The sequence below is a fragment of the Onychostruthus taczanowskii genome, unplaced genomic scaffold (assembly GCF_017590055.1).
Source record: "Onychostruthus taczanowskii isolate IOZ18803 unplaced genomic scaffold, ASM1759005v1 scaffold22, whole genome shotgun sequence".
NCBI lineage: Eukaryota > Metazoa > Chordata > Aves > Passeriformes > Passeridae > Onychostruthus > Onychostruthus taczanowskii.
In genome coordinates, this window is record NW_024499462.1 from 2,422,602 (window position 1) to 2,566,780 (window position 144,179).

General features: G+C 42.1%; 1 pseudogene; it reads left to right on the forward strand.

Moving 5' to 3' along the window:
- Positions 1-30,229: 30,229 nt before the first annotated feature.
- LOC121336184 lies at positions 30,230-100,667 on the forward strand (annotated as a pseudogene).
- The last annotated feature ends 43,512 nt before the right edge of the window (positions 100,668-144,179 follow it).

Consider the following 144,179-nt stretch of genomic DNA (forward strand, 5'->3'; position numbering starts at 1 on the left):
ACACTGCAGCTCTTTTACACTGATCTGCTTTCAAGAAGCAATGAAAGCTGCTAAAAATGCCAACAGTGTATACTTATGGCACTAAATAATCTATAGTTTTGATGGTAAATATAAAAAGATTTATCAGGTGAGAGCTGAAAGATGCTTTCCCCTGCACAGCCCCATTTCCAAGCTTCTGTGACATTCCTTGCCACAGAAAACTGGGACTTTATGCACTCCTGTCCAAAAACAATGTTACTATAGGAGATGCTATCAACAGAAAAATAACAAGAGGATTACAACTTTGTCTCGACCAAAAGAAAAGTAGTGAATAATTTGTCTTTTTAATTCAACCTATAAAAGTTCCTGGCATTTTGGGGGTTGAAGATTTTAATTATTAATCCAGAGTTGTGCATGGTATTCACATAATTTTTACAATACTATTGAGATATTGCTTACGAGTTTGAGAGCTTCAAACCAACCAATCTGGACACAAATTCCTCCACATTCCTATTTAACCAAAATGTCTTTTTTCCCATTTCAGTCAAGTACTCGATTCAAATTAGTTTTTATGAGTCCTTAGTCTGTACTCTGAGAGCAATTAGAAGCACAGAAATACAAGCCAGAAATATCCCCATCACCTTCTTGTTCCTTACAGACAAATAAACTAACCCTTCTCCACACAACGTGCATATGTCGCACATTCTGTCCAATGTTTTCTTTTAAATTAAGACTGAACTGGATAGCTTATCACAAGCCCTTCATTTTTTTTGGCAGCACGATAAAGACTTTAATATCTTTACACATTTGCATGGAGGTAGCTCTAAGTGCAGTATTAATCAGACCAAAAAAAAAAAAAAAAGGTAGAATTCTGCCTTTAAATTGAGAGCCAAACCTATCTTACCCATTTTTGTCTTTTTCTATTTCTTCTAATTCTGTCTTCTTGAAATTTTTTCCTAACTTAAGATTGAGGGGGCTTAAGGTTTGCTAAGTTGGATGGAGCAAGTTAATGCTTTGAGAATTGTTTGATATTGATTAAACATTGCACAAAACCTTTTGCAACAGTTCTCTGATTTTTTTGAAGTTGCCAGTAAAGTTCTTACTGTTGTTTTGACCTCTTGAGAATATCTTGCGGGTATTTCTCCTGAGTGTCTAACCCAGGGTGTATGAACAACCATAAGCCCATTCAAAAACCCTTCTGAGTGAGTTGTTTGAGGCCTCAGAGAAGCATAAGCAGTGGAGCCAGTGCAGGCCACTGTGCAGTTGGTGCAGGGCTGCACGGGAGGCACAGCCCCCAGAAGGGAGCCCTGGGCTCCAAACCACACCACACACCACCAGGTACCCCATCTCCCTGAAGGGCAGCAGCGCCCAGCAGCTCCCACCAGCACACTTCACCTCTTACTTCGGTGTAATTAATATCCAGCTCTGTCTCTGGAAAGCCGCCAGGCTGAGCACAGAGCAGCTCCCTTCCACCAGGCTTCTCTCTGGAGCAGGTGAGCTGCCAAGGCAGGTGTTTGCACAGCTTCACAGTGAGCTGCATGCAAATCCCTCAGCTGCAGGAAAACCATACAGTGTTTGACTTGGCCTCTAGACACACACCCAAGAACAACAGAGGCTGCAGTAACCTCTGGGAAGTAATTCCAAAGTGATGCAGCTGATAAATAGAATCCAGACAAAAAATCACTGTTCAACAGGAGACCTGATCATTGTAACAGGGAAGCCTGGACAGAGTCCTCTGGCAAGCAAAATTAGAATTTTTACTATAGAAAGGGATTTTTTTGGATGAATTTATGCTGAGTAAATCTAATACATGATGAAAACCCTCTGCTTAGGGAAGAGTCTTAGTCTTTTATCCTATTTGGTACATCTCTACAAATTCACAGAATCATGGAATGGTTTGGGTTGGAAGGGACTTCAGAGCCTATCCAGTGCCAACCCCTGCCATGGGCAGGGACACCTTCTACTATCCCAGGTTGCTCCAAGCCCTGTCCAACCTGGCCTTGGGCACTTCCAGGGATCCAGGGGCAGCCACAGCTGCTCTGGGCACCCTGTGCCAGGGTCTGCCCACCCTCACATTCCTTCCCACTATCCCATCTAAACCTGCCCTCTGGCACTGGGAAGCCATTCCCCTTGTCCTGGCACTCTACACCCTTCCAAAACATCTTTCTTTCTCCACATCCTAGTTTAAAGGACAGGTATGTGCCAAGGAAGGTGGGAACCCGCCTTGGAATGGAAAGTATGAGCCCCTTAGCTTTGAATCATTATAACATTGAACTGAAGGGGCTTTCAGGCAGAGCTGTGGCAAAGGAAGGACAGTTCTTTCCTGGTGTGTGTGTAACAAGGCAAACCAGGCCCGGCGAGGGCGGCAGCCCCAGGCGGGCAGGCCCCGGGCAGACACAAACCCGGCCCCAGGCTTACACAAACCCGGCCCCGGGCGGGCACAAACCCGGCCCCGGGCGGACACAAACCCGGCCCCGCCGCGCTCGGCCGCGGCGCTTTCCCCTGGCTGCAGTTCCGGGCGCGGCCAGCAGGGGCGCTGCTGGCTCCTGGCCGGGCATGGCCCCGCGCCTGCAGGGGGCGCTGTGGCGCGAGCTCAGCCGCCTTCCCCCTCACGCGGTGATGGCGGCCGGGCGGGCGGAAGGGATGGAGAAGGGGCTTCCTTTATGAACCCACTGGGGTCAGTCAGTCCCGGTGCCCCTAAGGATGGCGAAATGAGCTGCAGCAGGGACCTCGGGCAGTGGCTGGAATGGAAGAGGTGAGCAGACCCCTGGGGGTGATGAATCTAAGTGCAGCACTAATCACCAAGCACTGGCAGAGGCAGAAGCAGCAGGGGTCCTGGCAGACACAGGATCTTGAGCTAAAGTGTAGCAAAAAACCCAAAATGAGCAGGGGTTTTAGTTTTAGTAAAAAACTAAAAAGCAGCAGCCAGGCTCCCAAAACCAGCTGGCAGATGCCCCTTTGGCAGGAGTAGGGGAAAGGGTCCCAGGTGTTCCTCTGAGGCGCGTGAGTGATGGGGAGGGTCCTTTTCAGTGAGATCGGGTGTTGGAAATGTCCATGGCCGCTCTTACCCACAGCAGGAGAAGACTAAAAGACAGAACTCCATGGTGGCAGCAAATCCTTCCCACAGCAATCACAGCCTGGCTGTCTCCCCTCCAATCCCAGAGCAAGAGCGAGCAAGGAGCAGAGCTCAGTCCCTCACCCCCCAGCCAACATCTTGCGGTATCTCTGCACTGCCCAAGAGAAGGCCCCCGAGCTCGGGGACTGCAGCCAGCTGCACGCTTCCCTCTCTTCCTCTCAGCCACATCTTTTGTCTTAAGTATCGTCCTTACCATCTTTTGGGCAACAGATGGGAGAAAATTCCCTGAGAGAAATATTAGGGAAAAAAAAAAAAAAAAAAAGGAAAAATCCTGACTTCCAACACTCCATCCTTCCTGTCAGCTCCTTCAGGCTGGACAACTGCAGAATTTCTGCAGAAGCAATCCCTGAAGCAAAACACCAATCCCTATCAACTACTGACTCAAAAGAAACTAAAACACCATTTTTCCCAGTCCAGAAGAACCGCAGAGACACAAAAAGGAGCTGCTCCAGCATCCCTTCCTCTCTATGTCACAAACAGTCCCAGACAGACCCTTGGGGACACATGTTCAAGTGTTTGTGAGTGTTAGGGAATTACACTGATGTAAGAATAAATAACAAAGGAAATAAATCTGCTTTGAAATTCTGTAAAATAAAATTACTTTCCCTTAAGTTCGCACATTTAGTTTAGTCATTAAAACTTTCTAAAAGAACCGCTAGGTTTTATTTTATATATCAAAGAGCAAGCAACTAACATTTTTTATTACCTTTGAGACTTGCAAGAAACTGATAAACATTTACATTTACTGTAAAAAATTAAGTTTCTGAGTCAACAGTGTATTATATATTTGGCTTAATTGGGCTGATTTTAGCCTCCTTAAATTCTGCCTAATTTTTTAACTTGGACTTTTATTTGTTGCAGAGTTTCTCATAAAAATCTGCAAACGAATTACAAACTGTGGTTAATGAGCTATGCATAAACCTTCTCTTTTTCTTTATCATTCGTACCATCTGCTTTGGCTGTTTTATTATCAGCCTGTAAGCCAGTAATCTATCTACTTTATTTCCCATCTCACTTGGAAAAAAAAATTAAGAAATCCACTAGAGTTTTCAAACTCCCTGTTTTCCCAGAGTTTTCTTTGAGTGATGCCTTATGCTCTTGTTTTTTCCTACAAAACTGAGACTTCCAGTTCCATTTAAAAAGCCCTTTGGATTTCCAACACACCCCAGACAGGACAGCAATTCCAAGATCAAATCAATCTATTTCACCCTTCCTTTCCCGTTGCTAATAAGCAAAAAGACTTCTTTCCCTACCCACTATTCCTATTTCAATCATTACTGACTACAGGTTTGACATAAAATACAACTATGGATTTGCAGGAAAAAAATTAAAAAATTATTTATGTCTTACCTATCCATGTAGAAGTATTTCAGCACAACCTTTTCTCTGTGAACTACAGTTTAATATGTGCTTTGATAGACATGTTGCTTTCCTTCCAGGTAGGATCAGCAAAATTCTGTATTTTGATGTGTTCCATCACAGAAGTATGATTAGGATGTTAATCTAATTAAATTCCCTCACTTTGTCTAAAAAGATCATTAAAAACTTCAATTATTCTCTTCTGACCTAGGCCAGTACTGCATACGAGTAGGACAAGAAGAAGAAATAGGACCAAGTTCTCTAAAAATCAGTGAAAAACCCTTTAAATTCAGTGCTCTGTGGGATACAATCATCACTAAGGAGGTTAAGGAAAAGTTTCATTATGGTCTCTCCTTTCAAATTTAGCCATTATTTTCAGAACTGACAGTTGGGTAGCATTTGTTCTTTATAATGGAATGACTGACTTGAGGAAAAGCTGGAAAAGCCAGCAGCAAGAACAAGGCTTTATTTAATGAGGGTGAGTTTGTGAGAAATGATCCCAAAGTGAGCAACCATTAACCACTAAGCTGAAAAACAGCTTTTGAATCCTCTGCAGATTTCCTAGCAGAGCTGCTGTTCTAGTGCTAAGCTCTACAGAGACTTTAATCCATTTTGCACCCGAAAAGGGGCATGGGAGTGAAATTATTACAGTTTCAAATGCAAGCTCAGGGGAACCTAGCCTGGTGCTGAAAACTGATACTGAACTGAGCAAAAAAGGAAAAAAAAAACATTGGATAGAGATTCTGAGGTGTCATGACTGTCTTGGGCAAGCTGCGTACAGAAGGAGCCTGGTAGGGTCATTACAAGTTCATGTATTTCTTCACCTTCACCAGCTGTGTTTTCTCTCTTCCTTGTGCTCTCACATACATTATGGCACTTCAGCAATAACCAGGACACCAGCAAAACTGGCTGTTTCCCATGTTTTCTGATTTACCATTTTTTTTTTATAGACCAAAACAAGCCTAACTTGACATTTTGTATTTTTTTTAGTTTATTCTCGGTCAATTTCTGTGGTAAAAAGAACCTTATATCCCCAGATATAGAAACTTATCAAAACAGAGAAAAGAGTGCGGGTCCATGCTCTAAACCACTTTGAAATCCACAGAAAGACCATGGGAAACATTTATCTCTGCTAACTGCACTGATTTAAAACTTGTCTGCTCTAAGTTGGTTGTACGGACCTCCACAATCCAAAACAATTCTGCCTTCAAGTACGATTCATCACTCTGTGCATGCACCACTCTCTCCCTGTCGACTACAGAGAGGACCCACTTGGGCAGTTTAGGTCAGGGAGCCAACTTTTAACACCGCTGTGGTTAAGTGAGATCCATTACTACTGACTGGGGTGGAATGCATTCCCACAGAAAGTCATGCCAGGCAGGAGTCTGTGGCCAAGAAGGGCTATGATTTCTGCATCTCCAGTCCCACCTGTCAGTCACTAAACACTGGCACTCTTTGTCACAGACAAGCTTTCACTTTATGGAGCCCTAAAGCAGCGTGCCAGTCCAGGGAAGAGCAAACACCAAGCATGTCAATTAATTTTTAGGAAGGCCAATTAATACACAGGTTGACTCTATTTCTTCTTCTAGAGCCATTGACATCTCCTACATTTCTCTTCTAATTAATCTCCGTTTGTACCACGTGGAGTGAAACACAGTTTGTAAACAAGGCACCGGAGCAGCGGGCAGGTATTGTGACACCTGGGCAGTCACACACCCAAACTCACACAGCAAAGGCTCTTACTGCAACTGCTTTATAGTGCAACAATACCAAGGTATCCTTCTCACGCCAAGTCAATTGTAATTTAGTAGTAAGAGTACCACACTTAGGGATAATTAGCCCTGACAAGTCTCAATAATTAGCTGCAGACCAGAAGACAATAAGGCCCTTTTCCAGTATTTTCCAGAGCAATTACAGCAACCTGCATTCTTATGTTACAGTACTTGAGTTCACAGAAAAGCAGGAAACCAGGAAGCAGCATTGCTTTTCAGTTTCCATACTCCATGTCCACAGAAACACTTAAGGAATAACAGCAAAGGGCAACTCTTAAGAAATCAGCAGTCATTAGACACCACCCATGACTTTACTAGGCTTCGGTTAAAGGGAGACTTTAAGCTCTGATTAAGCATAGAGCACACCCTTGAAGCTGTTTTCAGAATCTACAGCTGATACAATTGTCTGTCCTTATCTCTCTCTTGTCCACTTTCTGAGGTCTGTTGTACACCAAACCCAGGCAGGAATAAATCTGTCACTCCTGTGATCTCACTTGACACAGGTTTTCCTCTGCTTGCTGTTCCAGGCTGCAGTGCTGCACTGCATTTCCCACTAGGTCACTTAACTTGCTTCCATCCAGCTCAGCTAAAAGCACAACTGCTTAAACGCAGAAAACTTTAAAAGAAGAATTGGAAGCAGTTCAGAAGCAATCTTTCTGCCATAAAATTTCTGCTAGAAACTGAGAGTTTAAAAAGTTCTCCCTTGTCTGGAGAGCTAAATACACACACATATATGCACATACATGTATACCCATATACATCTTTATAAACATACATACATGTATCTATCTATGCATATACATGTATATATACACATAATTACAGTGCATCTAGATTACCATTTCAGTTCATACAGGATTGTGGTTTGAGGAGAATCCCCTCAGTCCCCCTCACCACCCTTAGATCACCCGAGGGAGAGGTCTCAGAACACATGAGCAGACACATTTTGGAGGAACTTAAACCAGGTGTCCTTCATCTGCTGCTGATGCCAATGCAGTTCAAGAGCCCAGAGCAGTGGTAGACAAAACTAACTTCCCCAAAACAGATCTAATCCTGTGGCACTCTCCCACATTCCAGGATGGACACAGTCAGTCCTGTCTGTGTTCCTGGCCTGGGAGTCCTTCTCCTCCAAAGTTCTTGCCATCTCTGAAAGGAAGGAGAACATTCAAATGCTGTCCTCTTTCCCCTGGACAAAGGTGATATGGCATCTACAACCCTGTACTACATTACAGGCTATGAAACATTAGCCTTTATTATTTTCATCACCAGGAGCACACTTCTGCAGGGCTTTTGGGGAAGAAATGAGGCTGTCTTCCCCTGACTAAAACAATTAATAACAATGGACCTCTACAACTGTCAGCCAGCCCAGCTGCACCCAGGAAAAACCAAGGACCAAGACTCCAATTTCATAGTGTCAGCTGTGGATATTGGTGTCCACTCATCCAAAGGATTGACTGATTCTCAAAAATAATTTCTACAAGCTGAGTAAGAGCTTGGCAAGGTCCAATGTGACAGAACTAATAAAATTCATAATGTTAAACATGCTGCTTTTAATGTTTACCCCCTTAACATTAAAAAAAAATCCCAAACCAACAGACATTTTTTATGCATTGGAAGCTAATCTTTAATCTCTCTAGCCTTGATTCACATAGTCATAATTGTGTTACGTAAAATGCCCTTTGATTCAGTTACTGTACAATCCACTACTGTAATGGAAAAAAAGTAATTAGTCTTTTTAATTAATGAGAGGCTTGAAAATGCACAAACAGAAGCATGAACTTCTGTTTTTCTTAAGCTAATAAAATAATTGTATAAAAATATCACATCAAACTACAGATTTAGTCCTCATGCTTCTGCTAAAAATGATGCTTTAAGGTACCAAAATGAAATATTTGCTTATGAAGAAAGAATCGATCATCCAGTTGGACAAACTAAAGGCCTATCACGTACTCCCTAAGGACAAACAAAAACTGTGGCATACAACAGAAGAGTTGAGCACAGCTAATGAGAAGAACAGCATTTTGTGGCACTGTTGCTGTAGCCCGTGCCTGGCAGCAGAGCATGGGTAGCCCAGGTCCCTGAAGGAGCTCTTTCTGATCACCAGCTACAAGGGAACAGCACATTACCAGTTCTTGCATAAATATTTAGACACAGAGAAGAATAACTCATAAAATGGTTCTTTAGAATGATTCAGCTTTTTTTCGGTTTAACTGAATTGTGAACATGTGCCCCCCTGCTCCAACTGCATTTCAGTCTGATGCTACCGTAAGACTTCGTGACATTTATTTCTTGCAAGGAGATGAGTATCACAGCAATACTGCATGTTCTGCTACTCCACAACCTAAAGGAGGATTTTTTCTCAAACCAAGGTTACCTTTGGGCTAAAATGTCCCTTCTGAGTGGGTTCCACAGCAATTTACTGCATGTTCTGCTACTCCACAAACTAAAGGAGGATTTTTTTCTCAAACCAAGGTTACCTTTGGGCTAAAATGCCCCTTCTGAGTGGGTTTTTTTAATCACAGAAGCTCAATACAGCATATATTAATTCTTGAAAACAATCTCTCCTGATATAGATCCTGAAAGTACTCTGGGGAATTACTAAACCAAAGTATCTTCAAACCACCTAGAAGGCTTTAGAATATTTTCAGAAAGCATTTATGATGAAATCAAATATTTAAAAATGCAAATTCTTGAGGAAAATAATTCTGTGCAGTACACAAGGTTGAAAATAATTTTGTGAAGCGTGGCAGCTTATTTTCACAGATTCTCCCATGTGGGAGCAAGTACTCCCCAGTGTAAGCCACTACGTTCCATGCCATGATTTTACTTTAAAACGCACAATTTATCTGTTCAAAATGAGTAGAGCAGTTCAACTGGAAAACACAGTGGTGAAAAAGCTAATATAGACATTCACTGAGCCAAGTTAAGGCAAGCACTGCTGCCATCACAGAGTGACCTATCCCTCTAAAAACCAGTGTTTCCATCATATTAAGGGAAGGGACATCAGGAAGCTTTTTGTAAAGAATATTCACTCTAGCTCTCTCTTAAATTCAAGAAGATAATTGAAAGGCTCAAAAACAAAAAAATCAGAAAGCAAAAATAAAATAAAAATTCCATAGCTATGGTATGCATGTTCAGTACTGACAGTTGACAATAATAATTTTAAATGAGAAGCTAAACATTTATCATCAATAAAATACTTATAGAGACTCTCTAACTTAATTGCCTGAAGAAGTGCAAAAAAAAAAAAAACACCAAAAAACCCAACCAACAAAGAGAGGACTGTAGGTTAATTAGGTATTTAAAACAAGAAACAGGAGTTCACAGTTGTACTTGCATTCTCTGGATTCTCTATAAATTCCAATATATGGTGTATCACAGCTCTGGGTCTCCAATGCTAACATTAGCCCTATGACTTAACACTTGAAAATTGATTCTGGCAAGTCTGCCAACAAACTCAATGTCACTGATTAAACTTGATAACAGAAGGGTATGGGTTCCTTCAACACACCACTAGAACTCAGCTGCCACAGCAAAAAGAAGACTTGAAAATAAGGTTTTGCTTCAGTAGTGGATGAGTCAGGCCTATTAAGCAGCTACACTGTGACAAAGATCTCAGACTTTATGCCTTCACATCAATGACAGCAATTGAGTGCAGTCTTCTGCTTCAAACAAAGCCAGCCCATCCCTGTCCTTAATCTCCAGTAATACCGCTGGCCTCTCCCTCACCCTACAAAGAAATAAAAAAGGAAAAAGTGGACAAGTTAATTAGAGATTCCAAGAACTTTTTCAATTAATCTTGAAAGTTAAGACTTGGAAAACACTGAGTGCTTGCAGTGCTCCAGAGGACATAAACAGCCCTCTCACACTCAAGAATAGAACAAGGAACAGCAACTTAATCCACAGAAACTGGGCTCAAATACCCTTAGATCCTAAAGTGATCCTTACTCAAGGCAATGTCCTGATTTCATTACTTCAGGGCTGGAAAATCCATCTCAAACCAAACTGTAGCTGCAGCACCTACTCTGTCTAAACACTGGTCTAGCCACAAAACAAGAGAAATATAAAAACCTGCAATAAGTTCTGCAATTAATCTACTGCCTGTAATGATTGCTCTGTGTTTTGTCTTTAGAGAGACCAAGTGACCACAGAGCAAGAATTCCTAACTTGTAATCACTCAGTCTCCCATATCATAGATATCCTTGGATTGGATGGGTCCCACATATAGGGCTGCCTCACCTGGACATCCTGTTGCAGTTTCCTAGCTGGAGCTGTGTGCTTTTCAAAAAGAAACACCTGAAGAACCATCTGAGAGCAGCATTTTTTCAGTCCCTATGAGGAGCAATGGAGCATTTATTTGGAATATACACAGCCCACAACCCTCAAGATCGCACCAAACAAAGTCTGGCAACAAAGAAAGCCTTCAGCAACCTCACATCATCTATATGAAACTGGAGAGGAGCTTTGGAGGGGACAGCCAAAGGAGGGCACCACTGCACCGCTCATTCCCTGGACCAGCTGCATGAGAACCAATGGTTCCAAGCTTGGATTTCTGGTGTTGCTTCAAGAGAATCCAACTGGATCAAAATGGGCAACTTGGAGCACACTGGCAGCAACAGTCAAACGTCCCTGTGTCCTGAGGACATCCCATAACTTCTTCCATTGTATGCTTCACCCCATTCCCATGACTCCATAAATAATAGTCTAAATGCAGAATACATTTGACAACAACTGTATTTTGCATTCAAGCAGTTGTAGTTGAGTGGAACATTGATTTTATCTGTCTGAAATACTGAAAATGGACAGTGTATTTCAACTTAATTGCAGCTGCAGTTATCAGGAGGCTTTCTTATATATCTGAAGTAGATGCTCCCACATTACACTTTCATAAAATATTGAAACGTGTGAAGAACTGAACTTGTGCTCTCACTTGTTTTTTAAGAGTTAACTTAGGCATTAGAGAGTGCCTCAGACCCTGAACCACCTCCCCGCTGCTCTATTTAATGAGAATACTTAGTTCCAATATTACTTTACAGCATGTTTAATCTGACATGTCTCCAATTTGCTAACTACAAAATGTGATTATTCCATAAAATGACATTGTCTATTAAAAATGAAAGAAATACAATTTAATTTGAATTGTATTACTAATTTACATCTACATATAGCTTATTAACTGCTGCTGGCCTCTCAGTTGGGTAGGCAAGATAGGAAATGTTTCAATTTATGTGATAATTAGAGTAAGTCCAGGGGTTCTTTCCATATTTAAAGTGCATTTCTTCTCTGAAGAGTGACTTTTGAGACATTAGTCTGGTAGATTCCATATTTCTCTCTTAAACATTGAGAAATTATTTGGGTTACAAGCAAAAGAGCTTTTTCTAATTTTGAATCCTGTAACATCCATCAAAATCCAACTGGGTTGGTTACTTTTAATACTCAAACTCTAGTGCAGGCAAGTATTACATTATTTTGAGGGGAAAAAAAGATGTCTCTGGTTACAGATATTGGGGTCACTTCAAGCCTGGTCTTCCGAGTGACTTAAAATGGAATTATCACAGTCAGGAAAACAGAGAGCGTCCTTCACTAAAATATCAGTTTTTCATGGTTGGTTTAGATTGATTTGCTCCATCCTGGAGAAAGTTTTGGCTTTGTAATTGAAATTTTTAGTCAGGTTCTCCATGAGAAATAATTTACAATGAGATTCAAAAATTCATGGTATTGAGACAGCTAATTTGAGAAAGTGTGAAGATAATAATAAAATAAAGGTTACTTTTGCTGGATTGGTAGGGATTTATTCCATATCTGACCTTTCATCTTTGTATTTATGAATGCAAGCAAACTGCCCTCATGACTAAGACAGAACTCCTGTTCAGGCTTTCAGTGACACCTGGAAAAATGCAGCACAAGGCACAACTCTTCTCCACCTCCTCACAACATCCCACAGCAGGACATGGGGGACTCCCAGCTTGTGCTGCTGGACCCCCACACTGCTCTGTAAGCAAATGTTCCGAGTGCTATGGAGTACAACTGCATAAAACACCAGCGAGGGTTTCCAATGGAGAAGCAGTTCTCATTATTTCAGGGAGTTCCTAACATGCCAACAAATAGGGAAATTCCTTATCCATCCTGTCAGGATGCCACAGCCAGCTACTAAATCCCTACTGGTTCATGCCAAAATTATGTTCTTGGAGATGCAATTTAGACCTTCTTATACTTTTCTGATGCTTGTTCCACTTTACTGGATTGTTAACATCATACAAACCCCAGCTGCTCTCAAGGGCAAGTGCTCCAAGCAGGCCATGGTCACATTTTGTTCCTGCCAGTCTCCTTCTCTGACATCACAAAACCCTCTGGCTCCCACACAGCCAATTTCATTCCAGAGCTCTGACAAAATTCTTCTTTCATAATTTGTGTGACAACTCCAAGGTATTTTCTGTTTCCTCTAGTAGAATGCCCCTGACCAGGAACAATCTCACAAGACAAGACTCTGTCAGAAATTTTAGACAAGACTCAGAAATTTTAACTCCTGACTTTGGTCATTTCTACAGACACTACAAGTACTGTGATAACTTCATCAGCTCTTTTGTGGATGTGGGTTTTATGGAAGAACTCTGGATTTGATTGACTTGAGCAAGATGATTGTCCAGTCAGAGGCTCCTGTACAGAAACCACATCCCAGTTGCTATGCAGTGTCAAACAGCAGCATGGATCTTGTCTAAGTTTGTCAAAGAATCTTTTTCATAATTAACTAATTAACTCTCCAGAATCCAAAATATCAAAATCTTTCTAAAACCTGCTTAAAAAAGATAATGCAGTTATCATCTGCAGTCACACCTGGTAATGCAGAGAGCCATGGATCCCAGTTAAAAGTCACTTCTGACAGCCACATTTTCTTTCACTGTCACAGAATCCTAGAATGGGTTGGGTGGGAAGGGACCTTAAAGCCCATCCAGTGTCACCTCTGCCATGGGTAGGGACACCTTCCACTGTCCCAGGCTGCTCCAAGCCACATCCAGCCTGGCCTTGGGCACTGCCAGGGATCCACAGCTGCTCTGGGCACCCTGTGCCAGGCACTGCCCACCCTGCCAGGGAGCAATTCCTTCTGTATATCTAATCTAAACCTGCCCTCCTTCATCTTAGGGCCATTCCCCCTTGGAAATGCCTTCCCCTTGGAAATACCTCCCCCATACAAATCTGTGATATGTAGTCTCTGCATCTAGACAGAAAAAAATTATCCATGCCACTTTTGGAGGATGCATCTAAAACCCTGTACAAGGAAATGATGAAAATAATACCACAGTCCAATTTTTGTCCCTCCCTCTGTTTACAACATTTTCTTGAATAAGATTTCTTTAATCTTAAAAATATTTATAGTGTTTGAATAAGATGGACATTTCACTTCCCTTTGTTATGCCTGTGCTTCAATTTATTTATATTTTATTTCTTTTAATATCTTTTTCCTGTAGTTTCTTGTCTACAATCATCATTTCCTTCAAAAGGGCATGATACCCAACACATCCTTTTAGTGTATAGAGAAAGGAACTCAATTCCCTGAAAATATCAGCCTTAGTTTTCCATTAAGTAATTTCCTTTTGCATTTAGCTCACATATACAGCCAGTATTAATAATTTCCTCAGGAGACAACCTAAGCTGACAGTAAATGTGTGCATCTCAATATGATTCCTGATCCATGAGCAGTGCAACAGGGCCTTGGCAACTACTGCCACCTCCACATGCAAGGTTTAAATAACACTTTACTCACTGTGGACCTCTATAGCACTAGCCTGAAGTCCTGAAACAGTTAGCAACATACAAGGAGACTCCCAAAATCAATAAAATAGCTTGTCATGTCTGCTCAAACAAATAAAAAACTGCCACCACCACAGTGTGTATCTTTTAAACATTTATTTCCTCCATAGCTCAGGGCAGTTTACATAGCACAGCTTCAGCGGCACGTCAAAAAACATTGTTAGACCCAACACTGAGATCTGTCAGGGCTTTTAGCACTGTAAGAAAGAGAAAGGCCATTGCACAGTGTTTGGTTGAACAACAGCAGGAAAAACAGAAAACAAAACAAAAACCAAAAATACCAAAAACAAACAACCAAAAAACCCCAAACCCACTACCTGCAGGTCGTGTTACAGAAAAGGAGTTGCAAACCTGAATCATTGCAGGAAATCCTAAAAAATGTCCCCGAAAAAGAGATCAGTAACTCAGTCTCTGATCAGATTAGACACAGGATCTGAATTCTGTGTTTGGAAAATGTCAGGAACTGCAGAAGCAGCACAGCAACACTAAACCAAGATTAGCTAAACTGGCATTCAAACAAAACCCCTGGGACCTGGCCACGTGCAGAGCACAAACCATGCATGAGTATATCACGGTACATCAGCACAGGCTGAAGCTGATGTTATGAACCCCAGCTGCCCTTGCTGTCACCCTTTAATCCTGCTGTTCTATCACTTCTCATCTTGTATCAATGTACTTTCAGTCTTGGGATCACAGTTTAATAGCAGATAAAGGCCTCATCTCTTCACCACTGACATATCAGAACAGACTGTTAAACAGCAGCTGACTCTGAGCATTCCCAAAGAAATCACATCTTGTTCTCACAGGGATTACACTTCTTACCTCAGTTTGGATTTCAACCAATCAAAGAAAACCTCAGCTAAAATAGTTTCTGCCATTTCTGATTAATTTGCTATGACAAATCATTTGCATATACCACAGCTCCCTTTTTTATTTTCCTTAGCAGTAACTACTAAACCAGAGACATCTTCAGAGAAAATAATGGGACTTTGAAGATGAAAACCCCCAACCAAACAGGGCTTGTTCCAGCCCAAGTTACAGTTGGAAATGCCATGGTTTAATCAGAAATGTTGTGTACACACTGCTCTCCTTCAGTACAGGACTGTCACACCTCTCCCCAAGGAATGCACTTGGCCCAAGAACCCTTCAAGGATGTCTGTCATTATTAGAACAGATGGGACCACTAACTCTGGACTTGGTTTTGTTTGTTCTCTGACATTTTGTTGAAGCTGTGTTTTTATTTTGGAGGATGGTACTCAGAAGAAACATTTTTCAGTGTAAATTACAAAAAACATGACCATTCTGTAGAAAGATTTTTTTCTTACATGTTTTTACATCTTCTAGCAAAATTTGACCCCCATTCTGACCTGATTTTGTGAGCACTGGTACCATGACTATAGTCTTTAAAAAAAAAATCAAACAAGAAAGCTAGAGAAATGTCAATGTATTTCCTTGAATGGTTCTGTGAGTGTTTTCCAGTGCTGAACTCATTTCAGATACTGTGGCTTAACAGTCACCCCCACAGAAAGAGGAGCTTGCAAAGATGTGGAAAAGCCAAAATTCGGTAATAGAGCCTTTTCTTAGGATAATCTAGAGACTTAAATGCAGGCTTAAAATTGGAAAGGTATTCCTGTAAATGAAATTTCTCGCTTTGGCAATGTTTTTGTTTTCTCAATATTGCTTTCTTTTGCTATTACAGCTACTTAATTCTCTTTCTTATCCAGCAAAAGGCAGTTTGTTTTGTTGCTGAATAACAGCTGTTTTCTGCATGGAACTTAAGCAGGACAGTCTAAAGTATATTAACTCCCATTGCTACCCCTTCAGAATACATGCATCACCTAAACAGAGATTCTATAATAAGAAAAATATGTATTGATTTGCAGTTGAATGGGCTTCCTTGCTTGTTTTAAATAAACTGTAATGCTTTTCCTTCCCACTGCCTACTTTCTAAAGCTTATGCTTCTCAAACTACATATAGTCCAAGCAAAACTAAGATATTAATTAAATACAAATCAGAGATCTAAAAGTAAAGCTCAAAATTATTAAAACTCCCACCTTACCGCAAAACTCCTAATAAGTCTCCATTGCCTAACATTTTCTATACTGCACTAAAAACATCCTGAAGTGAAGTAGAAGTCCAGAGCACCTCAGTGACAGAAAACACCATTTTCAAAAGAACAGGAAACAGGCTAGTTTCATAATTTTATTACCTCAACTTCTGGCCTTATTTCAGGATCTGAAGTTACTAAATTTCATTGTGTGAAATAGCTCATGGCAAAGGATAATACTCAAATAAGATACTTTAGCTATTTTATTGGACATTCAACCGTCCTGAGCAAATGGGAGGAATGACACTCAGTAAGAAATGTTACCTTGGCAATGCTGCTTTTTGTTTTAGATTAAAAATTTTTTTGAGAAACATAACAAAGAGAAATCTGTTCACAGTAATTTTTCAGACAAGTAGATTATCTTACCATGAGGTTTTTGTAAAAAATTGGCCTAACAACATTAGACAGTAGGCATGTAAATTACTGCAGAATCAGGACTTAAGTCAATTTACAACATCTCGTAACTTGTTTACTTTCCACATTGTATCTGCTGACTTTGTTATTCAATGCTCGTTTTTAGCAAGTAGAAATCATTTCCAAACCCAGAAATTTTTACTCAAGGTCTCAAGATTCTGAAAGAATTGTAATTTGAGTATCAGATGAGTGAGGGAAGATGAGTCTGGAGCTTTTCTTAAAGGAGAAATGGAAATATTAAGGAAGAAAGTGCTATAAAGATATATATTATATATATTCTCTATAAAGCTAGAGAGAATAAGAGCTGAAGGCAAATAAAATCATCTTAATTCATCATTTATTACATAAATTGTTGTTGGGTAACCAAAACAGATTTAACAGGCTGCAAAAATCTGTGCACTGCTTAGATATTTTATGCCAGTTTGGTCTGATTTGAATGTGGATGGAAAGTGAGCAAAAGAATTGTCACAAGGCAGAGTCTCAACATGGAATCTCACTGGTGCCAATGTTAATTGGGTTTTATTTAGGAACCTCCAGTAGGGCTTTGGAACAGACACCGAGCAGAACAATGCTGCTGCAGTCTAAGCTGGCTCTTAGCAAAGAGAAACGTAGCGGCCTAATTGAACAGACAGACCCAAGAAGAAAAAACCCAAACAGAAAAATGAAAAATGTAGATATCTTCCTTGGCAGGCATAAGGACTGACACCCAGGGCATCCCCAGTGCACAGAGCCCTTCCCAAAATCCAGCCAGAGGCCCCCACTGAAAAAGGGAGGCACTTAACACGAGCACAGCTCATTGTTCACCTCTGTGCACCCACAGGCGGCCAAACCTCCCGTGGAACAGCACAATGCAAACAGAGCCTGCTCCTGTGGCAAGAGCAGGACTCAGGGCTGGCACTGCTGCTGCTCCTGGACACCCAGTGTGACAGCAGGGACAGCTCTTCCCAGCTCCCCTCCAGTGCCAAGTGCCAGCCTGGTTATCCACTCTCGGCCAGGAGTCATTTTCATTCTTCTCCCAGTTCTCCTCACTGCTTTCAGTCCTCGCTATTTTCTGATCGTTATTGCAACTGCCACTTTTTAAATCCCACAATTTAAGGCATTTTATTACACAATAATCATAACTCTCTTTTATGCCATCATTTTTCCATCGGTTGAGCAGTTGAAGGGAAAAATTATCTAAAAATGAATTACTAAAGATCATTCTACACCAAGCTTTAATGGTTTAGTACTGGAATAGAATTTTTCACAGCTTCTGAATTATACGCAGCAAACTTTATTTGATCAAACAAAAATATCATTCCTTATAATTGGTATAATGTACTCTATAAATTGTGCTATCAATTACACGGTCACTGGTTAACAACTCACAGAGAAGGTGCCAAAGCCAGTCCAAACCCACCTCAGTAAACACACACGTGTTTATTCCAGGCTCAGCACAGGGTGGACTTGGAGTGACAGGCTCTGCATATGCAGCTGGTGAGAGAGGGGTATTTGAGTGACACTTCAAGGGCTCCTTTTTCCAGAAAACTCCAAGAAGCTCCCCCGTTTCTGTATAGCATTAGCCTTGCACTGTACCATTCCCCAGTACTGCTTCTGAAACCAGGGACACGCCAAAGAGCAGCGTGGGGGTTTTATGAAGGAAGAACATAGAAACTGAGACATGTTCCTTTTCAAAAAAAAAAAAAAAAAAAAAAAAAGGAAGCTGTGGTTGGACAGTTATAAGGAATGTCCACATTTTAAAAAACAAATGCAGAGTAATAGTCCTTCCCCCCCCCAGAATGCAAAGATTTTACCACTTTGAAAAGCCATAAAGCCCACTTTTCCCCAATGTTTTTCTGGGGAACACAGAGAAAATTTTTATGAGAAAGTGAATGCAAACTTAAAAATACAGTAGAAACCTGCAAAATAAAATTAAAAGAAAAAAAATTAAAAAGTGAGAAAAGAGCCGTAAGTAAAATATTTCAAGGAGATAAGCTGCAAAGCCCTATCAGATGAATTAATACCCATGAAAAAAGATTACACTTTTATCTTGCCTTGTCCTTTTTTTCCAAAGAAGTAATGAAAAATTATACAAAAGGGATTTTGGAACCAGCACTAATAGTTAGTCAGCTTCCAGTCATCGCTTTTCTCTTCCCTGGTTGTTTTTTTCCCATTTAGATTTGATTATGTGACAAAGAGCTGGTAATTGGAACAATGCAGTTACCTAGAAATTACTGAGGAAGTCAAAAAGCATAAACACCACCCTCAGTGTAATAACTCAGGATGAGAATGCAAATTTTGAAGTGAGAATATGCCATATAGCTGATTTTTCAAAGGACTGTTTACTAAATAAAAAATAATTCATACATATCAGCAACTTGAGAGGCTAAAATTGCAACCAAAAAGAGATTTTTCCATTTTATCTAATGTTTAGATAAAGAGTGTAATAATTATAAAGACAATATTAAAGTCAGAAATTAATTTAGTAACACTAACATAAGAGGAATGCACACCTATGACTCACAGCACTTTTCTTTACTCTTTAAGTCTTGTAATGACAAATAAATTTGTCCTAAACAACTGGATGCTTATTTCTGAAACATCACACAACAAATCCACATTTCCTACTTGGAGATACATAGCTGCTTTCCTCTGATGCATATGTAACTCTTCGTTTTTACCAATTGCAAATTCTAGAGAACAAGTCTCTAAAAAATAAACTTCAGGAAATTAGCTAAATCCAACTATATTCAAACTAAAAACTCCAACTCTGCAGTTATCTCTAATTACATTTGAGAAACTATAATTACTGTGGAGAAAATGAGGGAATTACTGATCACAGCCTCTTCCAATGCAAGAAGAGGTAGGTACCCAATTATCCTTCAGTTCAGGAGAAAAAACCAAATGCGTGTCCAAGTCACACCAGGTGACTGGGTCCTTACCTCAGGACCATAAACCTCCTACAAAGCCACTGCTTAAAGTCCTGCAATAAAAACCCATCCAAGGACTCAGAGGTATCAAACTGTTGCCTCTGGCTCAGAAAGTCACTGGGCCACAAATTATGAGAGGCTGGGATTTAAGAAAAGACAGATGTTTACAATGTTCCTATTAAGTGTCCCCTGCACAAATATGATCAGCATCTATGTTAAATACCCACAGGAATTATTTTGAGAATCACAGCTCAGAATGGAGAAAGAGGACAGGAAAAAAGGTCATTTGTTGGAAGGTAGGAGAAGTTCAGCAAGTGAATGCCCATCAGGCTTTAATTAAATGTTTTAAGGATATATCACAGACACAACTAAGTTCAGAGGAAGATTACAGGGGACAAATGTCCATCAGGACAGAAATGCTGGCTGAGACCACATAAGTTTAGGAAACACTAAAGAAATGGGATATGGCTCCTGGTTCTTTCCTCTTGGCCAAATCACTAGCCAGGAGAGACTAGGATGAGGAATGTATGTTAAATAAGCAAGATGATGTTTGTGATGCACTGAGCTGTTTATAAATAACGAGCATTTACATCTCAATAATTCTGCTCCCCTGCATTAGAGAGAAAATTGATTATATGTCATTAGAATGAGAGATTACAGCAGCTGTTGGCAAATTTACAGCAATATCAGATTACTGAAATCTCAAAATATTTTTCATCTAAATAAGGAGACTTTAAAAATCTCATAGAGTCCACACCGTGGCCTGAGGAACTTTTCCATCTCACCTCAACATTTAAGGCTCACTGGTTTAACACAAAAAAGTTTCTATATGAACTGTGAGCTCAAAAGTGTGGCCCACACACCTGCAGGTCCCAAGGAACTTCTTCAGTTATCTCCATGGCCACGCACCTGCCCGTGAATGACACAACTGCCCTGCACTGCTGCTGGGACACAACACAGCACTAAGCCAGCCCACCAGATTAACCTTTTCATTTGAAAAAATATGCTATTTACATCACTTGCTTCTTAGGTAGCATAGGAATTGAGTAAAACATATACATTTTTTAATTAAATGATTTTATAGAGGTTAGAGGAAGATCAATAGACCTTGGAGTTGGAATAAAAACAGACAATTTCTTGCCTTGTTTTTTGCTCCATCTCCACTGAAGAGTGTGATGATACCTCTTTACACACAGAGAATGCTGTCTGGAAATTACGGAAATTGAGCCTATGGTCCCTGTCTCACATGTACTGCTGCTAATTAAGTTCTTTGTGACTTATCATTTGACTTAAAATACAGAAAAGGGGAGAAATTGCCTCTTTCACTCCTTTTTTAGATGGAAGAGTGATATTGAAAAAAAGCTTTTATGTGGTTATTTTCCTGAAAAATCTAATTTCAGATCTGTAAACTGTTCTTACAAGGGCCATCCAACATTAAAGGCTTCCCATTTTGAAGCCCATACTCTAAGAGCATCTTGCACATAATCCCAGAGTGTAAATGGAGTTATTCCATGCCTTTCCTACAAGCCTTTACTGCACTGTGTGCCTCAACATTGGATTATCAGAAGTCAAATAGGATTACCTCCTGAAAATTTTGATCCTTGAATTGTTAAGGTTAGTATAGGGATTGGGCTGAAAAAAGTTGGACAAGAACGGAATGAAACATTAATGAACTAGATCAACCTCAATAAACTGTCCTAGGAAAAAATTATATCAAATGTCACTGAGAATTGGGAGCCAACTCCCTCTGCTTTCTTCTCCCAAAGATCAGAGAAGACATGCTACTGGTTCAGACATTTCCCCCAAAGCAGAAAACTGGGCCCCACCTGTATTTAATGAACAGATTTGCAATTCTGACCCTCACCATTAGCAAATGAGAGGCCCTCCCCCAAATTAATTCACATAAACCTATTTTTCCTCAACATGTGGTATCACTCTCTGAGTCTAGTGGTTCCTCCTCTCTATCTATTTGGCTCACAAAAGAAAAAAAAAAATCACAACTGGATGGTTTAGTGCAGGAAAGACTATTTTCTGCCAGATGGAGCCATTCAGTAACATTGGTCTAAACTCACAAGTTGTTTAGTAAATTAGAAAGCTCCTTTTGCAGCAAGCTTGCCATTTGTCTGAGCAAAACTGACCCCATTCCAGTGAGGAGACTTTGGAAAACCCCATCCTTTTTGGGACTGCAGGGAGAGGTACAAGGTTGGCATCGCTGTCGTGTTCAGAGCAGACTGAGAAAGGCTGAAGTAAGGTAGAGACACAGCCCACGTGGACAGGAATTGCTCCCAGCTGCAGGTCTGGGGGCAACTACATAAATTTTGTCCCTGTAACATGAAGGAAGACAATGAGGAATACTATAAAGGCCAATAAAATTATGGTAGTGGACACAAGGGGAACAAGAAATCATTATTTGCTACTTCTCAAAATCCAAGAGCTATAAGACACCCACTGTAACCACCAGGAGCAAAAATAAAATTAACTACTTTTTCATACCACACAATTAAAATAATAAAATCTTTGTCACAGCATGGTGAGGGGAAGGCAGAAATACAACTGGATTCACAAGGAATTGGACACTGGAGAGATTCATCCATAGTTACAAATCATGACAGTGACAGTAGTGGGGACATTCCCAAGAAGCACCTTGGGTGTCCCCTCCCAGGGCCCTCACCCATACATTTAAAAAGGGCTGAATGTAAGGTCCAGAAGAACAGCAGTGCTGCCTCAAGCAGTATTTTGTACTACTTAAAGGTCACAGTCTATTAAATGGCTGTATTTCTCCTTTCCTGAAATGTGAGCAGAAATTCTCAATTATGATGTTACTCGTGCTATTTTTATCATGTATTTTCTTAATGAAGGACTTAGTCAAGAGATTTAGTCAAGCTAATGTGTTATTTCCACATGGAGCTGAACCTAACAGATACTGAAATCCTGACAGTATCAGATGTAGGGAAATGACCTCCCTTTCCCACATTTCTTGGTAGCACACATCCTGCTAGAATTTGTGAATGAACCTAACAGCTGCCACCACCTCCTGATGGATATAACCTTCAAAATTAACCAGAATCCAGGGATGGATAAACAACCAAAATGCAGTGTCTGAAACCAGGATAACTAATGCACAATGCACTTCACAAATCCTCAGATACTGCGAAGCAGAGAAATGGAAATAAGTGGCAGTGTTTCAATTCTTCCAGAAATTGTGCTTTTAAAAATATTTTTAGAATGCAGTCTATTAAAAATACATTAAGTAATCAAAAATACATACATTTTTAAAGGAATACTTTAGTACAGATCATTATTTCAATTTCAGAATAATTCATTTGAGAAATTTTTCTAATTAATGTAACATTCATTTTTAATTGCCAAAAGATTAGATGGATTCATCTCTCTTTTGCTGCATAAGTTTAAACAAACTGCTCTAAACGTCCTTTCTACTTATGGAACGCTATTTTGTCAGTTTATTTTCGAAGAAAAACATAGTTCTTTTGTTTTTGCAGGAAAAATAATAAATTAACTCTGTGGTAAAGATACCAACAGAACTGGACAATTAATCTGGTTTTTATTAAGGGTAAATCTTATTCTCTTGTGCCATGATTAACAGGAAAAGTTCTCAGGAAACAAACTAGGAGGAGCGGTGAAGAGAATCCCTTACTACATTTTTGCCAAATACTACTTAATTCCATTCTCAGAAAAGATTTTACTGTTAAAACAGAGGCAGAATAATTTAAAACCAGCATGTGGGAGCCCTGGAACATGCCGCATGTTACTCTGCTTAAAATTGTTTACAAAATTGATGCACAAATGTTGATCCCACAGCAGTCCCTCCAGCCTTTCCAATTTCACAAGTAACTGTTAAATAACTGAGGAAACAGAACTGGTGATCAGCCCACAAGGTTAAAAAAATAGAATTGCCTCTGTCTATATTTCCCCTCCTCTCCTGTGACCGTGTTCAAAGCTATCTCCTGAAAAACACAGATTTGTCCTGAAACACATACGTGTTCTGAAAAACACAGATTTCCTCGAGGGAATGAGTCATCCCTTGGAATTTGAGTTGTTCATACAGGGAGCTATGTGCGTGCAAGCCAGTCTGGCTACAGAACCACCACACACTTGGTTCTTTGGCATAATACTCGGGGCACTCCTGGCGCCAGGGCCTTACCCCAGCAGTGCTTGCGTTTGGAATTCAGTCCCCTGGAGCACGGCAGACCTTTGGCCCACCACAGGGATCTGCCAGCCATGACACTGGCCAGTCCTGGTCCAGCTTTGTCCCTGCTGAGCTCCGAGGATCCTCAGTGCCCCTGAACCACGCAGAACCCAGGCTGCACAAACCAGCTGGGTGTTCCTGTGGTCCAGGGGCTTTTCCAGATGCCTTCTGTCCCTTTGTGGTCACCAGAACTGATGCCTTGAGAAGGCTGACCCAAAACAGAGGCCAGACTGAGTTAAAGAATAAAGAAGGGATTTATTAAAAGGCCTCCATGGATGCGCCTTGGGCAGCACAAGAGCCCAGCCAGGGCTGCACCCAAGGTGAACCAAAATGGTCACAAAATGGATTCCCAGTCAGGGGGTCTCTCAATGTGATCAGTTCTGCTCCATTTGCATATTGGAGTTCATAGTCCAATTCCAGCTCCAGCCCATGCAGTCCCATCCTGCTTGTTTTTCTCTCTTCAGCCCACCATTGTTTATGCTCTTGGGCTGAGATTTGGATCATTTGTCCTTGGTCCCCAGCTAGAGAAGGAATTGTTTTGTCTCCCTGCTCTGTGAGGAGAGCTCACCAACCCTTTGTGTGAAGCTCAGAACTGCACACTAAAGCAGCACAGAATCTGAAAAATATAAAAGCTAAAACTTAAGGCATCAGTCACCAGTCTGTTTGACAGTGCTCCCAAGCACCGAGTCCTGTGTTCCCAAAATCAGTCTGCAGCAAACCACACTCACTTGTTTTAATAAGTTAGCTTACAGAAAGCTGACTCAGCAGATTGTTTTGAAAATGAACAAATAAACTGGTTTTAAAGCATTTCAAAATTACAAAAACCTCATATTCTACTTCCAGGGATCCATTTCCAGTCTTGCTTCAGCTCAGTGAGCAAACATAGGGCCTAAGTCATAAATTGCTATTTGTAAAAATTAGAAAAACATATAATTTTATTAGGCATTAAATTAACTACATAGAAAGAATGAGAAAACATTAGGTTGTCTTTGAGTTTTTTTCCCTAATAGTATTGCATTTAAATGAACATGATAATTCTTAGACTTTAATTCAAACAAACCTAATTGTGCATGGATCACTTTGAATATGATAAAATGTAAAGCATACATCAATGGATTTAATATTTACTGCATTACTTAACTGCACTTTAAACTGAAGCAAAAAAATAATTATTTGATGGGTTGCTTTGCTTTATAAATAACAATATCCTAGTCAAAGCTCAAGGGAGACTTTGCTAACAGTAAGCTTTACTGGTTTATGTAATTTTTTAAGACTATTTTAGCTCCTTGTTAATAAAAGAAACAATAGGGCAAGAGACAGTTTAAATTTGTCATGGCAAATAAATATCAGTTCTATATGTACTTGCAGTTAGAGTAAATGTTAATGACCTGAAGGGAAACAACACAAAATGTGTCCACTACTATTTAAAGCATCAGCAAAGGCTAGCATACCAAAATGGAATAATAAATACATTTGAAAGGCAGCAAGTTAACAGACTGCTATTTCCATCATCCCATGGTGATGTGAAAAGCAAGGAATGGAGAGGGCAGCAGCAGTTCATGGCACCTCAGCAAGGTCCAACACAAAAAAAGAAAAAAAAAAGATGCTATTTATATCCACCTAAGATTTCAAAATATTTTTTAATATGAAACTGGAAGTACCCAGATTTTGTGCTAGCTCCACTTAATAAAAATGTGAAATTTGCATTGTTCTATGACAGTGTATTTTAATCTTCCTTTATTCTCTGTCTTTTGAGTCTGATTAAAGTGCACCTCCAAACAAGCAGAAGAATGGAGGGGAGGAGGTCACAGTCCTTAAAATGATGATATTTTCTCTTTTTTAACATGTTCTTTAACAAAAGATCCTGCCTATAACGGCCTGAAATAACCCTGTCTATTGAAAATTGCTCTAATTTGGTTTTCCAAGACAGAAAAGGACTAATAATTACAATTCCATTTTTTTTAGGGCACAGCTTTATTTGATTAAACAATAAAACTGCCTTGTGCAGGTTTTCAGCCCCTGTATTTCATAATCTAGTGGAGAATTCAGAACCTTTTTCACTGAAACTCATTATGAGCACCACCTCGTGTCTCCAGCCTGGCCCAAGCACCGGGCAGAGCAGAGCAGCCCTCAGCTCCCACACCACAGACCTGCCACTGACAACCTTAAATACTCAAGGCAAGGTGTCAACGCTTGCACAGTTAGAATGAGACCATTCCTGAACCATCCCAAAGGAGATGGATTTGCAGGTAGTGTTCCTCTCAGCTTCTCTGGAATGAGCCACAGGCACCACTCCCACCTCGTGACACAGCAGACAAAGCACGGGGATCCCACACATCAGCTGCACCAGCTGGCAAAGCTGCACTAAACCTCTGCTGCCTTGGAAGACGCTCTGCACCAAGACAAGTGTTACTCAATCCCTACTTTCTTCTTTTACTGTGTCTACTCCCTGCTCTAGGTCAGCCTTCACAGGGCATCAAGTTCATCTGCCCAAAGCTGCCAAGGTGACACCACCTGTGCCAGTGCCCTGCTGCTCCAGTTCCTGGGCAGGCACATCCCCAAGGGAAAATTGGGAATGAAAGGCACTTATTCAGCCTCCCATGAACATGCCTGAAGGGAAGCACGATGAATCCTGCACATGGAGAGTTGGGGAAATTATTATTATTGTGCCTTGGATCTACACCAGACCTTATTCTTCAAGCATTCCTCCAGTAACCAGTACAGATTTAAGTTTAAACACCTACACACATTTTAATAAGGTGCATCCCAGATTTAATTCTCTTTTCCTCTACACTTAACTCTGACATTAATGAGAGCTGCATGTGTGGGTACACACAGAACTGACTCCAGGCAGTTTTACAGCTTGATCTTTTTCTTTTTAATGCAATTAGAAAAGCATATTGAAATGCTTAATCTGTGTGTTTGGGAAAAAATGCTTAATGGTGCCTAATTAAGGCATAAAATTTACATTTAGAAAACTAGTATCTAGGCACTGCAATAATCAAAATATTTGCAGAAATCACAATAGATAAAAAAAAATATATTATAAATGGTTTCCTGGCAACTGTTCATGAATCTCTTAGTTTGCTTCAAGTTTGCGGGGGGACAAGGGGGGGTGGCTTGCTTGTTCTTTGAACCAGAGTTTTGGATACACTTCAGTTTATTAACCAAATAAAAAACTATCTGCAGCTGAGTGAACCACAACACTATTTGTCTTTTCAGAAGAAGCAGGCAAGCCTGGAGGCTGTAACTTTCACTCACTTTTTTCCTTGTAAGAAGCCATCTGCAAACAACACACCATATTATCTCTGCCAAATAACTTACTCTCTTTATCCCTTTTCTATTTGAGTGTGTTTTTACTTAGGGCCTTGCTCTGCTAACTGTTACAAGTCTAGAAAACCTTCAGTCCCCACAACACAGCGAAGGCCACTCACATAACACAAGGCATTGCAAATGACTGTTTTACACTATTTAGAATTGTTTTCCTTAATGTTACAGAGATGATGTGGCACGCAACGTGCAATCAGATCTGTTACAAAAAGCCTTTACCACTGACATGAAAAATTAGGTTTTAGGACTAGAATCAGAGAAGGGGAACAAAGGGGAAGAATAATGACTCCTAGAGGTAGGAGAGAAAAGGAATAAAATATTTAATTTGCTTAACTTGATGATCTGCTGTTAAACACCACTTCCTGCTGCATGTCTATTTGACTGGGTATTCATTTTGCTCTTTTGGAGAGAGTTTAGTTTATTCAATCTATTTTGCAGCTTCACAGACGAATCTTTTCCTGAAGTTGGCCCAGAAGCTCAGTTTTTTAAACAGGATGCTGTGCAATTTTTAGAGGCTCCTAACCAATTCCAACATTGGAATTGAAAGAGAAGGCAGAGATCTAGGTAGTAAAGAAAAATTATACTATACCCACATTCCTAAATCCTAAGTTATAAACTCAATCTAAATATAGTGTTGTCGGGTCTGATGTTAAAAATTTTCATAATTTCCTTATCAACTTGCTTTACAAGTTAATATTACTTTTCCTCCAACACCTGTAGCTCTCCAAATACAGTTTCTATGCCATTGTTGTTTTCTTCAACACTAGGAAGCAACATCCTAAAGTCCAATATTTCACACACATACACAGTCTCACTGTGAGCTCACCATCATCAAAGATGGTATTTGCAAAATGCAGCAGGCAGCCTTTTTTTTTCATTGCCAGAAAAAGAATATGGCATTTGGATGTATTTCGGCTCACTACCTGATGTCAGAGTAAGTTCCCAGTTATTCACAGATGTCTGTGGTTCACAGTTGTTTTCAACAGTTATGAATTTTGATGTGCAACTCAGTGAAACAATAGATGAGGGTTCCTACAAGGTTGTGTCTTCATGATGGATTTTTACAGTGCTGTCAGTTATGAAATCCAGTGAACTTACTATGAGATACTGGAAAATCAGAGTAATTTCTAATGATATTTTAAAAACTGCCAGATTTTGGTTTCAAAGATGTTTGAGCACTTGCCACTCCTCACCTCTGCAGATCAAAGGAAGTGTTTCCAAGAATAGCTCTAAACCATCCAAGCATTGCTTTTGTACTGTGATAGCCCTGAACACCCTTTTAGAATCATCACAGAATCCTTAAGGTTGGAAAAGACCTTTCAGGTCATTAAGTCCAACCATCAACCAGCACCATGTTCACCATCTAACCATGTCCCTAAGTGCCATATCCACAAATTTTTTTGCACACTTCCAAGCATTCCAGACTCTACCACTGCCCTGGGCAGCCCATGCAAAGAATTCACAGCCCTCATCACAAGAAAAAAAAAAATTCCTTAATATTCGACCTGAGCCTCCCCTGGCCCAGCCTGAGGCCCTTTCCCCTTGTCCTGTCCCTGTTCCCTGGCAGCACAGCCCAACCCCCCCGGCTGTCCCCTCCTGGCAGGGAGTTGTGCAGAGCCACAAGGTCCCCCTGAGCCTCCTTTTTGCCAGGCTGAGCTCCCCCAGCTGTTGCTCATAAGGCTTGTGCTCCAGACCCTTTTTACAGAGCTTTGGTTGTAAGAAAAAACCAACAGAATTAAAATCAAAATCCAAGAAAATAAAATTTAGGAAACCCACAGACCCATGCCTGCACAAAACCTCCTCCAAATGTTCTCTGCATTTTTGTGTATACACTTGGAAATGTTCAGTAGCTAAGTTTTGACACTTATGAGCCGTTAAGCACAGAGAGCTATTAGTTGTTAAGAAGATGTGGTCACCACAATTTTCCAAGAATTTGGTTCTGGTGCTGTGCAGAGTCTGCAGCAACTGGTGGAGAGACCTGCTGCTCTCAGGTGCTGCCCTGCCATGCACACTGACAATGCCAGCAGTTCTCTGCAGACACCTGGGGCAGGGAGCCCTCAGGCACAGGAAACACTCGGCAGCCACTGCAGCAGCCCAAGGCAGGATTTGAGAGCAGTTCCCCACCACGACCCACCTCCTCACACAGACCCCAGAGCTCCCATGAGGTCAGTAATCCTCACACCGGGTATTCCAGGGGCTCTGCCTTGCCAGCTGGCACATGCAGCTGACCTAGACTAGACTACTGCAGCCACTTGAAAAAGGTACAAGATTTAAGGGGAATAAACAACTAGAATAAAAATACATTTTAAAACCCCACTGGAACACACGCCACCAAACAGACAAAACTCCTTTCCTGTTGTGAAATAAAACATCAAACCATCTTGCAAATTCAGAGGTACAGCAGAAATCTGAACTTGGGTTTCTGTGTCAAAGCACTGCAGGATTTACCCAGTGCACCATCCAGAACTGCAAAAAACATAATTATACTTGCCAAGGTATTTTACAACTCATCCTCCATTTTTTTTTCAAATAGCAGATCCGACTATATTCTAGCTGTGAAGAGTCACACTTTAATGGAATTAATTTTTAAATGGATCTCAAAGTTTAAATTACTCAAAGGTATGAAATTAAGATATAAATAAAACAGAACTCAATTTATCATAACATACCACAACATTTTGATCAAATGTTTGCAAAAAGAAGATGTTGAAATGCCTTTCCACACTACTTTAAACCCAATTTCTGACAACAGCGGCCTAGGACATAGTGAGAGCTGTTACCAGTTCTGTGGTTGTCTTCAGAGGAAGTGACCACCAAAGCCTGTGTTTTACTTCATGCAGAACTGCGTTCAGCAGCTCTGAAAACCAGACAGAAATTAGTATGGACCTGGGTCACATTCCTCCCAGTATCCTCCACCAATTCCATACTGATAGCTGTTCCCACAGGAAAATCCTCTAGGATCATTTGAAGAACAAACCCAGCCCTGTGTCAGCCCCACGTGAAGCCCAGGAGGGGAAGAAGGGACTGATTTGGAAGCTCCTGGGTGCCCTCCGTGGGCCTGGAGCCATTCCCATGTTCCCAAGCAGCAGCAGGATGGTGCCCCATGTGCCCATGGGTGTTCGGGGTGGCCAGGCCGTGGGGCCAGGGCAGGGCTCCCCAACCGCCTTGGATGTGGAACTGGAGCCTGGCAACTGCCAGAACGGCTGATGGAGCTCCAGCAGGTGAGTGGGCGAGGGACAGCTCTCCCTGTGCCGGGCCCAGAGGGGGCCTGGGCCATCCCACGGGGAACTGTTCCCTTTGGGAACAACGAGGCATTCCTGGGAGGCTGTTCTGGAGCCAACAGCAGCTTTGGTGCTGGCCGTGGGGACAGGCCTGGCAGGAAACAGGGGGCTCCTGGCCATGCCAGGGCACACCCATGTCTCCTGCTGTCACCGTCAGGCTGCAGGCTGTGGGCACTAAGGGGGGAGCAGCTCTCATTCCATCACCATGCTGGCTGGAGCAGGTATTGGTGAGAACAACAACTATGGCAATGGAACCCCCAGAACACTGTTTGCCCCAACAGTCGCCTTGGTGACAGAACCCCTGAGTTGTGTTTGTCCCAAGCACCCTCTAGGCTGCCCAGGCACCATGGCAGGTACAGCAGCAGGGTCCTGCTCCTCTCCTTGGGCTCCTGCCCTCCAGGTAACCCCAGGTAGCTCTGCCTGCCAGTATCTCACCCCATCACCCCTCTCTGCTTCCCCCAACAGAGAGGTTCCCTCTCCAGGTGACAGTGGTGAAGGTGCCTGGCGTGAGCTTCCCTTCCCTGGGAGCTGCCTGGGAGCTGCCTTCTGTCCCCAGGCTGCCCCTGTCCTCTGGGCCTGTCCAGCTCCAAACTGGCTCCCACCAGCTGGTCCCAGTCACCACTACCAGGCAGGGGGTCCCAGGGACCCTGGGGCAGGTGGTTCATCTTCCCTCTGTGGTGCATCTTCCCCAGCTGGTGCAGCTGCCCCTCGGGGCTGCTGTTTGTCCCCCTGCCTATGGCTGGGTACAGCAGGTGGTGATGGGGACACTGCTGCCCCACCAGCCAAGAGCTTTGGTCCAGGAAGAGGCCCTTTACCCCTTAGGCTCTAGTGTGTTCCACATCCACCATCAACCTGCCCTGGCTCTACCAGCTGGCACAACTACAATGGAACCTGAAGGTAAGTTTTGGGGGGTGGCAAAGCCCACGCACCAGCAGACAAACTGAGGAAAGCTTCAATCTCTTGTTGTTCCATTTTCAGAAGTGGTGACCACGGACCTGCCTGGAGAGGAACCAGCTGCCACCCCAGAGCCCATTCCTGAGCAGGCAGGGGACAGCACCGACACCCATCTCTTTGCCTGGCCTGAAAGTGTGGTGAGCGAGGACACCAACCTCAACAGCCCCAACAGCCCCACCTTGGATGCTCTCCTGGAAGAACTGTCTGAGTACCTGGAGGACAGCGGCTGCCTTGACAACCAAGCAGAGTTGGCACAGCAAGGGGACAATGAGGACACCATCTTGGCTGCCAATGTCCCCAGCTTGACAGCTGAGGACCTGGATGAGTTCCTTGAATTCTGTGAATGCCTGCTGGAAGATGACCATCCCAAGGAGCCGGTTGTGGAGGCACAGCAAAGGAACAGCCAGGATCCCATCCCTGCCATCCCCAACCTGACCCTCTCTGCCAGCCCACCCACTGCCTCCCAACCCTGCTCACCCCACATGGCCCAGATGGAGGAGGGGGCACTGCAGAGGCAGCCACCAAGTGTCATCACCATCCATGTGAACCCCAAAACCAGGGAGCTGGCAGCAGCCAGGCCAAGAGCTCTGCAGCAGCCAGCACCCCCACGAGCTAAGAGACCTTCCCGCAGGACCATGGCCCAGCCAGCGAGGAAAAGACGACGGCGGTGATGCAGCACCCAGGCCAGAAGACACCCTGAGCCAGTGACCTACACCCAGACCCCCAGCCCTGCCCTCTCCTACACTCCTCATTCCCATTTAACCAGTAAAGACTTGTTTTGCAGCTCATCTGTCTGCCAGGGGTCATATTCACAGTGGGAGGGGGGTGATGCCTAAGGGCAGCCTCTGCCCACCCCATGTGGGGCCAGGCTGGGCTGGAGATGCTGCCATCACTCTGGGAACTGGGCACCTCTGGGGGAAACCACACTCAGAGCACCAAGCAGCAGGACAGGCACCATGGAGTCACCAGGAGCAGGGAGTGCAGTGTGGGGCATGTGCTGAGCTTCCCACTTGGTTTGGCTGTCAGAGAGCAGGGAAGGAGTGACCTGCCCCAGGCAGGGAAACCTTTCCTTGGCAGGGAGTGGATGAGATGGAACACTGTGGGATGGTTCTGTTGGGGATGTTGAAATGCCCCAAGTGCTGCCATAGGGATTTCTCGTTTGCCACAGGGCAATTTCTTATCTCTAAAGGGATAAGAAATTCTTATCTCTAAAGGGATCCTCTCTGCAGGGCATCCTGGCTGGCTCTGTCACCCTGTCAGCGGCCCCCCTTGGCCAGCTCCCCACATTTTCTGTATTGGGCAGGATTTTCTGTGGTACAGAATGTCCCTCCAGCCAGTTCAGGTCAGCTGTCCCAGCCATGCTCCCTCTCCCAGCCTCTTTAGGACATATCTCCCTTTGACAGGGTCTCTGTAAGGGGTATTCAAGGCCAGGTTGGATGGGACTTGGAGCAGCCTGGTCTGGTTGAAAGTTTCCGTGCCATGGCAGAGGTGTTGGAATGAGATGACCTTTAAGGTCCCTTCCATCCCAAACCATTCTGAGTTCTTTGGTAGGCAGGGTGAGAGAGGGAACCGCTTGAGACAATTTCAGAAACTAAATCTTCCACTGACCTGTATTCTGTCACCCCATTTTGCTATAAACAACCTAAATTAAAGGAAGGTACCAAGCAGACAAGAATCATTTGCTGTAGCCAAAGAAAACTGAATCTAACAGCCCATCTGACTTAAAAGAACTGTTTCAAAAAGTTGACTATCTGTTATACCATAGAGACAGGTATAAGGAGTATAAACAAGAGCAAACCATACGCCTACCACTGGATAAATCCAGATTTTGTTTAGAGCTGTTACTGAAGTGGATGTCAAATGATTAAGTAAATAAATAACGTTTCTCACAATAGGAACACGAAATAATCATAATGCTACTGAGAAGAAAGAAAAGCTACTGCTATTTTAGTTGAAAGGGACTTGCAAGTGGTCATTTAGTCCCGCTTGACCTGGCCAATCAAAGTTAAAGTATGTCCTTAAGGCATTATCTAAATGCCTCATGCATGCTGAAGGAAAATAGGCATTTTTTCAAGGAGGGGGAAATGTTCTTCTTGCATTGACCATTGCCCTCTTCCTCACTTCCTTCTATTATGACATTCTGAAACTCAAGAAGGATTCCCAGTCCCTCTCCCAAAGATGACATTTGTGTTTGCAGTGATTAGGAGGGAGCACATGTTAGAGTAAGGGAAAATAAGGTAGGAAACTGTCTAAAATAAATGCTGTAATAATCACTCTTCTCCCCAAAGGTGGGGACAATTCCAAGGTCATACCAGACAACTAATTATCTTTTTAAATCACCACATTTATAACAGAAATCAACTGTCCACAAAGATTACACAGTCTTCTAACATCAGCAAGCTGCTGAAAAAGGCCGTGAGCCTCATGTATCACCTCTGCTCTCCAGCTGGACATTCTGCTTTCTTCTAATCCTTCTTACTGCAGGCACGTTCCTGAGGCAACCAGAGTCACTGCTGCAAAGCACCTGGATGATCCCCACCCAGAAAGCCTACATTCCCAGAAGCTTACAGGCCACAGGATTTAGAGAGTGCTAAAAGAACTGCAGTCCACAGCATCCACAGCAAACTAGTTCCGATGTACAGTTTTCAAACGAATTGTTGGGAATTTGTCTTGCAATGCAGCTGTGAGAAAAATTCTCTTGCAAATGTGCATCTATGATTGGATAGCATATGCTGGAAAAGTACCCATATTTCCTTAGAAAAAGTATCAGCACCAAATTTTATATATTTTAGCAAGAGCTCAGGCTGCATGGTCCAAAATTCACAACCACTCCATGAAATTAAGGATAAGGAGCAGCACACCACTCTCTAGGGCCCCACATGCAAGTTCCCTACTAAAATTGATTAAAATTGATTTTTCTTTTTCTTTTTTGAGTCGACAGACTGAAATAAATCCTGTGCCTCTGCTCCAGACCCTCCCAGGAATTGTCCCTGGCCTTTGCAGGAGAACACCTGAAGTGAGTCCAGGGGCAACCTGCAGCTCCCCACTGAGCAAAGTACAGCTGGAATGCCATTTCACATGCCAGGTCTGAGGCTGGTGACATACTTGGTTCTGAGTTTTAATCAATGGGTTAAGGTATGATGTACAATTAATTTAAAAAAAACCAAACACAGGCCCCAAGAGATAAGCTTAGACCTGAAATTAATTTGTGACCAACAAAACAGTCTCAAATCTACAAGTCCTTCAGAACTAAGACACTGTAAAGGGTTTTTAGAAATTTTTAGACCTCTGCATAAAAGCACATTTTTCCCATTATTATAGCACTGAAAGATCTAGAGCGAGTTTGCACACTATAGGAACACTACTCTCCCTCTCAGGAATGACACACATGGCATCTTTCCAACCTGCCTTGTCTCTTCCCTTCTCCCAAAACCACAAATCACTTATCAAAACACAGCTATGTCCCCAAAGTGCATGTCCCAAACACACTGTGACATCTATTTCACTGCTCTGTTGCTTTCCATGTAGAAAGCATCCAGATATTTTTAGAGGTTTATACTGCCTCTGATGAGAAGTTTATTGGTTTATTGCTTACATCTTAGAGTCTTTCCTAATGAGAGGAAAAAAAAGACCAAAAAAAAAAGGCATTTTAGAGAAATTTTTGCCAGCTGACTGTGATGAACATCAGTCCCTACAGCATTAACAAGGTCAGAGAAGCTCAAGTGGAACTCAAAAGAATCCAAAGTTTCCCTTAGAAATAGAACAGGAGGAACAGTAACTGCAATGAAATAGTGAATGAAAACACCATCTGAAAGCTGTGCACTTTCTACAGACTTTTATTAAATATATCTCTGAATGACCCCAGTGGAGCAGATGTGCTGCACTGAGCATCAGGACCCTGAGAAAACACCATCCCTTCTTATATTATTTGCCATTCCAGCTATCCTTCCTCTTCCCCAGCAGCACAGAAACTAATGCTGTCTATCAGGCACAAAAGAAAATGTGATATGTGATAAAATATTATCACATAGTGCAGATGCCTCCAAAGGTTTCTATTTCTGTTAACATCTGATTGCTCGCTCTTACATGAAATCCTACAATAATGAAAATATTCATTTTCCATTGTTTTTGTCTAGTTTCATCACCATCAATCTTCCTGCCATTTTTGGGAAGGAAAGACAGATTCTGTTCCCAAGTACATTCATCTCATCCCTAATAAAATTCAATCCTGTCTTCATTTAAAATTACACAAGTTTATAGAAGGTCAAGACACAGTGAGCTCCAATTGTTTCCTAAATGAAAACTAATTTTCCAGTTATTGTTCAAAATAAATTATACAGAAGTATAATCAAAGTTAATTGAAGAACACTGCACAGTTTGAGCTCATTAAAAACCCCACAAATGCCAACAGGAAACATACTGTTTGGTACTTTCAGGAAAACAGTGACTTCTTTTACCTTGCAAAAGGCTATTAATCATGTGAGAATTCCTCAAGGTTCAATTAAAAATAGCCACAGCAGCTGTGGCCCATGGCACCTTGGTCACAGCCAGGTCACCAGGAGCTGCAGCGTTCAGAGCTGTGACACATCACATGTGGGTCACACCAGCACAGCCCCCTGACCACACCCCACGAACACCTGCTAAACAAGAACTTCTGGTTCCAAAGTAGCTCATTGGCAAGGCAAGCAAAATATTAAAAAAATATTAAAGTGGGGATTTTCAACTGCAAACCTACCTAAACCTTCAATTTCTTCCTTTGTTACCTTCTCTTCAAATACTCTGTATCATAGCAATGAACTACCTTTGGCCTGAATTTGTAGCAGTTTAATCACCTGTGATGTTGCCTGTGAGATTAAACACAGCTCTCTTCTCCCTGACACCAATTACCCACCTGTTATGTAATGGTTGTGACCTCGGGGACAACAAGGAATCCTTCAAAATCAGCTTCCTGAAAATGGAATGCAGGTTTGGCATTCCATGTATTTCACCACTGACTCTCTCACCACTCAGGGTGATCCCAGTACTCCCAAAAGGAGCCCAGAGAACACAGCCACAGAGTATCAATAGCAAGCACAGCACCACAAACTTTTGTAATGCAGATATGAACCAGTGATCCATGATCTGACCACCACCTATTGTTTGAGCATTATTGCACCTCCTTAGATCTGGGCTTTTAGAGAGGGTTAATGTTTCCCCAGAGTTTTAAACATCAGCACAGATTTCCAGCAGGCCCACACGGCTCTGAGCGTTACACACTGAGCAGAACAATCCCAGTCAAGAGCTCAGGAGCAGTGATGACCAAAGAAAAGCTCAGAATGCATCACAGCCTACCCAACCTCACCCAAGTTCCTACAGCTTTACCAGATCCTGGCGTGCTGCAGGTGTTCCCACACAGTGACTACTCCAAATAAAACCAAGTTTCACAATACAGTGGCCAGAGCTCACCTGTGGTGACAGGTCACAACTGAAGATTGATTCAACCTGATTTCTCAATCCTAAAACTGACACTTTCCAAAACAGAATACCTGAATATAAAAGGAAAACTAAAAGTATAAATCAAAACGTGGTTTCCTTTACAAATATCAAAGTAAAGAAACTCTGTCTTGGAGCAGTCTCTCTCTCTAAGACTTTTTCTAGAAGAACCCTTTTCATAATAAATATGTCATATATAAAATATTGCTTCTGCTGAAAAGCCAATACTTCAAGCCTCTTACCCCCTGCAGTTACCTCCAGCAGTGTAATTAATACTTAATCATGGCTGTGGTATTCATGGGCAATGACACCCAGTGCGCTTTACTGAGATAAAAATAAATTATCTATTCTCTTTCCACATGAAGATCTGCTCTTCCAAATTATTAGGAATTTGACTAACTACATGAACCCAAATACACATATTTGCAAAACTGGGCCTTCGTTTGTATTGATTTTCCTTCATCCACAGGGAATTAAGCCAAGGAAGCAAGCCTGTAAAGTCTGCTTTATGGAACACGGGAAATAAATATGTAATTAAAAGAAAATCAGGTATTCCATACAGCACCAGTTGTTAATGTCAGTTCTGTTACTCAGTACAAACCATATCGATTAACTGCCTTTTACAAACATCTCCAAATTAACATCCAAATTAGCTCATGTCACTAACTTGCACAAAAAAAGGAGCTCTTTGCTTATCCTGCAATTTAAGAACTACCACAGAACACCCAAATAAGGGAGAGGCTTGGAAGCAAAGCCCTTCCTGAACCAAACGGCTGCAGTGACACAGGACACGACGTGGGGTCAGTGCAAACCCCAAAGTGCCTGGCAAGGGAAGGCTTTATCGCTGGCCGGGGGCTGTGGACAAATCGCAAACGGGACGGGACTGCTGAGGAACGTGCCTTGAGCCGTTTTGCTTTCCAGCATCAGTCTCATGGGAAGATGCCATCAGCTCACATCCCAGGTAGCAGACCAAGAACTTAATGTTACAACTTACTTTAAAAGTATTTTGACGAATCACACAAAGCAAAAGCATATTGACAATAGTTCTATCCAACCACCATAAGCACACGTCCCTTTGGTTAAAACAATGCTTGCTTATTTTGAATGAAATACTTGCTTGTAAGCCTTAATGCACAAAGCTCCATTATTCAACTTAGGACTTCCTAATGTCTTGCTAGATATACTTTTCTGCAGCTTAGGGAGTTATTCTAGACAAGCATTAATACACAGACCATTGTTGTATTTGTCCTTACTTTTCTCCTTCTTACATCATTTTTCTGCTGACTTAGCTGATGGCTACTGCTTCGCTCTAATCACAGTTCTACTGTCTCTGAGGCCTGCCTTTTGCAGCTTTCCCAAAACTCTGATTTTATGGATTCCCACAGGCCTGAGTCAGGTGCAGGATTTCCCTTCCTCTGCAGCCTCCCTCACAAGTCTCCCTCAAGGGTATTCCACTTGTCCCAGCCCTGAGGGAAGATTTGCTCTGTGGGCAACACCAATGCTATTCCACTGGCCACACCTAGCTGGAGAAATAACTCTGCTCACCAGGATTTCTGTTCGTTAGTGCTTAAATAGCACACCAGATTTCTTTATGAGAGGCCATAGATGACACAATTTCCAACTGATGAAGGGCAAGGGATACCAAGAAAAATTACTGACCATCACAGTGAAGAAAACTGACACTCACTTAATGACTGAGTTCAGTTTGCAGCAGGCAGTGGGTAGGAAAAAGAAGAAAGAAATGAGAACTTTAATAGCTCACTAAGGAGAAATTGGCATACTACTGAAGTATAAGTAGTCAGAAAAAAACACATGGGAAAAAACCCTCTTAGAAATGCTTTGCAGTGTAATTTGGTCTCACAGCAGTGAATGTAAAAGTGAGTGTTCGTTATATATAAGTGCATGACTTCTGAAATCAAGTGAAAGCCTTTTTTCTACAGTACCTCTTTAATCCTTTTTGGTTTCCGTAATTCTCTGCCATACCTAGCAGTATTTCTCTCAAGTCCTCATGAAACTCAGATAATGCTCCAATGTCTTCTCACAGAGCCCACTGCATAAGGCCATATGGAATATTTAGCAGACTAAAACATTTTTCTAAGGCCATTTAAATTTAAATTACTATGGCCGATAATTCTCAGGCTGAAATAGTACAGGGATACATGAGGAAAACCTTGAGTTCTATGGCAATGAACTGTATATATTGCATTAAAGCCTACACACCAAGTCATGATTAGGTTTCACAGGAAAATTATGCCAGCCAAGAGCAAAACCAGTGAATTCAAGGATTTGTTTTTGTGATACTTAGGGCTCTTGTTCTTTAAAAAAAAAAATAGTTGGTTGTGGCTTTTTTTTCAAATTAATTCTCCTGTACTATGAAATCAGAATATTTTATCCATAGCACAAGAAAACAGACAGGTCAGCCTGACCACAATGGGAATTCTTGTAGAATTCTATGTTGTTCACCAAGTACCCAGACACACCTTTTTTAACGCCCTTCGTGCTTGATCAAAAATACAGAAAAATCAAATGAATGAACAACAGCTTCACACAAGTAATTGCATTTAATTTCATCTAGATGTCATGTAGTAGTTCAAAGATTTTTTTAGAAGTCAGCAAGCTCATGTCCTTGTAGCAAGCTTTATTACTAGAGGTTTATAGTTGTTGAAGTTTTAAAAAGAAGGATTTCTTCTACAGCTAATAAATCAATTTTGATTCAGCACAAAACAAGCTCATACACTCATTCTTCAAAAGCATTTTGGCAGCTCTGTTAGTAAGAACATGTATGTTAATTCCAGTACTTATTCTTTATAAATAATGCTCTAATTTATGCTGGGTTTGCCTTTAAAATACTCATGACACTGTTCTTGCACCATAAAATATTTTTTAATTAGTAAGAGAGTAACTATCAGGCCTAATTTTCTTCCTGTGTTTATTGTATGTTTGCTTTGGGGTTCATTTTTTGCCTTGGTTTTCTTTTTTGGAATTGCTGTTGAAAATTAACACAGTACCTGTCTTTCATCAGTCTGTCAGTTCTTTGAGTTTCACAGTATTTTTAAGAGTACAAAAGCTAAACTATTTTACTGATTAGTGTTCATAGATTCATGTTTCTAGTTTCATCAATAAATCCATGTTTCACAAGTCTTCAAATATTTACACATTTTATTTCTCCCAGTACTTTAAAGACCCCTTTGTTTTGTCAACAGTCTTTTTTTTCCTTGTAGACAGATAAGTAAAATATCTGTATCTTAAATTACTATGTAATATCTCAAATATTCTGCAAGAATATTAGTTGTATCTCTCCTGAGCTCTTACATTAACACCCTGTTTCCCTGAACAGTGTGATAGTATAAAATGACAGGATAAAAACCTTGTCCTCTGTAAAGTTTCTGACTAGCATTAACCACAGAAAACTTGATGTGGGATGTAAAGTATATAGCATCAATCCTATGAAATATAAAAAATTTCATCTTTTATTGAAGAGAGATGGTACTAATCAAAAGCAGGAAAAACATTTGCAGTTGGTAGCAAAGATATTCCTTTCTCTTTTCAGCTGCCTTCCATTTTCTCATTGATCAGAGACACTGTGCCAGCAAAGACAAAGAAAAATGTCATATTGAACACTGAAATATCATTCTGTCATTCAAATTTAGGCACTGCATTGTCTACAAACCCTGTGAGCCTTTGCTTCAGGGATGCTGCTTCCTCAGTAGGGATGAGTTTTCATGGAATGCCTTCACTTCCTTCCACATCTGCAGCACTGTGTGAGAACAGCCCCTTCAGCTGCAGGCAGCCTTCATCAGCTCTTGCCCTGCAGTAGCCTCTGCATTTCTGCTGCCCAAGCGGCACACAGCAGCTCAGAACCGCCTGCTTTTTCCAGATAACAGGTGAGTGCAAGCTCACCTCCCACCTCTTCCTGGCTGCAGCCTCCCGGCAGCCCTGACTGGAAGCAGAGGACTGGGCACAGCTCAGAGCTGCAGTGCCACCACCCATCGGGCCAGCTCGCACGGGGCAGTGCCCGTGCTCTGGGGACAGCCAGCCTTTTCCTCTGCAACAATGACAAAATAAACCCAAACACAATTCTCCCCTCAGCCACTTCTCTCTCCCACCAAGGTGTCTCCACCGCCACGTCCAGTTACAGCAGCCAGATGGAGAACACATCTGTGTTCCTCGTGCTGCCTTTTCCAGCCTCCGCTCCTGCACTTTTTATTCCACATCTCCTCAGAGGTGCAATCAAGCAGCCCTTTGCACTTGAAAATCCCTCGACTCTTCCCCAGAGACCTCCCTTCTGAATTTCAGCCTGATCCTTCCTGTCCTGCATAATCCCACACGTCCACAGGCACTGACTCCCTCCCATATCAGCTTGGTGGAGCCCCTGGACTGACCCCAACAAGGTAAGTAAATAACAGAGAGGCTTATTCTCCTTCTTCCCACCTGTGACCTACTGCAAGCTTCACAGAAACCCAAGGAGAAACAGGCAGGCACTTGAATTGTTAAATAAAACAACTTGTCTGCTTTAATTAAAACCATCAAGATCAACACATCTTCCCTGGACAGGCTGAAGCAACCTGGATGAGGCTCCTTTTAGCTCTGTGCATATAAAAGCCCTAAAGAAATAGGATGCTTTTTGTCAAGTTAACAAAAAATTCATCGATTCAAGCGGAAATAGCATTGCTGAAGGACACTTGACCCCACCCATTCCCACTACTATGCACTACACAGGCCTGTATTCCACTCCAGAAGACCTTAGAATACTACAGATCAGTCATTTCTTTCTAAAGAATTATACAGGAGCATTCTGAGCAGTTGGAAAATTGGGGGGTTAAACAGGTATAGATTTGTAGAGTTAACTGGTGACCCCAGTCATTTCAATGAAAATTTCCCACCGCTTAAAATGAGAAACTGCTTCATGCATAGGATCTGTGACTTCGGATCTTTCCATCTGCAGCATATATTTACTCTGTTACTTTGTCTGTGCTGAAGTGAGAATTGATGCAGTTGGCACATTGGGAAGCAACAGCACAGAGAGAAGAGCTCACAGGAAAATAAACTCACTCATTCCACCTCCTCAGAAGTATGAGAAAACTGCTGAATGAAGACACAGATTTGCCCAAGGTGGCCTTTCTTTCCTCCCTAGTACTTGGATTATGGTCACTTCTTTTCACACAAGATGCATCTGTATGTACAGGACCTGCTGTGATGCGTTTGTATTTCAAGCTGGGAGTCAAATATTCCACTTAGATATGTGTCATCCACATGACATGCTGATTTCCTGAGTCACAGATTAACTGTGACAGAGAACTGGGGAGCCAGAAACTTCCTCCTTTGGATTCGCCCTGACATTGTCAGCATAGCCAGCTCTTATGACTGAGAGAAAATAAGGTTTCTCCTTGTCAATTCTAGTAAAAATTAGTGCCCAAAAAGAAAACGCAATACTGACTAAAATTGAGCCCTGCAAACCAAATTAAGATTTGAACTAAAGCCACAGCCAACTAATGAATTAACTATAACAGGGCCTGGAGTTTGCGTTTGATCAAATCAACGGGCAATAAATAAAAGGGAAATTGTAACGGCCCTGGCATTTGAAAACACCTGCTGCAGAAAATAATGGAGCTCATTCCTCTAAGGCAAAGGCCAGCTCCTTCAGGCTGTGACAGCTTTGAGGTCACTGCTCCTTTCTGCTGTTTGGATTTGGAGCTAGCAGGGTTTAAGGCTCCTCTGATGCAGACACAGCTGGCTAATGTAGGGTGACACAGGATGATTTACAGCAAAATATTTTCTGCCAATCTACACAATCCCTTCAGCTTCAGAAAAACCTTTAGATAAACAGAAAGAATGATTGTAGAATCCCAGAACAGTTTAGGCTGGAAAGGACCTTAAAGCCCTCATGGCAGTCCCATCCCCTGCCATGAGCACAAACACCTTCTATCCCAGGTTGCTCCAAGCCCAGTCCAACCTGGCCTTGGAGACTTGCAAGGATCATGGGGTAGCCACAGACGGTTAACCTGTGCCAGGGCCCCACCGTTTTCCCTGAGGAGCCATTAAAAGGACAATAGAAGGTAATTTGGAAAGAAAGACGAGCTCTCAGTCTTGTACCATTCTCAGAGTGCCAAAGGCAGAGCCCAGCTCAGGTAACGAGGTGAGATCACTGTAAATAAGCACCTTTATCCTCATGGACCTCTTCAGCCCTCAGGTAATCAGGTTTGTGTGCTTTGTACAAGGAGAAGCCACTGTCCCTCTTGGTATGAGAGAGGGAGCTTTGCTTTCCTTAGGGAGCAATTAATTTTGCTCCTTCTTTAAACTGCCCTCTCTTCAAAAGAAATAGAAGGAATTTCTAACCTGTCTCCCTAGGTTAGAAGCTGGAATGGCTTGCATGGAAGAGAACTTTAGAGACAGAGCATCAATATCCCTCCTGTGAATAGCCAATACAGTGCTGGTAACTAAACTCCTCATGTCCTGTGACTGGGTTATGGACTTACTCAGTGATTTTAAGAGTCCTTCTTACTTGCTTATGCTTCCACCTGCAGACATTCACAGAATATTGCCTGAGTGTTCTTGTATTCATTTTATTGGCAGAAATTTCTCTAACTCAATGAAAGAATCTAAACTCTTGGAAATTCAGGTATTTATAGCTCTGTTAATGTAAAACTTGAAGTAAGTTAAAACATTAAAGAAAACATTCAGAGTTTCTCCAAGAAAACGGTAAGTTTAAGCAAAAAACTGTCAAAGGCAGTCTGAAATATATTTAAAAGTAAGCATTGACACTTTTCAAGTCACATTTTCAAAAGCAATACATTATTTGCCTTCTAGCACCTCCATCTTTACGTGCATGCTATTGAAATATCTTTTCCTGTGATTTCATTTTTTTCTATCAGTGGGGTCCTGAGGTGCTTTTAATTAAGATCTACTTTTCTGCCAATCACAGGATTCCTGGAAGTGGAGCATTAAGAGAAAACCCCAAATAGTCTAAGACATGTACTACAACAATGAAAGTGTACAATAATGAAACTTCCAGTTCATTTGGCTATCTTCCACCTTCCTCACTTCCCCACCACTGATTTCTCCAGGTTTTCAGTTCTGGTTTTATTGGAATCATTTTGAAACCTTGATCTCTTCTATTTTCAAGGTATCTCATCTAATATTGGTACAACTACTCAAACAACTTCTACCAGAAAGTACCCAGAATTTCAATGGAACTCCTAATTAGAAATCACAAAGTCTTTAAACAATAAAACTAAAAGTTAAGCACAGGGCGGGTTCTTGCTTACAAAATTTTACTGTGAGAGTAAAATTCAGAGCAAAGAAATCATAGCACAGGACATCTGCTTATTATTTAATAAATATCATTTGACAAGAAACCTTACAGAGTTCTAGCTGTCAATGACCATAAAAACTGTTACCTAACTGTTTTATAACAGTACTGTGGAAATTCTTCCTGGCAAATTTTTAGCATGGCAGATGCCTTGTTGTACTAAATATTCATTGTACAAGGATAAATTTTCTCTGACAGTTTCCTTTTTCCCTCAAATGTGGCATAGGAGAATAAGTCTTTACTAAAAACTGACCTCTACAAGACACCTTTCCAGCCATTCCACGCCACTTGATGTTTATCTGAAAATGAACTTCCAGTGTTGGCTCCCTGCTCAGACAAACCTGTCTTTGCAGAAGGCCTGTCCCCACTCCCCAGCTCTTGGATTTGCTGTGAAACCTCATCTGCTCAACTGATGTCATTTCTGAAAGTGTTTCAATGTCAAAGCTCTGTCCTTGCCATGTCCCCACACTCTGCTCCATGGAGGGCTGTTGAAAATGCCCATTTGTGCTGGGGTAGCCTCACAGTTCTGTGATAAACTGCAATGTGCCTTTTCCAGCACTGCCTTCATTTCATCTACAGTGCAAAGTGATCAACAACAACTCCCACCTTCAATGACCTGTGAACTGTCTAGTTGGAAAACACCTGCTAAGTCCTCCTCCACAGATCAGGAGAATACGGTGCCACCTTTCCAAACACCTGCTGCAGAGAGAGCCTGGTCATTGGTCCCCTTCTCCATTTCCTTCTGAAGTGCAGAGCTCTTCCAGGGCACAAGAGCATGAATTCCAGCCCAGCTCACAGCTGCCACTGGAGGTGGGAGAAGGCACTGTTTATTGCATGGGTTGGAGCTTGGCATGCAGCCCTCACTCAGTGATCTGCAGGCACCATTCCAGAGACAAACATTTCAACAGAATTCCCAGAGTGGACCTGACCTTTGCTGCATGCTAAAATACAAACACAGGGACAACAACAGAACTGTTCTCACAACACATTCACTGCTGCCCAGTTTTTCAATATGCAGTCCACTTTGAGAACCTGCCACTGGTTTGACAGCTCATGTCCTGTTTATCTTGATTTTCTAATTTTGCAATCTAATGACTGCTATCAAGAGGACAAGTACTTTCTGACTCTAATGACAAGACAGACACTGGGAAAGCAGACCAGGGTTATGAGCAACTATTGCAAAATGCCTGTGCAAGGTTGTCCTGTCCTCCTGTGCTGCCAGGCCCCACACTGAGCCTGCACACTATGGGTTGTAGTCCACAGATTACAAGTGGCAAGAAGTTACATGTGCTAACTTCTTCCTAGGAGGCAAAAGAACTGCCTAGAAGCAGGGAAAGGGAAAGGAAAGGGAATGATTAAGGTGCCTTTAATGCAATCCTCAAAGGTGTTGTGTTAAGCAATGAAACCAAAAGACTTTCCCTTAACAAATAATATCACAACTCCCATGTTTATCCCCAAAGGTCACAAACTAAGCACTGCAGGGCACTGAAGGTTTTCCCCCAGCTCAGGAGCTGTCAGGAAGGTGAGCACTGGGAAGCGCAGGGGCGACACGCTGTGCCACACAGGGTGAGTAGGTCAGGGAGTGACAGAGCCTGCTGAGAACACCAGAATGTCAGCAATGGGATACAGCTGGGAACAGCAGCACCACAACTCTGCAACACTGAGTGAGTGTGGGGAGAAGGAGCTTCTTCATAGAGGAAAGTTACATCATGCATAAATGCAATCTTAAATCAATGTAAGCAATGGCAGGTTCTAAGCGATCACAACTCCCATGTTTGTCCCCAAAGATCACAAACTAAGCACTGCAGAGAACTGAAGGTTCTCCCCCAGCTCAGGAGCTGCAGGAAGGTGAGCACTGGGAAGCACAGGGTGGGAGGTGACACGCTGTGCCACACAGGGTGAGTAGGTCAGGGAGTGACAGAGCCTGCTGAGAACACCAGAATGTCAGCAATGGGATACAGCTGGGAACAGCAGCACCACAACTCTGCAACACTGAGTGAGTGTGGGGAGAAGGAGCTTCTTCATAGAGGAAAGTTACATCATGCATAAATGCAATCTTAAATCAATGTAAGCAATGGCAGGTTCTAAGCCCACTGAGACACCAGGGTTAGAATACACCATACATGCTGCTCCATGAGATCTTGAGCAGGGTGCTCTGTAAAGGTCAGAAAAGGGAATTGAATGCTCCAAGTTATTAGTAAAGGGGCAGAACAGAACAGGGAAAACATCACAGTTCCTCACATCAATATGCAGTGCACCTGGACCATGAGTGCTGTTAGCAATCCCAAAGCACCCATCTGCAAAAACATACCATGGATTTGGAAAGAGCAAGGGGCGAAAAACAAGTCTGATCAAAGGCATGGAATGGATTTTGTGGGAAGGATAACTGAACAGGCACACTTTTCCATCTGGGGAAAAAGCTGACAACAGGTTCTATAATAACAATTTTAATGTAACCAACATATGTGTTCACTCTCTTTTCAAAGAGTGAAACATTATAAAAGAGAAATACATTTTTAAATCACAGGACTAAAACATGAGGAAAATTTCTCTATACTGTGCACAGTGAAGCTGCAAAGCTCTTCACCACAGGATGCTGTGGGCTGTCAAAAACTGACAGAGCTTCAAAATATATCCTGCAAATTAAAGGAAGGAAAACCCCTTGAGGTCCATTGAGTAAAGAGACACAATATTTGGATCAGAAGTGCCTGAAGCACACATTTTTAGGAGATAATCCATCATCTTAAGGAATCATCACCACATGACTTCCTTACTCTTCCACTCTGCTTTGCCTGTGTTGAAAAGAGCATAACAGGCTACAGACCTTTGGCTTAAGCCAGCAGAGGTGTGAAATTCCAGTAATGATTTAAACATCTTTCAAAAGACAGTAAAAACCCATGCAGGTCTAGTGGGTTTGGCTTTCTACATCAATCTTTCCTTATTCGCTACATGTAGACCAAAGACCTCTGCTTCCGATCTCAGGGCCTGGCCCCTGGCAGCACAGGGAAGAATCAAGTCATGTTGTGGGTCATCTTTCTCAGCAGAGGAGTCACTGCCATTCAGAACCTATGTGATAACTTGAATTATTTTTAACTTGATTTTCACTTCTTCTCCATCTCTTTTCCCACCTTTTAAAAGGTGTGTCTATATTGCAGGTGAGAGATAACTTGGAAGGAAGGGAGAACTCCAGTCTGCAAAGTCAGGCAATCCCATTTCCTTTCAAGTATCATATAAAGTTTATCTTTTTGTTAAAGGTTCCAAAGGACTCCAAACTGCTGCTGCACTGCCAGGTAAGACGCCAGCACAGCCCCCTTTCTGCTCACAGCCATCACACAGCACTTGGATATCAGGGCACAGCACTCTCCCTCCACTGCTTTGCTTTCCCCCAGTGACTTGTGTGGGCTTCCACTGCAGCCCCAGAGCATGAGACAGAAATGTTGTGCCTTTCAGTGTCTTCAGCAGTGACCTTCCATGCAATAAATAGAAGGAGAAAGAATTTATAGGCCTCTCTACACTTCTGAGCACACCTTACACATACAAATGCCTCACTTTGAAGTAGGAACATTCTGAAATATCCAATAACTAAACCAGAGATGAAAACATGAAACCTGCAGCCACAGCTACACCCTGAGAGGGCTTCACATTCTCCACTTGATGCTGTAGGTTTGCAAGTCATTAAAGAGCTGGTTTAACACAGAAAGGTAGGAATGGGAGAAGATGCACTGAAAATTACATTCCTTGGGGTGACAAAATTTCCTCTCAATTAGCTCAACAGCTCCATTTCTTACTACAACACCTACTACAATAAATCTGCTTAACTTGTAAAATCTTTTTAGTGGGGAAAAGTTATTGAAATCTACACTCACCACCCTGTTAATACAAGACCAGGGTCCTACCTCACTTTTGCATCATGAGGAAAGAAATACCAGGATAATTTCTCCCAAGAAGCCCAACTTTTGAAGCCATCAGATGCAGACAAAACAGGAAGATAATTAAGATCTCTCCCAGACAGTGTGAGGTCTGGGGATCTCAGGCTTTTCCATGCTGAGACTGCAATATCCCTAATTTTTTCACAAAAGAATGAATTTGAATAGTCTGTTTTTTAACTGAAAAGGAAGCCTTCATTAAAGGAAAAGAGTCTCTTGTGCATTCAGGGTGCTAGCTCAGCCAAGAAGGGGGTAGACTAGAGAGAAATAATGTGAATAAGTGAAATGAAAGGATGAGCATGGCACTGCAGATGTGAGTGCCCAGACAGACCTTTTCATTGGAGGTGCTGCATCCTGCTGAGGAGGAGATGGCTCTGGAGAGAAAGCACTGCCCAGCGTCTACAGAACATGCAGTTTGTCATCAGCCCTTCTCCTTGAATTAGGAGGTTATTCTTTCTCAACAGGTTTTAGGCAGAATTCAATGACATGGAAGTTGTGTATCAAGCTGTACATGTCAGCTTTATGGGATACCTGCACAGAGGTAAAATACCTTCCTGACATCAGGATATTCTTCATGCACATGGCAATAGCAACCAAGAACTAAATTCTTGGACACAGGATAGATGTTTAAAATCAGAAGCAAATCTGCATAGATGGAATAGAAACCATGGCACTGGTGTGGTATTAGCAGTAGGGATCCCCAGGTGGGAGTGGGATCACAGGACTCTCCACAGTTTGTGACAGAACTGCAATGCCTGTGGACATTGCTGCAGTGCTGAGGCTCCTCCTTGATCCATAGTGTGTTAAACAAACACTGCAACAACCAAAGGACTGCCCAGGAGAAGGCCAGAGGAGGCTCATTTTGTGTGTTGGAACATGCAATAAAGGTGAGAGCTCTGCCCAAATCAAGAGGGTGAACAGATGTAACTGCAGTGCCCTCCTGCACTTAGGCAGGGACTGAACCACTACATATAAACTGTGGTTTGGGCTTTCTATAGAAGAATCCTGGAGCTCTAGGTAAGGTACTTTGTTTGGGTTTTTTAAGCCTTGAAACAACAAAAATATTCAGGAAAGAAAAGATAGCGTGAAAAAAAGCACACACATTACCACCTCTTCTATGTAGGAATGTCTGCAGACTCAAAAACTGCTTTGTGCACACATCAGAAGCAAACCCCACAGAGAGCAGTGCAGGTGTGTTGGGTCTGTGTGGATAAGGATGAGCAGCAGAGTCCCTGCTAACACACTGAAAGGCTGCTGACAGCCTGTGCAGCTCTGCCTCTCACAGTGCTGTGCTGAGGAGCCAACTGTGATGACAGGTAACACTTGGAAATACACATCCTTCAAAAAATGCTTTTGGCTTACTGTGAGAGACTGAAATGGTTTGGTGTATGGCTTAAACACTTATGAAGGACTTTTTGCCCATTATGGCAAAACTGCATAAAAAGCTGTGTTCACCAAAGCCCACCCCTCCCTGGATGTGCCTGACTGGAACTTTGGACTGTGAGTTACAGCACCTAAGGGAGCTCGAGACAAGATAAAGGTGACACTGTTTCTCATTTACTGTTAAATAAAATCCATACTATTGACTTTGGCATATGGTTTCCTGCTCATTTCAGGATGAGGATGGACTAGATGACCTTTAAACATTCCTCACAATCCAAACCATTCTATAATTCTAAATATTTCCAGCCTTTGGTAATGGCACAAAATGCTTCAAGAATGAAATCCAATTATCTTCTGGAATTAGAGATTCAACACTGGTTCTACTTGCAATGTCATTCTCAAATTAGCAGTAATAATCTCTGCATCCAAACAGATCTTTCCAGGAATTTTCAAACATCATCTAATGGGTAGGTTATGGCATCTTCATTTCTGCGGGGTCCTCCAAGAAGACAACCCATCTCCCAGTGGCCACGATCTGCTGCCAATAGGAAAAGCCTGGAAGCTGATAGGTGAGCAGGAGCAGCTGTGCTGACCTCAGATTCTCTTATGAAGGGAGATGTTGCCATTTGAATTAACTCTTCTTTTAACCTTTAAGTGAGCTGATGAAAAGAAGCAACACACGAGGTGAGAACAAAATTACTGAGGGTTACAACTTGCATCCTCTCTGGGCTTTTCCTCACAGCTGAGCTGCAGTGTCAGTGAACTTCACCAACAGCCAGGTTGGAAACAGATCATCTGTGCAGCCCCAGAGACTGTTATTTGCACCAGCAGGTGGTTGAGGCTATCATGTTTGTTCAGCCAGGCTTAGGGCTCCGAAAAGGTCAGCTGATGAAGAGATTGCCAAAGTCTTCCAGCAAAAGGAGTGAAATCAAGGCTATCAGGGTCTCTAAATGTTATTTACATAACATAGCCCAGAAAAAGCGAGAAGTTTTCTCACTGCCATTCAATTAAGTATGAACTGTGAATACTGTTTCACCTTCAGCAAACTGAATCACCTGAGAAAGAACTGTGCTGCAGTAAGCAGCCACTGTAGTCTGGACATAAGCTTCAGCTACAAATCAAACTAGCGGTGTGTCCAAAGAAAACAACATTGTACAAAAATATCATTATCCTATATCCACGTTGTTTGTCCCTTGATTCTTAATCAGAGGTTCTCAGCTCTGAACTCCACACATTCCAACCCTTCTTTCCCATACACTGTCACCTCTCCTGCCCTGCCTCTCCCTGCTGAAGAGCCTGTAACCACCAGCAGGGCACTCCAGCCACAGGACACTTCCCACCCAGTTTTACTCATGCAGTGGGACTGGGCCAAAGCCTGGAGCTCAGTGCCACCCTAATTACAGCAGAGCAGTCACTGCTCCCATTCAGTGGCAGGTGCCCCTCTGATTACCAAGGCATCAGCCACAATCTCCTCTGGTGTTTCTAAGTTGCATTTCCAGTGCATTCCTCTCCAAGGACAAAATGTACTGCCCATCTGTACTGCAGCGGTCCCTCTGAAGGGGCCAGGAAGAGATGAGCACACTCAGAAAGGGGAAACAGTTTGGAACCTGTCAAGGTTCCACAACATCAGAGTTCAGAGCAACACCTTGTCCCCAGTGCTTTCTTCTCTGCCTCGTGCAGCAGCCACATACACACACCCTTCAGGCCAAGGCATTTGCCAGCTTTTCCCTTTACTGCATGTTCTTCTTGTAAAAACAGTTTTGCCATCTCCATTTTTTTCTGCACACTCACAGAAATCAGGAATAGAAACCTTCTTGTGAGGCAACCTTACTAATCACCCTTGCCTTCAGGAGAGTTTACTTGGTGCTTGGCCAGTTGCAGCAGCCGCAGAACACGTGGGAGGTGGCTTAGTGAATCCAGGGCATCTCCTCCTGTCTTTTGAGACACATGGATTTCAACCTACTCATCTATTTCAAGCCATATATATATATGGTCACGTGCACTACCATAATGTGGCAAAACAGTGCTTAGACACACCCCTCAAAGCACACATCATTAAATACAGGAGGGCAAAATGCTGTCCCTGGCACAAAATAGCATAAGGAAGAACAAGGCCAATCCAGCCCAACAGCCTGTCACTGCAATGTCTAAGAGCAACTGCCTGGGGAAGTATGGGAAAACAGGGTAATCCGAGGAGAAGCAACTAGCCCTGCCCTGAAGCACTTATCCACCCTCCAGCAGGACTAGAGGGATTGGTAGGGACATACTGAACTATACACAGTCTATTTCTATTTAATATGTGAAAGACTTTTTTTTTTTTCTATAAATAAAACCGGCTAGTTTGTTGGGTTTTTTTACAGTTGGAAACTTCTGGAATCTACAACATCTTGTGGTTTTCAAAAGTTTTCCCACCAACTTAGTGAAGATCAACCTTTCTGTTTTGACCCAGAGCCCTTGAGTTTCATTTGGTCCCTGCTGGATGCTGACCAGGAAGATATCTTCACCTCCCAGTTTCCTAGATCTCTTCAGGCATTTGTTCAGGAGAGAGAGTCCCATTTGTTTCCTTTATGGAGCCTGTTCAGTACATTTGATCATTCAGGCTGCACTTTTATGAGCCTTTTCCAATTCTGTTGTAGCTTTATGAAGATGGAGCCAGGGCTACATGCAATATTCAAGATGCAGAAGCACCATCATAATGATGTTTTCTGGTTTATTTTCAATTTTTTTTTTTCTATAAATAAAACCAGCTAGTTTGTTGGGGTTTTTTACAGTTGGAAACTTCTGGAATCTACAACATCTTGTGGTTTTCAAAAGTTTTCCCACCAACTTAGTGAAGATCAACCTTTCTGATTTGACCCAGAGCCCTTGAGTTTCATTTGGTCCCTGCTGGATGCTGACCAGGAAGATATCTTCACCTCCCAGTTTCCTAGATCTCTTCAGGCATTTGTTCAGGAGAGAGAGTCCCATTTGTTTCCTTTATGGAGCCTGTTCAGTACATTTGATCATTCAGGCTGCACTTTTATGAGCCTTTTCCAATTCTGTTGTAGCTTTATGAAGATGGAGCCAGGGCTACATGCAATATTCAAGATGCAGAAGCACCATCATAATGATGTTTTCTGGTTTATTTTCATTCTCTTTCTAAACCCAAGCAGAGCCAGTTTGGGTTTTTGGTTTTTTTTTTTTTTTTCCCTGAAGCCTATGCAGAATTCAGCTAATCTCTTACCCCAAATCTTGCTCCTAAGTTATAATGCTCAGCTGAAAGAGAAGCTCAGGATTACTCTTCCTCACCCCGCCCCCCCCCCCCCCCCATGTACCTCACACTGTATCCTCCCCCCCCCCCCCCCCCCCCCCACCACCATGTACCTCACACTGTATTTGTCTGCATTTCACCTGTTACTTTTCTCACTCATATGATCAGCATTGGATTTTTTTATGTAGCCCCTCAGTCAGCCTTCACTTTCCCTGTGCTGAAAAATGCAGTATCTGCAGTAAAACCTGCCACCTCCCTGCTGCTTTTGGGTCCCCTGGGACACATTGAACGACACACATCCCACCACAGGCCACTCTTCCTACTGATGGCCTGTCTATGGGAAGAACCACCATTTATTTCTACACTCATTTCCATCAGGAGTCCTCATCCTAAAGAAAGGGTCTGGAACAGAAGCTACCCTCAAACTCCTCCACAGTCAACAAAAGAGAAATCATTGACAGGGTGGTCTGGCCTTTTATTAGCTTGGTTTGGTTTTGTACCACAATCATCTACTTCGTCTCTGGTTTTCCTGGCAGATCTCCTCTTGCCTTGTCTTTCAGGGAAGTGAGGTGTTTGTTTTATGCTCCCTCACAGGGTTTTCCCTTTCTGCCTTGTTTTTATGCCTTATAGATCTATAGTGCACTCCAAAGTACAACCTGCATTTAGGCCCATATGAAGAAACCACATATTTTAGCAGTACAAATGCTGAAGGCTGAGGGTTTACACCACTATAATACTCAAAGGAAAAACATGTGAAAGCATCACCAGGAGCAGAATTAGACCTTTCATATTTGAAGCTTTTAAAAACAAAACCAAAACAAGCAAACCACAAAAACAACTGAGAGGCTACCTCAGTGATTAACAAAACATCACAGGATAAGAGACTTATTCATGGGAAAACATAATACTTGACATGAGAGAAGGAAGAAAAAGGAATCAGCCTGCTGAAAAAATGATCTACACGTATATTAACTACAGACTATTGTGACTCGAAACTGAAAGAATCAGGGCAAAAATGACAAAAGAAATTATCAACAAGGCTTTGCTATTCAGTCACAGAAAGCAGAGGCAGGATCTTGAGAGGAAACACCAATCAGGCAGAAGAAGTAGTATTTATCAGGCTAGAAGGAATATTTGCTGCCTAAAATGACTGTGTAAGAACAGACAAGCACTTTGTTGTACTACACAATTAAATGTATTGCAGCATACAGCAATGACAATGTGACAACCCACAGTCAGCAGCATCTTTGTTTTCACTTAAAAATCAAGAGCAGCCAAAGGAATAAAGTCTGTACTGGAAAACAGAACTCAAAAAAAAAGTCATACTGACAAACTATCCTGGTTATCTTGGAAAGAAATGCAATTTTCTGCATCTCAGAAAAATGAAACTCTATTTATGGATGGAAGTGACCTGTTTTGATACCAGCAAGTGACCACAGAAAGAAGCAAAATGAGAGGAAAAGTAAGCCTATTAAAAGAATTCTTCCTACTGCTGAATCTTCTTTGGAGCACTGTGTATTTCGCATTAATATTTCTGGAGTTTTGCTTTAATTTTCTAGGAAACTGTTCTAAGAAAGGCAACCAGATATTTAATACTTGTATTTATCATGGTTAAACAGTAATTTGCTTTTTGTTTTCCTTCCTAATATAAGTCTCCTGAAAATGCCCATCAGGTGATAATAGAGCATTCTTAAATGCTGCTCAGCAATTACAACAGCAAAGTGGTTCATTTACAGCTATTAAGAAAGCAGGAGCACATTTAATTACTGAGATAGTTATCTTGGATTTCCCTGTAAGAGGCAATTCTGACCAGGGTGCTCTAGTGGAATGACACATTCATTCTGCTTTACCACCTTATTCTGAGTGCAGGCACCAGTAAATCCAAAAATTAATTAAGGTGTTGCAACCTAAGGTGCGCTTTATGATGCCGTGTGAGGTGACAGATGACTACATTTGAGTGCACACCACTACAAGACACCCAAAACACAACCCTAGCCCCCTGCCTGAAGAGGGGGATATCAAAGGTCTGCTCCCAAAAAGAGGAGGAGCCCAAAAGAGTGTGATCCAAATGACAGCAGATATCCCGTGCTATCAACAACTCATGACATGCCAAAGACTCCATTCCACAAACTAAAGCAAGTAACAGCTGGACACATACATTTAGATTTTTAGTCCCATCATTACTTCTGTGCTTTCCTGAACATTTCTGCTTTCACTAGTAAGCAAACATCACACCATGGAGGACAGCAGCTACAGTCATTGCTTTAAAACAACAGAATTAATACAATTTATAAATAGAAAAATGTGAGTTTTCTCCCCTGATAATACACTCCCCACTTACAGTTTACCTGATATTTTTTTAAACCATATGGGAAAACCTACTGTTGCACAAGGTCAACAAGAGCATATTTGAACAATCAAATGTGACATCTCTGAGGATTTAGGAATTCCAGATGGAGATTTAGGAATTCCATGTGCTACTATATCATTGGTTTTCAAATCAAACATAATCAGTCAAGATTCTGTATTTTTCATTTTAAAAAGCTTAAAAAAATCAATATCATAATAAATCAAGTCTAAAAAAATAACTGGGGTGAATCCTGAAATAGTCCTTACTGTAATTTTTTTTTAATCCACAGAGAAATGAGGAATTAAAATTTAATTTAATAGAAAAAAAAAAAAAACAACAAATCAAAAAATCCCGCAGCTGAAACATTAAGGGTAAATCCCTGTAAGTTTACAGGTATCCATTACAGTCCTTGCTTAGATTTAAGAGGTGGGACTTTGCCATGAAGCTGGAATTTAAGCTACCAGTGGAAAGATGAGTTTGATCAGCTAAGTTCAAAATAGCTTCTTTAAACAGAAAATTCTTGAAGGCTCTTGTACTATTGCCCACCTAGAACTTTATCAACTCCTATCAAAGTTTATCATCCCAGTAAGAGGATGCTGCAGGGACAGGCTCCCTACTTGAGGGAGCCCTGAGCACAGCAATAAAGCAGCCTTGAAGCAGAAGTGAACCAGAGAAGTGCCAGAATACCGCCCCGTGTAAAGCAGTCTGCACTGCACAAAAATACACCAAATTGAAAGTTAAAAGGTCTAACAAATGGGATTTATTGGCATGCACAGAGGCAGCAGGCCCTGCTCCAAGAAACTGGACTGAAACACAACAGCCAGTGAGCTGGTGGGGCTCCACACACACCAAGTGAGTGCAGAAGGGAATCAGGGGCTTGGGAGCAGATGGAAGAGGCCAGGGAAATGAGTGGATTACAGCAGCCACAGGAGTTTGTAATAATCTGGACAGGATTAGGCAAAGTACAGAGGACAACCTGCATGTGGCAGCACTGTGTTTTGTAGGAAATACAGCTTCACCTCATCCAGGCAGTCCTCAAGCTGTCCTCACTGCCAGCTTTCAAAAGCAAGGGGGATCCTCAGTCAAAACGGAGGTGGGATCCATGGCAGAGCAGTGTGACAAAACCCAGGGAACAGCCTCCCCTCACCCTATCCCAGGATATAAAGGTGAAGTGTCCATCCAGGACCACTCCATGCACTGCACAGCCCCAGGATTCCTCCCTGAATTTAATGTAAACTTAATGTAAAATTAAATGTTTGGTACTCTCAAAGAGAAGCAATTCACAAACAGCAGGCACTCGGGAAAAATGATCATAAACCAAACCCCTGTTCAGAGCTGAGAACAGATGAAGAAAAAAAGTGGGAAGTTATGTCTGTTGGTGAGGTGATGAGATACATCTGATTCATCTGTGTATATCACCAGCTCCTTGACAATACAAGCCAGTATCAATTTATGTTGGCAATTACATTCTAATTTTCAGCAGAACTCCGAGATGTGCCACGCTTTGTATCAGGCTTGGAGAGATGGATACAAATAATGCAAGGTGCATGTCCTGAAATGTAACTTTTCACTTCGAATTCTCTGGAGTGCCATTATTCTGCCCTACAGCTCAGCCTGGCTCAGTGCTGCTGCACACACTGAGCACTTCAGCAGAGGCTTGCTCTCTCTGCCAAAAAAAAAAAAAAAAAAAAAAAAAAAAAACACAAAAACAAGGAGGCAAAAGAGGGTGAAAGTCCATTTCTGCAACTCCTGCTACTGAATGATGTAATAACTCTTTCAAGGTCAAAGACTTGGTGGAGTCAGCTGGAGCTTGTGACATACAGCAAATCCCACTGCACTGGGCCTTGTTCCACCTTCTGTAACTCACGCAAAGATTCCCTGTGACATTATTTCTTATGTAATTTTTCACTTCTTTTAAGCACAATAGTATTACACATTTTCAATCATCTAAAGACCATCAGAACATCATGGCTGGACACAACTGGCAGTGAGCTACCCAACCCAAGCCTTCCGGGCTTTGTCAGGTCCCTCTGCAGAATCTGTACACTTTACTACACAATTTTTTATTTGGAAGATTTTTATATGTCCTGTAAAATTTAGGAATGCTACAGAGTACTGAGCGGCCCAAATTGATTTGCTCTTGTTTTTGTGGTCTGACAGAATTCTGCCTTCCATGCTAGTGAGGATTTTTGTAGTCAGAATAACTTTTTTTTTTTAATCACAAGAAAACTTGAGTTGGAAGGGACATCCAAGAAGTCTAGTTATTCCCATTGTAACAGTGATTTAACACAAGTCATTCCCACCAGTAAATATCTCAAAACAGGCAGGAAGTTGTCTTGCTTGAAATTTCTGAGATGACTGTCTCAAGTCTCAACACTTCTGCAAATGCCACCCAGTCACAGAAAATGAGCAATAGCACAAATAACCCATTCCAAACCCACTGTTATTTTCATACACTACCCAGAAAGTTATGGGCTCATTACACAAGGTAATCAAGAATAGGATGTACATCTTCCAGAGGCAAGATTTTACACACGTGATTGCTGGTACGAGGCAATATTCATGACCTAATACTGAACAGTTTGATCACAGGCCAGAACAGAATATCCAAGCACAAAAGCAGGTACATACTTTTAATTATTAGAAAGATGATTGTATTCTCATGGTTGAATTCTCTCTGTGTGTGGTGCATGACAGTCATCCTCCAGTGCACACTTTAGATTGTCACTGAAGACACTTCCCTGGACAAGAGTTTGCAATGTGTAAAATCTTTCTGTTGATACAAAACAGAACCTTTTCTTGATTATTAACCCCAGAAGTTCATCTTTGATTCTGCTTTCAAACTGAGCATTACCAGTTTCAGAAGCTCTCAAATATCTATCTATCTGCAGATGGTGTTTCAGCCTCTCTGGCAGACTGTTATTCTCCAGGATCTTTGGCCAAAAAAGATTTGGCAGCTTGGATTAGAGCTCAGCTGATTAACCAAGTAGTAGATCCTAGCAGACATGGATTTTCCCCTTTGAGCCTTGTGCCATGACTCAGAGCTCTGGGCAGCAAAATGGCCCATACATCTATGAACATTCTATTTCCATCACACCAGAACTCCTCATACAGCCAAGCCCGCAGCACTCCATCTTCTGCTACTCTGACTTATCCCCACCTCTTTCCATGACCTCAGAGACCCTTCAGAGCTCTCTGCTTCCTCACTCCTGCAGCTGAGGGCTTCATCACATGCATGCCTTGCTGGCTCAGCTCCTTGATCTTGCTCCCTTAGACTGGAAATCTCTGTAGGCAGTGACACTCCTGGCACACTTAGATTATTGTGAGAGTCACATGCCTAAAAACAATAGCTACTCAATATATTAGTTCTGTGATATTACTAACAATTCAACAACTATCATTCTTACTGTGTTAACCATATAATAATAATAGTTGTTGATATTACCCATTGTCACACACAGATGTTTGAACAAAAGTGAAATCTCTCTCTGGTAGCTCTACTCTGTGGCATGCCAACATCACCTTTAGCAGGCACACCTGTTCTTCCATGCCCATGTTTTAATACAGCCAGAAACTACATTGCATTACTGCAGCCTCAAACTAACATACAGTCTGTCAGACAGAGGCAAAAGCTTATCAGGAAACAATAACTTATGTGACTGCTGCTAGAAGGTCCAACACATAGATGCAATTGAAAACACAATTTAGAAAAAAAAAAAAAAAAAGCAGTTCTCAATTTCTGAAATTTGTTTCATTGGGATTCCCATCTCCCTAGAGGGCAGGATTTCTGTATTTCTGTTGCCAGTATCTGCTTCTAAAATGACATCAGAGTGTCCTGTTGGCTGGTGCTCTGATCTCCTAGCAGCTCCTCTAATCACCCAAAGAAGCTGACATTGTGGCTGCTAGTGCTGACAGCTCAATCTGAGAGCTGCAGAGACAAACAACTAAACTTCTGACAATGGCAGGCAGGCAGGGCATTGATTTTGCTCCTGAGAAATACTGTAACAAAGATCACAGCCAGAAGCCAACCAGCTGATGGTGTGATACCTGTTAAAAGGAAAAATTCTCTCAAAGCAGAGCACTCTGTCCCAGCAGGAACTTTGAAAGATGAGAGGAGTATGTGTGAGTGGAGAAAGACACCCCTTGGAGCCATGGGAGGTGTTCTCATTCTTGCACTGTTGTTCCTCTAGTGCAGAGGCAGGAAACCCAGCCTGAAAGGGAGATCTGTCACCCTGCCAGCACTGCCTCTCCTCGCTGTATTCCAGAGGGAATACAACAGGCAGTCTCACTGCTGGCTCTGCAGAACAGAGGGATTGGCCAATACCCTTTTCTGACCCAGAGATGGGGCAACTGAGAGGTGTTTTAAAAGCTTTTATTCCATTTTCAGTCTCATGAGAAGGGTGAGACAATACAAATGTTATAATTCACACCATCACAATCAGAAGCTGACTATTTCCCAATTCAAATACACTGTAAGGGCTTCTTGGCCTATCAGCTTTTTGCCACACCCTGCTGTAGATGCCTTAAAGCCAATAATCTAAAACTACCCCCCGTGGGTCCTACTACAATGCATCTTTGCCAGTTCTATTTCTCCAAAGTATCTAGTCTTATTTGCAAGGCCATTGTTTGAAACTTCTTTCTAGCTCTATTTCTCTCTCAACAATGCCTTTCCTATTCCATGGAATTTCTAAGTCAGCATTTCTTATCTCAATGTTTGCATACAGATGCAGACTGTGTGGGCTTTTTGTCAGGCTCTGAGAACGCTCTACAAATATATTTCCCACATTTCTCCCTTTCTCTTGGACAAAAAACTCCTTTGATGGCTTTGTTCATCATTTGCCATGCACAGTGAAGAACACAAGGCACTATCAATGCATATAAACCTATTTTGCAAAACTCTCTACAAATTCATTTCCTACACAGAAGCACTGCTTGCATGCCCTGGTAGGAAAGGGAGAAGCGGCAGGAATACCCCCAGGCATGGGTGTCCCCTGGACAGCCCCTGTTGCTCCAGCTGAAGAGGTGCTGTGCCATCAGCAGCTGAGTCAGGCACTGAACCTCTCCAGCTGGGCTGAACTGTTCTGCAGTCAGTGCTGGCAGCCCAGTGCTGACAGAAAGGGAAGCAGAGACATCACAGCTCAGTTCTCAGCTAACAAGTCGTGAGGTACAATAATAGCCTGAAAAACGTATCTTTATTTGTAATCTGAACAAAGCTGCTGTGCATATCCCTGAGCAAAACACACGGCAAGTCCCTGAACCACTGCCATACCAACCTGGCTTCCAGCAAAATGTAAAATGCCCTAAGGCATTCATTATCTCACTAGGGGAAGAGAGAAAAAGTATTTTATAGACCGCTAATGTGTGCCTAAAAATAGATGTGTATTTCAGTTACAATTCAAAATGTTGCTTTTGTTGTCAGAATTATTCATAAAATGAAAATCTGATACTCTCGGCATGTGTGAACTCTGGATTAATTTTACCAGTCCCTGCTGTTGTCAAGTCTTTTATCTCAAAAACTAGGTGCAAGATATTTTGAATTCAGAGGGAAGATGTGTGCTAATATCTTTACAAACAATTTGATAGGTCCCTCTTTGAAATGGGTCTTCATCTCTCTACTGACTTTGGGTAGCAGGTTTGTTACCAGACCCAGACAGCTTGGATCCTGAAATAGACAAATGGGTCAGCACAAGCCTGACCTTCTGAATTTTGGGGGAAGTTACATATTCAAGGGGGAATATGTGCTAGGAGGTTTGGGAAGGCTGCACCTTCCTAGTACCTCAGCTAATGGGGAAAGGAAGAGGGCAGTGTGCAGCCAGGAGTTTAGTGCTGAGCCACTTAGATGCTCATGAATCCATGGGACCAGAGGGGATCCATCCCAGGGTGATGAGGGAGCTGGCAGATGAGCTTGCAAAGCCACTCTCCATCATTTACTAACAGCCCTGACTCACCAGTGAGGTTCCAGATGACTGGAAGCTGGCCAGTGTGACACCCATCCACAAAAAGGATGGGAAGGAGGATCTGGAAAACACAGTACCAGGCAAGGTTATGGAGCAGATCATCTTGAGTGCCATCACGCAGCACCTACAGGATGGCCAGGGTATCAGACCCAGCCAGCAGGGGTTTAGGAGGGGTAGGGTGTGGTACCAAACCAGGCCATGCAAACCCAGTACAGCCCTTAACACGGTTCTTCCCAAGCCCATTCCCTCTGGCAGCCTCCTGCTGCAGCAGGAAGAGAAGGCATTAGAGACCAGGCAGCACCTGAGCAGTGCAGGTGAAAACCTTCACCAAGAGAGCCTGCCTGGCTGTCTCGGGAAGCAGAGCCTCCTGGCCTGCCTTCTCCCTGAACAACATTGTACCAGGAATGAGAACCCCTCATCAGCCTGCACTGGCAAGAAAAAGCAAACTCTCTCCCTCAGTTCAGTACCTGTAGTACCTTTGCTACCTGCTCATCGTGGATCCCTCTCCATTCCCACTCCTGATTTAGAGGAGAGATTGACAGTCCCTAGCTCCCAATTCAGGTGTCTACAGACCAGCAAGGCTCTCCCTGCTTTCATTTAAAGGCCTGGCCACCCATCCCAGTTCAGCTTCAGCTCCAGTTAGATAATCAATTGGAGGGACCACACTATTGACATTTCCCTCTCTCTCATCTGTCACTGGGAATAAAACAAACAGTTTTGATTCCAGGGCAGCCAAAACTGCTGAAAAGCACAGCTGGATAAGTTCATAACAAATAAATCCAGCTACTGATATTAAACTACCTGGATAACTCCTTCTCAGCAAGTCTAAGGGACACCAGTTGCTGGGGGATAAAAGAGCATTTTTGACTGCCAGGCTCACACTAGTCTGACATGCTTTGACAGTAGTCTGATCAAGGCTGGTGCTTTCCATACCTGAAATCACTACAAGACTTCCTGAAACAGCTGTGGAACCAAGACCAGAAGAGAGAAAAGTAAATATGAAAGAAAAAAATTGAACAGAATCAAAGAAAAAATAAAAAGAGAAAAGGATATTATTTCACTGGCATGATTTTAACACCATGGTTTCTCAATGAATAGCAGCAGCAATACTTGAAGGACAATAAAAAGCTTAGTCTGAGGCTTCTTTTTAAATGTGAAATATCCTAATATATTATGTATCCAAGAGAATAATCCAGAGTCCTAGCAGTGAGGTTTATTCAAAAACCTAAAATGCACCCAATTACAAGTTGGAACAAGGCTTCTAGAGACAATTTCTGAACACAGAAGCCATGTATTCTTTTCAGAACACTCACACAGAAAAACTACTTGATTCATTTGGAATTCTCCTTTCATGCTTTACCATCTGCTTTTTTAAACACTGCTATGTATTCCCATGTTTTAGTTAACATCTCAAACTTTCCTGTTTCCCATCATTTCTGTAAATGGTGGGTACAGAGCCTGATTACAACCATACTATTCACAGCACTTTGGCACTTATTTACTGAGAATCGTGTCTGGGCTTCTATTTTATCCTCCCACTCATTAAAAAGCAAACACTTAAGAAAATAGGATGTACCCTATTATTTTTCCTTACATTCTTATTTCCAAAGACAAAAACACCAAAAAAGTAAATCTACTGTTATTTACTGTAAGCATTACACAAACTGACAGGGAAATGAAGCTGAAAATCAGGAGGCTCCAAGAGCTCCCCCAAAACCCCAGGATACTGTTTAATACATAAGCCTTGCCAGCAGAATCTCCCAGGCTGCCTGGCACTGACTGTCCCTGCTGTTTCCCATACATTACAGAGATCTCACCATTAGCATTTAGGAGCAGGGTTAGACACACTGTGGAGGTTGTGGAAAAAGAGACTGCAAGTGTTTGCCTCCTTTTTTAGCACCATGTCCTATAAAATTGGCTGGAATTAGGTAGTCCATAGGGATCTGGAGTAGCAGCATTGCTATTTTCCCTAATAATTCACAGGAGTGCTGCCATCCCTCCAGAGCCTTTACATCACAGCTGTGCAAAACAGACAACTACCAAGCCAGCTCAGCTCCCCCTCCTTTCCAAAAGGAAAATAGTGAATTCACTTAACTCTACCAGACAGTTTTATAGCCCAAATGAAATGGAGTGAAGCCCAGACAAGCCTATCTTTCCCCACTGCCCCCTGGGGCTCCTTCCAGCAGGTTTTGGAGGCAAAGGAGGAACAATTTAAGGTTGGATGAAGAGAGGAAGTGGGTACAGGTTCCCACATCTCTGTCTCATCCTCTGCATCCTTATCACTCAAGAAAAAGAAGGTTTAAAAAAAAATTGTATTCTGCAGACTAGAAAAGAAATCAAGCAATATCTCACATGCACTCCACGAGGTTTTCTTAACAAAACATCCCTCCTAACTTTGAAGTTAGTGGGGAGAAACGTGTACACAGCTTACTGTGTCCTGGGGAAATAGTTTCCTGAATCACTCTTATGGAGCTCTCAGGTGTCAGGGAAGAAAAGCAAGAAAATTGTCATCCAAATATATTTGAAAGTCCATTTTCCAAAATTGTTTTCTTTACTCAGTTTGTTGCTTGTGTCAGGGAAGAAAAGCAAGAAAATCGTCATATTTGAAAGTCCATTTTCCAAAATTGTTTTCTTTACTCAGTTTGTTGCTTCCTCCTTCCTGTGTGAATGTCAGTGTACATCACTGAAGGCTCTTGGTAACCTTGGCAACACTCACATCACCACTGGCACCCAAGCCCAAAATAAGTCCCTTTAAAGCCAAGTGTAGTCACTACCCAGACATTTCCCAGTGCTGATGTATTTAAGGTCGCAGTGCTAAGGAACAGGACTTCTCTCCATCTGGACCCAATCAGGTGTTCCTGAGCTGCCCAAGCCTGAAAAATCTATTTCCTCTTTCCTCAGTGCTGCCAGTGGCTCAGCTTCTGAGCCCACACTGGCCTTGCATGTGCTCATGGGGCAATAAACCATGCACTAAACCCACAGCTAACACTAATTTGAGCAATAGAGCTCTTGATGATATTTTCTGTTTTGTCTAATTAATTAACAGAAGTGACAAACCAATTCAGTTACAGGAAATAATGAACAAGAGATCTCAGATAATTAACCATTAACTCAATGGAAAACCGTTATTCCTTCCACAATGTAAATTGGTTTATAAATTCCAGTGCCTAACAGTACTGCTTTTCATCAGTCCTTGAGGGCAACAACTTTCAGGGCAAACCCATTAGATGATATATCAAGGCAAAAAAAGTCTCACACGATCAATTCATTACCCACACCAACCCACAGAGGCACAATTATACAAGAGCTCTGTCACTAATTAGTAAGTGAATTCTGCCTTGAGAAAGGTTTTTTGTGAACAAATTGTTTGTTAGGTGACTGTGAAGTTCTCCAATCCCAGAATACTTTAAATTCTTTTTTATCTTCAGCCCGAGTCCAACACAGATATTTTGCAAACACCTGGTTTCAGCTACATAAACGTGTATTATATGGGTTAGAAACTAAAATGAAATATTTCTCTGAGTGAAATGACTGATCCCACCTGTGTGGGACAACCAAAAGGCACAACTTTATTTAGTTCTTTGAAAATCCATCTGGCAAGATGCCAGCAAGCTGTGGCAGATGCTGTTATCAGAACTCTGCTGTGCCACTGTACTGCTTGTGGAGACCCATGCATTTGTTTCCAGTGAAAGGAGAAAATAAAATCAATTTTACAGCCAATAATTAGTGCCTAAAAAGGCCCAATCTATAGTCTGATAGAGTAACCAGAGTATCAGATTGCTCTACTTGTCCTCTTAGAGAGCATCTCCCTATTTTAGCAAAGGAAAAGCACAACAGAGTGATGGGCAACAAACTCCAACAGCAGGTCCTGTGCTCCCCCCCTCAGAGCCAGGGATGTGCCACACTGGGCACCACAGACTGCAGACAGAAAGGCCTCAAGGGGAGCACAAAGCAGAAGAAAGAGGAAACCTGGACACACAACTAAGGAAAGAAACAAGCACTTCCTTTTCCTGCTGCTTGAGAGACAGTCTCCTTTCCTGACAGTTCTTGCTTCAGCTCAGTCTTTCAGTGACAGTTTCCTTAGTCCAAGCAAACCCACTTCCTGGGGAGTTTTGCTCCTTTCAGAAGCAGATTATTGACATGACAGGCAGCAGTGGCCTGAGCATTGTCAAAAGGTAACACAAAACTGGCACAAACTTGCACAAGAAGCAGACTAGAAGAGGGGCAATAACAGCAAGAAACCCTTTTGATCCAAGTCCAATACATTTCCCTATGAGCAGGAAAGCAGTCCTTAGCCAAATAAAGGCTAGAGACATCCCATTTATTTCCTCTCCGCCTCTGCCCCTGCCTCCTACCATCCCCTCTGCTGGGTAATTCAATTGCCGTGGCTGGTTTGGGCTGTTGGACTTTCCACTTCCAGGAGACTGGCAGGGTCTCCCCTCTGTAGGCACATCATCAGGTTTTTGGGTAGGCTATCTTGCCCACATTCCCAAGAATAGATTTTCCCTCTGGGGTGTGGAATTAAGGACTGACAGAAACACTGAACTGATTTTATTTGCCTCCATTGCCTGGGTAACTGGGAATCAAGCACATTCCCTGCTGAGCAGCTGCCCATGACATCAGCAAAATCCTTCATCTCTTCTGTTTCCCACGCAGGGCACAAACATCCCAATGGGGTTTTTGCTCTTTCACCACAGGATTTTGAGGGGTGTTTTGCAGCACAAGGTGCTCAAGATGAAGCTTCTATCCATCCTGCTGCACTTCCTTTCCTCCCACATAGTTGCTGGTCATTAAATGATCGAAGAAAGGATCTAAGGAGCTGTCATTGGATCTGCCTAGAGGTTTCTCTTTGTCTTGGGGTGACCAAGTCACTCATCTCCTTGATTTACAGAAATTTCTGCTCCCATACACGCACACTCAGTTTATTTCTGGCCATCACCTGAAAATCCCCACAAAATATCAGAAGAGATCTGATAACACTGATAGAAAAGCATGCATCAGGGTGAATTATCTGATAGCTTTTTGCCCCCATGTCTTCCAGGCCTTCCCAGGGCTACAACACTTCTAAGAACATGGGATGGAGGTGAGAGCATTTCTAAAAAATATCAGGAAGAGCATACATCCTGCCTGCTTTCTTAACCCCCCTCACTTCAGCGAAGCCACAATGCCATAAAGGTTTAAACAAAGGCACAACACTCCTGTCTTCTATTTCAGAAACACAGCCAGTGACTAGGAGTAGGAGCATGACTACTTAAAATTTGGGAGAAATCTGAAGTGTACTCCATGGAAAATCCTTTCTGAATGATCCTCATAATTTATTTTATGCCACCTAATTCTTTAGGAAAGTAAAACTCAACACACTTTAAAGGCTCATTTATTTCGTTGTGACAACCGATCATCTCATCTGTCAGGAGTGCTGATATTGCAGCCAAACCACCTCTCCTTGGGGCTTAGAATTACCAAGAGTACCAATTTAATATGCAAATGGACCAACTCATAAAGGCAACCCAAGGCTCTGAACTCTTCTGTCAAAGAAATGGAGCCCTTCTTGCCAAATATACTTGTTATTGAAATTGCAATGACTAAAGCAATCCTGAGCTGACACTGTCACACGGGAGGATACTGATTAGAGATTAAGTCTTGGATCTAATTTGCTCTTTTTAAACAGTAATTCAACATCACTGGAGCACAGTAAATGCTTTTCTGACTCATTTATTTAAAAGGGCTTGACCAGGATTGCTAGCTACTTGCAACCAACTTCAGAAGGACTGAATTAAAAATAGCTTCAAAAGCTACTAGAAACATTTATGGGAGAAAAAAAAAAGAGTGATTAGCTAAAACAATCCACTTTGGAATTCAAAGAGCTCAATCAGGATTGATGCTGAGGCCACTGCAATGAATCTTATCTTTTGCAACAGGCCATTACAGCACATGACAGAGTGAAGGGATCTTTTAGAATGTGTCACTTCCCAGGTATTGGGCAGGGAATGCTGGCAGTGCTCCTTTGCCACAAAGACTAAAGTAGCTGCTTGGCAGCCACAGATTCCCTGGCCAGGAAAAGGCTGGAGCTGTGAGCAAACCAGACTACAGTAAAAACAGGGCACCCTGTTTTTACTGTATGGCAACTTTACTGTAATGATTGGCAACTGACTCCAAGGCTTTGGAATGCTGAACACTTGCATTATTAAAACTATACCATATTACATTGCAACTATATTAAAGAAAGATACTATACTAGACCATATTTACTACTAACTGAACAGCTCGTGACTGTCTGCAGACCAACAGTCCACACAGCTTGGACCTCATAGTTTATGTTAATTAGCCTATCTCCACCAGAATCCAATTACCAAATTCCTTCAGGTAAACAATCTTCCAACACATTCCACATGTGCAAAACACCAAGAGCAGCAAGCAGAGATAAAAATTATTTTCCCTCTGTGCTTCTCCAAGAAAAAACCTGAGAGAGAGAATTATGTCTGTCTCTGTTCAAAGAATGTGAATGCCACAGCAGACAGGACACTATGACTTCAGATGGAGTAGATTAACTTCAACACAATATTTCCCTCACAGAAAACAAGTTGTTACTGTCAGGACCAGCCAGAACAGCTCTTCTACAGAGCTATCACAGAATACAACAAAGGCAAAGATTTATATTATTTCCAACAAGACCCAAAGTTGGGTAGGCAGCTGAAAAAAAGAGGAACAGGACCCTTCAAACTGACCTGCCAAATTGGAAATCACTGAGCTGAAAGTTATCCCTGAATGTGCCAGGGCACCTTCCACTGTTGTTCCCCCATGACTCAGTTACCAGACACACTCACTAACATGTTTTTCTCCACTGAGCACAACAGGGAAATGACTTATTGAGCATTTCTCCTTTTGAATAAAGCAAGATCTAGAAAAATCCCTTAAGAGAACTGAAACAGTACCTCTGTAGTGCTCTGTCACAGTTGAGATGGCCACAAAGGCTTCAACCCACACAGAACGACACCATTCTACTTCAGAGGGCTGCAGCATCTGCCCTTTTTGTTCTTTAGCCCAACCTTTTATACCCTCATGGTTAATGCAGTGCACCTGTGTGCCCTCTGTTCCCTGCTGTGACTGGTCACACATGGCTCATTAACGTCAATGCTGTTCACCTGCTTTTCACAGCTGTACTCTTGTTGGAAATAATATCCAAAAAAAGAGGAACAGGGCCCTTCAAACTGACCTGCCAAATTGGAAATCACTGAGCTGAAAGTTATCCCTGAATGTGCCAGGGCACCTTCCACTGTTGTTCCCCCATGACTCAGTTACCAGACACACTCACTAACATGTTTTTCTCCACTGAGCACAACAGGGAAATGACTTATTGAGCATTTCTCCTTTTGAATAAAGCAAGATCTAGAAAAATCCCTTAAGAGAACTGAAACAGTACCTCTGTAGTGCTCTGTCACAGTTGAGATGGCCACAAAGGCTTCAACCCACACAGAACAACACCATTCTACTTCAGAGGGCTGCAAGCATCTGCCCTTTTTGTTCTTTAGCCCAACCTTTTATACCCTCATGGTTAATGCAGTGCACCTGTGTGCCCTCTGTTCCCTGCTGTGACTGGTCACACATGGCTCATTAACGTCAATGCTGTTCACCTGCTTTTCACAGCTGTACCCAATTAGGGACGAGGCTCAGCCTTAGCCTCACTCCCAGTTACCACAAACTGCGTGCCTACAGCGTTCCCCTATTCCAGCATTTATTGACATTCGTGAAGAATTCACAGAACTCTTATTTTGTTTAAACTAGAATTCTCTCTTCAATTCTTTAACCTGCATCCCCCTGCACAGTGACCTGGCAGCTCTGAAACAAAGCACATTAGTGGTGCTGATGCTGTTCCCCATGGCCTCAAGGCCAGAGGACAGCTTTCTCCTTTGTACATCAGTTTGCAAAAGAGTTCAAAACACCCAGGTTCAGCCCAGACCTCTCCCAGCCCCACTGCACAGCAGCCACTGTGCTCAACCTTGTCAAAGGCATCCATTCCTCTCTCAGGTTTCAGCTCTCAGCAGCAGCCAGTGGAAAGCACGTTGCTGAGGTAATTCAAGATATCATTTTTTAAATATATATTTTATGTATATTTAAACTTACAACATTTTTAAAGCTTGATTTGCATTTTAGTAAAAACAAGATTGAGAAATGCAGCTGTATGTTCATCCAGAGGAAAGGTCACGTAACAGTGGTGAGCAAAGGAGCCACCTCTCATGCATTTCCTGATGTGGCCACACTGATTCTAATAGGAGCCTCACTTCAAACCAGCAAATTGCAGCACAAGAGCTCTTTCTGAGCCCCATCCCAACCCACCCAAAAAGCAGCTCTGTTCTGGCTCTCAGCTCACAAAAGAGCATGAAATGATGCTACATCTGGGCCTTGATGGTATTCATCATCATTCCAGGTATGGAAGATATTTCCATATATCTCCACAAGAGTCCAGTATTTTACTGGGGGGATACATTTATTTTACCCTCTGGAATACATCAAACTTCAGGTGAAGGCAGTTGAAGAACACTTTTCTTTACCTACCAAAAAAGTCTGTCTCTAGGGCCCAAATATCACTGGGTCCTAGCTTTAGTATGTCTTACAAATTCACCTCAATATTTTAAATTAAATCTTTTTTTTATCATCTTAATTAATTTTGTTTCTAGTTCATCCTTTTAAGAGCAAGACCAAGACAAATTTAAATTGGTAAAAATCCCCCTTCTTCAGCTAGTATGTATTAGCAGTCAATAGTAAACAGTGATCTCACTTGCCAGAAAAGAGGAATTCTGGCCACCCCAAAGGCAGAGCAGGGCAGACCATCCTCCAACAAACTCACTTTTGTCAGAAGGAATACTTACCTGAAGCAAAAACATGTTCTGGAAACTATTGGCTTTGCTGAATCTATTTTTCCCCTATTCCCAAAACACAGTAGCAAGGATGAATCCTTATTTCTAAATTTCCAGGAGAAACCCATCAGGTTTTCAAGCAGGTTGCTTGATAACGTCAATAGAAAATGCCAATAACCAGAGAGCTAGAAAAGCCCTGGAAATTGGTTTTCCTCTGTTGGCTGCTCACTGTTCCAGAGCCAAAAATACGAAAACTGTAGTCTTGATCCACAGATAATGCCCAAGACTCACCCATGTTCTCCTGGGTTTCTGGATACTCTTTCAATGGAAATGGAGCCTAAATCCCATTCCAAGTAGGAGCCTAAATCTCATTCCTCCGAGGATCCAGCTCCCTGCCCTGGACCAGCCCCACAGCAGCCCCAACACCAACAGCTCCCAGTTTGTTCCCATTTGTTGGGCCCATACCCTGTTGTATAGGATACACTATAGTTCCTTAGGGATTTAACCCAGGGCAACGCCTGTGTAGGGCTTTACCTGAGCACTGTGTAGTGTCTAAACAAAAGCTGTGGGTTTGCTGCTGTAGGGTCATAGATGAGCTTAAGTAGATGTCACCAAGATTGTAATTCCCTTTTAAATTAGTTTGCATTATCCCAGATTACCTTTCAGATGTCATTGGGCTATGGATCTCCACGGCCCCTCCCCTGTAATTGCTGATATAGTAAATTGCCTCCACAATTGATGCATGATGCGGTGTTGGTTTGAGGGCACTCCCTATTAGCTGGTGATCCTTTTCATCAGTTCCTTCCCAATGAGGTAATATATCTGAAAAGAGCCATTGATTAGTTCCTAATGCTGATGGGGAAGGTTGCAATGGATGTTTCAGCTGGTATAAATCACTTGTTACTGAGTTTACTTTGTCAGGATTCCAGCTTCTATGCTGTTTAACTCTTAATCCTTGTCCCCAGGATACCAGTCACTTCTCTCCATGATCACGTTGGAGAGGTGAGGGTCCAACCATGGCCACCACCCTGCAAGGATGGAGCCAGGAATGGCAAGCAGGGCTTTGATTGCAGAGATATTGATCTGCATTTAGCACCCCACTCATTTGAGGGACCAAGAAGAATTAAACAGCACTTGTTGCTGACCTGTATATGGCATAGGGTCCAATCCTGGGAGGTGGTAGAATGCATTGAGAGGGTTCTGTTGTGCCATTAATCCAGTTCTGTTTGTGGATACACTACACCTCCACATGTCACCACCTCCTTTTACCATATATTTTTCCTTTGTAATGTTCTGAGCAGCTACTGGTCTTATAACATCTGCTCTGATTTTTGAAGGGCATATACTGGAAAATGAGTAAGGAAATTTCCCCCTCAGTGGCTGGAGGTTGTATCTCACATATTATAGTGAAATTTCCCTCTGCCACATTCAAGCTCCTAGAGCTGTCCCATTAGAACTTATTAGCCATTGTCATTGAGATGCATTCAAGCTCAAGCATGGGTACAGCTGTTGCCACAGTGACCATTTACAGACGGGAAAAGTGAGGCTCTCCCTCCCGTGGCTTGGGCTTGGTGACATGTGTGCCTGGCTCATTCTGGCACTGGTTGCTTCTGGGAGAAGAATAACTTGATCTTCAGTGGAGATGTGCTGGCATCATTCCCAAGATTAATTTCAGAAAAAGTAAAATAAAACAAGTCTCAACAGGACTTGCTCAGAGAGGCTACCCATTAAAAAGAAGGCAAAATCCACTGCACACTAATTCCATGTTTTGTAGCAGTTTTTGGTAGCTTCCCAAGCAGGTAGGCCACAAGGTTTAGTCGTAGGCAAAGTTCCAGTTTGGGTCAATTTTACCATGACAGGCTGTCCTGGTTGCAGCCCTGTCAGATGTGCCCTTTTGATGGCAGGTGGAGCACCTGATTCAGGACTTGCAAAGAATCTTCAACTCACAGGGCTCCCAGTAGGTCCATACCAATTATTTAGATGCTGAAGTATTTTGGAGAGTTGAGCATCCTGCCCAGGTGTGTGGTTTAAGGCTCTATTCCAACAAGCCATTGGCTCTTTCTATGATTCCACTGGACTGGGGGCAGCATGGCACCCATTGAATTCCTGTCTTTGGCCTGTTCTTGGACCTCCTTACAAGAGAAATGTGAGCCATTATCACTTTGGATGGTGTCAGAAGTAGGCAGATTTGACAACCACGATGACAGTCCCATTACTGTGCTCTGCCCATCAGCCCTTTGGCATTTGGCTACCATGTGTAGCCCGAGACTCCCCCTATGCCTGTGAGGATGGATCATGTCCTGCAGAGGGTTTGAGTGGCCCCATGGAATCAATTTTCCATGTGGACCATAGGTCTAATTGTAATTTTAATCTACACTGAGGGCATTCTGTAAGAATGGTTTCACAGGTTTTCCTGTTTAGGGGTCAGCCTTTGCTCTGTACAGCAAAGCAAAATGCTTCCTTACCAGTGTGCCCTAATTTCTGATGGTCCCATTCTCCCCGTCGATACTATTCCTGATCTGAGGAGCCTCTTATCTCTATTTCCCTGATTTTAGTTAATTCATCCACCTTTCAGTTCCAGTTTGTGGCTGGTTTGTTATCCTTGGCATGGGCTTTGAGCCATTCTATTCTGTATGACATTTTTTCTTGCTATATTTAATAATTTCCAATCTTGAGCTCTCCAGATGGAAAATTTTTTTGCTTCCCAATTCAGTAGTTCCTACTTGCAGACCCACTGTGTAGCACCAGGCCCAACAGCACAGGAGCCCACATAGATTATTTTTGCTCCATTCTGAGCTGCTCAAACAGCTGCTCTTAATTCTCCTGCTTGAGCACTACTGTCACCCTCTTCTATTACTCGTTTGTTTGTGTTGATGTTTAATAAATGTACTGCCATTTACCATGTACCCTCTTTGCTGAGGCATCAGTGACCCAGGTATCTCCTGTTGGCATCTCCTCAGTAAGGGCAGGTGCATCTAAAATTGGTGAGGGTTTGAAAGGTTGTGTAGTGCTATTGGATCTGCACTGATTGTAATTTGTAGTTTAGAAACTTCAGTTGGTCCTTCTGTTAATCTATTCCTCTTGCAGCTGCCATTAAGGAGGCATTCCATTTTCTGACAGTGGATTTTTGTGCAACTCATCCTGGGAGAGCAGACCTCTGTAAAATAGACTCCAGCAAGTTAAATGGTTCTCTGGTTTGTACAGACTGTACAGTTTGTTCCTGATGTATCTTCTCAGGTTGTTGCACTGCTCAGACTAAAGAGCAATGATAGAAACACCAAGCATGTTTTCTCCAGTACCCTAAAGTTCCCATTAACTGTTGCAATTTTTTCTTAGATTGGGGCATCTGTATTTGTTCCATTCCTTTTAAAGTGTCTGGAGCAACTACTGCACTGCCTGCTATCCAAGTACCCAGATGTTACTTCTTTACTTGGTCCTTGGCATTTTTCAGGTGGAATTTCAATTTCTGCTTCATGAAATGCTTCCCATATGGCTGGTGTTGCTTCTCCCACTTCTTCACAGGAATCTCCTCCAATTAGATCTCATCCATATGTTGGTACAGTTTCACATCTGGGAGGAGTGAGACGTTAACAACTCAGCAGATGCAGCATGAGCAGCAGTGGGTGAAGGTTTATACCCCTGGGAGAGCCTGTTAAAGGGATACTATAAACCTTCCCAGGGAAAAGCAAATTCCTCTTTGTCCTCCCCTTGCAAGGGAACCATACAGAACCTATATTTTGTATCTAGTACTGCTACCCATAACTGTTAAATTTGCAATATTAAGTATTGCAGCTGTTAATGGGTCTGTGTTGCCATTCAAAAACCAGCAGACAACTATAAAACAAGCAGGCTTCTTTACTGGACACATAAGTGAATTCAAAGGCAGATGAATCCTTTTAATGATACCTCTTGTTAGGGAATCTGCCGACCCTCCTATCAGTCCCTTTAAGTGCTGCTACTGGCAGGGGATATTGTTTTACATTAGATATTTTAGAAGAAGGCAGCAGTACTGATATCTCAATAGATTGATAAATTTTCAGAGCCTGAATTGCCTCACATTCATTTGGATTCTATTTGTACCCTCAGTAAGCCAGTACATCTCACTGTGAAATGCCATAACATTCCATGGGGGAGTTTCCATCTGCACCCATAAAGTAAATCAAATCCTGAAAGTTGTGTTTGGAGGGCCCCCACAACCTTAGTGAACTCTTTTCCCCTAAAAAGCCAGACAGGAATACTTGCTGTGGAATGCTCAGGGTCTGTGGTGTTTTAAACACAAACCTCCCATATTTCATCCTGCACAGAAGCCAGAGATCAGAGACTCCAGCAGTTTAAAAAGCAGTGGATCTCCCCATCCCCTCCTGTCCCTCCTGCCCAATATACCACCCATGCAGTTAAAGAATAATCATAATCTCTGGTTAAAAACTCACCAGGACCCCAATACACTTCCATTTCTTCCTCACTCCATAAAAATCAATCTTCCCCAGTCAGACAGACTTGCCACATGTATTCTGTGACATATATTCTATTTTGGATTCTTCTAAATGCTTGGAAAAATCCTGCAGTTCAGCCAGTCCTGCAGGACACCAAGGAGTTGTATGCACTGCCATACTCACCCTCATTAGTAACTTCAGTCTTAATTAATAGCTGAAAAGGGAAAGAGTCAGGGAAAATGTCAGAGGTGGCAATAAAATTCTCACCACTATAATCCCAGACATCATCCCAAGTCTCAGAATCCTCATAATGGGTTGATTTGTGAATTTGACTGGCTGTTCCCAGAGAGGGTGACTGGCTTATAAAAAGATAATTTTTCTTGAAGACATTTTTCTGCTTAAGCCAATTGAGATTTTAAATTTCCATATTTCTCTCTAAGGGAATCTACCTGTATTTCCAATTTCTCTTTAATGTATTTTTTAAACGTCAACTGGTATTTTAGCACATCCTTTTTGGGTCAAATCACTGTGTACATCTGCACCAGGAGGACACCTCTAGGAGCCAGAAAAGCAGTTTCTCCCCCACAGAACAATATATATGAAATAATAATAACTACAAAAAATTATATTATTACCATTATCAGTTTTATTGTAGTTATTATTATTACTGTTGTTATTATTATTGTTATTGTTGACTGTTATAGTATTGTTGATATTATTCCCTTTGAAGGATGTGTGTGAATTTCCATACAGCACTCCAAGCCATCAGCATTTAAAGCTGTTATTGATATTCCTGTCTCATGAAACCCTTCTTAGCTAGATTTCAAACAAGCACATGTACTTTTCTTTACGTTTCAGTTTATAAAATGTAACTAAGGAGACATATAAGAAACCCAGTATATTGGACAGAAAAGAGGTCACAAGAAAGCCAGTCACTGGGGATTTACCTTTCCACAGTTCAGGTAAAATGAATAGGGGGTTTTGCAGCTTTTGAAATTTGAATTTTTTTTTTTCTATTAGAACAGCAGAGAAAGATCGTTGCACAACCAGACTCCATTCTAGATGGAGTCAAAATAATACAATATGAATTTTAAACATCTCCATGCCAGAATGCCTTGCTCCATGGGAAGACAGTATTGTCTTCCCGATTTTATTGTCATTAGAAGTCGTGATTATTATGCCCGTGTCATTAACTACTTTTCAGCTCTGTCTCTGGTTAATTGTTTGCTCCACAGCAATCTTCTTCTCATTCATGCATTGTTTATGAGGCTTTTAAGCAGCTTCTTGTTTATTGAGATCTGATTTACTTGATGATCCTCTCATCCATTGTTGAAATGCAGCAATATTCCTCCTTACTGTTCTCAGGCTGTGGCCATTAACTATGGCTGCAGTATTGCCTCTTTGAGATGTATCTTCTGTCAAGCTATTAGTTTACAAAGATTTGTTTTCTGCAAATCATCCATCACAGATTTGTACCATTTTCTCTGAAATAGCTAGATAGCAGAGTGCTTGTAGAGGGCTAGGAGCACATGAAACTGAAGGCAAATGAAGACCAGAATTAAAAGCATTGCTGTTTATGATACATGTGTTGGCCTCAATTTGGCTCGTGACTTAAAGAAATCATGCAGATGGACAGATGTAAAATCAGTGCTGGATGAAATAGATGTTTTGAGGGCAATCCCATGAGCAATAAAAAGCAGTTTAAGTTCAACCATAGCAGAACATTAAAAAATGCAAATCTGGGAAAAAAACCTAAGCAGTAAAACTCCCTTCTTTCATCATCTATCTTTCAGTAGCTTCATGGTTCATATAAAGACAAAGGTCTTAATTTTTTCTCCCCATGTCAGGTAAAAAGAGCCAGCTGATGCCACAACATTTCCTTTCATTCTGAAAAAAATAACCTGATTTTTGTCCCCATCATTATACTGGCATCCAAGTTCATAATTTCCTACTTGCTAGCTATTGGTACTTAAAGCAGTCTCCAACCACTTGCATTTTAAGGGAGATCTTGTAATCAAATCTCCAGTTAGACTCACAGTAGAATTAAAGCACCACATTGGTTTAAGACATCCTTTTCTGCTGAGGTAAAACAAAGGCATTTCCCCAAAGAATTTGCAAGTAAATTTTGACTCATTCTGGACTGACAAAAATGTTTTCTAGGTGGTTGCTTGTTTCTGTAGCTGTGCATCTTGTAGAGCTCATTTCTGATCTCATTCAGCCTAGCAGGATGTAATATATATATATTTATCTAGATTTACTCATGTTCTGCCCAAGGGGCAGGAGCTTTTGAAAGACTGGCCAAGTTTGGCACCCAAAACTCCTTACTCTGAGCAGGACACTGAAATTCCACACAAGTAAGGAAACTTCTCACCCTGGGGGCTGTGGACAACTCACAGGCCTGTGGGTTTTACAAGCACTTCCCTCTAAAAGAAACAGTGACAGCAAATTATTGGTCTAGTGGGTGCGCACTGTAAGCACACACATAGGTAATGCTAGAACAAACCTCTGCACTGCCCTCGGATCTGTAAAACTCTTGTGCAACCAGAGAAGTATCTGCCATGGTCCCAGCACCAAGGGAAAGTGTATCAGTGATGGATGTGGGAAAATAGGAGGAAAGAGCTGAAGGAGGAAATATTGTGTTGTCCAATTCACTGAGTACATAGCAGGCAGATTATAAGAGCTGCTCCTGTTTTGTAAGGTTTAATGGAGTGATGCTCCCCATTTTGAACATAAAAGATCAGTGGCAAAAGGTTGGTTTTTCTTTACCAAAAACACCATAAGAGTCCCTGTTTTATATGATGCACAAAAACCGGGAAGATCTCGTTACAAACCTTGAGAGATGCAAAATTCCCCAGCACTCAGAGGGAACGGACTTACCAAAGGGGAAAGAGCTTCTCTTTCTTAAACACCAACAGCCATGGGAATGGTTCCTGATGGAGATGCTCAGAGGCAAGGGAGCCTCTTACCCCACATACAGTAATACCATCAGCAATCCCCAGCCACAGGGTCACTACAAAGCCTGATGACAGAAACTTGCTTTCTCCAGGTTTTTCAGGCCTGCCTGGAGCATTATTTCAGTTCCTTTAGCTGTAACAGCAATTTTTTAACGACTAAGTAGCTTTTTATGCTTTGCTTGCATTGTATAATCATGTGGTGCAACCATAACTTTGAAATGGGCAGTGCTAGTGAGCAATTATGCTGTGCAGAAGGACCATTAACAGTGCCAGCCTAATGATGTGGTGCAGAGAAACAGGAGCAGGGAATAGTGCTGAGACCAGGAAAACCAGGGCAAGGATGCAGAGCAGACATAAATGAACAAGATGATAAATGTGGCCTTAAATGCGGGATGCAGGATAATACAGGAGACCTAGGAGAACTGCACACCAATGGCCAGGTGGCAAGGCTGAAGGAGATCAAAGAAGAAAAATCAGGTTTAGGGGAAATGATGAAGACTTGCTCAAGGATTGTGCAGGCAGTTTGGGGCAGCACAAAGTTACCTGAGCTGGAGCCAGCTGCTTTCCCTGGGCTGAGGTGACCTGCACAGGCACAGGCTGCTGGGGCACTGCTTTGGAGACTGATACACAAGGTTTCTTCCCCCAACCCTCTCCCCCAGCCTACTGCTCTCCTGCTTTTCCTGTTTATGTACACAGAAACCCTCACTCTGTGATTAAATGACTGCCACAACACCTGGACACAGTGTGTTACCATCACAGATACCACTGGAATACGCAGGTGCCAGCACACAGGGAAGGTGGCTCCCGTTTTCTGTTTGAAAGCTGAGCTCTCCATGTCTTGGCCCGGGGCACTGGAACACACCCAGCTCACCCTGCCTGTGATTGCTAACATAATTTCCAATTAATACCCTCTGGAGAGTTATTTCACATGGGACATCCAACCCGGCAACACTTTTTAGGTGGCAAACACTGCTCCAGGAAGCCTCAAAGGTTCCTTTTTTCAGACATTCTCTCCCAGTCATCTCTGTAGATAACACCCAGCAACAGCTCTTGGCATCCTTGTATGCAAAGAATCTAAACATCCCATTTTCTTCCATTTCCTACACTTTTCAGAAGTGCACTGAAGCTGAAAAATATAATCAAGCTATCTTCTCTGGCTAATAACTTTTCTGGACCAGTGAGTCTACCCAATCCTGCTGACTTCTTTGTGTAAGAATTCACCTCAGGGCAGAGAAGCTGATGATTCCAGAGACTCTTGCTAGCAAAAAATCTACCCCCAAAAAGGAGAAAAAAAGTTATGCTTCTACAAGTCTTTCATATTACTTAATCTTTGTTCTGAGAAGCCAATGATGATATGAAAGAATTATTTAGTATTCCAAAAATCTGTCAAAACTAATTTTTAGCTGAAACTTCTTAACTTGCCTTTACTTTCAAATACTAATTTCCTCCAAATACTAAATGCCCTCACTAAAAAAATAAAACTCTTATGAAATATAAAAGTTTTTGAATATTTTACCAAGAAAGAGACATATATGTGTTCGTGTCTTTCTGTAACCTATGAGTAAATGAGTCCTTTTCTCCTAGGAAAGACTTGCATATTAACTTCTCCAGTGCAAGCATGAAATTATTCAAACAATTTGAGAAGAACCTGCATTGCCATAACCTTTTCAATTTTCTCCAGCCTTGATTATTGATGCACAGCCCCCAGCATCCTTTCCCTGCCTCTCAGAAACTCTGGGATAGTCAGCTCCCTGGCCTACAGCAAAAAGAACTCCCCAATACCCAAGCAGTTGCCTTTTCTTGCTACCTAAGCCTCTTCCTCCTGCCCTTCTCACACTTGATGAAATTAATCTCCTGCATCTCCTTTTACAGAAATGCCAGCAGTGTCCTCTCTAGAAAGGACTGTAGAGGCAGCTGTTCTTCTGTTCTTTCTTTTTTGGTACTTATTCTGTCCATGATCCCTTCTTGTCTGTATTTCCTAGTAGTGTCTATTAGATACCCAGCTCCTTCTGACCCAGCAACAATATATCCTATTGGTCTCCTCACACTAAAACCTAGAGCTCCAAAGATATCACCTTCCTAATTTTGGTGTTGTCATTAATCTGGACCATAACCCTCTAAAAAGGAAGTTTTACAAAAGAGAAATCAGCCATGAGGAAAAGTGAGAGGACAAATGTCAACACTTAAATGAGTATTAACATCACTGTGTGCTAATACAAGAAAGATCCCACACCCCAGAAAACAGAATCCATACCCTGAGGAGTCCTTAGGAGCCTTGCCAGATGTGAATCAGTAATTATCTTGCAGAATAACACTCAAACTGATTTTATTTAAAATATAACCAGAGCAACGGCAGATTGGTAAAAGAAGTGTATTACTTCTGCAAAAGATATTATGAAGTCCTCTGCCCCTTTTCTGGTGTGTGCTTTAGGGGAAAAAAAAAAAAAAAAAAACCACCAAACTATTGATTTTAAAAAGTGTGTGAAACATGGGAAACTTTGGAAATCATCACACTGAAACTTCTGAGAAGCTCAAGCTGTTTCACTTATTCAAGAACAGTCAGAGATTACTTGATTATGGTTTACAACAGGTTTGAAACACATTATGACAGATTCCATAGGAAAATAACTTCAGATTAGGTAGCTTTCCAGTCAAAAATAGCAGGAAAAGTTGAAACTGTGGGAACTGTGGGAGGCTGAAACTACCTGCAATCAGGATGAAATTTTCTTAATGAGGATTAAAAATAAACACTAGAAAAACCACCTTATGTAAGTGGTTTGATTCTTTGATTTTTAGAGGATTCAAGACAGGATTCAGTGTCCACATTATGAGACAGAGTTTTAATGCAGCAGCCACATGAAAATACCCGCCTTCCTTAAAATCATTATAGAGAGGACCCACGTTTATCCTACCTGGTGGCAGGGCAGCAGTAGCACACAAACCTCAGCTTTCCAGCCAGGCAGACACACACAGATGTTCAGGTATGGATTTGCCACCCAGCTGTTCCTTTTTGTCTGCAGGCTCCTGACGCCTGGGCTACATTCCCAAACTTTGTCTGTGCTAAAGGTGCCAAAGAGAACCTTGTTAGGAACTCCCCTCAGACAGGTGCTCAGTTCTGACAGTTTTCCTGGGAGGGGCAAGCAAATCCAAATGAGGCTGACAATATCACAAAATCACAGACAGTTTGGGTTGGAAGGGACCTTAAACCCATTCAGTTCCTCTGCTCTGCCATGGGCAGGGACACCTTCCATTATCCCAGGGTGCTCCAAGCCCCAAAATCCAACCTGGCCTTGGACATTTTCAGGGATGCCAGGGCAGCCACAGCTTCTCTGTGCATCCTGTGCCAGGGCCTCACCACCCTCACATTCCTTCCCAATATCCCATCCATCCCTGCCCTCTGGCACTGGAAGCCATTCCCTGTGTCCTGTCCCTCCATCCCTTGTCCCCAGTCCCTCTCCAGGTCTTCTGGAGCCCCTTTAGGCCCTGGCAGGGGCTCTGAGCTCTCCCTGGAGCCTTCTCCTCTCCAGGTGAACATTGCCAGTTCTTGGAGCAACTCCATGTCCTCCTCTGGACTCACTCCCACAGCTCCAGGTCCTGCTGTGCTGTGGCACCAGAGCTCGATGCAGCTCTGCAGGTGGAATCTCACCTGAGTGGAGTAGAGGGGCAGAATGCCCTCTCAACCTGCTACTCAGGTTCAGCTCAGGACCAGCTCAGGATACAGTTCTCTTTGTGGGCTGCAAGCATATCCATTCATCCTTCCCTATCCTGGACCAGTACTACATTCTCTTGTGCTTTGTATAAGCTGGTTTTGAAATTCTTGGTATTCTGATGTCTTTCTACTGCCCATTAACCTGTATCACTTTGGATTGTAATTTTTAAGTGCTACAGTTTGAGCAAATGGTTTGATTTTCATCTTGCTGCTGTAAGGGGTGAGAAAACATCAGCAATTTCTCTGGGCAGACTTTGCTAAGTCCAGGAAATGCTGTGACATGCTGCAGACTAATAGTTCTTCAGACAATAAAGAGGATATTATACCTGGTCTGCTAAGCTACATGTATTCCTGTGTCCAGGGGAGTCCTGAATTTCCAACAGCCTCTCCCAGTCCAGCACACTGACCCCAGGGCTCAGAGACTGCTCCTTCTTTCTCCCAGTCTGCTCCAGTGCTGGCAGGATGTGAAGCATTGCTCATGGGCAGGACCTCTGCTTGCACAGTCCCCTGAAGAAACGTTCTCGTTCTCCAGGCACTTTCCCAATTCAGATGAATGAATGATCTCACTGTCCTGGAGAAATGCTATGCCTTCTGGTACCTTGCAAACTTTCTCATTAGGCTTGTTACCCAGAATTTTACTGGAACTCAGCATATGTCCTGCCTGCAATATTTTTGACCAGAACTGGTATTTCAAATAGTTGCTGTCTTTAACATGCCACCTGCACTGTCTTCAGGGTCACACAGCACTTTATCTTCTTCCTTAGTAGATAGATGTAATTTACATAAGGAATTTATGTAAGGTCTATATAAGCAGACTCAAATTCATATTTATACTCTTTGGAGTACTTTTGCTACTAATATTTCACCTAACAGAAATTCAATTTTCTGCAAGGAAACCAAATCCAAGGTTACCCTAACAGTTAAACATGGTTTAAGCTACTTATTGGAGCTCAACTTTCACACAGGGTAAATACACCCATTGAAACAAAACTGTGCCAATCCACTGCATCGGAACATCTGCCCATTTATCCAAATAAATGCTAGAGATATATTTCCAATGTGTCTAAAACAGTGAGAGGAGTAAACTAAGGATTAGATGCTGCTACAAAACCTGACAATGAGTTGCCCTCCACGATCCCTCATTAAAACTCCTGGAGAGCAAACCCCTGGCTTTGAGTTTCAAGAAACCTTGGAGAGAAAATTAGCTCCCCAAGTCAGCCAGAGAAGGATAATTTTTATTCTTAGGGTATAATAGGAGATATAATATCATTCTTAGTGTTGTAGAAAGATAAAGGAATAAATATATATTGATAATTATAGGAGCAATAGGAATGTGTGAAAGATCTCAAGGACAGTCTTTGGCTCAGGGGTTTTACCTGACACAGATCAGTCCCAAACTACTTTTCTCTGGCTATAGGAGCAAAGACCTGGATGTTCTTCTGAGTTAAAGCATTTTTGTATGTGTGAGGGTGAGGGGTTATGTATAAAGCTGATAGTTCAGCTTTATTTCAGTTTCAAATACAATTCATCAACTTAGTATTTTTCCACTTTGCCCTTATCTACTGATGACACCTCTAGAAGACCAGATTAGATTCTGGCTACACATTCAGTACCACAAAATCCATAACATCCTTTAGAATTTCCTACAGTTACTTAACCACTGAACATACTGATTCTGAACACAAAAGTTCCCATCCAGTTCGGATTTGCCACAGCAAAAAACTCCTTATCTCAGCTGATAAAATGCACTGAATAAGATGGCTGAACACATACAAACTTCTTCCAAAAAATATCCCTGCAAATCTTTTTTTAGAGATTTTTTTTTTTTTTGCAAAAGAAAAAAATAGGAGATATATCACTGACACCTCTGAAAGAAGAATGTCCAAAAAAGTGAAACAACCTTGCTAACAAAATTTCAAGCAGAAATAATTCTTAACTGTAGGGCTGAACTATTACCATAAGGTGAATGTTAAAAGACCTGTGGAGGTCAAATGCATAATCAGAAGTGCCTGCAGAAGGCAAAAATTTAAGTTAGTATTCTAGAGAAAACTGTAGAGAAATATGAAAAACCACTGCTCTAAGCTGTAGAATCTTCAGCAAGGATGCACCAGGGTTTGAGCTTTGCTTCCACTGGGGGAAAAGGCTGAGGGATGATGCTTTGCCTAAGTTTGTAATCCAGTTATAGCATATAGAGGGAAAGTGGGCTTCAGGGATTGCTTCCTCCCAGAAGCACTTAAATGAGGAGCAGGTAAATACAATGTCAGAACTTGTAGCTGTAACAGGCAGAAAGCTCCTGAAAATGACAGAAATGAGGAGCTGGATGCCAGTTGCCAGTTTTAGTTTGAAATTATATCAGCTGTTGAAGTGTCTGGAGCCAAATGTTTAAACAAAAGGTCAGGCAGAAGGGGCTGGGTTCTGAGGATGCCCCGCCACAGCTTGGCTGTGCTCAGCACACAAACATGGGCTCTCTGCCAAGCCAAGGGGGACACCTGAAAAGGTGAAGCGCAAGCCCTGGGCCTTGCCTGGGGGCCAGTCTGCACACAGCCAGAGCTGCTCTGACACCCTGAGCAGCCCTGCACGGAAGAAAGGAGGCTGATGTGCCCTGCACACTGTGAGGCCCAGCATTTCTTGTGATATTCAAAAGCAAAAGGCAGAACTTTATTCCCAGTACATCATGAAAGGGGCCAAGTCAGGCCTCCAGGGATGTGTCTGAACTCTGCCTGTCCATGGCAGGAGAGTCCCCAAAGACCCTCAGCAGCCACAGCTGCAAGCACAAGGCAGAAAAGACAGACAGAGTGGTGCTCTGTCAACAGCAGCCCTGAAAAAGGACAGGTAAAGACTTCCCCAAAATCTGGCACTACAGGGAGTGCTCTGCTCCAGGGCACCCAGAAAAGCTTCAGTGGTGCTTGGAATGAGAGGTGGGTCAATGCCTCAGGCTGCTCCTGGCCAGCAGAACAACACTCCTACTACAGTACAGCTGTGCCAGGAAACCCTGAGCCACAGAAACGCCATAAAGGTTGTTTACATATATCTGCAAAGCATCACTGTGCCCGATGGATGAACTTATCTCTCTGCCCTTTCACCTACCCTGAAGATAAGCTGCTGAATAACTTACTTTTGTGGAAACAATACATAGCCCAGTAGGAAGAAAACCTTGATAATCAAGAGTATTCTTAGTGACATAAAACTTCTGTAAAGGACCCTTAGAAGCTACAAGCAAATTTGTTGTCTAAAAGAAAATACCATGTAGGTGTAGATGGAAGCAATTGGTGGATATACCAGGTTTTGAAAATATCAGTTTTATAAAACTGATGAGGTAGCACAGCACTATGCTGTGTGCTTAACTTCCCCTGTTCCATGACCTCTCCTCTAATCTCATGGCAAACAGCTCAAAGGAGTTGACTTTCCTAATACTCTACTTGTTCTCCCTTGATTCCTAATCCAAAAATTTTAGCAGCCAAACAAGTTTAAACAATTGAATTTACAATGATGAACTTGCTTCACTTCTTAGGAAAATTTGTTGTGATAAAATTTTACTCCTGGTTAAGGTCACAGCAACACTGTTTGTGTTAGGAGTTGTCAGACACTATTTTCATGTATTACACCATGTTACTACACCATAAGCTCAAAAGTTTTGTATATGATCAGATATTTCTCCTTTTTTTCCCCCCAGCACAAATTATCAGAAATTTTCAGATCTTTAAGTAACAGAAGCATTCAGCAAGTGTAAAGTTGTCTGGGAACTGAGAGTTCAGTGCAACATAATGTGGGTAATAATTGGCTTTATGGAGGTGGAAAAACAAGCTTATTGTTAAGGGATTTTAATGTTGGCACATACTTGGCATGCAAATAGAAATTAATGCACGTTGTTAATTTGTCTGCTTCACCAATTGCTCCATGTTATTAAATCTTTCCCATTAAACAGACTCTGGCAGGCTTCTGAAAGTACTTCCATCCAAGGAAACTGTTATTAGATGGGTATTCTTGAGAAGGTTCCAGCAACATCTCAGCAACATTAGCAGTTCCAGAATATTTATGAGCACGTAAAACTCAGTGTTGGACACAGCTCCAGCTGCAATTAACATCCTCAGAACAGAAATTAAAATTGCAAAAGGTACCACTGCATTGCTCAAGTGAAACAAGAACATATACAGGTACTGCTGAAAAATCCCTTTTTCCTTCAAACGCTCCTCTCCACGGAAGAACTACAGTGACCAGGAGGTAGGGTGACTTTATAGTCATAAAATATCATCATAGTTCAGAGTCATGGTCCTGCACATCACAGACGTTATGTCAAATGGAGATTCTGGAATGTCATGCCAGCACTGCTGGGAAGGGTTTTCCAGGTCCTCACTGCAAAATGGGGCTTCCCAGAGAACATGGACTCTGGATCATGGTGGAGTGTTTGGACAATTGGTCATTTCTTAGTCACTATTCTTTCTCTCATATAGTAATGATTAGGTGCATTACCTCACTTACTTTTGCTTGTTGCTAAAGCCAAGCATGTCGTTTTTTTCAATGTATCATTTTGGTTTTGAGTTGCCTTTATATTCATAGCAAAATGAGACCATTCTTCCCACTGGTGTCTGTGTTCTCTACATCACTCCCATCAATTGGCAGAACAGCAGGCTGTTTGTGCTTTGCTTGATGGCGGCTTTTCCGCCCCTCTTCCCTTGATTTGAAAGGTCACCTCAGACACACTGTGTCCCAACTTTTTTCCTGTTCTCCTTAGGTTTGTTTTTGTTACTATTTTTTAAAACAACATTATTTGGCCACAAGCCCCAAGTTCCTTGACTAGACACCTGGTAATCCTTTCCATACATATTTTAATATGAGTCCACAAAATTACTACAGATGTTAAGATTCTAAAAGTCAAATAAATGAGTTCTCAGTATCTGATGAGAAGGGCTAGTGTGGTTATTGCCTTTGCTCAGCACTGCAGCTGATTTATTTATTCAGACTGTGAGATGTTTTGTGAAATTACCTTTATCTTTGTGTTATCATGCAAACCTTTTCATTTGTATACAAAGCATCTCCAAAACATTTTTCATTAGTTCCTCACAGCCCATTATTTCCTGCATGATTAATGACAGTTACATACATATGGTGTTTTTCCCAAAACAGACGTGCTTTACTTCACTGTCTTACTATCAAAAGACTATTGGCTTTAAAGCAGCTCTTTAATGCAATCACACAAAGGTGATATTCAGTATGCTTTCACATAATTCTTAAGTGTTATGAATCTGAGGAAGGGCTATATAGGCTATACTAAGCCATTTTTCACAGGAAATGAAAAAAAAAAAACAGAAAAGAAAATACAAGGAAAAAAGGCAAAAGCTGTGATAGACAGTAAGTGACAGAAGCAGTTTCTTTCTAGGCTACATTCTGTCCATTTGTTGTCTTATACATGTCAAAGAACTAGTGGAAGGAGAAGCAGTTTTGCCCAATCACCAAAAGTACTTCTCCAAAATTAATGCCCTATTTAAGGAAAAAATAATTAATATTCAGATTTTATGTATTGCTAGCTCCAGGTATGAATCAAGGACCATGTTTCAAGACCACACCACCTCTCAGGCAAATCTTCTGTCAGTAAGGTCCAGAGAAGTCCCTGGAATGACACTGCTCTGAAGGAAAGGAAAAGTAAAACTTATCTACACCTCTCAAGCTGTTTCTTCCTGACCCAGACAGCTAAGGCAAGATGACAGATGTAAATCCACCACGGTCTTGCTGCTACAGTACCAATTTCAATGTATAGCTCTGTACTAGCAGAGTTTGCAAGTGTTCTAGTGTCCCAGGACGAGGGAAGAGATGAGAATCTTGACTCCATGTTTCAGAAGGCTGATATATTATATTATATTAAGATGATATACTAAAACTATACTAAAAAGAATAGAGAGAAAAAATCCATCAGAAGGATGGAAAGGAATGATAACAAAAGCTCATGACTCTCAGAGAGTCCAAGCCAGCTGATTGTGATTGGCTATTAATTAGAAACAACCAACATGCACCAACGGAAGATGCACCTGTTGCATTCCACGGCAGCAGATAATTATTGCTTTTCTTTTCCTCTGAGGCTTCTGAGCTTCTCAAGAGAAAAAATCCTGGCAAAGGGATTTTTCAGAAAATATCATGGTGACAAAATATTATTTTACTTTTCAGTAAAAGTAAAGGCCAAATTTGATGACACATTTGCATAGCATCTTTCATGCAAGGAATACATACAACATATGAGAAAGGAATGCAATCCAAAACTCCATTTCCCTATAATTCAGTAAATTAAGAAAAGCCCTGAGACCTGCAATAAATGAAATACAATCCATGCTTTTCTTTCCATGCTTTTTTCCCCTTCTCATTTATTTACCTGTAAGAATTCTGTATGTCAGGACCAGAGCTTGTCATAGGAGAGAATTTCTATGCTATGAAAAAAACCTGCCATTTCCAGATTTGCTTTGGCATACTTTTGCCATTTTTACAGAGCACTAAGTTTAAACCAGTAGAACAATCAGCAAGAAATGCTTTGTTTTTTAGTAAGGATGCTTTCCTTTACTTCTCTGGGAACAAGTCACTCTCTCAGAGGATAAGAGTTATAATTAATATTTCACAATTTTATATAGAAGCCAAAAGAAAATGAGAGCAGTGGGTCAGGGTGTGCAGTGGTGAGGGAGTGAAGGCTGCTTTCTTTTTGAGTACTGGGGACTCACCAGGATTTTCAGCCGTTTTCCTTTTACATGATTTGCCTTTAGTTTCCTGGGGCAGGTTTGTAAAGGACACAGCTAATTAGGACCATCAGAGACTTCCCGAAATTGCCTCTTGGCTTCAGTCAATGAGGAGCTATTATTTATAGGATTTTCTGTTCTTTTTCAGCCACCAAGAACATTGCTCTAATTTCACTTCTCATCTACAACAAAGCTGCTGGGACTGAGTTTCAGGATGAGAAATAAAAGGAAATAAGTTACAAATATCATGCTTATTGACAAGCATGAAAAAAAAGAAAAAAAAAAGTAACAGCAAGATTTAGAACTCCGTATTTTATACATAAAATACCTATTAAATATTTTCTTGCTGAGTTTTTTGGGGGTTTTTTTGGGGTGGTTTTGTGGGGTTTTTTGTTTTGTTTTTTGTTTTTTTGGGTTTGGGGTTTGTTTGGTTTTTTTTTTGGGGTTTTTTTTTTTTTGGTTTTTTTTTTTTGTTTTTTTTTTTTTTTTTTGCTGCAGGACAAAAAAAAAAAAAAGACATTTTAAACAGATGGTATAACATATAACATAAATACAATAAACAGCCCAAGGGACCACAGCAGATTTACAGGTGAATGGTAAGATTTTCAGAGGTAAAATTAAGCCTTCACCTGCAGCAACCAGAAGAAAAACACCTATCTTTTTATTTTGGAAGTTGAGTGAGTTCTGCACTAAGTCCTTGATCTGTCCCACAGGATAAGAAACCCCCAGCCTTGACCAAGCTATTACTCCAATGTGGAAAAAAGTGGGCTGGAACCAGAGGGCAGAGCTGGCACCTCCCTGGCTGGAGGAGGACTGGCACACAAGGGAGCTCTGGGGGAGGGCACTGGTTTGTGCTGAGGCTTTGGAAAGAGTCAGGTGTAATCACAAGGCAGCCCAAGGAACAAAGGCATGAAGAAAACACATAATGAGAGTGAGCTGAATAACCCAGCCCTGTGCTAACACCTGCCTTCTGCCCTGCCAATCTGACAGAAAAGCAACATCAACATTGACATTCACCTGCTTATTTTATCATGTTCTTTCAGGAATTCCCTCTTGCTCTGGTTGTAGGAGTTATTAGAGTCCATGATGTGCAAAATTCTCCAGCCTGGTCTAAAACTGTCCTCTGGCACCCCTTCTTACTGTTGGAATTTGCAGTGGTTTTGGTTTTTTAGCTCAAGCTAAAAAGAGTCTGCCATATTCCATTCACTTTGCCTTCCACGTGCAGACACAGAGCCCCAGACAGCTGGGGGCCCTTTGGGAGAGACCTCCTCTGACAGGAAAAGCTCAAGGCAGAGCACTGAATTTCTTCTTAAAAACACAAAACAAGAGAGAAACAGATTCATTTCCTCTAGGTAATGTCAGGCTGCAGAATTTCTTTGACTGTATTTACAACACATGAATGTAAATAACCATGTTCAACACTGTTTTCACTTTGCAAGAGGTGAGCTAAATAAGACCACAGAAGCCTTAATTTGGGCACTAAAATTCAATTTTCAGTACATCTCTTTTACTATATTTTCACCATTTCAGGGGATTATCTGCCTCCCCTTTGGGCCTCTGGCAAGTTTTGAGATGTCAATGTGGAAGCAGCACATCATCAATCTCCCCCTAGGGCAGAGACCCACTCCAACCTTTATGCTGACAAGGAAGATGTTTAGAAATTTATGGTTTTATGTACTAAAAATTGGTTCATTCCTAGGAGATAAGGCTTAGTTATTTGGTGGCATAATGTAACTCTAGATTTGGCATTACCTACAGAAACTGTAAGTTAGAAAAGACACAAATATTTCAGACTTATGGGTGAGGAAAAAGAAAAACAAACTGAAGTCAGCCAAAAATGCTGGCAAAGGAGGAAATAATTCATGAACTAATTGCAAAGCCATGTGCCTACAATGTCTGATGCCAGACTACCACAGGGAATTCATTTAGCTAAGTCTGACAAAGAGAATGTTTACATGGCAAACATTTACCATGTTCTATCCATGTGATATTTACCAATATAAAAATTAATTACAAGTTGTCAAATTATCCTACATTTTCAGCAGTAAATCCTTCCTAAACAGTTAATGGCTCAAAGTAAAATAGTGCACATGTTCAATCAGAGATGTTTCTGGGACTGACTTCCTACTGGATTATTATTCCTCTTCTTCATCTGTGCTTCCATTCCACTGGCAGCATTCTCCTAGTGCACAATGCTATTAAAAATAATGGTTTAGAGCATCAATAATATATTAAAGATGGCCTCCTCAACATGGCTGTGGTGACAGCATGATAAAATCCATCATTCTTTGAACATTTGCAGACATACTTCTTACAGTTAATGATGTGGCACAACTCCATCATCAAGAAATGAGGGAAACAGAAGTTGAAAGCAAAGAGAAAAGCAAAGAGGAAGCAAAAAGAAAAGCTTTAAACTGAATCCAGGAAAAGTGCAAAGGATTCTAAAGTGTAGGGGCTGCCTAACTCCATACCCAAGCAGGGGGCAGGCTGCTTAACAGGAGATCCAGGTTTGTCATGGTAGACACCCTAACAAGAAGTTTGGCCTCAATATTCACTTTAAAATCTATTTGGTAGCTTAACAGTATCTAAGGACCTGCATTATGGAGAGCACAGGACTTATCTCTCTAAGCTCCACCATCCTAAAATGAACCAGTAAGACTCAGTCATGTACTTTGTCTTCCTAAATTGTCAGTGGACAGGCACAGGAGCATCCAGAAAGACACATTGTATTTCTGAGTCCTATGAAGGTAGAATTACTGACTGGAATATTATACTCTCTGGTACAAAGAGATTTCTCAGCATCACCAGAGAATCATGAATGTGTTATTTCATGACTAATAAACACCCATTTCCCATCTATGCACACTAATTGAAAATTTTAATTGGCATTTCAAAGCCTACAGTTCCTTCACATTGTGAGTGGAACTACAGTTGCATATATGGGCATTTTCCTAGATCTGCTCATTAAGTAATGATTGCACAGAGTAAATGCTTATTCCTATTAATCTACATGACATTTTTTCACCTTTTTCTCTGGTAATATTTAATGTTATTTTTATTAAGTCAATTGACAGAATATGGGTTTCTCTTCACTCTGCTGTCCTTAAACTCCTCTGTACTCCAGCTCCCCCTCCCAAAGGCAGATCTGAGGAGGAGCCTGGAACAGTGCCCCTCCCAAAAGGCAGCTCTTCCAGGGAGCACTCTGTGTGTGTCCCCTCCTGGAGCACTGTGTGTGTGAGTGTCCCCTCCTGTAACACTGGCCTCATCAGCCACACAACAAAAGCAGTGGACTCCCAGACATGCAGCAAGGAAGGAATTGGACTATGGAAATTGGCAATGGGCATCACCCACACCAAAAGGAAAAGCCCTTTTCCTGCTAACAGCCAGGACTGAAACAAATCAAAGGACTAGCCTAATTCAACACCTATTCCCACAGAATCCTGCAAGTAATGTAATTTCTGGTTTAATTCCTTTTCTACTCTGATTCCGGAGTTTCCATTCAAGTAACAATAAAGAAAACTTTTAAGATCTATTTCTTTTCAACAGATAACAAAACTTGTTCTTCATGAACTTCTACAATCTGATAGCCATCAGGTGCCTCCAATTTTGGCATCACAGCAGCAAGGAATTCCATCTTAAAAAGCAACTGAATTCCCTCTACTTAGAAAATTCAAATTACGAAACCCCGACCTTTAGGTCATCTAAAATTGCAAATTATTTTTGATTTTTTTTCACAAAAGCAGCTTCATGCAAATATATACTAGGTGGAGATAGTAGCAATCAATGATACAGCCGGATTAAAAAACTTGAAAGACCTTTTAAAAATTACTGAACATGTTAATGATTCGTGTCAGCGTATCTGAAATGTTTTTTGTCCGGGTCTGGTATTGTTGGAGATTTGACTGGCACTAGATTCATACATATGCAAGAATGAGGAAATCTCAAATATTCCTACAGTGAAAACATTAGTGGAATAAGAACTGTGGCTAAACAGTCCTTTACTGGTATAAAAAGGAAATGTAAGCCTGGTCCAGTTACAATCCTCAGGTAAAACAGAGATTTCACTCTTCCAAAGAGATGATCTCTTTTTTTTCAAGCTGTAGCTGTGTTACGAATTCCTTACACCTTGCACATGACTATTTTTAGGGTTTCATGTCAGCATTCCATTCATAGATCTCAATGTTCCAAAGCAACAGAGACTGCATTGCATAGATTTAGCTTTGCACCACAGTAAGGATCTGATAGCACTGTTTAGTCACATTTACTTGAACTAATTTAACTTGGGTTTCCAGGGTTGTGTTTAAGCACCAGAAATTATCTTGAACAGACTGTGTGATGAGGATTAGCACTGCAGCACTTCAGAGAGCATTTCCTTTGGAAGAAGACATAGGCAAGAGAGAAATACTGTTCTAAAACTTTAAAAAATAATAAGCATGGTACCAGAGTTTACAATGTGCTATCTTTCTTAGCTTTAAGGAAAGAGAGATGAGATTGTTCTTTAGTTCTTCCATTTGTAAGAGCAGACCTGTGAGCTGTGTGGTTTTATCCAAGCACCTGATATTCAGCTGTATGCGACTTACAGTGATAAAAAGAGCCATTAGCTTCAAATACAGTTTGTTCTTCCTGAGAGTTTCAGCTGAAAACTCCTACAATACAAGAGATAACTGCATGATGATGACTTGGTAGCTCCAATATATATTGTTATAGTAGAATATCAAAGAATAAGTTAAAATCCAAGAGTGTATTCAGACCCATCTTAACTTCAAGATAGATCTCACAACATTTTGTCAGCATAAGGGCACAGAGAAGAGGTAGCTCAGCCACTTTTTCCAGACAAATAACACAATTGTCTTTTCTCTTTTTGTCGTCTGTAACAGCAGAAGTTGTGCTATAAAGCAGAAAAATACAACCCTACCTCTGGTCTCCTGGAAAAGCTGAAACTGCTGAGCCAGCCCGTGCCCAGCCATCGTGGTGGAGCTCCCCAGGGACACTCCATACATGTGTGCTCAGCAAATCCCAGCGCACAGGCTGCTGCCACCTCCAGAAAACATAAAGCAAGGCCATATCCTCATGCTCTAAGTTCACACACTAGTTTTACTAGATAAGCACATAAGGAACAATAAAAAACTTGCCAAGAGAAAAATTCTGGAAGAACAGTCAATAAAACAAATAGCAAAACTAGTTTGCAAACATGACTGGCTTGAATGACTACCAAAAAAAATATTATAGGAACTACTTGTATAAAACAACTAAGTTGGCATGCACGTGGATCACTGTTTAAAAATGTGGACATTGATTTTGGCTGTGGATATTTTTATGCAAATGTTAGTAAAACATTCTAGAACTTACAGCATGCTGTGTAGCCACAAGGTCCTTTCCCTCCAATAATATCCTTACCTGTAACATTCACTGGGATCTCCTAAAGAGCCAGAATACAAACAGATACATTTCCTGAAGTAAACCTCATTACATCTGTACTGCTGAAGTTTCACAGAGATCAGTCACAAAAGAGCTGCCAAGCAGAAGAGTGCCTGGCTGCCCAGGTTCTAACTGAATTATTTTCAAAATACCTCACTCTTTGAAGGGCTGCAAATTGTACTCAAATTCTCACAGGAAGAGGATTTCTTTGAAAGATTCCTGTTGTTCTGGAGAACCAGAATTAGGGAAGAACTCTCTTTCTGGTTTTTTTGGGTTTTTTTCCTCTCAGGATAGTATGAGATTGTGAATAATAACAGGAGGAAGTGAAAAATAAATGTGATATTCCAAATTTTCAAAGTCAGGTTTGATTTTCATTTTCTCTATGGATTTACACAGCAATTTACATGAGTCAAATTTCATTTAACTTACTAACAGGGTTATAGTATATAGTATATCACAAGGTATTCCCTTGCAATATCAAGTTACAAATTAGTCCTTCCATTATTTCCATGTCTTATTTATAACTGTGTATTCAAAGCATCTGTGGTGTCCTACATCAAAACAGAGCCAAAATTGCATCTGACACAACCCAGCAGTTTGTGAAGGAAAGGCAGAATCTAATACCCAAGATCCCAAGGTGATGGGCAGAATCAGTGTTGTAGCTTTAATGCCTCATTTAAAAGTATTTCATCTTCTAAATTTTGCTACTTTGCAAAGAAACCAATTCAGTTTACATTCTGCTTTAAAATAATTATTTAATCACTTATTAACAACTTCCAAATGTCTACTGACTTGCTAAGAAATTTGTCATAGTCTCCATAATAATCTACTCACAATATTTTGTCTTTCCTCGAGATCCACATCTACTCCCATCTTATTGCTGTTTCCCCGGGCTGTCAATTTGTTCAGTCACATGTTCTTCCATAACACTTTTCCTTTAGTCCTTTCCCTATCCAGAAACATGCTGCAAGGAAGAAGCAGAAAGCTGTAGGAAAAGCAAATTACATTATTAACCTGTTAAAACAATGCATCTTCAGACAGCTGAAGAACAAGCACAATAAAATAAACAGCTATGATATAAATTTGCTGGGAGCCCTTACATTTTCTGAGCACTGCAGGCATGGAGCCACCACAAATGAAGATTAATCCTATGATTTTTGGGATCACCTGAGCCTCCAGTCTGTTCCTGCTGTTTTTCTCTCCAGTTGGCTGGAAGAGCACCTTGGGTGAAAACCTCTGTTTATCTCCACAGGAAAAATGGAGAGCTTGAGAACAGAAAAAATACTTGGTAAGGACAAAGTCAGAAAAAAGGAACGAAGGTGATGATTGTGTGCTCTTCAGGCCACATTGCCACAGGTCCTGTGCCAGGTGGGCTCCATCTCAAGTGTCCCCCTCTCAAGGCAATTGAACACATACACAAGGACAGAAACCATGCCTGCATTTAGGGCCCCAAGCAATCACCACACATTTTTTAGTGAGCAGAAATAAAAATATCTGCAACTACCACTGGCAGTGACTTTCAGCTTGGCCTGGCCTGATCCTGTACCCTTGGAGAGGAGCTGCAGTAGCTTGACACTGTCTGCTGGCACTGCCCTGTGCACTGATAGGGGTTTTTTTCAACAGGTAGAATTCTAAGTGAATATTGAGAGGAGAGGGAAAAAATGCTCAAGTTTTTTTAGAAGCTTGGAAAGCTCCAAGACTCTGAATAATTTTGAGAGGAATAAAAACTTGTCCTTCAGGGCTATTTTTATTAAATCTAAGGGGAAAATACAGTACAAGTACCTGGGGATAAGAAAAATGTTGGTTCAGTACTACAAGATACACAGAACTCACCCCATCTTACATCAGGCAAAGGAATTTTAAGTAGGAGGTAATGAAAATGATTCCCAGCTCATCATAGTCTGACCAAGCTTAAGAATGCCTTTTTGTTTCAGGAATGTCATAGTCATCGGATGTCATGATTCTTCTACAACTGTAGCTCTTTTTCCACACTTGCTGCCAGCCTGAATGCTTCCCCAGTCCCCGGGTTGTTAGGTCATTTCTGTTAGTGCAGGCTTCTCATTTACAAGGCCAATGCTACACCTGGGTACATTAAATATGCCAATCAAACAGAAAAACTGCCTGGAAAATGTCAGTGAGTTTTAAAGGGATTCCTTCCCTTTGCTTGAACAGCATTTTCTGATAAACCTTTTCCACAAGAACACACAGAGCTGTGCATCATCACAATAATTATACCAGAAGGAGTGCACATTGTGAACACAGGAACTGGACGCTCTCTGGAACAATACAGAAAAGCAGATTTTTTTTTTCCCCCACACATAAAGAAAACATTTCTGACAAAATTATATTAAAAGAAAATTGTTGTGGGGCTTTCACATCAGGGAGGACTAGAGTGCTGAAAGACAGCAATTGGTAATTGGGGGAGTTGAAAGCAGGATGTTTATTTGTCACATTTTTTCTTCCCAAATGATCAGAGGTTTTCAAAAAGCTGGTTTTGAAAATCTCTGTACAGATAGCTGCTTAACCATTAAAAACACACCTATTCCCTATTTCGTATGGACAGAGCTTCTCTGACATCCCACAGGGCCCTTCCACCTCAGGCTCTTTCCAAAACCACTGCTTTCTTGCTGGCAGGCACTTTTACCCCACATTCAAGTGGCTCCGTTATTCTGGACTTTCTACTCAAAACTTGTCTTTCAATCTGAAAGAGCCAATGAACCCAACCTTATTCTTCTATTGGTAATCTGCTGCTGATGGGAACTTGCTGTGAACCACTCCTTTCCCCCTGGGCCATTTGTCTTCACTTCCTCAAAGTGAAATTAACTGATAAGCAATTTCAGAATTAGGTCACTGTGAAATCTCTCTAAGTTATCATAATGCAGGTCTAAATTCCAGTTGGGTTTTCTCCTTAGCTATCCAAACAGGCAATTTCAGACACACAAGGAAAAGATTTACCTCTGATCCACAAGGAGAAAGTCAGTGGGGGCTCTCTGTTTCCACACTGCATGATTGCTTAAATCCAATGCGAAGTTGTTTTCATGGGAAACAAAATGATTTAGTGTTTCAAAAGCCAAGAACTTGCCTGGAGAGTATTTGCAGCCATTTGTCTCTTCCTCCTTCCATTTGTGTTACCATATGATCCTCACTCATTTGCCTTCCTGGGCAGTCTTCCATGCGCAGCATTCAGAACCTTAAGCATTATAAAATCTTGAAAAGCATTTCAGAAATTTGTACATCTCTAAATATTTCAATCTAAATTACAGGTAAGATCCACAGCGAAAGCCCTCTTTCCTCACCTGGAGGTTGCGCTTGGCTCGGATGGACGTGCTGCAATCACACAGCTGCTCCTCAGGGTTTGAAATGTTTCAATTTCCATCCCTTGAACAGAGAGGTATAGCCACCCATATAGTTCAAAACTGTTTCGCTATTGAGCCATATTGTCTGGTTTGCTCCTTCTCTCCAAATTTTCATTTCTCCACTACTTGCAGAGCTTCTGTGCCCTTGTAAACTGGCATTTAGATTACAGTAATGAAGGATCAGTTCAATAAAATATTTTAGACAGCATTAAGAATTAGGTAATATTTTTTTCCCAAAAAATCAGAAACCATCACTTCCTCAAAGTGCAATTTTATATATTTTAAAAATATTTTCTCTGTAAGAGGAACCAAGAACTTGGCTGTGCTGCTGAGCCTTTTGTTATTACTTTATAACAGGTTGTTTGGATTTCCAAGCACCTTTTTAGTTTGTTAATAGCTGTTTGGGCATAGGGCTTTATTGATTTATAAAGTCACAGCCATTTTTTCTGACTGTGATGTTTACAACAGCAAGGTGGAAAACAATGCTGGCTTTGCAAGAACAGCACAAGTTTAGAGCAGCTGAGGTAAGATATTATTCTCTGGGAAGGAACAAGGGAAAAGAAGGAAACCTGTTTCAGGGAATAACAACTGCACAGGTTAGGGAACACATGAGGATGCTTCTGTCAATATTTATCTCTCAGATCAATAAAACTTGATGTTCATTTCAGTGAAATCAATATCTGCTGAATTTAAGTGTTGCTGTTCCTTGGCTCCTTCTACTTCTCCCTGTTTCCAAGATCTTTTCTCAGTGCTTAAGATTTCAAACTTGATCATCCAACCTGATCTTTGCATTTCCAGAATTTTCATCATGGGCTCAAAACAAAAAAACCAATAAAACAAAAAAATATGTAAAAACAACAACAATAAACCACAACTAAACTAAACTAAAAGTTATTCCCTTCACTGAGCATTTGACACAAGTAGATTTTTTTTTCCCTAAATCTCAATCTTTATCTAAGCCAGGGGAAAATTAAGGGGGCCTGAGAAAGAGGTTGTACAGCCAAAAGTAGGGGCAGGAGGATTAGCAAAGATGTTGGCATCCTTGCTAGTATCTCACAGGTGCTGAAAAAAAGGTGTTTTATCTGCTAATGTTCTTCCTAATACCTGGCTTCTTGCGTGGAGACTGTCCTTGCCCTGATTGATTTTATAAGCTGGCAGAGTATTGTCAGAGGTATCAGCACACAGACTCAGTCCTAAAGATCCTGATCTCCACCAGAGCTATTAACAGTCCAGCATTGAGCACTGGAAACTCTGGCTGCTTTTTCAGGTCATGATTTCTGCACTGCACTGCAAGGAAATTTCAGCTGAATCCTTCAAGGACTCTGCAGCAGCACAGCACTTGGCAAGCAAAAAAGCTATAGCTATAGCTAGTAAAAGTGTACCAAGCCAAACCCAACTCTCCAAGGAGGACACGTCCCTCCAGACCCCCTACTGCAAGGAGTGTCTGAGCCTCTCAGTAGTACCAGGGGATGGTGCAAAAGATGCCTATGTGGGGTGGGAACAGGTTAATTGTTACTATATTTTATGAAAAATCCTCTGCTAGGATTTTTCTCCTCCTGCGAAGCTGAGAGCCTCAGGAAAGAAATGTAAACAATAACTATATGTTGTTGTGGAATGCAACAGGTGCATCTGTGATTGGTGCATGTTGGTTATTTCTAATTAAGAGCCAATCACAGATGCAGCTGCATCGGACTCTGAGAGTCACAAGATTTTGTTCTTCTTATTCTATTCCTGTTCTTTCAAGCCTTCTGATGATCTTTTCTCTCTGTTCTTTTAGTATCATTTTAATGTAGTGTTTTAATATATAAGATAATAAATCAACCTTCTGAAATAGAGTCAAGCCTCGTGTCTCCACACATGGGGTGTCCATCACAACAGTTAATGATCTCCTCTGTCTGGTGGCTGAGCTTAAGGAGGAAGAAGAGAGACTAAGGAGTATTAGAGAAGGTGAAATAGACTGGTGGAGTTTCACCCTTCCATCCCTGAGAGAAGCCCACCAGGCATCAGAGGACTCCCATGCCTCCTGCCATCAGGCTGAAGGAGGAAACCTGGTTGATGAAGGGGAGTGGAAACGGAAAGTGGAAATTACCTCAGGGAGGTAATAAAAATTCCTCCCAGCCCACATCACTCACCCAGGTGCCACTTCAGGATAGGTGTGAGGCCCTGGATCTAGAGGGTCAGCCAGATGACACAGAAGAACATCATCTGCCCTGTGAGCCTCCCAATTACACTTCATCTGTCAGACTGATCACCACTTCTGACATTAAAAAGAAAAGAGGAGTAGTCATAGTGGGTGACTCCCTTCTGAGGGGAACAGAGGGCCCCATATGTCAACCAGACCCATCCCACAGGGAGGTCTGCTGCCTCCCTGAGACCCGGGCATGGGATGTCACCAGGAGACTCCCTGGGCTGATTCGGCCCTCTGATTATCACCCACTGCTGATTCTCCAGGCTGGCAGTGATGAGACTGAGAAGAAGAGCACCAGGGCAGGGCAGTTCAAAGGCACTTCAGGACTTTGGGTCGAGGAGCACAGGTGGTGTTCTGCTCAGTCCCTTCAGTGACAGAGAAAAATTATGAAAAGGAGAGGCCACATTACCAACAAGTGGCTTAAAGGCTGGTGTCATTGGCAGAATTTTGGGCTCTTTGATCACAGGGCAACTTTCATGGCACCTGGCCTGCTGGACCCAGATGGGTTCCATCTCTCTGTTAAGGGCAAAAGGATTCTAGCCCATGAATTGGCAGGAGTCATTGAAAGGGCTTTAAACTATGTTCAAAGAGGGAAGGGGATGCAGCTGGGCCCCTCAGAAACAAGCACAAGGATGGTAAGCCAAAGTCAGGGGTAAAGTCAGCAGCTCAGACTGTCCCTGTGTGCCAAAAGATGAGTCAATGAGGAAAATGAGCAGGCTGGATGGGCAAGGAGCTCTTGAAGGAACTAAGGAGGAAAAAAAAAAGAGGGTGTGTCACCCTTGGAAGGAGGTTAGGTATCTCAGGAAATGTTTAAGGGGGTTATTAAGGCATGTAAAGAAAAAATAGGCAAAAGTCTAGTTAGAACTCAAACTAGCAACTTCTGTGAAGGAAAATAAAAAACCTTTTTATAAATACATAATGGCAAAAGGAAGGGTAAGGACAACCTCCATCCTCTATTAGATGCAGGAGAGAATTTAGTAACTAAAGATAAGGAAAAGGCAGAGGTACTGAACACCTTCTTTGCCTCAGCTTTCAACTGAAAGACAGGTTGTCCTCAGGAAAACAATCCTCCTGAGCTTGTAGATGGTGTCAAGGAGCAGAATGGTTCCCCTGTTATCCAGGAGGAAGCAGTCAGAGAACTGCTGAGCCACTTAGATGCTCATGAATCCAAGAGACCAGAGGGGATCCATCCCAGGGTGATAAGGGAGCTGGCAGATGAGCTTGCAAAGCCACTCTCTATCATTTACCAGCAGTCCTGGCTCACCGGTGAGGTTCCAGATGACTGGAAGCTGGCCAATGAGACACCCATCCACAAAAAGGATGGGGAAGGAGGATTTGGGAAACTACAGGCCAGTCAGTCTGACCGCGGTACCAGGCAAGGTTATGGAGCACATCATCTTGAGTGCAATCACATGGCACCTACAGGATGGCCAGGGTATCAGACCCAGCCAGCAGGGGTTTAGGAGGGACAGGGCATGTTTGACCGACCTGGTCTCCTTTCATGACCAGGTGACCCTCTTGGTGGATGTAGGAAAGGCTGTGGATGTGTCTGTTTCCCACAGCTCACTCCTGGAAAAGCTGCAGCCCAGGGCTGGGACAGGAGCACTCTGTGCTGGGCTCAGACCTGGCTGGGTGGCCAGGCCAGAGAGTGCTGGTGAGTGGTGCTGCATCCAGCTGGGGCCAGGCTCCAGGGGTGTCCCTCAGCACTCTGTGCTGGGGCCAGCTCTGTTCAATGTTTTTATTGACAACATTGATGAGGGTACTGACTCCTCCACCAGTAAATTTGCAGATAACACCAAGCTGGGAGCATGTGTCAATCTGATGGAGGGTAGGAGGGCTCTGCAAAGGGACCTGGACAGACTGGATAAATGGGCTGAGTCCAACAACATGACAAGTTTGACAAGTCCAAGTGCCACATCCTGCCTTTGGCCACAACAACTCCCTCCAGCACTACAGGCTGGGGACAGAGTGGCTGGACAGTTCCCAGGTATAAAGGGACCTGTGGGTGCTGGTCAACATCTGACTGAACATGAGCCAGCAGTGTGCCCTGGTGGCCAAGAAGGCCAAGGGCTCCTGGCCTGGATCAGGAATGGCGTGGCCAGCAGGAGCAGGGAGCTCATTCTGCCCCTGTAGCTGGCACTGGTGAGGCCACACCTGGAACGCTGTGTCCAGCTCTGGCCCCTCAGTTTGGGAAGGACGTTGAGACGCTGGAGCGCGTCCAGAGGAGGCAACGGGGCTGGAGAGGGGCTGGGAACACAAACCCTGAGAGGAACCACTGAGGGAGCTGGGGGGGCTCGGCCTGGGGAAAAGGAGACTCAGGGGTGACCTTATCACTCTACAACTTCCTGAAAGGTGGTTGTAGTCAAGTGTAGTCTCTTCTCCCAGGCAAAAACTCCCAGAACCAGAGGACACAGTCTTAAGCTGCGCCAGAGGAAGTTTAGGTTAGACATCAGGAGAAAATTCTTCACAGAAAGAGTGACCGAACACTTGAATTTTCTGCTCAGGGAGGTGGCAGATTCACCGAATCTGGACCCGGCACCCAGTGCCATGGTTTACTTGATGAGGAGGTCATAGGTTGGACTCAATGATCTTAAAGGTCTTTTCCAACCTAGTTCATTCTGTGATTCTGTAAATTTGAGCATCAATTACCTGCACTTGATAAACAAATTCATTACTTTTCCTCCCCTCCACAGCTGGACTTGGGGGTTTTGCTAACCCCTCACACCAGAAAGCTCATTTCATCCTTTAATCTTCATCTCTTCTTTTCCTTTGCACAAAATTGCAGGAACCTATTTTCAGGTTTGCTAAACCCAAGGATGCTTTGGCTGCCAAGCTACATCAAGAGGAAAGAAAGAAAGTGCTTTCATTTGGTCTTATCACAGAACTGATAATAACATCATTGCACATGCAAAGAACTCCAGGCTTGTTTATCTGCAACAACAGAATGACACATGCGAATATACATATGAAAGGCCCAAATATCTCAAGCTCTGATAGTTCAGTCAAGAATATTATATCCCCAAAATGCAAACAGAATTATTTATTCACATCAACTGTACTAATGCCTCTTGGTAATTTTTTGTTTTCCTATAACAAGCCTTGCCAGTTCACTCTTTGGTTTTTGGGGAAATAATCTGAGAAGGAAAGACTTGCTTTCTAAATAATTTTCAGCCTTGATAATGAAAAGCTTCATACCACCTAGAATTATTTACTATTTATTGTGTTCTGGATCTTCTACACAATTAAATTTTAAATATAATTCAAACCCTAAAATCATCATATCCACTGCCAAAATAAAAGTTAGAATTAACTTGTGTGGTATCCAAATCATGGTTCAAAAGACTGGTTCCCTCCATGGTATCTCAGAAATGCACTGTCTTGTAACCAAAGGTTTGGTTTGCTTCGTTTTTAAGTTCCTGATTTCATCCACATTTCCTGCCCTGCCCGTTTTTATTTCCATTTCCATTTGGCAATACCTCCCCCTCATAGTAAGCTATGTGTGTGCTACCTAAGTTTTTATAGCATTCTGCTAACAGATTATAATTTAGAACTTCACCCTATAGCAGATCAGGTCGTTGTTCACATGCCAGAATAAATAACAACCTGTATAGTGTTGAGAAATCAATTGCATCTAGATTTTTCATGGGGCTATTTCACATCTCCATTTACATTCTCATTACCTTCTCTGTTGTGAGCCCTTGCACCAGCCATCCTGGGGATGGATCTGGATAAAATACACTCAGATAATGAGGAGATCCCTGGAGCAGTGGGGCTATCTTAAAATAATCATTACAGAAAAGTACACTTGCAGTTTTAAGTGGCATGAAAATAAACCTTACAACCCAAGTTTTAATCTTTTATTGACCAATATTGCCCAATCAGCCCTGCCCCCAAGTCCACCACCCGTGCTTTCCAAGGACACCACCAGACCCTAATGGGGGGCAATGTTCTATGCTGGGGCCATGGCCCCACCCACTCCCTAGTCCTCCCAGAAGGACATGCCCAGCCCCACAGCATCCTCCCTTTTGGGGACATATAAGGAAAGGAACGGGCCAGGAGTGTCTCAGAACAGACAAGATCAATACTGTGAAAATAAGCCCTGCCCCAGAGCATGGAGAACACCCTCCCTGCCCCATGCTGCAAACACACAAAGAGAGATTACTCATTCCATCAGACTGAAGCTACCTCAGGAGGGCCACAGGTGCCTCCCCATGTGTGGTCTGTGTCCTTGGATTTCTGAGACACCCACATAAGGCTGGAATTCGTGACACAGGCACCCCAGGACACCCACACTCCCTGGAATAACACATTTAATAACATAGACTTTGCTCATCATCACTCCCTCGACGTGTGATTCATCCATGTGGGAGGACTGCTTACCCCTGCCAGGAGAGATGACAAGTTCCTGAACAAGCTTCTGCACAACTCAGTGCCTGGGGCAGGAGCCCTGGTCCTTCCTGGGAGCAGAGGAGGCACTGCAGCCTTCGCCAGGGGTTGGGCATGATGAGCAGCATGCTTGGCAGTTTCCCTCCAAGCAAGAGAGCCCAGCTGATGGAGATCCCAGTTGGACACAAGATGCATTAAATGAGAGGAGCTTCCCCCTCAGCAAGGGCAATGGCCTGGCTCCTCTGGCAGCTCCAGAGAGGGACCAATCCCCTCTCCAGCCAGGATGCATAAATCACTGCCTGGGTGTGCCTGACCATTTTTCTATCTCTAAAGGAAGACAACAGAACAACCTTGGCACTAGAGGTTTGACTTTTAGTTACCTACTGCGAGGTGAGCCAAATCTGGGACAGACTGTCCAAATGGCAAGCAGTTCATTATTCATGCACCAAGAAGGTGATGCCAGGGTTGCAAAGCATGAAGTTTACACAGCACAAAGCTGGGCTGCTTCCAGTATAGTATTTTATCTCATTTTGCTCTCGCTCCCAGTGTTATTCTTCTGCCTTTCATCCACATCCTTCCTAGCAGAACTATTTAATTGAATGATTGGCAGAGTATGGCTCCACAGGATATGACGAGAAGGTATCAGCTTTGCTACCAAAAAGGATGCCCCCTCCTTCCCGGTCTCTCCTCCTGCCTGCTTGCTGCTGCCTTCTCTTGGCTCTGGCTCCTAGCAAAACTCTGCCTGGATGCACTAACATGATGGAAAACAGCAATCAGGCAAAAGAGGAAAAAAAAACCCACAAATAACTTACTGATATGTCATTGAACTGGCTTATGTCAGGGTGAAGGGTGCCCAGGGCCAGTGCAATGCAGGGGAAAATAGCCAGGGGAAAGAGGGAGGCACAGGGACACAGCTCCTTATTCTCTGGGAACAAACCTTCAAGTGAGCTCTGCTGCCTTTGCTGTCACCAGCCCAAACTGCCCAACCAGCCGGCCCCTAATTAGTAGCCTGGCTGATCATTGTGTCTGGCAGGGAAGAAGGCCAAGAGCAGCAATGTCTGGCTGTACTGGGCCAGGAGTCTGTCACTGGGGAAGCCAAGGCTCACAGCCCTGCTCCTGCCATGCCGACAAGCTCCTAAAAAATTCCAGCCAGCGCTCACCATCAGTGCTCACAGCTCCTTCTGCACAGGAATGTGTCACTAAACCCTCAGAGAAGAGGGATTCAAGCCTTGGCTGAATGTGACCTGTGAAATTGGAAGAGGGTCAGAAACTGAGTTCAGCTCCTTTGGGTATTGGAGCAGCAACTTCGTGAAAAACATATCTTTTCTCTTCAGAGAGCTGTTGTGAATAATTCTGTGTTCATGTTTCTTTCATTGTAGTATTGGGCTTTGTTCAGGAAACATGAATACATATGGGACTGATCTGATACAACCCAAAATTTTTCTGTAGATTTCTCATGTAATTATTTTCCTTTCCTTAATTTTCTATTCTTTCCTCCCCTGCAATGTTTGTGAACACTTTTGTTTTTCCTAACTCAATTAATGATCCCTTTTACTTTTTGTGTTCTTTTTTATTTCTCCCTGCTGAGCATGAGGAGGTTTGTAGCTATATGCTACCACATTATTTGTTAACGGCAAGCTATCCCTCACCAATTACTTTGCCAGGATTTTACTACCTTGTCATTATTTTATCTCCAACAATCTGCTGCAGTTTTTGGCCAGAAAGAGAAGAAACAAAACTGTAGCTATGCCCTGGAACTCCAACAGAAATGCAGAGCTATTCCCAACCAACATACTGCCATTTCTTCCCACAGCATTTTACCTCCAGTCACCACTCGAGGACATCACTGGGAGAGCATTAGCAGGCAAATTTCAGCCCTGGAGACTGATATATGCTATTTTAGGTTGCATTATTTTGAGTAATGCTTGCCAAGGGCACTGAAGAGCATGTCAACTTAATTATGAAAGACAGGTCATTGATATAACTCGTAACAAATAAATCAGTGAAGAGAGCATAGCATTCAGAAGAGCAGCATTGATCACTGCACAAAAACATGCCATTTTTTAGTACAATGACAACATGAATTTTGGAAGGCCACCGAGAACATCCTGTCCTGGTGTTTCTATCACTCACTGTCTCAATCATTCCCTCCTGCTATTCCCCCTTCTCTCTCATGCAAGGGTGCCCAATTTTGCACCACATGACATCCCGAGCACCAGCATCCATTCTGCAGAACAGTCTGTTGGGATGCACTGACCTGTGTGCTTATCCTCACCACTTCTGAAGGTTCAAACACAGGGAGAAACTTTACCACAGCAAAATTTTGGGATTATATTCCTGAAGTCCCATCTGTTGTCCTGTCTCTTATTGTTAGGACAGCAGCCCATTTGCTGGGTGGCCTAAGGCTAAACTCACTTCCAAAGCCTACTCCCAGCTCCAGCAGATGTTAAGGCCCAGATCTGCAGCCTTCTCAGGGAAAAGGGGGCTTTTCTGAAAGAGTTTAATATTGAAATCTATAATTGCATGCCTATTTAGAATGAAATTATTAAAAGCTCAGGCTCCTTTTGAAGGGTGGAAGCTTCTCCTTGAAAGAGATAACCATGTGTTTCCCTACACTTTTGATGTTGAAAACCATTCCAGAAAAATTCCAGGCAAAACTGAAGGTACAGCGCTATGAAATTGCCCTTAAATAAGCCTTTATACAGCTGCATATTTATTCTGACCACTTTGCCTCCTGAAATTCACACTTGTTCCCTGTCATATGAGATTTTCAGAATGTTCCCCTGCAGATTTCACCAGTCTGGAAGCCTCACTTCCCTGGCAGGAATTCTGAAAATCAAGTGGCAGCGATAAATGAATTGCCTTTATGGTGTTTTGATAATTGCATTCTGCAGGTGCCCTAAATTGAGGGGGCCAAAGCGAATGTGAACAAGTAAACGAAGAGGTCTACAAGTTCTGCAGGGTTTGGAAAACTCCTTTTAAAGTTAAGTTTTTCCATTTAGTGCCAAGCTGGACTTACGGCTCTTTGCACCATTGTGTCACATTCAAATGTGTGTGAGCTGTGTAAGAGAGGGGCTGGGGTGCTCAGTAGTGCCAAGAGCGCAGTGCAGCACTGGCAGCCCCTGAGGAGGCAGTTCAGTTCCCCCAGCAGTGCTCAGAGTGCCAGCAGCAGGGCTCTTTCTACATGGCTGTAATCATCACTCTGCTGTACTTACCGTGAGCTGGGGGTTGAGCCGGTGCTGCTGCCGCAATGGCCAGGCAGGGCTGGGCTAGGAGCCAAGTTACCCAAGTTAGAGAGAAAGATGGCTCAGTCCCCTCCAGCACAAGGACATGGGCTGGCACAGAGGTGACACAGACAGAGTGTCAGGCAGCACCAGGCTCTTGGAAAGATTGTCTCATGACCCTCCAGAGCAAGGAGCTCCCACAAGTGCTGCCTGGGAAAAGCCAGGGGAGGTGGAGGACTCCATACTCCGCTTTAGGCGTGTTATCAGTCCCCTAGCTTCAGATATCTGGGGTTGGTTGTCTTCTAACAGCATCTCTCACCAAACTCAAAAATTGTTGAAGGACTCAAGGAGATAACCAATGTACAGCCCAATGGCTCAGGTGTGCCCCAAAGCAAAGAGGGCCACATTCACAGAGAGGAAAAAGTTTAAACCAGGACATATTTATGTAAATGCTTCCACAAACACACAAAGTTTCTCAAGGGAGTAGACCACTAATTCCCCTTCCCTGGCTGAGTGTTTGACCACAAAACCCAGCCATGTTTTTTATAGATCAGGCTGGGTGACCACATCTTGCTGCCCACAGAGCTGCTCCCCTACAAAGGTGGAAATCCCTGACTTCAAGCCTTTCCCATCTGGTCTCCAGCTGCAGCTCTACACACACAAGCTCCGTGGCAGCCTTAAAAGAGATGTAGCTCTGCTGCTGCCAAACAGGAAAATCTTCCCTTCACTGCTCACCCACTTCTCAGTGACAGCTAAGAACTTTTTAAAGACATAAATTGTACCCTATATGAGGAGCTTAAGGACATTTAAATACGTGGATAGAATCCAGTAGCAAGAACTGATCAGAGATAAGGCACTGAAATGAACCATTTCCTTTCATAGGTTACATTTTTTCTTATCTGGATTTATTCCATATAGGCAAATACACTTCAGATGTGGCTCCATCCCACTGGCTCAGGACCTGCATGCAAAGAGTGCAATATGCATGGCTGCGTTTTAAAACTACTCTCCATAAAAATAACTTCTGTGTGCCTTACCTATTTCCCTTTGTTCCCTGGGTAGGCTGATAGCTCTTACTGAGTGTTAACATCCATAATGCTGGTAATGAGTTTGTCTAAATATATGATAATAGCTGTAATAGTACTAGCAATGCCATTTGTAGCAATTCATTGTTTGCAAGAAAATTTAAGGCAACTGTGACACATCCCTGCTTGGAACAAACATGGCAATCAGCAGTTTTCACTTAGATCAGTGTAGAAAATAGATGTTAAAACGTGCTGTCATGTTGCTTTGCTTTGCTGGCTCAAACAAAACTGTATTTCACATCTCTTAAAATTTGACTGTCGAGGATCATCAATTCTTTCCAAATGCAGAATTTTTGCTTTGCTTTCTTGTACAGTAATTTCACTGCATTTCCACCTTGGCCACCACGAATCTTGATCTTTCTTATATTGGCACATGCCCCAGTCAAAAATGACACATTCCCATATTCTATGAGAATAAAAGGAATAGTCCCCAACTCTCATAAGTTCGTGAAGGAAATGCATTTATGCTCTTTCATTCAGAAATATCAGAACTGTTACCTGGTCACTGCCTCAGGCCCCAGAGGCAGAAACAGGTGAGTCAGGACTGACTTCAGCTCAACCAGCAGATTTACAGCTGGGAAAATGGGTTTCACACACAGACTAATACAATTCCAATTCCCAATTCCCATGAAAGTCAGACTCTAACCATTAATTAGGAGCTGGCACCATGCTCTGGATCCAGGCTTTGGGAAGGATAAATACCAGCTTCTCTAACTTGAAAAGTTCATATATTTCAAGCCTAATGAGCAGAGATGCTGAAAACCAAAATTTGTGTATTGCAGGAAATTAAATGATGAAAGTTGGCTTTGTCTTGATAAAAAAAAATAAATCTGATTTTCATTAAAATAAATAGTATAATGATTTGTAGGTAATTATTTTGACAATCATCACAGCTAAAGAAGGCAGCTAAAATTAATTCTTTTAGTCTCAAAATGCCCTAATAACAGATCACAAAAAGCATCAGTACTAGAAGTGTTTCTATGCAGTGTTTTAATTCAAATTAATTGCTATTTTGGACTGAAGGGACATTTTTGATTAACTTATTACTTACATCACAAAAGCCTACAACAATTTCTTCATTAAATGCTGATAATATTTTGGTGACCAGTTTACATCCTAGAACACTTAAGGGTTTCTATAAAAACTACATTTAAGGTAGTACTCTTGTTCAATGACATAACTTACTTGCACTTGGATTAAGAAAGAAATAAGAAAATTGCAGAAAAAGGGATTCTTAGTAGGGTTTTGTCTACAAGTCCCCCCTTTCTATTAATTACAACAACTTTTGAATAGTTTTAAAAGCAGTTCTTTTGTTTAAAAGAATTTCTGAATCAAAACATGAGATGAATTCTTGGAGTGCATACAGCATCCAGGTCCAGGGTCCTCAGCAGTGGAAGGACACAGAGCTGTGGGAGTGAGTCCAGAGGAGGCCATGGAGATGCTCCAGGGCTGGAGCCCCTCTGTGCTTACCTGGAGAGAAGGCTCCAGGGAGAGCTCAGAGCCCCTGCCAGGGCCTAAAGGGGCTCCAGGAGAGCTGGAGAGGGACTGGGGACAAGGGATGGAGGGACAGGACACAGGGAATGGCTTCAGAGTGACAGAGGGCAGGGATGGATGGGATATTGGGAATTAGGAATTGTTCCCTGGCAGGGTGGGCAGGCCCTGGCACAGGGTGCCCAGAGCAGCTGTGGCCGCCCCTGCAACCCTGGCAGTGCCCAAGGACAGGTTGGACTTTGAGGTTTGGAGCACCCTGGGATAGTGGAAGGTGTCCCTGCACCTGCAGGGGGTGGGACTGGATGAGCTTTAAGGTCCCTTCCCACCCAAACCAGTCTGGGATTCTATGATAAAGCTGTACAAGGCCATCAGAAAAGAAAAAAAAAAGAGGGGATCTCTTTCAAGATGTAGTCTACAGCTTCCCTTCCCAAGCATGAATGAGGGTAAAAGGCTTGCATTATGGGGGTGCAGATATACTCTTAACCTAAAAGTTATGAGACTTTTAACACAATCATTTATATTGTCCCATCAGGCTTTTTATGGTACACTCATTTCAGGTGGGAATTTTGTCTCTGCAACCAGAACTTAATTTCTACTGCTGAGCCAAATTCCAACTACTTCTGGAAGTACTGAAATAGCAGTAAAGCTGGCTAGGAAATAAATCTCATTAAAGCTTTGTTCTGCTTTTCTTCAGTTTCCCTAAGAAACACCAATAAGGAACTTTAAATTGAGCATTCTTGGACTCCTGCACATGTTCAGTACCACACTCCTCATGCACTCCTGGGCAGTGCTCACCTCAATACTTTCACTTGTAGCTGATTAAAGGTTTACTGTTTGCTGGGAGTTTAAGGAAGGAATAATTATTCTTGTAAAGAACACCTAAATTTTTATAGAAAAGCAAATTTCTGCTCATACAGTGCAGATGAAAGGATCACCCTGTATCCAGAAAAAAAAAAAAACAACTGCATTTCACTCTGGTAAACAAAACAGAGGGAAGGGAGCCGTGTGCTGGCAAGCGCACACACTGGGCTGTTTTATTGCAGAGAGGTAGCCAGGAAACACCAAACACCAAAAGATGGTTGCAAGGCACAGCTAAGCTCAGTGATTCCCAAGAAACTTTACCAAACTTGACAATCCACATCATGTAGAGCAGTACAGAGACATTTCTGTGAAGCACACAAGGATACTGCCAGCCAGTGTGTTGAAGGCGAAACAAACAACAGCTTGGATCTTTATGGCAAAGGAAAATACAATCAAATTTAGATCAAATCTGTAGAAAATGGTGAAATCAAATTTGTATAAACACACAGATGATACTTTATACACATGTAGCCCTGCTCAGACACACATCTCTCTTTGTACACACACACTTCATTCCACAGGTTAACTTTTCTTGGATTTCTCATAGTGTAGATCTTGTCTTTCATTGTGACAGCAACAAACATCTAGGCAAAATGATGTGCCAGGAGTTTCTTCCCTGGCTATGGAAATGAAGCCATGAGATATTACACTTTCATATGAGACTGAAGCCTTAATTTTTTTTCAAGTTCTGAACTGCAACACCCAAGTTTGCAAATACAAAACCACAGAGACATTCACCTGTTGGTATGTCCCAGTGTGAGGAAGAGCAACAGCTTCTGTCGAGCTTCGTGCTTTCCCAAACAACCTTTCAAGATAAGCTTTTTCCATGCATCAGTCCTTGCTTCACTGTTCTGTTTTCCAGCCCCCATCCTGCCAGTTCCTGCAGCTTTCCCATGGACTACGGTTCTCTCCTGCCCCAGGGGTCCCATGACAGCTCATCTTTCTTCATTAACTCTGCACAACTCTCAGTGTAATTCCCGTTGGGAACTGAACATAATCTATGCAGTTATGATTTAATTCTGTTTTCACTACACTTCTTGACATTACAGGAGTCCCTCAGGTTCATTTGTGAGAACAGAACAAAGCCAATCACTGTGTGCACAAAAGTATTTCTTCTGTAGGATTCTCCAGGACTGCTGAATCCCAGCTGTGCTTGCCAGTCTCCAACAAAATACCATGCTGGATTATTGTGCCACAAGAGGAGCTGTGAACCACAAGCACATCCCAGGCACGAAGCAGACAGCTCCTCTTTGGGGTTCCCACACCAGCCACTAGCATGGATCTGCAGAAAAGCTCCAAACCCCTGTCCTGGCCCCAGCACGCACAATTCTCCAATAATGTACCAAACCTTCCATCCTTGCTATCTTCCAGAGACATCTGGGTGTGCCCTGATCAAGGAGGTGGCCACAGAAAAATTTGAAATTTTGAGAGATTTCCATTTGGCCTTAAACTGAGATGAAAGATTGAAGGCTTCCTAGTCATTTCAGTGCTGCTAAGGAACACTGGAGGATTTGAGGGTTGGAGGTTGGTTTTATATGGAACTGTCTCATACTCTGTGAATTCTTAGAGCTGTCTGGGAAAGGAAGTGCAACTCAGATCATCTACACATGAAGATTTCTTTGCATTCCACTCCCAGTGTTACAGACTTTAGAAATTACTGGAATTACCAACGTGGACGTCTTCCTTCTGAAGCAATGGAAACCAGTTACAATAATGCATTTACTAATTCCCAACATGGCATGGCTAATCCTGTTCAATTTTACTGCACCATGGCAGAACTGCAGTAAATCAGTGTAAGAATACACTATATGGTGTTTTATTTGCCATAAAATAAAAAAAAAAATTACTGGGTTAAAAACAACCAATCAATTTTATAAACCATTTCATTACTGAGTAATAGAGACCTTCTCTAATGTGACACCACTTGATTAAGCATTAACCCTCTCTCTGGGGATATCCCAGTGCAGCTTGCAGGTAACAGTATTTTTAATAATCTGACAAATTGTGTATGCAGCAATACTGATGAGATGTAAAAGATGGGTTTATTTTACATTCACTGTGCAAGTGCTGGATTGAATGACAATTACTTAATGCAAAAATAGCTGAGTTGTTTCTGTTGGTATTTTGATATTGTATTGCAGGTACCCATTCTCATTTTCCAGTTCCCTGAAATAGCGATCAGTAAATGACACAGAAGAGCCATTCCCACTTCCCTCCTCTTTGAATTGTCCTCTAAAGGACATCAAGGAAGATGTAAAACATGCCATTCAAATCCCACTAGTTATGGAAAAATAAAATTTAAAAAAACTTAAGTGAAGATTTTTAAAAAAAATTTAAAAGCCAGAATCACCGAAGAAGCTAGGTTGGAAAAGATCTTTGAGGTCATCCAGTCCAACCTATAACCTAACATATCTTTATCACCTAAACCATGGCACTAAATGCTCCATCAATTGTTTTTTTAAACACATCCAGGAACAGGGACACCACCACCTCCCAGGGCAGACAATTCCAGTGCCCAATTACTCTTTCTGTGAAGAATTTTTTCATCTAGCCTAAACTTCCTCGGCACAGCTTGAGACTGGGTCCTCTGTTTCTGTGAGTTGTTGCCTGGGGAGACCAACCCCACCTGAGCACAGGCACCTTCCAGAGCTGTAGAGAGTGAACAGGTCACCCCCGAGTCTCCTTTCCTCCAGGCTGAGCACCCCCAGCTCCCTCAGTGGTTCCTCTCAGGGTTTGTGTTCCCAGCCCCTCTCCAGCCCCGTTGCCTCCTCTGGATGCACTCCAGCGTCTCAACGTCCTTCCCAAACTGAGGGGCCAGAGCTGGACACAGCACTCCAGGTGTGGCCTCACCAGTGCCAGCTACAGGGGCAGAATGAGCTCCCTGCTCCTGCTGGCCACACCATTCCTGATCCAGGCCAGGAGCCCTTGGCCTTCGTGGCCACCAGGACCAACTGCTGGCTCATGTTCAGTCAGATGTTGACCAGCACCCCCAGGTCCCTTTATGCCTGGGAACTCTCCAGCCACTCTGTCATTGCCCCCATTAGTATTCCAAAACCTAAAGAGCTGACCTACGTTTTCAGAAGCTGGGCAACTGTTGTTCAGGCAAGGAGTAAGAAAAGATTGTCACCACTTGAAAAAAAAATTCTACTCATATATTTTAGTGCCTCAGTGTGGATCTGAAACTTTGAGTGCTCTACAAGTTTTGCTTTGGTGCAAAACCCCCTGTGGGTTGGTCTCAGCTGTCCATCACCTCAATCACCTTTCTGGGTCTGTATTTTCTAATCTAAAGCTGAAGGCCTTGCTGGTCTCTAGATGAGGAAACTGGATAGACCCAAACCTAAAAGTGTCACTCACATGTTCACAAAACTTGTGATGCCACTGCTCAGCAATAAGTGCCCAGCTGAAGACAGAAGGTTGCAGGGATTACAGCCTGGAGCATGGTGTGGTGATCTAATGGGTGGGGTTGTAACACTGGCCTAGGAACAGCACCGGACCAGCTCCAAAAGTCACAAAAGTCTGAGTGGGAGGCCACCCAGAATGACAGCGACAGTTCCACAGCATGGATCCTGGCTGTACATGAGCTTCACTGAACTAGCAGACCTCTCTGAGAGAAGAAAATCTTGGCTGCAGAAGACTCTCTGAGCCCCTGTCTTATCCCAAGAAAAATAGCAGAGTGAATGGGGATCAGGTAAGAATGCTCATCACAACGCCTAGATTAAAGGCAGGTGGTGTCAAACATTTGAGGCTGTCCATGAAGCAGATGTTATCCTGGGGCAGTCACAGTAAGGCAACAGGGACAGGTCTTTGCACAGGAAGTACATCCCAGCTGTCTTTCAGCTCACTGGCCCAGTGGACTTGCTCTGAATTCATAAGTTAGCCAGTCACACTGAAACAGAGAAAATCTCAACTGCTGTTATCCCAGCATAACACTCAGGTAACAGTGTCACACTGAGACAGGAGCCAGGCTCATTTCCACACTTGACAGCTGGGTCAGGATAGTAGCAATCTTACCCTAAGCCACTGAAAGCATTAGTGCAGTCTCCATAAATCCAGGATGAAATGCCATAAAACACTCCGAAAACACCAGAAAATGCTCAGAAATGTCCTAAATATCTTGCCATGAGCTTAGCTAACTGGATCAAAACTGAGGAAGCTTCTGCCAGAAGTAAGCAGTAAGTGAACAAGATGCTGCTGCAAATGAACTAATCTGAGTAGTTTTGTGCTTGACTTCATAGTATCAGGACAAAAAAGATGTGTGGGGGGAACCTAACAAAACTTTTTGACTACACCAGCCAGCTGGCTGGTCCAACAGTTTCCAAACCAGTGAGAAGCTGGCTGGGATCTGCTTGGCCAGCTTTGGCTTTTACATGGGCTGGACTGGAGCAGTCTGCAGGGCAGAAGGCTCTGTCTACACAGAGCCTGCACCTCCACTGCACCTTCCAGCACAAAGGCACCAATCACTGGCAAACACAACATTCCTGGCGGGCATGGTCCTTCCCACAGTAATGGAAGCCCTGGGCACAACAGTCCAAAGATTAGCTATGACCACAGTAAGAAGTATATGTTTGAAAGGTTGATTTAGTTGAAGGAACTAGAGCATGGGAATACTGCAGCAGTCCAGCACGGGAAGAGATGAGGGATTGTTGTCTGTGCTGTGACACTTCCTGCATCCTGACTAGGACAAGGAAGAGGAGGAGAAGTGACAACCCCTTAAGTTGCTCTCCTGTCCCCTGTAGGTGCATTCCCCCCTGCCAAAAAGCACCCGTGGAGTCACACTAGGAAGTTCAGTGTAGGCAGAATCTCATGCCAAGGAAAGGGGTTTATTTCCTGGCAGCTCTTACATACAAGAGGCTCGTGTGAATACTGTTCCTGTGTGGATTATTTGCAGCCCAGAATGGACTTGGCTGTCTTCCATCTAATACAAAGTTCCTGAATAATTTGTTGTAAGACAAAGTAATTTCATAGCCTGCAGTGCTGCATCAAGCCTTTGCAAATCTGAATCAGCAGACGAGGGAAACTGTTATCAGAACCCAGGCAGTACATATCTACTTATCAGAAAATGCTTCATGTAAGAACATTTTCTCCTATGCCACAGATTTTCAAATAAGTATCTATTTTTATTTATATGAACAGGACTTAATATTTTTATTACCAAAACAATTGTTGATGCTGATAAAGTCAGATTAATTCAAAGGTGGCTTCATAAATAATCACCATCAACAGTTTGAACAATTTCATTGAATACAAACCTCATCCTTCATAAATTCCTAGAATTTAATTAAGATGTGAGTGGTAGGAAAAATCCATTGGAAGTGGTACTACGCAAACAATGCAAGTGAATGGCTTGGTCTTTCCAAGAAAAATTAAGAATATATTTCAAAACAACAAAAAACCTCTGGAATTTGGAGAAGATTAATTTAAGGAACACCAGCTGGAATGCCTCTGGGCAGAATATCTTTCAAAACAACAAAAAACCTCTGGAATTTGGAGAAGATTAATTTAAGGAACACCAGCTGGAACGCCTCTGGGGAGGGCAAAGCCATGGTCCTAACAGAGAGATTTCCAACAAACTGCAGAGCATGTGCTAGTATAAATTATTATAGAAGAATTAAAAATATATCACTTCTAGCTGGCAAGAGGTGGGAGAGTAGACTGCCACTGGGAAATTTCTTGCCCAGAAAAAGGAATTTGGTCATGCAAACTATTAACAAACCAGGAAGGAAAGCACAGCACCTTTCCCAGTCAGTTTGTTGACATACAGGTTTGCCAAGGAAATGAAAAGGATTTCCATTGCAAAGAATATCCATCTTTGTTACCTGTCACTTGTAGCAATCTGAGAAATAAAGACCAAACTTCCATGTGCAGTATATTTAGAAAAAAGAGCAGCAAAGGCAAAAGTAAGGGGTCATTTATTAATATAAATGTCTAAAAAAGGATTTCCAGGTCTAAAATGCTAGGCTGTGCATTTTGAAATGTTTACTTTTAGAAGTAATTTTCACTCTTAACACAACCTCTAGTGATACAAGAAAAAAAAAATAGGAATGTAGATACTGAACTGTTTTCTGGGGAGCTTTTATCAGAAGACTCCAAGGAAAGGAAGTTTCTGTTCACTTCTGCTGCAGAACTTCACCAAGTTTTATATCTGCACAGATTGTGCAACTGGCATTAAAAAAAAGGTACCTGAGATTGTCTTTGAAACAGAAGAAACCAAACTGTTGTGCTTTGAACTCACCTTAATTTCATAACCAGATAAGCAATAATTATCTGCCCATGAATAATGAAAGGTAACAGCAGTCTTAATGCTACTGGCAATAAACTTTTGGGAGCATTCACACAGGGAGCAGTGAAAACCCATTTAAAGGTTTGCACAAAAATCAAAAGAAAATATTAAGTTACTGCTAAGCTTCCATTCTACCTAGACTTGTAGGGAACAGCTCTTTCCTTAGTAAAGAGTTAGCATTTAAAACAGCTGAAGGAAATACATTAAAATAAGATTGCCAAATCTGATAGATTTTACCCTCTGTGCCTACCAACAAATGAAAAATGTAACAATACTTAAATATAGTCATTTTATGAGGTCTTTCAGTGTCAAGACACATCGAGGAATCAAAGGAAGGTGGGATACTTTTCACCTAAATACCTGGCAACCTTCTGGCAGTGATTTTCTGTCACTAGTGATGTGATACCATTCACTGAGATCCCACTGAAGCTCCTTACATCCCACTGCTGAGGAACCAATGCCCCAGCACTGAAGAGCACCATGTTGTTTCCAGGGGACAAGGGTACACTAAAGTAAAGGGGACATTGTCTATATCATAAAGAATGAAGGCCTGCAATCTTGGCATGCTGATACAGAAGACAAACAACCTATCAAGTGTGGTATTAAATATAAAGGATATTCTGAGTGTAAACAATGATTAGGTTTAAAATTCCCGAAGGTCCTGTACTTTTAAGAGCCTTCCAACCACCCAAATTAATCAAATTACTAACTTCATTGACATAAATCATGCTAATCAGAAACATCACTTCTTAAAAAGACAAAAAGATGAGAAATTACAGAAGATAAAGACTTTCTCTTGCTGTGACCAACTAAAATTAGCAGTACTACAAATGATACCCATAAATTAAGGGAACTTCATCTCACTGACAGAACAGTAAGATAAAGGATCTGCCAAACAGTGACCCTTGTGTGTGAACTCTTGTTCATATTTCAATTCCTGTCTGCAGATGCAGAACCATTTTGGGGGGCGGCATGGCCAAACACAGATAAATGCTTTGCCTGATGGGCCATGTATTATTATTTCTAGGAAATAGAGAGAGACATCCTAAAGAACTAATTTCCTTTGTGTTCATATTTACAACTATTAGAATTTTAAGTAAGGTCTCGTGTATCAGGTTGTCTTACAGCAGTGTTGCTAATTTACTTGCTGTACTACCTAGGTAACAGTGTCACTGAAAACCTTTCAAACACATGACATGGAGGCACCATTTTTTTTCCTGGACAGGGTTTTTTGAATTTCCCTTCCCCCTGAGAGTTGGGGTGCTGAATGAGGTACAGAGGCTCTGCACCCCACTCAAGGGCTGGGAGGCCAGAGGTTAGGGATAGCTCTGGCAGGCACAGCCAGCACCCAAGGAGCCAAGTTCTGGCAAAGAGTTATATGAGAAATGACAGTGAGGTGGGGCTTCTTCTCCTCCTTTCACCGAGGAGCTGCATTTGCATTCACATGTTGTACAAATTTTCTCAGAATAGATGTATCAGATTACAACAGAGCCACAATGGTGTGATGTTTCTGCATCATTGGTACCTGTGGTATTTAATGCTGAGACAATGTCATCTGAAAAGGCACATTTCCCTGAAATGGAAACTCATACTTGATATGTTAAACACAACGTTTTAATTGGCTGTAGCCTCATGCTGCTGCATTTGTTAGTTTAACATCTCCATTGTACTGCCCAATAAAGAGGCCTCATTGAGAGGCAGAACAGGCCTCGCTTCCAAGGCTGAGCAGCCAGAAGGTAAGTAGGATATTTTGGAAATATGTGATGACACCTAGAAAAATAGGGATATTTTATCAGCCAGTGCCTGTCTAATTCAAGGACAGAGATCAATATCAAGCTACTGTTGCCTCATCCATCTTCTGACTAAGCTGTTTTACCACCACATTCCCCCTTTCTCTCTTCTGGAAAGATTTAAACTTTTTTTTAGTCCTTACACAACGAAGACTACATTTTGCACCAAGAGGTAAATTTATTAGTTTATTAATAATGAGATGATTGCTTTTTCAAACTTGTAGGATGCAAACACCCTTCCCTGTATGGCAATCCTGATAGCCAAGTGCCTCTGATCCTCTGAAGGGGAAAGGGAGGCTTGCTGCAAGCAGGACACAGCTGAGGTGCCTCAGGGCAAACCCCTGTGCTGTGCTTTAGTAACTGGACAGAGGAATTCATTCCAGGAAAGCAACCACAGTCAGCTCCATTCTGCAACAGTAGGTCCAGAGTGGCACCCTTGAACCCCCAAACTGGTAAAAAAAGACTTCCACAGGCTGCAAGTGAAAACTTACATGTTTCCATCTCACCCCAGGCTCAACACGTGGCATTCTGCACTACTGCAGGGAGTCTTTGGTGGAGATTTATTTCCTGCCTCACCCAGCAGTTTGGGCAGCTTCTCCATTCTCATCTAACCCCTGTTTTCTGCCCACTATCCTCATGGAAGGGTTGAGGAGGGAGAAGGGAACAGTTGCTCTCTATTCAGTATATGGATAAGGAGAAAGTAACCTCTTCTGTGGAGGCAGCTGGATCAATATAAATCCTCCCTGAGAGCACAAGCAATAAAGGTAAAGAGTTAATTCCCTTGGAATTTGTTTGATACACTTTGGCTTGGACTTACACATAATGATAAGCAGAAGCATGGAGAAAATACTAAAAATCCTGGAGTAAAAGCAAAGAAAGGGAAGAAAGAAAACTCACTGCTAGTGTAAAGAGGCTGAAAATTCTGAACAAATCAGCCAATTTCTAAATTATTATGGTTGTTCTGCTCAGAGAGAATTACACTGCATCAAAGATATACAGGATTAGGTTATTGATTTCCTTTTCAAAGAAACAGCAACACCTGGAACATTAAGTTTTTACTCCCAAATAGTACATTCCCTCTTTATATATAAAGAAAACACACACATATCATAGACACACACGGAGAGATTATATAGCAGGCTTGCAAACCCAGGACTGCAAAGGCAGAACTTGTGCCTTTAGGAAAGATTTAGGAAAGATTAGAAATCTTTCCTTAGATTTCTTTAGAAAGATTTAGGAAATCTTCATGGGATTTAATCTGATGTTTGCTCTGCTTGTCATGCTTCCAGAGGGATTCCACACACCCACTCAGTAGAAGACCAATCCTGTTTTTATCCTTCACTTCCCTATAAACTGCTACATCAATAGACAACAGCTACACATAGCAATTAGAAAACCTCAAAAGTTAACCCTCTATCATGACATACAGTCTCTGAGTCTTCCCATCTTCTTTAGTGTGCTTCCAAGGCTTCCCTTCCCATCAATGGCATCTCCTCTGTCCTGTTTCCTACAGCCAGATTCTAGAGGCTTCCTCAATTTTGCTGTCTCTTTCTCTATATGAAGAAGGGAAAGCATGCACTTCCAAACTCCAGCATTATGGTCAAGCTATTCCTTGTTTAACCTGAGTTATAAATAGCTTGCACAGATCCAAGCACATCAGTTTTGTCTTAGTTGGTTACACATGAATCAAGCTCAATCAGTTCTCCCCTAGAGAACTTCAAGGTATTGATTAGTCTATTTTATTATAAGCAAAAGTACCACAAATCTGGTGGTAAAAGTTGCTACAAGTATTATTAATAATAATTCATTCTATCGTTTAACCATATTTCAAACAACTTTCCCATTGCTGTTTCTTCTTGAGAAAAGCAGGCAAGTTGTTCTGTTAACTGAAAACTGCATCTCTAGCTCATGCTTAGCCTGGAACTCTGCATTATTTATTGGACATTTAGCTCAAGTAAATGAGTGCAAAAAGTACTTTACAGCACCTTACTGCCACATGTGAAAGATATCAGTGAAATCCCCATTGCTTTTGAGTGGAATTAACCACTATTGAAATTATTTATGTCAAAGGGTACAATTTGTAAGGTATAGTAAAATGTAATATACACAAAATTAGTCAGCAACCTGCAGATCAAAAAATGCTGTAAACTGAAATCCAATCACTGCAAAAATTGGAAATTAATTTCACAAAAATCTCACTCAGGAAGCAGTATTTTGGAATTTTGCCTTATTGCCACGGAGTTACTATCACCTGCCTTTACCTTTAGTTGTTGCAGTTCTAGTTGACTCTGAAAGCAGGTACATTCATGTAACACCAGCTATGGCTGGTACGCTTTCCTCACCTTCCTGCCTGCCTTCAGGGCAGACTCCCCTCGAAGTCCAGAGACTTAAGAAAAGCCTTCTGGATAAAACACATCTCTTGACACTACATAGATGGGAACTCTAAATGCTGGTCATGAATATGTACAAAGTCTTTGAAGAAAACAGAACTATTGGAGCAACCAAGCCTTGGGATCTCAGTCTGTTTAAGATCAGCTAATGGCAGTAAGTAGTGTCAGCTGCAAGGAACAGGAGTGGAGAAGTACCTAGGGGTTACAGGGACCTTCCTCCAGCTCCCAAAACAGAAGCCTTAAGGATCTGATTCACAAACAATCTACCTTGGGGGCATATGGTGAAGAACGAGAAAAGAAAGAGAGAAAGCAGGAGAACCAGCTGAGAGCAGGCATAGAGGGCAGCTCTACTGGACTTCCTTAGATCCCAGAAAAAGCCACAACTTCTTCAATTATGGAAGATATTCCTATATATGCAAGATTGAGGCACTAAGGGATGGAAGTAAGCAGCAAGCATAACTCTGAAGAAGTGAAGATCAGTTCTGAGAGAAACCTTCTGGAGGAAACCTTCCTGCCACAGAGGAATCTCAAGGACAGCAGAAGGGATTTATCCAGAGCCATTCACCAGCCAGGCTGCCAGTACATGCACTTAAAGGAGGCAGTGGAACTCGATAGGCACGGGATCAAAGAGGCAAAATGCAGTTCTCAAGATCCAAAAGAACAATTAATGTAGCTTTTGGAAGTAGGGCTGCATATGTCCTGCTGGGGTAATCATAGGATAGACATGGGGCAGGCTGGCAACAGCCTCAGCCTCCTGATCCTGAAGGAGAAGCAGCTCTGGGAGTCTATAGTTCTGCCAGCTGAGTCTGGAGAAGGCAAGGAGAAACGGCAGCACGCAGTGCAGCTGGCTACCTGCTTGTCCCAGGAGAAATCCTCTTCCATACCCTGCAGAGACTGGAGCACAACATGAGCTGTGTGAGGGCTGTGACTGAAGGTGTCTTCAGAGTTTGCCAAAGGAACAAAAGAGGACTGCAGGGAAGAGGACATGGGGAAAAAAAACTATAGAAAAAGAGGAGGGAACAGAAAGTGGTCCAGAATGGCCAATACTGTTTTGAAAATTCTAAAATAGAAATTTGAAGGTCCCAAACACTCTGCATTTCTTCAATTTTTTTCCAATATACCAAGAGAGAGCACACTGGCCTGGTTTGGCTGATTCATACTTAAATTTTTTTGCTTTATTACAATTTTGAAATTTTTAATCTCTACCCCATAAGGTAGAAATCTAGGATAGAAAACATGCTCTCATTTAGGCACATGACATTTTATCCAGTGGAGTGATCATGGGGTCCAGTTATAATTTTCCAGTCACTTTTTTTTCCTCCATGTCTAATTTTCCCAGTGCAACTTATTATTATCACTGACTCATGATAATGGAGCAGCTAGATGGTAGACTGTGGATAATTCCCTTTTACATCTTTTGAGAAAATGATATTTTCTTTCCTTGAGGCTTGACTTTTCCTTCTCTCACACCCACACAGAGACACAGACAGGTTGGTCTGCAATGAAAGTGTCCAGTCTCTATTCTGCAAATGAACTATAAACCCGCAGTCCAAACCCACACAGAGCACACTTGCTAAATCCCACAGCTCCTAACAGGGCCACGCTCCCAGCTTTTGAAGCCAACAGGAACTTTCCTAAATGAAGCCAGATCTTTGCCCAAGTGCTTATTGATAATTCAGGGAATCAATCAGGTTATTGGAACTCACTGCTCTGTGCTGTGACAGTGAGTCTGGAAGTTGTGGGGTCCATGTGAAACAGTCCCACTGTCTGGCTGTCATGCTGATTTGCTTGCTGGTAATTGAGCGCTATCGTCTGTTTCCTGGACTCGTTTGCAGGCACCAGCTGTCAATGGGAGTTTTACATTTAGCCTTAGGAAACAAATGCATCTGGACAACAGATTTCTTACAGCTTTCTCTGCCACCCATCATAAGACTTTTAGGGCATGAAAAATTATACCCAATTAGCCTCTCAGTATGCAATTATTTCAAACATTTCACCTTGCAGGAATTTTCATCTTTTCCCCCACTTTCTTTCATGCAATCAGAGATTCTCTACCCTTATAACCCCATTTACCAGCATTTTACCTTAGGCTGACAGTTTTCAAATCAAATTCACAAGGCAAGGACTGACACCAGAACCAGATGACATACAGTTATCTCAGAGCTGTTCACAGCTTTCCAAAATATCCAATTACCTTTCCTGTGTAACAGTCCACAAAGGTTTATTTTGATGTTCACTAGAGCTTCCAGGAGCCACCAATGTTTATGGGTCTGCACCAGCTCACACACATGGATGGGGTTCCCAAGCGCTTGTTTGAGCAGGGGATGTCACTAAAAAAATGTGCAGCCCTAAAGGCCACAGGCATCTCAGAAATGTCCTGATCTCAACTGTTAAAGATACCTCGTGCAGGAAAACTTCATGTCCCACTGATGTCCCCCAAGGTGTTCTCAAAGTCAACCTGATCCTACCTTCCGCGTGCTGTCGCGGCTTAACACCGTCATCTTGAACATACAAAATGAGCAAAAGCACCCCAAATCATAGCCAGCATAACCTGCTATCACAGTGCAGCACCAGAGCTCTGCAGTGCTGAGCCAGTGCCCATCAACCTGTCCTTGGAACCTGTTCCAACATAAAATTAAAGATTTCATAGGAATAAGACGTCACAGAATGTCTATAAAACCAAACAGCGCTTGGTACTGTTATTCTTGTGCATACACATTTTCTGCAGGGTGAGAAGCAGATTTTATAGTGCTCTTATGCAGCCATCATCAGGAACAGGGCTTCATCCTTGCAGCAGGATTTTCTGACACATTCCAGATGCAATTTCAGCACTGAAGACCCAGATGATGATCTGGGTACAGCAAAAGAATGCTCTGCCTTTTTAAACCAAACAAAGCTATAACTCCTCTTGTTCCAGCTCTGTTCCAATATGACTGACAATGTCAGGCCAATGCCCCAAATCCTAAGATTTCCCTCAGACACATGTCTATCTACTAACACACTCATTGCCCATTGTTAGGAATGTCCCTCGAAGAGCTCAGACACTTCAAAGCTTAGCACTGATGTCCTGGACTTGATCTGTCCAAGCTGCCACCTGGACTTGTTCTCTGAGAGAAAATGATCCTTTCCTCCATGAGATTAAATTAGAGGGCTTGGCTACTTTCATTACATTTTAAATTAAGCTTTAAGCAGTGTAGCACCTCCTTTTCTCCACCCATTTAACAATCAAAGCACATACAAGTAAGAGCCTTTTTGCATCTGAATCACTTTTAGCTCCTGGCAAAGAAGCTTTGGCCCTCCAGGTCCAAACGGTGTATTTTTCTGTGTTGGTTCACAATGGCCATGAACTATGTAAATTCCAGTAGCACTCCCATGCTACAGAGGAGTGACACAAAGGAAGGCAGCATCTTCCCTAGTTCCAGCTGTGCATCAGGGTAATCCCACAATGCTGCTCTGACAGGGCATCCACGCGCTGTCCATGCAGCCCCTGTATCTGCCAGGGATGAATTACAATCCACTCTGTGCACATGAGGTGAGCCACGTGCCCACTGAGAGGCATTTTGATAATGCTGGTTTTTTCTTAAGGCTCTAGATGCTTTGTGTTGCTCTAAGCAGGCTGCAATGTCCATGTTTTTAAACTAAGGAGAGATATTGAGAACAGCAAAATCTGAGCGCCGGAAAATCATGATCTGAAAAGAGATGCTGAAGGAACTAGGGTTGCCTAGACTAAAGAACACCGAGGCAAGACCTTACAGAAAATGCAGCTGGTGAACAGGAAAGAATAAACTTTTCTGTAGGTAGGACAAGAAGCAATAGTTTTGATGTGGGACAAGGGAAATTTCAGGTGTTAGGAAAATAATACAAATTAACAAGATGGATAGTTAAACACTGGCAAAGACTAGTTAGAGACTGTCACTGGAGACAGAACAGCCAAGACAAGCACCAGCTGTGGGTGGGGGGAGCTGCCTGTGTGCCAAGGCCACTCAGCTTTTATGGTATCCACACTTCTCTTATGAAAGGAGAAACTGATGAGAGGAGGCAAATAAAAAGGTCATCAAAGCACATACAATGCAAACTATTGGGGGGGGTTTACTGTAGAGATGCAAACATGCTCAAAAATGTTATAACTTCTCTATACTGGAATTTGGATGCAAATGACAGTTTGGTATTACATGCATGAGTACAGTCCCTCTGTGCCTCCTCTGGGAGCATTTTATCAGCTGTATTATCTTTGCCTTCTGGTTAAGCCATGTAGGGAGTTAATGCTGGTAACTGAAAAATGAAACTACTGATAAAACAAAAATCCAAATATAAACACAATTGTATCAATGTCTAACCCATTCTTTTCATTATCTCATCTCTCAGTCTGCTTGACAGCTGGGATTCTGCCCCCTGGTACCCTTCACTTGGACAAGGCTCCCCTTTGTTCTGCACTTACTGTTCACTTGTGAGCTGAGGAGTTTACAACAGGCTCATAGTAAGATAAAACAAGAAGAGCAGGTTGCTCACAAGCTCACTACTGCAAGAACTAGATTATTTTCTGAGGTATCTACATGTTTACAAATGCAAACAACTGTTGATGTCCACTAGGTACTGAGCAGACTATATATCCAAATCACATCCTTCTCTGAATCTCTGAAGCTTAAATACCTTTTTGAAATTTTATCCTACATGTTTAATTTTAATCCTACCCAAATATCTCTACTTAAGCATATTTTATGCTTTAATTCCATTGACTTAGTTTTCTCTGACCTCTGCAGTGAGGATTTAATGAAGCTCTTCTGGTGGTCATTCAAGGGTAGCACCTTGGAATACAATCACCCTCAGATCACAAGGGTTGCAGTAATGTATTTCAGCACCGTGTGTTAACTCAAGTGACTTTCACAAATGCAATTCCAAACTAATTGAAACATGGATTATTCCCTTGCTTGCTTGCCTTCATCACTGACTAAGGGAAAACACACTGAATTTTATGTATAGAGCACACTTTCCTCATCCCTACATTTAACTGCCAGTCATGCTAATCTTAATTACTTCTTCCTGAGGCAAGAATAACACATTGATTACTCCTGCTCAGTTACAGGAAAGTACCATGGGTGCTAGAACATCCCAAATCTGTGCTCTTTGAGCCAGCACTTAGTGATGCTGCTAGCAAGAACTTCTCCCAAGAGTCAGTTCCAAAGGGCCCCACATGCCAAGCACTACCACCCCAGCATTTCTAGAACCCCAGGACATGCTCCAAAGGCTCTCTGTAAGGACTTGTACAGATGGAGCCTGACAAGACCAGGACATCATTTGTTAGTGCAAGAGCTAAGAACAATTTAGCACTTCCAATGCAAGGAGTTTTAAATAAAGTACAACAGAAGCTATTAACAACATGTATTTTCCTTCAGAAACATGACAGTAACATAAGCCTTTCATTTTACATTCCTTAATTTTGAGAACTTATTCTCTTTTTCATAAAAGCAAACCAGTCAGAATATTTTGATTATGCAGCACTGTCCATTGAGGACACAGGGATATATATCAGCCTGGCTACCTGCATTTTTGTCTCAGCATCACATCATCAAAGTTGTATTTCCAATTTAAAAAAAAAAAAAAATTGGAGCTTACAAAATGCATAAAATCAAGCATTGGCATGGGCATATGTTTAATTACTTTAAACTCCTGGTTCCAAAGCCTATGATTCCAATGTGTCCTTAGGAGAAAGAGGAGGTTTCAGTCAAATATTAGAGGAAAAACCTTATGAAGGTTGGAGGGACAGAAGAAGGAAGACTCTGATTTCTTGCCTGCTCCCAGGCAGTTGCACTAGAGGGTCACTGTGGGTCCCTTCCAGCTGCCACAGCCTGTTTTGTTCTTGTTCTAGCTCTGACTCTCAAATCACAGCGAGGGAAGCAACATTTCACCTGGAAAGATGACATTTTACTTCAAGCTTCTTTAAAGGCCAGATGCCCTCACCACTTTCTGATGAAGAAAATTCAAAAAGAACTTTAACCCTTGGCTGACTCTGAACTTGGAGCAAAACAAACCCAGATTTGTAGCTGATTTTTCATGGAAAATACTTTCCCTTGAGTATTCCTTGAAGTCATTTACAAAGTCTCATACAGTTTTGGCACTTCTATTAAAATTAGAGTGGCCCCAAAAGATTCCCAATTGTTACCAATATGGAGTTCTGGGCTAATGAAGTCCAGGACCCATCTGGAAATAAGTAACCTACAAAAGGACGATGCCCTCCTTCTACAAAATTTCTAAATAACAAGTTTTCCTATTATCCTAGGGTTAATTTCAGACAGCTGTTACATAAGTTCAGAAAGAAAAGTACAAGCACAGCAAGTTTAAAAAAAAAAAAAAAAGAAAAGAAAAAAAATGGAGAAAGATGGGGTTTCAAGACTTCATTGTGAAGAAAAGAACTGCCAGGAGAGAGAGGAGAGACCCAGCCCAGCTCTGTCAGATGTCAGCATCCTTGAGGAGCCCCTTTGGCCCTGTTTCTCAGCTGAAATCCAGTCCTTTCTGCTGACCTGAGCAACAAGCTGAATGAAATATGAGCTGCTCTCTCTCAACAGGAAAGCTAATGGCGATGATGTAGGCTCAGGTTTTGGCTTTATGAATATTTAAAGGATTCAAATAAAAGATTAAAAATAAAAGAGATTGATTTTAAAATATATCCAGTATTGTACAAGAGCTTTGGTACCTCGGTGATCTTTTTACTGCCTTCTATCAAAGAACACACACAGGGCATTTTCCATTGCTTTAATTACGTGTCAGGGTTATTGATGCACTGAACCCTGCCAGACATCCCACAATATTATCTTTAATCGCTAGTGTTTTCTTATCTGTGTCCCAAGGAAAACCATTTTCAGTTATTTTACAGGATAAAAAGAGAATGAAATACAGCTTTTAGATTGAATTTTAAAAGATAAAAAACTAAATTTTCTCACTCACCATAATAAAATAATTATCACACTGGCATTATTTAACTTTGTAAAACTTTTATAAAATCTTTCTGGCATAACTAGGACTAAAGTTCCTGGAGTTTCTTTGATACCATACAAGGAGACCTTGAATCACAGAAATTCATGCACCAAAGAAAACAACAGTAACACTACCTCTGCTACTCCAGACTATCTGCAGATGTCATGGACACAAAAAATGAGCTGATTAAATTCACTTCCTTCCTCCTTCTCCCTGCAAATCATCAAGCAAAAAAAGGTGCTGAGATGAGGTAATCAGTGCAGATCAGCACAGGCCCACCAAACCCACATATTGGTCACTAAAATGCAGATACCTGATTGGCAGAGGAAGATTGGGGAAGAATCCTGGGCACTGCCCTAATGGCATCCCCAGTCCATGCCCAACAGCCCCTGAATATGCTGTGAAGTTGGATGGCAACAAAATGACTTCATCCTGGAGGGACCGCAGAGCTGACCAGGAGCGCCGAACCCAGCCAGCCTGCACGTCTCCCTTGAGACTCCTGCAAAGGAAGGACTTGGTGGCACAGCACAAGGAAGGACAGGGAACTGCTGAGGGAATTGCTCAGTTTGACCAAGGGATCAGAGACACCCCAGGGAGTGAGCAACAGGAGCCAAACCTGTGTGTGCTGAGAGAGCAGCAGAGGGCAGGGCATGCTCACACTGCATTTCTGTCCAGCAACCTCAACCAGGGGCTGGCCATGCCCATGCAGAGCACATGGACTCAGTCCTCTCCTCCACCAAGGTGCATTGTGTAGGACAGGCAAGACAGAAAACAGGATGGATTTGGGTAGAAGTGAATATTTCAATATCTTGATATCTCATTTTGGTAAGTGGCACGGGATTTGCATCTTGTACTACAGGTTCAGAGTTAAGCCTGCTCTTGTGGAGGATGGTCAATATAGGACCACTACACATTCACTTTATGCAACAAACTCTTATCCAGTAAGATGGTTTGCAGTTTTTATTGTATAATGCCAAAGGCAAAACTTATTTTTGACTTCATGCAGAGCTCTGTAAGGATGTCTGTCAAAAAATTACTTCTACATCCTTTTGAGTCCAGCTACCTTCCAGGATCTCACCAGGGGGCAACACCAGCTCAAAAGAGGCAGAACCTACTCTGAGCATAGAGGACTTAAGCAGTTCTGCTCTTCTCTTCAGCTGGGATGCCTGCTCTCTCTAAAAGTTAGATAAAAAATGACATTTTACTAGGGAAACACCAAGCAGCCAAATGATACAGCCCTGTGTATGACACACTGCTGCACAAAAATCCCCCAACAGTGATGTCTACTCCTGTAACAGCAAGGATCCAAAATTCTGCCTCATTACCCACTCCTCAATTACTTTGCAGTACTCATGTTATAATGGCCACAAACCATAATTCTGCTCCTAATCAGATTTTTTCCTCTGTTAGGCTCAATACAATGATTAGAGTTGTTCCAGTTTACAAGAGACAAAAGAAACCGAAGTGTCCATGTCTTCCTGCGTGGATCAGCTTAATTACAGTTCCCTTGTTTTCAACAGCCTGTCAGCACCAGCAACCCACAGTTCACCACGGCCCTCCTGCAGCTGTGCTCCTGCTAGTTGCCAGATACAACTTTTGTGATTGCCTGTGTCCAGAGATAAGCTGCATTCCTAGGCATACAGTTAGGGGTATTTTCCTTTTTTCCAGGCTGACTTGTTCAAAGTCTGATGAACACCCTTGCCCTGGTAGCGGGGAGAAGCTGGGAAACATTCCAGTCCTGCTGACTAGAGAGCTGTCTAATACCTCAAGAGAAATGCTGCAGCCAGTAGTCACAGGAGTCTGCCAGCCAGGAATTCTGACTGAGATTACACTCCATCTCCCTTCAGGTCTAGGTTCCCACCTGCAGCAATGTTAAACACGAACAAAGCAGCAAGAAAATCACAAAGCGGGAAAAAGCACCAAATCAAAAAGCAAGCACACCTCAAAATTGCGCAGCACACCTCTGCTTGATGGTGAGTTCAGCTGAAGCAATGAGAATGGTACTTTAACATGCTGCATCATTTCTCAGATGCTGAGTATTGCAACAAAGGGCTAAGAAGAAAACCTGTGGTAATCACATATCCTCTGAACAGAGAGAGACGTAGCTCTCCCAGGATTTTCCTGGTAAGCTGTGAGAAGCTGTGAGAAAGCTCAAAGAAAGAACTGAAACAATTATTATCTCAATCTCTGCACTTGGCAGGAAATCTCTGTTTGTCAAAGATGCTTACAAGAAGTTTTCCTTTCTTGACCAATAGGTGAGAGAAGATTCCTAAAGGCCAGTCAGGTCTTAGGTCCACCATTGTTTCTATAAGAACTGTGGATTTCTAATAATAAAGTGCCTTTTTCATGCCTTCTGATGATGGAGTCTCTGTATCACCTTTGTCTGTCCCCAGTATCCCTTCGGTGATAAAACCAATAAAGAGATCAGGAACAAAATGTTTCTGTGGACCTCTGTACTGGGTTTGCATGGCCAGATTTTGGGGCTACAGAGGTGGCTTCTGTAAGAAGTTGCCAGAAGCCACCCTGGTGTCTGATGAAGCCAACACCAGCCGGCTGCAGGACAGACTCGCCGGTGGCCAAAGCTGAGCCCAGCAGAGATGGCAGTGCCACCTCTGGGATAACAGAATTAAGAAGGAAAAAGCTCCTGTACAGGAGCAATAGCTGTCAGCGAAGAGAGGAGTGAGGATATGTGAGAGAACAGCTCTGCAGACACCCCCGGCCGGGCAGAAGGAGATGCTCCAGGCACCAGAGCTGAGGCTCCCCTTCAGCCTGGGGCGCAGCCCATGGTGAGGCAGCTGTGCCCCCGCAGCCCAGGGGGGAGCAGAGATCACCTGCAGCCCATGGAGGAGCCCCCACTGGAGCAGGGGGATGCCCAAAGGGGGCTGTGACCCCGTGTGAAGCCTGGTCCTGAAGGACTACATCCCAAGGGAGTGACCCACACTGGAGGAGTTCACTTCAGCCCCTACAGAAATTAATGGAGAACTGGATCCCATGGGAGGGACCCTATGCTGGAGCAGGGGCAGAGTGGGAGGAGTTGTCCAGCCGAGGAAGAAGAGGTGGCAGAGACAACACATGATGGACTGACCTCAGCCCCCGTTCCCGTGCTCCTGCACTGCTGTCAGGAGGAAGCAGAGAAATTGGGAGTGATGTTGAGCCTCGGAAGAGGGGACAGTAGGGGGGAAAGTGTCTTAGGATATGAGTTTTTATTTCTCATTATCCTACTCTGATTTCCCCAAGTGAAGTTTGTTCTGCCCTGACAGTAGCTGGTGTGGGACCTCTCCCTGTTTATTCAGACCCATAAACATTTTGCTGTATTTTCTCTCCCCTGCCCAGCTGAGGAGAGCAGCTGAGAGTGGCTTTGGTGGGCACCACAGCTGCCTCAGTGCTCTGAATGATTTCTCATTTTCACATTACAGCACCTCTGCTTCACAGAAGAAAACCCAAAAAAATTAATTGCAAGACTAATGTGTGCCTAGCAGTGGGAATTTTCTCATTGACATTTCTTTTTGTTAACAAACAAGTTCTTATCTTTTCTAATGACTTTTCAAGTACCATCAGTGGGGACACTGCCACCATATCCTGAAGCCATCCCAACCCCCAACTGGCTGGTGATCTCACAACATTTTATAGGTAGTTTATGTATCCTTAAACAGAATGAGCTTTTGAACACAGCACAGTGCGGGGAAGAAAGATGTCCATATATTTCACAATCTCTACCTATCTTTCTCCCTCAACAGCAATAATAATTTCCATTTTTCCCAGCAGCAGCATCCTCATTTCATCTATAGAACAGTAATCCCCACCCACACTTTATTAATTGTCAAATTAGAAAAGGATTGCATGAGGCAGCTGCAAAGAAGGTGGAACAAAAGCAGAAATCAGGAGACAGTGCCATGAACAGAAACTCAGGTCCAGTGTCATTAAACGTGTGACCTCAAGAAAAAGGCTAGTGCTCTTCAGTGCTCTGCAGACTGCATTTTGATTCTGGAGTCATACACACACTTCATTTGCAAAGACATCTTGTAAGTAGGTTAAATCCTGACAATTTCAGAAAAAAAAGAGCAGAGAAGGTGGCAGAGACGCAGTTCCATATCACCTAGTTGGCAAGAAAACATCAACATTTAAAAAAATAGTTATATTTGTGTATGTGCCTCTCTTTCCCCACAAAACCACCTAACCAGTATGTCTACAGTAACACGCTGGTGTAATAACAAAACAATTATTTCAAAATATTCATGTTTTCAGAAGCTTTTGGTCATTTTTTCCTCACAGTTATCAAACCTCACCATGGTAATCTGAATTCTCCTGGGAGCTATGAACACTTAACTGCAACTGCAGTTTGCATTTCAGACTGAGCTGGCAAAGTAAGGACCTCTTGATCGTGTTCATTTTCTAATTAACAAAAATGATAAGCAGATGTAGGAGGGGGGAAAGGGAAAACAAACTTCAAACCCAAAAAATCCCCTTGAACTAGAAAACATATACTTTCACTTGGGAGCTGAGGAACTGCATTATGAAAGAAAGAAACAACAATAAATGGGTAATGGAAATTAGCAAGGAAAATAATTATGTCAATAAATAAGTAGTGAACAATTGATTGACACAACAGTAAAGATTCACCCAAGAGATGCAACATAAAAAACTTGCCTCTAAAGCAAACAAACATCAGCACTGTGTGATAGAAAGTGTATGTAAAATCTTTCCCAAGAGACTACTAAACATGTAAAAATCTGCAAGCTAGTTTGCAAGATGCAGTCTTGCACGTATTTAGCTTAGTTCTAATCAAGTGCAATACTGAACTACAGACTTCAAAATAATAATACACTCCAGGCTTTCTACTCCTCAGATGAAGGCACTTACTGAGGATCTCCATCCCCTCTCATCTGCAGTTACAATATGCTGAAGCCATAAAGGAGTGACACTCAAAATCACTGTCTTCAACTGGAAATCAGTGAGGCAGAGCAAAAGCTCACCTGCCTCAGCACCCTATTCTGACCACAAGAGGATGCCCAGGACTCAAAGTCAGACTCTCTCAGCCACATGAAGTCTCCCAGAATTTGGATTAACTGAGACTAGAATTTTTTGCACAATAGGACACAAAACCCAGAATAATATAGGAGAGGGGAAATTCAAACTGCCCATATTCTTTCCTGTTTGCAAGACAGGTGATACTACACACAAAAAGAATAGTGGAGGGAAAGGACCCTGGTTTGTGTTGTGTTCAGGGCAAATCAAGAGGATATGCTTACTGCTGCAGCAAACAAAAACGGGTTTACGGGCTGCAACTCCTCCTAGCAATCACCAAGCAGCTCCTGATAACATGGGGCCTACTGTGGCTGTAGCCTCTGTATTTTTAGAAGTTGCATAAAGACTGGAATGTCAGACAAGGCTCTGTGAGTCACACCAGACCTGTAAAGCTCATAAAGATCTCAGACTGGTTTAGAGGCCAGTTTGATGAATATGAGTACAAAGCAGAAAAACACTTTTTATAAAATAAACTTGATGGCACCACAGCTGACTCTTGCAAAACCTTGCTGCAGTTAACTGAGAACCACAAAACAATTCAGCAGCTAGGCCACATGACCAAAAAAAGCCAAATATCCACAATGTCTGATATAGTTTGGTTGTAAGTTCATATCAAATGGTTTTGAGTGATTATGAAGCATCACATTTTGTGAAGAAACGTGCCATGAAGCTACCTAAGATAACTTTAAAGTTGTTTTGTGAAAGAAAAGTTCTCAAGCTCAGCTGGTATTTGTTTGGGTGAGGTTGTTTTAGGAAAGAACAGAAATATGGTAACCCAGACATTAACAGAGCGAAAGCCAGTTCAGTGGTGCAAGTCATTGCTTGGAGCTACACAAAAGAGTACCAAGATGTCTTCATTGCATCAGTTGAATCTTTACCTTCATTACAGTTATTTTCACCCCTTTGTGCAAATACCAATGTTTAGTAAAGATGCAAGGCACAGGTCTGAGTGCTCACTCCCATTGTCAGAGGCTGTGTGCCCCAGCTGGGTAGCTGCAGGAGCCCCTGGGGCTGGTTTCTGCAGCACTGTCCGTGCTCCTGTCCCTCAGTCTGTTTGTCCCCTCTGCCTGAGGGGATGGCATGGTCACTGCTGTGTTTTATAGTGGCAATAATCTAGGAGTCTGCAATGGAAAAAATTTAACTCCCATAATTAACCTTTTTCTGACAACAGCAGCAGCAATGTGTCTGAGGTCAGAGCTCATTTTAAAAATCTGCCTCCAATGTCGGTGTATGTAGTTTTTGATAACACATTAAAGGGATTTTTTCCTGTGCTCACATCCTCAGACAGCAGGCTTTGTCTCACTGTTTCAACAAGCACTGGTAATAATCACAAGCATCTTTGGAATTACAAATAGTCACTTTGTAGATAGACATGTCACAGAACAGTAGCAAAATATTTATCAGTAATTTTTTTCTTCTTCATTTATTTGAATATAATTTAAAGATACTTTTTAAAACGTCAATGTCCAGAATAAGTATTTGAACCCCAACTGCCATGTACCTATTTCTTGGTGTTTAAGACAGATGTAAGTTTTAAAACTACTGTTCTTTATGAATATGCATATTGGTTGGCAAAAGGCTCTTCTACTAGATACTATCAGTAGATAATCAGCCTGCTCTATTATTTCACTTGGTCTGATCATCAGTTTCACTTTGACACCAGTTGTTAACCTGGGTGCAATGGAATCATTTATCATGTATTGGATAGTCTTCAGTGGTCTTATGTCCTTTTTATTTTTTCTGGTTTTATTAGGCATCTGCTGCAATTGAATATTTTACCCTGAGGAGCTTCAGTTATTTATGAATACGGATATTTGCTGGTTTTCACAGTATATGGTTTCCATTCACCATCTAAATGACTTAGTACCTGAACAGAATAATCTGTGCTTAATTCTCCACGTGCTTTTGTAGATCTGTTTAGAGTTCCCAGTTCACCTAATTTCCCTCCTTCCTCAATCATCAACTTTGAGTTTTACACCTTTTATGAAAGAAACTAAACTAAGTAAGGTGGCTTGAATAATAACTTACTCCTAAGTCCTCATTTAACTAAATTGAACTCTCTCATGAAAAATAAAATCTTAGATTAAAAAAGAAAAAAAGGCCATTCTCTAGTGACTTCTAATATGATTGTATTCTCTCATCTGATAAACCAACAGCTTGTACATTCCTCAGCTATGTTGTGGATATGATCTACTCACAAAAACCATGGAGGCCTTTCAAAGTCAGGTTTCAAACTACCTGACATGCAGTTATTCCCATCAATACTGAAAATTATTTTAGCAGGATCACTTGCAAGAGTGGGGAGTAATAAATTTAAGAAAATAGTTCATAATAACTTGTGATCCACTGATCTTTCTCTTGAAATGCTGGCAAAATTTCACTGACATGAACGATGATTCATGAATAATGACTCCAACCTCTGTTTCAAAATAAAGATTCCAAGATCTTTGGAATCTTTATTCCAAGAATAAAGATATAATAAATAAATAAATAAATAACTAAATAAGAATAAATACTTATTATCTTTATTCCAAGAATCTTCAAAAAGATTCCAAGAATCATTATCTATTTTAAGCTTCTTTACACTGAAGAATGAACAAAAAAACCAAGAACACAAGTTCATCCTCTGCAGGAGCAAGACAATTTGCTTACAGTTATGAAGTGAAAACTACAGAAAGGTGGTATCACCTATATCATAAGTAGACAAATGCCATTTATATGCTCTTATTCTGAGCATCACTGCTCAGGATGTCAATGTCAACAAAAGTCAAACAGTTTAAACCAACCCTTTTCCAGTGACAGGCAGCTCTTTTTCCAGCTTCCCAGCAAGCCTTCCTCCTCCTTGTTTAGAAGGACTACCACCTATGCAACAGGATTATCACCTTTAAAGCACAGCCAGCTGAGGACAGTGGTGACCCCACACAGCTGACCAGACAAGCCACAGTCAGTCAGAAATCCATACACACAGGGTAAAAAAGCCAACACACTTCTGTAAACAAGTATGAGCAACTGCTGTTCGTGCCCCAAACCTGGGAGGTTGCAAACCCAAGCCCAGCAAATCACATTGATTGTGTCTGTGCTCACTCTGATAAGCTCAGCAATCCAGCAACGTCAGAAGGAAAAATTGGTTTTCTATTATACAGACAAATGAACATCCAGAGAAATACCTGTCACTCCTTAGTTTAAAGAACTGCACTGAATTGCCCCACATCTTTGTCCAGCTTCCACTGAGACTTGAGATGACATCACTTGGAGTATTGCTGGGATCCTACCACCTATCACCTGGAAATAGTTTGTTCTCTTCCCATACACAACATGAATTTAAAGCATCAAGGGAGATCAAAAGAGCCTGAAAGGGAATTTACATTCTACTTCCTTTCCCTTCAACAGCATCATCAGAAAAGTTTGATTCACGCAGCAGAGTAACAACTCTGTAACAACTGAGACATGGACTCAGACTGGCAGGGAATTTCTTATTCAAAGAAACAAGCTGGTTTTATACACTTATTCATGACACAGTACTTTCCTATGTGGGAAGTCTCACCAAGTGACCTGTCACACCTTGCCATGTCAGCAACAGCTTTTCTCATGTCCCTATAGGGGTGATCACCTGCTTTCAGGGGTCTGTCAGCTTCCACAGGCTCCTCTCCATAGGGCTCTGCCATGTGGCACCTCCTCCCCCCAGTCAGGTGGAGACAAACTTCCCTGTGCTGCCATGGGCCTCCCTGTGGTGCCATGGAATTCTACAGGCATGTTCCACAGCCTGCAGCTCAATTCTATCCTATCTTCTCACACAACACCAAGCTTCATTGCCAGCTTTCTCCTGAGTAGACCTAATGAACCTCCACATGGCTAAACCATACCCTCTGTTCACCAATGCTCAAAGGAGCAGAGCCTGTGATTCCATATTTTCCTCTATGAATCACCACAGCCTCCATATTGACAGTCCCATAACCAAATCCTTGTTTACTCTTACAGAAGCTTGACATCTGAAATTCATTTTCTGTACTTTTCTGCAGGAAATAGCAAAAAGAGGCATCACCACTATGCACATGAGCAGTCATGATCAGATAGACCAAAATGTGTAGTTTATGCAGGAAAACACAGGGCCTCTCAGAGGTAGATGTAAATTAGAATGACAGACAGATGTAGTGTCAATGAAACCATGACAGGGATGTATAGGAAAAGTAACCTCAGCTTACACTGGATTTGAGAAATTCAATTCTTTGTCTCATTCTCATAGTCCTATAAAACAGTGCTGGCTGCTAAAAGAAAAGAAAAAGTTAAATATGCATAGCCCCAGTTGAGCTCAAGAGACTGGCACCTGCTCTGCCTCTAAGTACGGGCATTACTAAATACATGAGAGCAATGCTGGAGCAAACATCGAAATCGCCACCTGAGCACTCTGAGGGCCAGTGCTGTCAAGACTGAGGGGCACAAAGACATGAGCCTGCAGGAGACCAACACACAGAGTGAGGAGAGCCCTTCCTGGGAAGTGTCCTAAATACACCTGCCCTGCACAGGGAAAAAAGGTCAGGTGCAAAAGCATTAGCTAAGCACCCAGCAAGCAATTAGCTGAACATTTCTGTCTTTTCCAATATAACACATTTTGCATATCTGTTTTTCCTTTCACACTCTTGTCTTTCTCTTCATAAACATGTGTATGTTCTGCATTTTATATATCAACTTTTTCTTCTTTTTACCATAACTGAGTTGAAATACAGGTAGTTTTTGAGGTCCTTTGTATGCCAAAGCATTGGGAATGGCAAATTTGAGGCACATGGTCCCAGCACTAGGGATCAGATCATTTCTCAGGCACAGAACTAGTACGCCTGAGAGGAGATGGTGTCTTTTGGTGCCCAGCAAGAGCTGGGGAAGATCTCTTGGATGTGCCAAGCCAGTGGGTGGAACACCCACAATAACCAACAATTATCATAACAGGGCCTTCATTAATCTAACACATTTCACAAAGAGCGACTGAGAACACAAGAGGAGGAGCTCAAACTGAGTTCACATTAAGAGAAGAAATTTGCAATGTGCAAGTAGTGGTTCAAGCTGTTGTGACCTTAAAGAGTCTTACGCTTCCTTCCTCCATCTGGATGGTTCTCTACAGACTGGGAGACCTTATCACTTGGGCAAGGATACCAGAACAAGAGAACATCTTTTGTTTCAGTAAGCCGAAAAGGTAAAAAATATTCCCTACTGAAAAGCTACAGATGGAATCCAATTAATGATGGCTGACTTGTTTTTTATATTGTGAAATATCTAAAAAGACTAACTCAGATACACTCACAGTAAAATATAAATTTTATGTTATATTTTGTGTGCATTAGGGACATAAAGCCAAATTTAACCTTTATTTAATTACCCACAAAAACTGGAATATTCTATATAAATAGGAATGGTTTAGAAAAAAATGTATCACTTTGATGCTCAAGCTGCTAATCCCTCAGCTACTACATGCTCACAAAACTGATGCAGGTGTTACTTATATAAAACTGCTGAAACTGCTGCTGTTCACCAGGCAGATGGATTGAGCCACCACACTACAAATCTCAGAGAACAACTGTGTGCAGAATCTGCTCCGTCACAGTTAGTGACTCGCAGCTGATACTGCTGGAATGCCTTTGTAAGGCACAAGCAGGATGCCTGCAGGAGATGCCACTGCACTGGCCGCGCTCATTTACAGCAGTGGCTGGGAGCTCTTTGGTCATGGTGCACAGGGCAACTGCTCCACATGCTACCAAGCAAATGCTCAATTCAACAGGCTAATAACGCACACATATAATTAATCTTTATTAAAAAATTCATTACACTGATAAAGTTTTATTCATATACAAGCACGATTTGACAAAAGGGGATAGTGGAAGAAGGAAGGAAGTTTATTCAAGCCATTTCTGCTGCTTTTTCTATAATTTAGGTAGTGAAAAAAATTAACTAATGATGATGTTGTGTTTGTGAAAGAAGTAGGGCATGAAACATCCCACTGCTGCCCAAAGTGCTCATTCTGCTGTCATTTGCCCTGCTAGCTGGCACAGAGAGCAGTTGAGAAAGCTGTCACTAATGCCTCCCTTCAGTCCCAGGAGAGGTGGGACAGGCACCCTGACAAGCATCATCTCCCACCTCCCAGAACGCTGAAACAATTCAGGGCCAAAAGCCCTTGGAGAGATGCTTAGTCCGAGAAAGTTTCAGCTGATATTCTGTTTTCTCTTAATATCTGTCAAGTATGCATGGCTGCATCCTTCATTATCAATAGACAATTAAGCAGATGTAGTCTACTGTAATAGAAGCTTCAATTTATCATGTAATGAGACAGACATTGCAACAGTAATTGTCTACACAAACTCCTGATAAGGATTAAAAAAAATAATTTTGAATTTTTGATGAGATTGTACTGATCAGGCCATAAACACTCTCTTCTGCTAGTTATTCTACCAGAGATTAAAAAACAGCAATTGAGAACTGATAAATCACAGATTTTTTTTTTTTTTTTAATGTTTCTAGTCGACAAAAGAAAAAACATCTCCTGAATAACCATGACTCCTTGAGTGTCTCTGAGATCCCTGGCTTCCTTGGATTTCTGTCAAACCTGTCATTTTCAGTAAAACGGTGCTGGGAGCAAGTGACTCAGAACTACTCAATTAAATTAACTCTCCATGCTGGAATAAAATCCCAGCTCATATGCAGCACCAAGTTGTTTAACTGTCTTAGTTCTATAACCACAAAAGCAAAAAAATAAAGGCCTTTCTGAAACCAAAACATTTGAAGGCTAAAGAAATGTTATTATGCATGAAAAGCATGCTGTGCTTGAAGCAGAGACACTTTGCTGTCCTGAAAAAGCACCAGCTCAATCACCAGCTCAAACAGATCAAAAGCAGCCATTTGCCCAAAGTAATGGGCCGCTTGTATAAAATTGTCACACATCAGTGATTTTGCCATTCCCACACCTCCACTCTTGAACACTCAGCAGTGACCTGATGATCCACCAGGACAGCTGAAGAATGGATTATTGTTTGTGTATCAAATATAGCAACCACGGCCACAAATATTCAGTGCACACAAAAGTGATTTAAAAATCTTTCATTTGGTCAGGAAACTTCTTGTTGACTTCTTCTTGCTGTTGTTCTTGTTGGGATGTAAGTGGTGTCCACAGCTTTCTGTAGTCTTCCAAGTACAGTGTTGTTTTTGCTCACAAATGAAGTCATGTATTGGTAGACTAAAGGATTTGTCACTCTCCAGTGTTTCACTTTTATGAACCTCAGAAAGGTTCCAGTCAAGCTTCTTATCAACCAGCTGCAGAAATCTTACAGCTTCATTTTAAAACTCTGGGCTGTCCGGTGCCCAAAACTTTCTTGCAACAAGCCAAGATTACTGTTCATTAGAATAAGGGCCAGCAATCTACTGGCCAACAACAGGAACCTAAGTAAGTACATGAGGGTTAAAATAATTACCCAAAAAAGCATGGTGGGGGCAAAAAACTGAAAAAGTTCCTTTGCAAAGGAAACAGAGATTGTTAACCCAGTGACAGATGTCCAGTCCACATACCTGCCCCAGAACTGCTGCAGCACCATCCTGAGAATGAGTCTTCCAGAATGTCATGCAATTTTGTGTGTCATTATCGCCAAGGAAATTTGAATTTATTCAATAAATTCAAATGTTTGTGTCTCCACAATGTTGGCCATACCTGAAAGCTGTTGCTACTTTGCCCTGAACAGAATTATTGAGGCACTTGGCTGCCAGCCATCAATAGCTGAAACCATTCTGATTTGGTAGATTTTTTCCCCCCAGTTTAGCAGAGATTATTGAAAAAGCTCAGTTCTCTTAGCCTGCTATTGAAATTGCAAGCCAGGGTCATTCTTTTCTAGATTTACCAGTCTCAGCTGTCTGGGGTTTGAATTACAGACTGTCCAAATCCTCGTTATGCTGCTGCCAGCCTTGCAGAAGCACCAAGAGCTCAGTGTCTGTGACATTGGGCACGAGCCATTTTACACATATTACACACACACACTGCTCTCCTGAAGGAAGCACCTGTGGAAAACTGCTGGAACTTCTACTCCTGCTCTTGTCCTTCTGTGTCTCACTCTTCTACTCTCTTACCACATCACAAAATTAAATACAAGCTTCAAACCATGTCTGACAACTTTCTCAGGTTTCTGCAATATCTCTTGTTCAATAATTTGTCTTCCAGTTCAATAATTTTTTTTTTCACTTGCCTGTAGGACACGACTTAATTTGTTCCTAAAGACTCCAGTCCTCCTTACTGTGGAACTAATCTTGGTGGTATTCAGTATCTTTCTTTTTTCAGCAAAAACAAAACACTTCTCCACTTAATGAATTCCATTAGGTCTTTGATTTATATAAAAAATTATAAACAGAAGAAACTGATGCTGGGAAAAACCCCAACAATCTCCACTTCAAGTCACAGGGCATGTAAAAATTTTGATACAAAAGTGGTTTTATGCCCAACTTCTGCCCAAGAAAATAAATTATTTTCATAATGTTAGGCCTCATGCAGATCGAACTATGAAAATCCACCACAGTGCAAGTGGAGGGACAGAGCAGGAAAAACTCTGCAGCAGCCCCACAGCTGCAGGTGTACAAACTGAACTACAAAGCTTTAAGCTATTTTTGTCTGCCTCTAGATGCTTACAGAACTCCTACAATAACACATATTTCCCTTTAATTTTTAGACCTTGTGGCTTTCATTTTTGCAGTTTTAAAAGTCTGAGTTTAACAGCTTACTGAACTATTAACATGCTATGCAAGTGAGCATTCAAAATGAACAGGGCTGACAGAAACTACAAGCTCTGCTGTCAGTTGTTCACGGTTGTCCTTTTTAAGTGTTCTCATGAGAATTGACTCTTCCCTGATCCCCTGTAATTAGCTCTGCCTGTTTTGGATGCCAGCAAATGCAAGAGAAACATCAGAGGAGCTAGAAATTCAGGATGTGGCAGCTCAGCACCGTCAATTAATCCTCTTCCTCCCATGAGAGCACTGTAGGAAAACCTCCACTCACTCGAGGTTTTTCTGTGTTGGTGTGATTTAATCACATGTGCTCCTGTCTCCACACAGTGCTGGAAGAACAGCCTCAGGGATATGAATAACCACTCTTTCATAGTGTGTTTCAGACTGGAAGCCAGTCAAAGCTGTAATGTACAACCATGAGTTGCCAAGGCAATTGACATTATGTACCAGTGACTCTTGGCAACTCACCATATCCTCAACTCCCCCTAAAATACACTCAGTGCTGTCAAAATTACCTATTAGTCATGGCCAAGGAGCACCTCTTCCAATGTCACCTCTATCTGCAGCAAATGCAAACACATAGCAGTAAAATTAGCAGCTCTCTTGAGACCTGCAGAAAATCCTTGAGCATTTTGCTCACTAGAGACCAAACATTTGGGAATAAACACAGAAATAAAAAGTAAACTTAATTAAGGTCAAGTAAGAATCCGTGCATCAAGAAAGATGAAAAAGTTGAGGTGTAGCTGAAACTTTATGAGGAAAAGCTTCATAAAAAGGAATTTAACTAAAGAAACAGTTAAAATTTTGAATCAGAAAAGGGTAATGCCATGACTGTGGGTTCCATTCTTACAAAAATTAGATGTTCCTTAAAAACTTGAACCCAGACAGCAGTTCTGCATAGTTTGTGACTTGGGACTGAATGACTTCTGGCAAGGAGCAAACGCAAAACTTTTCATTTCTCTCTAGCCTATACGACAGAGGTACTTTTCCCTCTTTAAGCTAGGACTCAATCAAAAGAAATTGCGCCTGGAGGAAAGCGAGGAGCTGCAGTGAGTGGATTTCAGGCAGGCAGCTATTCCCATCACGTCAGGCTCCACAGGGGCTGCTCCCAGAACTGCAGTGTCAACACAAAAGGATAATGAGAGCATAAACTTAATTAAGAATGCCTGCGTGCTTCTTATGTGTGCTCTCTGATAGCACCTTGCCTGTTCCAAAGGGATGAACACGGTCACTTGCCTCTCAAAGACCAGGAGTAGCCTGCGAGCGAACTGCTAAGTGTCTGCAAACACAGATCATCTCCTCAGCTGGCTTCCTGCCAAGCTGCACACTTCTTTTCCTGCTCTAGCAGGAGACACCTCAGTGGGCTACAAATGCAATACATGAAAGAAGAATGCAGAGCAATAAACATCTTTTCTGTAAAATTCTCACGATGAAGGACTACCTACATTCCCGTGCCTTCCTCTGGTTTACACTGTGGTGTCATTTCCATCATGTTGCAGTGCAGCCTCCCAGTAAAGGCATCCAGAGGGAAGTGTAGGAAAAGCAACTGTAATTCCATCCACAGAGACAAGAACCACTGCTGAGGGAACATTCCAGGCAGTACCACAACTGCAGAGAAGGCAGGAGTCAGAATAGGGGGGGGTTATCTATTTCTGTAGTTTACAGTGAGAGGAAGCTGCACCATTTTTTGTGACTTCACAATAAAGACAGGCAACCTTTCAATTGTTTTTCCCAAAGTTGGCAGAGAAAACAAAAATTAATCTATTTTTAGAAAATACTCAGAGGGCTACTATGGTCTAAAATCTATTTCAGTATTAAGAAATGGTAATTCAAGAAAACATCACTAATCATGATACTAACAGGAGATCAAAATGTGGACAAAAGGTCCTACAGCATTTTACTTAAAGGAAACACAGAAACCCCAATGATACAAGTTCAACTTCCATTTTAACTTTGCTACAGGTATAATTTCATTTTATTTTCTTTAATTTAGAAAATAAGAAAACCATTTCTGGAGGTTACTAACATGGGTTTTACTGGCCTGCCCAGAAGTAAATTAAAAGGCAACTATATCTTAATTAACAAGATTTGGCTTAAATAAGCAGCTACCTCTGAGCTTCAGTTACTCCATTAAATCTCCCTTAATAAAAAAAGAATATAAAAAACCCAACAGTATTTTTGTCCCAACTCAGTACAAAATTAGCTCTCTGGGAGACTCCTCAGTAGTTTATAATTTCATCTTTTCAGGATTCTTGTAATACCTTTCCAAAAAAACCACAGCATATTTGCTCTCAGTTAAAAGCAGAATCTCTTCATGTTTTAGCTGAGCAATTCGGGCTGATTTGCTAAGGGCTAAAAAAGCTGGAACCCCAATGCTCCAACTATCCTTGGAGCAGCTGTAACTGCTCACCAGTAGAAAGCTGTGACTCTGGAGATCATCCAGTCCCACTCCCCTGCCAAGGCAGGGTCACCTAAAGCAGGTGACAAACACACCCAGGTGCGTTGGGAATGTTTTGAATTTTGCAGCTAAAAGAGCATTTCTAAACAGTGCTGTGTTTTGCTCTTTGATTAATGAATTGGGAATGAAGCAGATCTCCAGAGGAAATCAATTTTACTCAATATCAGAGCAAAACACCCCTGCAAATATTTATAAAAGAAGTTACTGAAAGCTGCTCAGTTTACTTCTGCAGTTTCTGCCCCGAGCCCTCCTTCCATCCTGTTTTTCACTGCTCTCAAGACTCAGATGAATAAAACAAAATTAGAACTGCTGAATGCTACTGCACCTCTCGGGGTGATAGGAATCATATCCAGAATCTGTCTTATTCTTATCACATCTGGTGAGATGTTGCCACCTTCTTACCAGAAACAGCAGTGATTTCATCCTGAGGCTGCAAGTGCATAAGTCAATAGTTTCACAGCACTCTATACAAATAACCCTAAGAAAATATATTTAATACTTAGAAATCAGAATTATTGCCTTCCAGAAAGACACTACCTTCTCCCTCACTAGGAATTATATTTTTTTACATCAGAAGATAAATAGGGAGAGACACTGGCTATTATTTATTCTTGAACTTGAGAATAGCATGGCAATAAAGATCCAAAATTATTTCACTCTCATTAAAATTTTGATCTTTCTTGCAAGAGAGACTTCTAAATGTGTGAAGAAACCAAATAAATTTCTACCACACTTTTTTGTGTCATATGTGAAATATATTTAAGAAGTTTAAGTTTTTACACTTTGTCCTGTAAAGCCATCAAATTTTCATAGGCCATTAGCTGTCACAAATGAAAGCTGTACAAAACTAGAAGCAGATTCTTTTCTTCAACAAATATGAGTTAAGGCCATCCAAATCCTTCCAGATCTAGGAACACTTGGTGACTTTGTAGTTCTCT